This window comes from Ambystoma mexicanum, chromosome 3q, assembly GCF_040938575.1.
Source record: "Ambystoma mexicanum isolate Mex_15411 chromosome 3q, UKY_AmexF1_1, whole genome shotgun sequence".
Classification (NCBI taxonomy): domain Eukaryota; kingdom Metazoa; phylum Chordata; class Amphibia; order Caudata; family Ambystomatidae; genus Ambystoma; species Ambystoma mexicanum.
In genome coordinates, this window is record NC_090926.1 from 359,820,694 (window position 1) to 359,964,872 (window position 144,179).

A 144,179-nucleotide genomic window follows, 5' to 3' on the forward strand; every position below is an offset into this window, starting at 1 on the left:
CAGAGTCTTAGGTAGGGGTGAGAGCAGAGGGTGTGTTAACCAAGGTGTTACGGGGGGATCTCTTCCTTGAAGAGGAGGGTCTTAAACTCCTTCCTGAACTGCAGAAGTGAAGGGGAGAGTCAGATATTGACTGGGATGAGGTTTGAGCGTCCTAGGGCATGGAAAGAGATGGCCTGTCTTCTCTTGCGTTCCTTTATGCTCCAACAGAGTTCAGGTCTGCCCATGTCCTTACTTCTGGCTGATCATAGGCATCAAGAGGTGCTGGGTTTCTCAGTGAGGTAGTTTGTGGACTTCAGGGTGACAGCTATATAGATGATGCAGCAGGATTTGAAGAGGATATTGGTTTGCAACAGGAACCAACGGAATAGGGTGGAGGAGTGGGGGCTATGGGAGAGAGGTATGGGGGATTTCCTGCCATAAAATACAGTAAACAATATGTCAAAAAAACTCCCGCAACAAGATGGGCAGTCTTGTCCAGAAAAATTAAATGTTCAAGTCTATCAGAACCTTGTGTAATGTTAAACTTTGAGTCAAGGGCTAATTGACCCAGAAACTTGACCCAGCCTACAGTAGTTTCAGTATTGCGGGAATTCACATTAATGTCTCCAAGAGTGTGAAGACACTCAGCATCCATCTTGAAAAATCATGTCTCACACACTCGCTCTGTATATGACTATACCACAAATCTGCTGAATCATATTCAACCCCGTCAGGGAGTGCTTGCATCTAGCCATTGCACTTGTGAACTCAAGGCTGGACTATTGCAACAGTCGGCTGGCTGGTACCTCGCAAGTCAATATACACTTGCTGCAGGTCTCACAAAACTGTGCAGTTTGTGCCATCTTTGCCATGTCAAGATGGAATCACGTCTCCAAGGCATGAAGGGAGCTTCACTAGCTTCCCATAGGGCACCCCATTACTCACAAATTTTGACTTTATCCTATAAATGTTGGACTAACATAAGCCCAACATATATCTAAGAGCGGATCCAAGTACATAAACCAGCATCCCAGCTGCATGGTCAGGACAATCAGAAATTGGTCTATCCTAGGTAAAAGCTTGTAATGTTTGGTGGCACAACCTTCGAAGTACAGGCCTCACTCGCTTGCAATGCTCTCCCTAGATCGATTAGATTAGCAGACACAATTGCCATCTTTAAAAAACTGATTAAGTATCACCTTTTTCAATCTTAAATCTAGCTGAATAGCTAACCCATATTCTAGTTCTCTTCCCTGGCTTTGATTTGGATGTGTTTGTATTTTGTTGTGTCCTTCCCGTTTTTTGTGTGCTCTGAGGCCCATGGGCATGTGGTGCTTAATACAAACTGAATAATAATATTAATAATTATGCAAGAATTACTAGACACTTGTGTGGATAGATGTTACGCTCACCTGGTATCCAAAGGGATGCCACCCAGCGGGGTTACTCGCTGGTATACTTTTCAGCTTTGTCCAGATGTTGTCTGCGGGGAAGGTTCTGGCTGAAAATACAGGAGGACTGTGTTCAAGACTGACCGACCGAGGTAAGTATCCTCCCTCCACCCTCGTATGATTTCAGCCCCTCCAGGGCCCTCTCCTCAACTTGTGGTAGAGTTAGGCGTGCTCTCCATCCTGCCGTCTTTGCAGGGGCGTGTTGTCTTTCGTGGGCGTGGGCGGTCCAGTTACTTCACTGATGCTGGCCCGTTTGATATTGTTCAGATAGGTTTTATGGCTGTTCTTTAGTATTGTTGCTATCCTGCATGCCTTTGTTTAAAATGTCTCTTTTTCTCCCTTAGGTATGCAGAGCTTCATCGTGGCAAACTGGCTTGGTTGAGCCCTGCTGGTAAATGATGGAGCATTAAGAACGCTATGATGCGGTAAGTAAGTGCTATGTGCAGCGCTGCGAAGTCTTGCCTTTGCTAACCTGTGTTTTCCTTCCTTGTAGGTCGAGGTGTTCTTCAGCGTGAGTGGAATGTCCGCAGTGGTGCCAGCCGAGAGGCGACCAGCCAGGTAAGCCTTTTGAGCAGTTCGTAATTTGCAAATGTCTCTACTGCTTTCTTTAATGTTGCCTCTATCTTCCTCTTTCAGGGTGTTCTGTCCGGGAGGTGTGCAAATTCGAGGAAGCAGTTCTCAGGAGCTGCGAGTGGCTAAAGTTGAAGACTGCAGGTAAGATGCTGCTGCTAATGATGTTCCTTTTGTCTCCTTGCAGGTTCTGCTTCTTCGAGTATAGGGGGAAATTGCTGGACACAGTGAGCGTCACGTTGCAAGCTGCAAAGTAACGCAAAACGTGTTGTCTTGCTCGGGTGTGGTTTAAAAAGCCCCAACAAAATAATCCAGGTAAAGTAGTCCGTAGGCTACCACACCTAAAACACTAGACCGCATAGCTTGGTTCCTAGGAACCAAGCTATGTGGATGCCTCCATGTTGGCTGACAGTACAATAAAGTAGTTCCCAAGCACATTGTTTTTCATGGTGTATGAGCCTGGCGCCATAGGCGCCAGAACTGGCCCCATAAGGGCTTTTGAAGAGGATGCCAGGCTCTAGAGGCCCGAGTCCTGACTCCACCTGGCCAGTGGGTTTGCCAGAAGGGATTTTGGGTGAGGGTCGTGACAATAGATTTTGCTTAGTGCATCAGTGCATGCAAATCTGATGGACACATAGATAACATCTGGCAACAGGAAAACAAATACTATGACCAGAGTATGATACTAAAATCAGAGTTAGTTCCCATTCATATAAGTATACCGATTGTCCTATCCGTCTGGGGACTGCTTATGGTTTCATGTGTGTGCGCCAGGAGCTCAGTCAAAGCCTACATTTATTGCACCTTAAGAGTAGTTCTGTCATGTTTTCAAAGAGGTACGCCAGATCAAGTCTTCTTTTTAAACTGCTTACTGTCACTAAACAATTAACTTCCCGGAATATGTGATGTCACATTGATGTCACCAATGATGTTATTTGTGATGTCATCGTTGATTTCATGTGTGCTGTCTGTGCAGTGCATGGGATGGGTGCTATTTTTGATTGCAATGTATTTGTTTTTTAGACTTACGGCAACCATAATGTCCCTTTAGCAAACGTGTTTCACTGAACTTCAAAGATTTTTTTATTAGCAATATATATATGAAAAGATCAAGCTGCCCAGCATAGGGCTCAATCTTTGGGTGCCATTGATGCCACTGTGATGCAAATAGAGATTGCATATAAATGAGTGTGTTTCTTTTCTTCCTAACTCTGCTACAATTATCCGCATAAAACGAACTCAGACCCCTCCTCCACCCTCCTTATGTGTGCCCTACTTCAAAACAAACCTTAAATTGTTTTTTTTTTTCAATGAACTTTGTATATGTGTGATACACGAAGATTGGGATTTTGATGGCAAGCATTTCAATTTTCAGGTGGCCTGCTCCCAGAATCGAGACAAGGATTGAGAACTTTGAAAAAATATTGTATATGTTTAGTCCTCCTAGCTGTGCCAGTTTTCACTGTTGACCCAGACCTCTCTTGCATGCTCCTCACATCTTCCCATGACCCAAAATACATTTTAAATTGCTGCTTTATATATGTATTTTAATACATGATTCTTATATCAAGACTAAGTTCTTCAGCACTGACAAGCCATTAAGATTGAAATCCGGCTAGTTAAATCATGAGAAACGCTAGCCCATTCAAAACAAAGGATAATACAAATGCACACCAGCACCACACACGTCTCTCTGGGACACTTAATTTCCACTAGTAGGCAACACATTAAGGATGTTCTCCTTAATCCCAACCCTCCAAAGTACCAAATCCCCCTAAAACCACCCTCACAGACATTGTAAGTGAATTTAGAAATGGATCCCTAGATTATTTTATTATAATAAAACAGATTATCACCTAAATCCACTAAAACCATGTCCCACTTTCCAACCAGCATATCCTGTGACTGCCACATCATAATTAAGCGTTATAGCCCCTGCCTGAGTGCCATAGGGACTCATGGGCCATGAAGACCAGGTTAAAAGTTCAAGCTCAGCAAGGGCATTTTTATTAGTTTTTCAGGCCCATAACTCGCAGAAAAGTTTGAGGTGGCATAAAGCAAGTACAATGTGCCTACAGGATGTAGACACAGGGATTGTAAAAAAGGCAGGCATAGTGAGAGAAGGGAAGGCTAGGGATTGGTAAATCAAGCCAGACCGTGACAGTTTGCGGGGAGGAGGTTCAGAACAAAGGCCCGGCAACATCAGCTAGTTGCGGCCAGCAAAGATTGTGATGGATGGGGGCCGGGCCATGACCTGCATACTTTTGGTGAACTTCCAGAGTTGTTTAATAAGTGGCAATGTGGCATGTGTGACTTGGCTCAAATGGATCATCCTACTTTCACATTTGAGGTGAAAGTTTTTTTTAAAGACTTTTAAACCCACCATAGCTTTGTTGGTGTTATACATATATACACACATAGACACATGCATAGTTGTGCAGGGCACTCATATATACCTTCATACTAAATTCTAGGACAGAATTGGTGCTTTATCCGGATCAAGATTTCTAACACATTTCAACCATCCGGCCATTCACATATGTTCATGCACTGCAAAAACCCATTCAAAAGAAAAAGGGAAAAACTGAAGTGAAATGAGAGATATACATCTAAACTGTATGCAGAATGCTACAGGTGTCTACTGCCATGCGTGTGAGGGTGGGAGTGGAGGCCAGTTAAGGGTAGAGGTCCCTCTCTCCTGTTGATGGTGGAGCACTAAAGGTGTCCAGAAACACAGCCACCATAAAACATGGTGGGAGAGAAAGAGCAAACATAGCGAAGGATGTTTTCTTTAAAAAAATCAATTACGTCCACCTCATAGGGAAGAAGAAATGCTAGTCCACATGGTTGAGAAGGGGAGAGTGGCCTTAGGCTGTCAGTAGAAACGGGGTGAAAGTGATCAGCGGAAAGGGTTAGAAACATATCTACTGACCTATGAGAAGCAGGTGAAAATATGAGATATGTGTTCTTAATAATCAGGCACAGCAAATAGAATCATAATTTAATGGCAATGAAAGACAATTGAGTTTCAGAGAAATAAGGAGATGCCAATATCATCTGGGTTTAGTTTTCAATGTGAGCAGGGCCTCTGAGTTTCATTTAATACCAGTGTTTGCCACAGTCAGTTGGCTTCCTGTCCTTTAGGCAAAATGTTTTTTAATAAAAGCTTAAATCTTTCATCTAGTGTAGAAACAAGGGGCAGTTCTTATCCCCTTTAACCAAATGTACCGGCCACCAGTGGCACCTGGTGATTTCTTTAATTGAAGGGGCATTGAAGGGGTATGGACCTTTGCCACAAGTACACAAGAGCTACCGAGTGTAATGCGGTAGCCAAAATCAATTCAAAGGGAATCAGGGGAGAGAGGGAGAATTCCCCCACGAAAATAGTTTGAATAAAGTGTTCAAATGATGCAGCAGGACACTTTCTGTGAAAAGTTGGGTAGAAATCCAGACAGTTTGCAGTCGGTTTTGTGAAGTAACTCATGAAAAAATCCAATAGATGCAAGTCACCAACAGTGCCAGTAGAAAAACATATTTTACACTAGCTATGCCCATACATTTCAATACTGGCTACACCAATATATGTCAGTTTTCCCACACAACAGGCTCAGGTTTGTTTTGCACATAATGTCAGAAATGATACTATAAGAAAACATGTGCAAGCTGGGTCTGCCAATATATAGTAGTACCCCCTACGTAAGAATATACTCCTGTTGGCATTACATTAAAAAATGGCATGCAACAATAAGAAAACAGGTCCAAAATGTCTCCCGAAAAGACCAGTCTAGACCTATACGAATACTTATTACCTTGTCTTTATCATAGATGCTCAGTAAAACATGTCATGACACAGTAAGACATATCTAGACTGGCTGAACCAAAATGCTCATCTAGCCACGTGATAATACTTATCAAGTTTGCTTTGCCCATAAATGCCATTAAAACATGTCATGTCGCTTTAAGGAAATGTCAACAATGATGATGTGCTTCGTGGGCCCCCACACCTCACATACACAAATAATGACATTAATTCCAATTCCCCCACTAGTCATTCACACATACACCTTGTCTCACAAACACTCACATGAGCACTCAGACTATTCACACTGTATTCTCCACTCGGGTGCTTACCCAGAACATTAACAGACAATCACAATCATAACAATTCACCCACCAGTCGCTCATCTATATAACTTCTCTCACATTCACTCACACTTGCACCGTGAACATTTAGCTACATTCTCCATGCACACATATAAACACATTGAAACCCATTCACCCGTAGGTCACTCACCTATACCCCTTCTCTCACATTAGTGTTGCTTTCTCCACATGAGCACCCACCCAGAACATTGACACACAATCACATTCATAGCCATTCACAACCAGTCACTCACCCATACAACTTCGCTCACAATCACTCACACACACACAGCAGAATATTCACACTGCATGTGCCCAGGTATTCACCCAGAACATTCAAAAGCACACACATAATAACATACATACCCATTCATCCACCAGTCACCCACCCATACACCGTTTTATCACATTCACTCACACTGCATTCTCCACACACACACACCAAGAATAGTCACACATACTGCATTCTCATTCACAAGCTGACATGCACTCGTCCAATCATACAAACATGCAAACCATGTGCAAACATATGCATCTGAAATGCATGTACGCATCATACATATACACATACAAACATTACGCATACACACAAAAAACAAATACTGTATTACTTGTTTCCTGCATTGGGCTCACCTCACTGCTCTGTCTTCAGGACTCTTCTTTCCATCTTCCACGAAGACAGGAATAGGAAGCTCTGGAGTCACAGAGCATGCCACAAAAGCTATGCATGCCAGTCCCCCAACCCCATGCAACGTTATTATGGGTAGTAGTGTGGATGCTGCCTGATACATTTCCGGTGGCACAGGGTTATTCCACCATACATTCTGCTGCCAGTATCTTCATGATTAACGGGGAAAGGAACGCAACTGGACAGCAGGCACTGGGCCATATATGTGAAGACAACTAAAGAAAAACAATTACCAATAATAACATGATGGCACATTATGCCTAAACCAAGCACCTCAGGCGTGTGCCCCACTGCTATCTATTGCTCAAACAATACAGACTAAAATCGAACAATTGTAGAAAAAAAGAAAATGCATATCCTTGAAAACCCATTGCAGCCAATCATGCTATGGCAGGATTTAAAATAACTGCGAATTCCTTCAATGGTGACAGCAGGGAATCTCATTCCATGCTTTACATCGTCCTCTCTGATCTGAGAAAACATGCGTAAAGCCATCCACCCCAGGTATTAAGCTAGCTCGGTGGAGCATGTAGCATTATAAGCCTTTTATTTTAGGCAGCTGCGTGGTCGTTAGTCACGGGTTTACTGAAGTCAATGAAGAACACGATTCGTGTCTTGTAGTCTCCCAGGTGACAGTGTGCAGAACCGAGCCCTTATTTAAAGTACATTACATTACAGGGAGAAAAAGAAAGAAAAAACAGCAGTCTTGGAAAAGGCTTCGGGCTTTCTCCCTCTGAGTGTTTGAAGATGAGGATTCAATGGGCTCTTGTAAGCTCAATAAGTGTTTGTGGAGGAAGTCATAGGGGTTTCTCTGCTCCCCTCCTTCTCGAAGGCTGTCATCCATAGGTTTCGGCGCTGGGGTCATTCTCCTGCTCTGACATGTTTTGTTAGTGGACTCAAGATGCCGCGATGAAACGTGTCTGTCAAGGACAGGAAGCGCCCATCACCACTGAGGTTTATGTTGATTTTGTGCCTGAATATGTTCATGCCCAGTTGAGTCTCATTCACGATGGCCATTAGTTAATCTTCCAGGAAGGAAGGGCTTGGATTAAGCTCGACTTTAAAACCTCCCTTCCCCAATGTGTCCCCTTCGATTCTTCAATGACGTGCTGGGGTTTGATTATGTGGTCTCCTGTGGCTTCATTTAGAAATCCCATTACAAAAATGTCACTTGACTGAAGCACAAGGAGAAGGTACAGCGCCGAAAACTGATGTACAAGGCTCTCCAACGGAACCGGTAGTGTACTGCCAACAATAGCTCAAGCATTCATCACACAGACAACAATGGTGAAACAGAAAAAGTGGCACTACACACAAAACGTACAGCACGGTCAGGAGCAGTGTAGGCCACGCGCACTCAAGAGACAAAGTACAGGCACACTTTGCACATGGTGAATACAGGTACAGGTAGGGGGTCATCCTATAATCGGTGGAGTGCTAAACCAAGGGGTAAAAAGAAGGCGTCATATGTTCACACATCGCATTACTGTTCGGGGCCATTTTCATTTTCGTTGAAGTCAGATGAGGGGCACAAAGCAACAATAATGTTTCCATCGTGCTTTCCTCCTCCATTTTCAAAGCGCACTTCATTTTAAGCCTGCAATTATTTTCAAGCAGTTATAAGACAAATGGACTTCTATGCAATCTTCCTCCATTTCGCACCATAACAAAAGATATGTTCAGAGCATAATGTGCAAGCACCATTTACATTTTCTTTGCAAAATGGAGCATACAACCACAGAAGTAAGGTTATTCTTTCTGATCGTACTCTTCAACTTTACATTCTGCTTTGTGCATTTTTAATATTGTATATAAGGAAACCAAGAGAACGTACATGCTAACATTGGCGATTCCCTGTATGCAATTAAATCAAACCTCAGAGGCAAAGTAGAGCAGCATGCAATCAAAACCAGGAAAAGGGGCAGAGGGGGCAATACTTCTAGGGCAGAATTGTAAAAGAGGTGAATAACAACGTCAGTGGCCTTAGACTGAAGCACTTTGGAGCAGGATTACAAGGGAACAGGCAGAAGTCAGAATGCTGAAATAGCACCCCAGGATACAAGGGCATAGCATAATCTCAAAGGCAACGTATTTAACGGAGGATTCAAGAGTACAGACAAAAACAGAAAGCAGCAGCATTCATATCCAGTGTTGTGAGCGGGATGGCGGTTTCTAGGCAACAGATAATCACAGAGGCCAAGGATTAGCGCAGAGGTAAAGCCAGGAGCTGCTGACGTGCTACTGGATGTGGAGCCGCACAAAAAACATATAAACAGGAGCAAAGTTACAGCTGAGAAAAACACCACATGCAGCTCTAAAGCTCTGACGGCAAGAAGGAAAAATAGACCAGGCACAAAGGCAAGGCTGAAACTGCGACAAGGGAGTCAAAGCAGCTCTGGGTTAGACATTGTAAAACACAGCAGATACAGTTGATGGAATGCTTAGCTGGGGTATTCTTTGGGCAGAAAACATCCTATTACTGACACACACAGGCTGCTGCCAAACAAGGCCAGGGTACTGGGATCCCACGGGAATCTGGAGTTTCCGAATGAGTGGCCAAAGGGGCGAGAGATACATTACCAGAGATCACCGTGAACGTCCATGCCCCACTCCAACAACACAAATACAATCTAGAGGCTGAGTGAAAATTGCTTTATTCTCAAACTCATGCACTGTAGTATGGATATCAGTGAGATTCAGATATCCAGGGCATTTCTGCAATGTCAACAAATGTTCATAATTAGCTAGTAAGACCGACACATGTTCCACAAGACCACTTATTCATAATTTCCAAATTCAACTTATGTGAAGTCCACTTGCGTGGTCGTTAGGTTTTCTAGCAGGTACATTAAAGTATGTCTATTTTGATTACTGAAATAGTAAGTTCTTCAACCCAGTGGTAGAAGCGTACCAAAAAAAGAAGTGGAACAGTGATCCCGGCATTGGACAGAGTAGGCAGGAAGGGAGCAACGTGCAGCAATGTGCAACACATTTTTCAAGTGTTGCAGCAATGCTTATTGACAGCTAATTGAGTTGATGCAGATCTAGTTTTAGCTGTAACTGCTATCGGTTGTTAAAGTGCAGAAGTGTGAAAAAAGTCGTGGAACTGTTAACAGTAAAAAATAAAAGTATTGGAACACTGCTCCCGACCATCCCCGTTCACTTCGACGACTGCTTCCACCTGGATATGGTTGCGACTATGAAATGATCTGAAGGTTCCTAGCATAGATTGGTATCCAGTGTTATTTAAATCAGTTCAGTGATGTGGTCCACTATCTTGCAGATTTATGGCTATGAGACAGGCATGGAAAAATACGAGTTTAATGCCACATTTTAGGAGCTCCCATTCACGATTTCAGTTGTGACATATTGACCTGCAAAATTGAACTAATTGAATTAACATAGGAAACCAGACTAAACTAATAACCTTCAGATTATCTCACATTCTCAACCGTATAGCACAAAACCTTCCTCTGTTATTTCAGCAATTCAAATGGATCTACTTAATTGAACCCACATGATTACCTAGCATCCTTGCAAGTGAAAATCACGCTGGTTGAAATTAGAAATCATTGACTCAAAGGTTTTGATAAAGCAAGTTTTGCAAAACACATGTTAGCCCAATGTCTAATAATGAACATTGGTTGATAAATAAATAGCCAGGATAGCCATAAGTCTCATTTATATCCATATTGCAGCATATGCGATTGGGATTAAAAGATTGTCACTCTATGTATTTGTGATATTTATGAAGCATAGACAGATTGCTTCATCCCCTTTGCCACTGTATGCCTAAAATGAATGTAACGTTTTATTGAGAGGCCACCTTCAACACGGGGAGTTCCTTCCGTCTCCAAGTCAGGTGTCACATAAAAAACTGTTTAGTTGTCAGTTCTTTATTCAGCCCTATTGCCAATTAATTTCATACACCTTGGATTCCTCCCCCTGAAGTGCCAATGAGCCAAGAACCAGGCCGGTGTACAGGAAATATATTTGGATTCATTTGAACAATTGAAAATGGAGATCACACTAAAACGACACACACCACCTTCTTTGTGGCTCACAATTAAACTTCTTGTTACAGAAATAAATAACACAAATGAGTTGGGAAACACACATCACAATACTTTACTTTCTAAAGAGCTCACTTCAAGAAATAATCAACACAAGTCAATGAACAAAATCAATATACATATGCCATCCTGTGCAATTTTGATTTTCTGTTGTGCTTAAAAGGCTAGCAGTTTAGTTTCCAGATTTGAATAAATGCATATGTCAATTATTATTTCACCCCAATGTTGGTTTAAAATAAATAATTTTGCCCTCCATCAGTTCACCAAATATGAAATTTCGGGAAAAGTGAAAAACAGCTAGGAATGCATTCTAGCTTGCCAATACCCCAAGTCACAGGTTGATGAACTTTAGTTCAACAAATCACCTGGATGTATCTTCAAAATGATACGTGAATGAATGCAATATGACTGGTGGTTGCTGAAATAAAGTGATCATTGTCCTTTTAAGCTAGTGGGAAATCTTCATGTTATGCTAATATGAGCTCCCCTGCCACCAGACCATTTGCCATTCCTGTCCAGCATGTGACAAGAGCTTCCTGGATTTTATTTTTATTAGCCTCTTCTTTGTTTGAAGTTAGCAGCCTGTCAGTCGGAACTTCTTGTGAGGCCTCAGCTACACAGTGATCTCCCACTGCAGATATGATATGATATGACATTTATAACGCACCAGTACACAAGTGTTTCTAGGTGCGACAATACAAGGAGGGGAAAAACAAAGGGAGTGACGGGGTGATTATCCTGGGGGCCGGCAAAGCCATCCGCTGATCTCCGGGCTGGGGAGGCCCCAACTCCTCCTGGGTTCCAGAAGGAGTATGACACACGCACACAAGGAGCAAGGCAATGACTGCTGTTTCTTAGAATAACGGCAGGGATACGCTTAGTCCATATGCATCCGGAGAAGCTCTCATTGTTAGTGGGGCTCGCAGGCCCTTTTACAGCAGTATGATGCGCTACTTGCGTCACCTGGAAAAATCATCACAAAACCTATTGCCACTTTGGATTGGTTCCACGAGTGGTAGGGTTAGTATATGTCCCCTATAGGGAGAGATATTAGTGGTGGAGGACAGGTCAGGTGGTATACTTGGGCTGTCCCTAACAGTTGCTACTTTGGAATTGTTACAAGGGGACCCTTGGTGATTGGCTAGGAGTAGTGGTGTCAGTAATAAGCCCCCTGTATTCTGATTGGTTCTCCCATGAGCCCCCAAGCCTGGGACCATCGCTGTTCCCAGCCCGCGGTGTACCTGACATTAGCAACAATGTGCAACTATGTGTTAGTGCGGACAATGGACAGGTCTGCTTATGGGCTGGTGAGCAGGTCTTTCCCATCGCTGTAGGTGTCCATCTTTGCCGCTTTGTTGTTGCAACCTGTGTCCGAGGCGTGGGACCCAGGCGGCTTCTCGTCTCGTAAGCTTGGAATCTTGTCAGTTCGGCTTGGTCATGTGTGGAGAGAACGTAGCTGGAGCAGAATTATGAGCAGTAGATTTTGTATTCTGTCTCTGAGGGCTTGGCACCTGCAGGTGTAACCTTGGCGCTGGGCGCGCAGCGTGCGGGTTGCAACATCGTGGCCTTGGCTGTGGGCTCTCGTTAGGGACTCATTCTGCATGGTCAGCACTTGTATTTTGCTCTGGGAGGGTTTTTCGTTTGCGAGGGGACTCTTGCTTGTGGCCTACTTGGGCCTAGCTCCTGGGTGGGGGTACATGATCCATAGTATGGAGGTCGTGGGGTGACAGAGTGTCACAGGCAGCGTTAGATATACATGGTGGTGTCCTCATAGGGATGAGTGGCGAGAGAAGCGTCAGCAAGCATGTACACAACCTCTTCAGGCGTCTTGCGTTTTTGCTGTGTTGTAGAAGGCCTATGTGAAAAAGAACAAAGATGCATGTCTGTGGGTGTGACAGTCCGCTGCGTCGTAGCACTGAGTATGTTCTTCGTGTGGGTTGGTGTGTGAGTGACCAGTGTGCATGGTGGCACGTGTGTTCTTGTCTGTTGGCTATGTCGTCATGGCATCTCTAACGATGTGAATACTCATGGCTGTTGTTTTAGTCGAGCTGATCCATGTCGCAGACGTTGGTTTGAGCATGGCGTGCTGCTGGGCATAGTCCTCGTATGTGTAGGTTTTTGAACCAGGGTACTTTGTCATCTGGTAAGTAGATGAACTCCCCTTGTGGGGGTGTCTGGGCTGTGATTCCCTAGGCCATCGTCTGGATGAGATTGGGGGGAGGGTGTTATCCCATCCTCCCACTTCAGTCCCCCCTCTGGTTGACTTGTCAACCACAAAATCATCCTTTTTCTTATCTCCTTTTACTCTCCATACTTAAGTTATTCCGGCCAGGTGCCCATAGTGGTTGACATGATCTTCAAATGACCAATACATGTAAACGCAGCCGCCGCCAGGTTTGCAGTATACCCATCTTCCAACATAGCTCCTTGGGTTCCTTGGGTTCTCCACCTTCACAGATGGCATATCTATGTGATTATCAAGTATCTGTTTGTGCAACCTTTCCCTTTCCTGTATGATCATGTCTGTGTGCTTGTCATCATCAGCTGGCAGTAAGGCGTGCATGCCGACCATCTCCATCATTTCGTCCGTTGTACGAGCTCTTCTTCCTTTCCATAATCTCATTCCAATCAATATAGCCACTGCCAATATAATGCATCCTGCTATTAACTTCAGGCCGTCTGATAGCCATGAAGGCATCCATGATCACAGAAAGGAAAACCAGCTGCCGTCTCCTTTTACTCCTTTACTTTCGTCAACCATTTTCGAGTGCATCAGGGCTAGTGGTGACACTGCTTCAGTAAGTGTTCCATTGTCCGCGTCATTAGCGGGTATAATTGTGCAATATGATTGTCCAATTTTCGCACAAACTCCTCCTTCCATTGCCGTGAGGAGGTCCAGCACATATCTATTTTGTAGTACTACCATTCGTACTGCCCTCAGTTCTTCTTTTATTGCATTGAATCCATTGACATTTGAATTAATCGTCATCATTAACTCCCATCGGGTGATTTGGAGCCATTTAGCATTCGCATATGCCTGTAGTCCTGGATGTATTATTGATGAGAAGAACATTGCTGCTCTGCTAAATAGTCCGTGTTCCGGTGGGATGGAAGTGAGAGCTGTTTACGATCTTCCCCACAGGTAGTTTCCCGTCAGAGGTTCTCCTTGTCTTTTCACTCTCGACAAAAATTTAGTGTTGTCGTTCTCGTTACCTTCTTCAAACGACACAGATCTTTTCCTCCTTCCTTCTCCTTCATCCATCTTGGGGAAGTTGGCCAAGTTGACATGTTTCTGAGGCACAACCAGAGATGGTACGTTGACATGCACCATAGTGCATATTCCATTCCATGACGGAGGTAGGCTGTGGTATGCTTTATCGCCGCAGGCCCAATAGTGGTCCATTAGAACTGCAGTCCCGGCACCCCCCTCAGGAATCAGTATTGTTATATTGCAGTTTTTGTTGCTTCCAACATCCACATCGCCGTTGTGTTGATAGCACAGTGTGGGTGCAGTTAGCGGTAGTATAGTTATTGGGTCCTCATCCTTCTCCAGCCATGTCAACAGTGGTACATGTTTTTCCCACATCATCCAACCCTTATTGTTAGTGTCGTTGATTGAGTGCGCATTTTCGTTTGTCACCATATTGCTCCCCACCACTCCATCTGTCCATCTTTCATTAGTCTATATCGTCCCATTTATGACAATTAGTGCTCTTTCCCAACAACCTTGTTCACCTGCAATTTCACCTGCATACCAGTCACACGGCAGGTATTCTAATGTTACTTTCTTTGTTTCTCCTTTATCAGGGCCATCTGTTATTTAGCTAAATCCTTGTGTGTGTAGGCAGTAGCTGTTGTACATCCTAAGCGTTTTTATGAAGTTATTTTCATATGGGTATGAGTCTCTTGTCTTCCATTGTAATGCTACCACTGTCCCTTTGAATCATCCTCCTGTTTGGAACAGGGCTATATATATCAGGCACTCCACTGTCCTTGCTGGTACTTCAGTAGCTACAAACGTCCTTGATGCGCTCATGGCATATGGGATCAACGAGCACACATAGCAGATGTCCTTATTTGTCTGCTTACCAATTTTGGTCATGTGCTGATACCACATATTATTCGAGACGTGTGCTGAATCTGTGAGATATGTGTCAATCCCCTTACTATCTCCATATGTGCTACGTTTAACCCTATTTCCATCACCTCTTGTCTTACTTGTACCACCTGACACCGTACTTGTTGCAGCAGAGGGAGGGGATATGTTAGTTTTGGGTGCAGCCACAATTCGAGAAGTATAGTGGGACTGCCAGACAGAGGCAGCTATTAAACCAGTGATGACCAACACCCCTACCATCTTTATTACAATACCTAATATCACTGGCATTTTGTTCTTACCTTTGCTGCGGTCCTGCAGCTTATTCTTTATGAAGTTAAAGATGCCCGCCTGAACATTCTGAAAACATACGTTAATTTGTTAGTTTTCTTTAATCAGCTCTCCCTATCAGATAGTCATTTAGTGCCCAGGCAAAAAGCTGTTCCCACTCTAATCTCAGTGACCTATCTCTCAGAGCTGGTAAGTGCTCGTGGAGATGTGGGAATGATTGTTCTATGTCCAAAATGAACGTGTTGTAATACGCACGTACCCTTCTCTTTTTTAAATATTTTGGTCTCTTTATATGGTATACAAATTGGTGTGACAGCGCCTCGGGGGTATTGTCATCCGTGGGTAGCATTTACCCCTGGGCAAAACACGACGTTAGTAACTTCACTTCCTTTACAGCACAGTAATATGCGGTACCTGCATGTGCAAGGCAAAAAAGAGAAAGAGAACATGCATGTGTTTACATGTGTGGTGCAGTATTCATTTTTGTTAGACAATGTATTTTATTGGGTAGTGGCAGGGACGGGGCTGGGTGGGGCAGTGGTTTGTTTGCTCTGGGATCTCGTGACCATGGGGTGGGCTATGGGCGATTGTCCAAAGTCTATGGGTGTGTCTGTGGCTGGGCAGGAGTCAGGGGCAGTGTCACAGTTGTCTTTTGTTGTAGTTGCTGCATCTTTTTCTGTTGTTGGTGTTGCTGATGCTGTTGTCATTGCGGTGGCCCTGTCGTCAACGCGAGGGCGGCTATGACCTTTGTAGGGCTTGACTTCGTGCAGGTGATTCCACACCCTCTTGTCAGATAGTTTAATGGCTCTAGGAGCCACCGCTTCCACCAGGTGGGGTCCTGTGAATCGGGGGCTGTTCCGCCTCCATTTGAGGCATCTCCTTCCACGATAGTCCACTGTTTTTGCTGCTCTTTTTCCTTGTTTGTTTCTTCTGGTTGGGTGATCTTCGACCCGCCCAGTGTGAGCTCGAGCTGTTGAGAGATAAAGGTGGCACTAGTAATCAAGGAAGACACATATTCATACATTTCATCACCAAAAACATTTGCAGAACTTTCATAATCAGTCAGGGCCCTTGAGGGTGGAGTTAGTGGAAGATGCATCTGACGTCCAGTCATCACCTCGTCAGGAGTGAGGTGGTGATCCGACCCTGGCCTATTTCTCAGCTCAAACAGGGCCAAGGGGAGGCAGTACAACCAGCTTTTCTTAGTTGTCTGCTGTATTTTGGCAATCTCTTCTTTTAGCAGGCTGTTAAGGCGTTCACAGACACCGTTAGACTGCAGGTGGTATGAGCATGCAAACTTGTGTTTGATGCCGAGCATTGCAGTTATGTGCTCGAACATCTCATTAGCAAAGTGTTGGTCATTGTCCGACCGCAGCACTTCGCAAACTCCCCACTTTGGGAAAACCTCCCTCACTAGGAATTTTGCGGCTCTGAATGCATCCGCATGAGAGCAGGGCCCAGCCTCAATTCACCTTGAAAATGGGCACACCACTACAATCATGTATCTTTGTCCTTGACATACTTTGATCATGTCAACGTAGTAAATGTGCAGGTGTATAAAGGGTCCTTCTGGCCGGGGTATAGTACATTTTATCACTTGCAGCGCGTGACCGGCTGTGAACTGTTGACAAGTTAGGCATCTGCTGATAAAGTTTGCACCATGTGAATTTAGCTCGGGGCAGAACCAGGCCTCCTTTATTCGTGCTGCGATCACTTCCTTTCCTGTGTGCGTGGGGTGGTGTAGTTGCTCCAGAGCTGTTTTCAGTAGGGCCAGGGGCATCACTACCTTCCCTGTATTATTCTGACGCCACAATGCATCTGTGGGTGACATTGTGCATCCTCTTTTTACCCATAGCTCCTTTTCTGCCATAGGTGCTTCTGCCTGTAACTCCATTATCTGTGTGTCAGGGATGTGTGTGTACCCATCCTTCATCAGCATTTGTCTTGCTCCCACCCTCCCCTTATCTTTTCCTTTTCCTGGGGGGGTCCAAACTTCTCCAAAATACACAGCATGCTTGGCATGTGCGTCTGCTGTTTCGTTACCTTTTGAGATAGGGTCATCCCCGTTGGTGTGGGCCTGACACTTTAACAGGGCTATTTCTCTGGGGGTCTCAATTACTTCAATTAGCTCTGCAAGTAGTAAGGCATGTTGTACTGGCGTACCATCTGCTCTTCTGAACCCTCTCCTTTGCCATTATATTAATCCTGAGTGGACTGTTGACGTGACATATGCACTATCGGAATATATTGTTACTCTTTTATCATAGCTCTCTTTTAAGGCCAAATTTAGGGCCACTAGCTCTGCTGCTTGGGCCGAGTAATGTTGTGGTAGTTGAACACACTTTACTGGCACATACATCCAGTCTTCTGTCAACTTAACCACTGCTTCTCCTGTCCTTCTAACACCGTCCCTTTGGTCAATTGTTGATGACCCATCAATGTACATTATTTCTCCCCTGCTAGGGCATTTTCCTCAACTTTTCTTGTGCTGGAGTAAATGTAAATGGCCTGGGTGCAATCATGAGCGTAGTCACCATCTTCAACTACCTCAGCTATAAATCTTGCTGGGTTTACATTGCTGCACCTTACAATTGTTAGCTCTAGTCTTGATAGTAATATATCGTAGCCTGATGCCCTCTGTGTCGGAAATGTTGATTTGGGCTTGTTCAATATTGCAAAAAGGGCGTGTTCCACGAACAGTGTAGTGGGGCATCCCATTGTTATTGATGATGATTTCTCCACCGCAAAAGCTGCAGCTGCGAGGCTCTGTTCGCAAGGGAAGTGACCTAACATTACAGGGTCCAAGTGTCCGCTGTAGAAAGCCACAGGATTGTGTCCCATGCTCGTTTTTTTGTGTCAGCACTGCCTTCATTACTGCTGAGTCACAATGCGAAAAAATGAAAAATTGGTGTTCGTAGTTAGGGGTAGCTAGCACTGGTGCTGTTGAGATGGCGTTTTTTAGTTCATCAAAAGCCTCTTTCATTTCTCTTGTCCATTCCAACTTTGTACCCCCCTTCTGTGCTTCTCTGAGGGCCTCGAGCAGGGGTCCTATGTTTGAACTGTAGTCAAAAACCCATGCCCTGCAGTAGTTGCATGGGCCCAGAAATTGCTGAAGTTCTCTCACTGCCTGTGGTTGCGGTGTGTTGGTTATGGCCTGTGCTCTTTGTGGTGCAATGTTCCTTCCATGCTGAGAGATAAGCTGACCAATGTAGAGCACCTGTTCCTGGCAGTACTGTAACTTTTCCTTGTCCACCTTGTACCCCTTCTCAGCTAACATTGTGAGCATCTTTACTGAGTCCTTTCTATACCTGTCTGTATGATGATGTCATCAACGTATTGCAGCACCGTGCTCTCCATCTCAATGTTTCCCAAATCCATTTGTATCACTCTGTTGAAGATGGATGGTGACTCACAGTAACCTTGGGGCAACCTTGTGTGTTTCCATTTTGTGTTTCTGTATGTGAAGCGTGTCAGGTCCTGTGAGTCAGGGTGCAGAGGTATCGAGACAGATGTGTTTTTGAGGTCAATCACGGTAAACCGTGATGCTTCTGCTGATATTCCACATAGTATGGTGGCTGGGTTGGCTGCTATGGGGTACTCTGCTTCTACAATGTAATTCAAGGGCCTGAGGTCCTGGATGAAACGCCAAGACCCTCCTTTCGCTTTGCACACTGGGTACACAGCAGTGCTGCAGGGTGATTCTGATGGTATCAGTATGCCATTTTTTATCAGAGCTGTTATTGTTTCATATATGCCCTCATCTGCCTCTTTCGATAGTGGGTATTGCTTCACTCTGGGTAACATTGCTCCTTTTTTCAGTATTATTTTCACTCCACCAAAGCTTTTGATGCAGCCAACGTCATATGGACTGGTGGTCCACAGGGATGCTGGTACTGTTGCCATGTCTTCCACATAAAATGGTACTGGTGTAGGGGCAGGTGCCTCTAGTGCCATTGCCATTTTTCGTGCCACTTGCTTGTATCTTACCTTCAGCCAAATGTTAATGCTCATCCCAAACACCATCTCTCCTTCTCCATTATCATCTGAGAAGAGCTCCTCATCAGATACCTGTGTAAGCCTGCACCCCTCTGCCAGTGCTATTACAGCCCTCCAGGCCCTCCCCTCCCTGTCCTGGGCATGTACTGCAATTTAGTCTGCAGTTGCCATAATGCTCTCAATGCTTACTGAAATCATGTTCCCTTCTTTTTCACCTGCTGGTGTTTCAGGTCTGAATACGTAAGCTGCTGGCCTACTCCAAATCTTGCCATCAATTCCAGGGAACCATGCTATTGCCATGTCTGTCCCATATTGGAAGAGGACCCTGTCAATTGGCTCAGCCCGGGCCACTGTTTGGCCGCAGTAAGCCTGCAATATTTGTCGTGCTTTGAGCATGTTGATGCCTGGTGTGGAGCAAATTATGCCCTTCTCCAGGAAGATGGTCATATTCAGTCTGCTCATTATATCCCTTCCAAGTATGTTTACTGGTGACTGCTTCGAGTACAGAAGTGGAAGAGACATGTCGTGATCTCCTATAGATAAGGAGATGTTATCAGTAAAGGGAACCAACCCTCGAGCCCCAGAGAATCCTTGAGTGCACATAGCTTTGCCTGACAATTTAAACTTCCCCTCCCTTATGTAAGACCTAGTGGCCCCGGTGTCAACTAGGAAGGAAACATTTTTGTCACCTATCGCCACCTGTATGCATGGTTCCTCCGCAGTGTAGTGACTGACCGCTTCCTGTGTAAGGGTTGTGACCCAATATTATTACCTTCCCCAGCTGTGTATGCTGTAGTTGTTCATTAATTGTTGATACTGCATTGTCCTGTACTTGTGTGAGCTGTTGTACCGGTTGCACTTGATAGTGTAGTGTTGCTATCGTCTGTTGCTGTTGTGGTGTGTTTGTTTGTACCTGTTGCTGTGGTGGTGTGTTTGTTTGTATCTATTGCTGCGGTGAGGAGTATGTTTGCACTTGTGTCTGTGGTGGTGGTTGTTGTAGTGGCGCTTGTTGTTGTCGTAGGCATTGTTGTATTCCCTGTTGTTGTTGAACCTGTTGTTCTCCAGTATGCCCTTGTTCCACCCAGGCTGGTTGGGTGGGCCTCATCCTGCATGTGCGTGACATGTGTCCTACCATCCCACAGATCCAACATATTGGTGGTTCTCTGGCCTGCCATGGGAAACCCCCCGTGTTGTCTTGGTATCCTTGCTGTCCATTTTGGTAGTAGCCCTGAACCCTCCTTGTTGTTGTGCCTGTTGGCCATAGCCCCTCCCTCTCGTCATACCACCCCTCCCTCTGTAGTTGGTACAGTATCCATTTCGCATTTGCATGTATCCTCCTCCTGTTTATGCCATGTATGGTGGGGGCGGGGGCATCTGCTGTGTTATTACTTATGCAGGCTGTTGTAGTTGTGCTACCTGTTGTTGTGTTGTGTCTTGTGCAACCGTGACCTGTGTGGGGGCGGGTGTTGTTATTAGTGCTCCTTCCATGGCATATTTGGATATCTTCTTTTGTACCAGTTTTGCCTCTTCGGCCTTCCTATCTTCCTCCTTTTGTTTCATCTTTTCCTGCCACAGCCTGCAGTGCTGTACTATAGTCAGTTGTATTTCCAGCCAGGCTTTAACTTCCATACCCACTATTTTCTTCAGCTGCCTTTGTACTTGCTCCGAGAGTCCTTGTATTAATATATGGTAGAAAATTGCTAGTGTTTTATCCCACGGTTCCTGCATTTCCAAGCGCCACTTCTCCTGAATCTCCTGGATGTAATCAACAGGATCCTCATTCTCACGCATCTTGCGTGACGTTATTGCTCCTATGTCTGACGTGTCTGGGTACTGGACCCTTAAAGCCTGCCACAACGCATGTCTGTAATTGGCGCTCCATCATGTGACGTGTCTGTTACTGTGACCCCTGGGAAGCCCGCCCTTTTCCAGATGTCATCTGCAGCATCCCCCAGTATTGATATTAAGAGCCCCTTCACGTCCCCCACCGCTAGTTTTTACCCCGCAGTGTGTTTCTCCAGCTCATATATCCACTTCCCTGCTCCTCCACTTAGTGATGGGAGTCTGCATTTAATATTCTCTTTATCGGCATGCTTCCAGGGGACATATTGTGGTCTGGCCCCTCCCATTTCCAGAAGTGGCATTACATTTTACCTCCTCATTTCCCCCTGTGCCTGTGGGGTTATGTTGGTGTATTCATCCTCCTGCTCTGTGTCAGGTAATTCTTCAATCATATCAATAGTACAGTGGTCTTTTCTTCCATCCCCTTCATCCTTCCATTCTCTCCTTTTACCCTCTTGTCTCACCATGGGCGTGCTTGCCCGTTCTTCCTGCCTGCGTCCTGGGAGGTCTCTAAGCCTGTCGACATATGGGGTGTGTGCAAAGGCGGGTGTCAATGGGCGTGGTGCTAGAGGTCGTGTTGTTAGAGTGCATGGCGTTTGTACCGTGTGTCGATGTTAATAGTTGTGATGCTCTACTTGCTACCTCTTTTACCTTGTCTTCATCTTTCGTATCTTCTTCCCTTCTTTCGCACGACCATGGTGGTTCGTGGTTGGTGCGTGTAATGTACAGTTTCTCTAAACTTCCCCCATTGCCATCTGCCCCATTTTTTCCAAAACATTCTTCCTCCTCGCTGCAAAATCCATCAGGAAGAGATAATCCCCACTCTGTGTGATTTCCACCCACTGTCACCGTCTTTAGATCTATTATTGCTTCCTTTTGCTCTCCTCCTTTAACAGCTGCCCCTTGTGTCGACGTTGCAGCCACCTCCAAATCCTGGCGTGTGTATGTTCTTACGCTGTGCTCCACCCTCCTATCTCCACTCTCCTTATCCTTTTTTCCTATTATTTCACCACCTATTTCCGCTCTTTTCCTTTTTAGTTCTTCCAACGCCTCTGCACTTACCTTCGCTAGTATCCTCTCTTCCTCTTCCTTCCTTTCCCATTTTGCCTGTTCTCTTTTTAATATGCTCTCTATTACTTTACCTTCTTCATATCTCCGGGCACTTTCAGATAGTATTTTTTTTTCCACAGTTCCATTTCCCTTTCTTTCTCTTCCTCCCTCCTTTTCATTTCTCTTTGCTCTGCTCGTGACACCCTCTCTGCTATTGCATTCATCGGCTCTGCTTCCTTCTTCCTTTCTTCCATTTGTTCCTTCATCCTCTCCTGCTCGTCCCTATTCTCCTTTCTCTCCTTCTTTCTTCCTCGTGTTTCTTGCTCGAACTGTCTGATCAGTGCACTTCGTGCATCTCGTAATTCAGCCAACCTGTCCTCCAACATTCCTTACTCTGCCTGTGGCAGTTGACTTTCTCTTGTCTTACTCACCTCTGTCCCTGTCTGTGTGTCACCCATTTCATCCTTTGCCGTCCTCCTCACTACGTCCTATTATTCACCTGTTAATGTCCATCTGAACTTCAGGAGCACCTGTGCTGTTACCCATTCGACCGGTCCTATGGTTGCGATGTGTTCCCCACTTTCTTTCCCCCCTTCGTTCCTGCCTGTGTGGAGTTTAAGTTCATCGTGCTTGTCACCTCCTCCCCCCTCTGGTAGCTCTCTGTAGGGGCATATGGTGGAGGGCTGTATGCGGGTTTGGGGTACCCATCAGCGGCTGTCAGTTGTTGTCTGGCAGCTTCTCTTAATTGCGTTACTGTGTACAACCCCCCTTCTTCCTTCTTCACTACCTTTGCCAGAGGCATATCTTCTGTCCCTTCCTTCTTCACCTTCTCTTCTGATACTGTACCTGATCCTTCTTTCTCCTTCTTCCTCTCTTCTGCGCATAGTGCGTTGCTGCTCCCCGTGCCCATGCCCTCTTCGTTGTCTTTCTCCTCCTTCACTCCCTTCGTTTCTTCGTTCCCTTTCTCCTCTGTTGCCCCTTCCATAGTAAACATTCCCATTGCCCCTGGCCTGGCTCCCTGGAACATCTTCCATAATTTGAACACTTCTATATGGTGAGCTAATTTCTTTCCCTTGTACGTGTTGTGTATATATGTCAATAGCGAGTTTTGGGTGTATGAGTCAAAACTGCCGTTAGGCCTGTTCCTTGTGTCCAGTCGATGCTGTGCTTGATAATGTTCTCCTTGTATGGTGATAGTGACGTACAAATGTGTTGGAGGGTGTAGTTAAAGCGTTTCCCCTCATCCCAGACACCAGCCCGTAATATGTGGCCATGTTACAGTTTTGTTTTCTCAATATCAACCTTCTTTACCTGGCCCCATAAACTGGGGACTTCTGACCATCCTCTGAAAGATAATACAATCGCAAAATATACAGTTCTTTTCCTTTATTGTTTGCCCCCCTTGATGTCACCAATATGGCCCGCTATGGCTGTGGTGCACGAAGCCCCCTGCGGCTGTGTGCCCTGTGTGGCGTGCTTTTACAGCCACCCCACCTTTCCTTCTTCTTCAAACCTCTCCCTCCCCTTTTCCAACCCCCTTGCTGAGCGTGACCGGGTTCTCTGTGCGCGGCCACCTCTCCCCTTTCTGCCCCTCCCTTATCGAGGGTTGCCGGCGTTCTCCGTGCGCGGCCTTTCCCCAATTCCTATCCCCCCGGCCACCCTTTTATCAACACAAGATGGTCGCGGTGTCCTATACAAGCCCTACGGGTGACGTCACCAACTTCTTCAAACTACTACCAGTAAGAGACCTTTTATAAGATGAAAGAGCGCGCAATATGTTTTAACTCTTTTTGTCCATCGTAAACCCCACAGCTGTCCTCTCGCTACAATCGGAGCAAGGAAAACCGGAATAAACTTTTATAATCAGACTGCGCACGCTGCGTCGCCTTGCGTGTAATACGCCACTCACCAGGGGAGCTTAACCAGCCAACTATCTTCCGCACTTGAAAACAAACTAGCTACCTTCTGCGGGGAAACTTCATCTACCTAACGAGCTTCAACACTCAATTAGTAGGGATCCTCATCTACTCATTGATCTAAAACACCAATTCATAGGGAAGCCACACCCCTTCCCTACAGGTGCCTGCGATCTGAACAATTCAGTGCCTTCTAACAACCACATGTGGTGCCTTTCAGCTCCACTCAATTCACTCTGTGACGTGGTAGAAGACGGCCCTCATGCCTGTCCTACCACCACTCACTTGTTTATCGTCACTTATTTATCAGATCTTTTACAACACACTATAAAGACCTCCCGCCACCCTTTTCACAACTCCTCCCCCCTCCCGCACAAAATTACGTTGCTTGTTGGGTGTGTCATACTCACCAAGTTCTCTTGAGGCGGGGCCGCTCAACTGCGTGCACCCCTCCAAAGTGGCTTGCCAACTCCCCTCGTCTGGACCACGTCTGGACACTTGCCAACTGCGGGCGGGATACTTCTCAAGGGGCTCCTGGTCTTCTCGCAGTTCTGCGATGGTCCTGTAGTCCTCAAAAGGGGGCAACGGCAAAGGGGGCCACGCTGCCGGGTCGCCTCATAGCAAGTGGCCTTGGAATAATGCTCTCAGGGAAACAGACCTCAAACAGATCAAAAGCAGTGCCTCCAACTTGTCGGGGTGATTTTCCCGGGGGCCGGCAGAGCCGTCCGCTGACCTCCGGGCTGGGGAGGCCCCAACTCCTCCCGCATCCCAGAAGGAGAATGACACACGCACACAAGGAGCAAGGCAATGACTGCTGTTTATTAGAGTAACAGCAGGGAAACGCTTAGTCCGTATGCATCCGGAGAAGCTCTCATCGTTAGTGGGGCTCGCAGGCCCTTTTTACAGCAGTATGACACGTTACTTGCGTCACCTGGGAAAAATCATCACAAAACCTATTGCCACTTCGGATTGGTTCCCTGAGTGGTAGGGTTAGTATATGTCCCCTATAGGGAGTGAAATTAGTGGTGGAGGACAGGTCAGGTGGTATACTTGGGCTGTCCCTAACAGTTGCTACTTTGGAATTGTTACAAGGGGAACCTTGGTGATTGGCTAGGAGTAGTAGCGTCAGTAATAATCCCCCTGTATTCTGATTGGTTCTCCCGTGAGCCCCAAGCCTGGGACCATCGCTGTCCCCAGCCCGCGGTGTACCTGGCATTAGCAACAATGTGCAACTATGTGTTAGTGCGGACAATGGACAGGTCTGCTTATGGGCTGGTGAGCAGGTCTTTCCCATCGCTGTAGGTGTCCATCTTTGCCGCTTCGTTGTTGCAACCTGTGTCCCAGACGTGGGACCCTGGCGGCTTCTCGTCTCGTAAGCTTGGCATCTTGTCAGTTCGGCTTGGTCAAGTGTGGAGAGACCGTTGCTGGAGAAGAATTATGAGCATTCTATTTTGTATTCTGTCTCTGAGAGCTTGGCACCTGCAGGTGTAAACTTGGCGCTGGGCGAGCAGTGTGCGGGTTGCAACATCGTGGCTTTGCCTGTGGGCTCTCGTTAGGTGCTCGTTCTGCATGGTCAGCACTTGTATTTCGCTCTGGGAGGGTTTTCGTTTGTGAGGCTCCTGTCTGGGGACTCTTGCTTGCAGCCTACTTGGGCCTAGTTCCTGTGTGGCGGTACATAATCCATAGTATGGAGGTTGCGGGGAGTGTCACAGGCAGCGTTAGATATACATGGTGGTGTCCTCATAGGGATGAGTGGCAAGAGAAGCGTCAGCAAGCATGTACACAAGCTCTTCAGGCGTCTTGCGTTTCTGCGGTGCTGTGGAAGGCCTATGTGAAAAATAACAATGATGCATGTTTGTGGGTGTGACAGTCTGCTGCGTCATAGCACTGAGTATGTTCTTCGTGTGGGTTGGTGTATGAGTGACCAGTGTGCATGGTGGCACGTGTGTTCTTGTCTGTTGGCTATGTCGTCATGGCATCTCTAATGATGTAAATACTCATGGCTGTTGTTTTAATCAAGCTGATCCACGTCGCAGGCGTTGGTTTGAGCATGGCGTGCTGGTGGACATAGTCCTCGTATGTGTAGGTTTTTGAACCAGGGTACTTCGTCAACTTGTAAGTAGATGAACTCTTCTCGTGATGGGTGTCTGGGCCGTGATCCCCTAGGCCATGATCTGGATGAGATTGGGGGGAGGGTGTTATCCCATTCTCCCACTTCAGGAGGACAAAACAACGATTTTGCCAGGCCTTGTGTCATTCAGATCACACAAGTGCGGGGAAGAGGGAAGGGAGAAGTGCGGGTAACTCAATAAGTGCAGCCAGCATGTGGCTCATAAGTGCAGAGAGAAGGGACTGTAGGGCTGCAGGTACAGACCATTCAGTGCTGGGGAAGCCCGGAGGCAGTGCAAGGGCAACTGGACAAGCAGGAGTGTGGGCCAGAGTTCAGAGGGTAGCCAGGTGACCGGTCCACAGAGCAGTCAGGGACATTAGCAGGGGAGAGGACGAGAGAAAGCGGAAGCGCAAAGGAAGGTCTTGAGTTGCTTCCAGAACTAGAGGTGGTTCTGCTTTGAGAGAGGCAGGGAGACTGTTCAGAGAGAGGCCCAAGCTGAGGAGAGAGATCTGCCCCCAACTCTCTGCTTGGAAAAGCATCTGACCCTAAAAGAGTTGGAGGTGGATAAGCAGAGAGATCGAGAAGGAAGATGTTTTGGAAGAGAAATTCAGAGGTAGAGCGGTCACAGACCCCAGAAGGACTTGTGGACAATACAAAGGGTCTAGAACTTGACCCTTGCAGCCACAGGGAGCCAGTGAAAAAATGTCAGAGCTGGAGAGGTACGATCCCTGGTCTTGAGGCCAAGGACATGTCTTGCAGTCCTGTTCTGGATAACTTGTAAAGGTCAAAGAGTAGAGTCAGGCAGATTTCGATAGAGGCTGTTGCAATAGTCCAGCCTAGAGAGAACATGAGCTCTGCAGATAGTGAGCTTCTGGGGAAAGTGAGAAAAGGAAGAATACCTCGAGGCAGTGCAGCTGATAGTTTGACTTCTTAGAGATGTCAGAGATGTGAGGAGAGAAGGAGAAGGTGGAGTCGAAGAAGCCACCAAGGTTCTTAGCCTCACAGGAAGGAGCAGGATGAAGGCCCACAGTGGGCGGCCAGAGAGAGAGAGGAAAGGAGGGAGTAGGTGTCCCAATGAGGAGGATCTCAATCTTACTGGCATTAAGGCAGAGATCATTGGTGGCACACCATTCATGAATTGCAGCCAGGCAGTCTGCTATGAGAGAAGGAGCAGAGGTGGGTGAGATGAGAAAGAAGGAGAGTTAGGTGTCATCTGCATAGCACAGAAATTTGGAGCAATGCGGTGGGCAAGAGGTTCCAGGTGGTGGTTGAAAATCCAGAGAGAAACATTAGACCCCTTGGGAACACCAGAAGTTTAGAGAGAGATAGAAGAGATAAGAGACCCCTGTTGGACCTGAGAGAGTTGATCAGTGAGAAAGGAGCTCAACCAGGCTAGGGCCTGATTAGTGATACCGAGGTTGTCACAGAGGCGATTGAGCTGGATGGCATGTTTGACCATGTCAAAAGAAGAGGATAGACCAAGGAGAATGAGGACAGAAAGAAGATTAGGTCAGGATTGGAGAGCAGGTTCTCACAGGTGTTCAAGAGAGCAGTTTCCATGCATCTGGCAGCTCTGAAGCCAGACTAGTGGTCGTGGAGACAACCAACAGATTCAGTGTGCAGATTAAGCAGGGAGATGGCCAGCTTTTCCAGGAGTTTGCCTAGGAAAGGAGTGAAGGAGATAGGGTGATAGTAAGCTGGAGAGTAAGGATCAGCCGAGGGCTTCTTAAGAAGGGGATGCACAAGGGAGTGTTTAAGGGGGTGGGGAAGGTTCCAGTGGCAAAGGAGTGATTGCAGAAATCGGCCAAGGCTGGAGAAAGGGTGTCATGTGGTCCTTGATGGTTCTGGATGAGCATGGGAGAACCTGCTCTGATGAGACTTTCATAGATTAGACTTGTCTAGAAACATTGTCAGGGTTGAACAAGGGAAAGGAGGAGATAGGAGGAGGAGAGGTTGTCACAGATGGGCCAGGAGTGATAGAAGAAGAAGAGGAGGTAGAGGAAGAGAGGGTGGGCAGGATGTCATGGTTTTAGTGGTGAAATGAGAGGCCAATGCCATGCAGAGAGCCTGGGAGGGAACAGGAGAGATAGAGACTGCAGCTTGATTAACCAGCTCCTTGCACATTTTGAAAAAGTATGGCTGAGTCGATAGATACCACATAGACACGGGCTTGGATTGACACTTCTCTCCTGAAGTAAGTTTGGAGGGATGTTTCCCGGGGACGTAGTTACATGATTGGTCCCCCCCCTTGGGCTGGGGGAGTGTATACATACCCTATGATTTATTTGGTACCCTTGAACCTTGGGCTTACATAGGTCACAGGGTCAGAGGGGTCATTGGTCTGATATCCTGCCTGACTACCCTTCGATTGGGCTGTGTTCAAAGGTCTCCTCTGCCTTTCATTCTGCTTGTTGGCAGAAGGAGCATGTTTAGCCCCCCGTCTCAGGATCTAATGGAGGGGGAGTTTATATCTCTTCCGCCTTCGCAGCAGCAGGGGTGTTAGATGGTTTGGGGTTTTGATTTACAAAAATAAATATACATCTGCAATGCTGTGCAATTTCAATTTTTGAGCCGGCTTAAAAGGCTAGCAGTTTGGTTTACAGATTTGTACAAATGTAAATGACAATAATAATTTCAACCCAACTTTTGTTTTCAAATAAACACTGGTTGATTAGTAATTTGTTTTTCAGACTCCTCCCTACTTTGGTCGGTGTTGGAGAAGTCAGACAGAAATTTTGAACAATTTGTGGATTTTGGATTTCAGAACCCCCTCCACTTAAAGACTTTGTTGGGGAAACCAGACAGAAAGATTGGTCTTATTTTTAGGAAGTTTGGATTTCAGAGCCCCCTCAACTAAAGATTCTGTGTTGGGGAAGCTGAATGGAAAGACTAGGATGATTTTTAGGAATTTTGTATTTCAGACACCCCTCCACTTAAAGGCCTGTGTTGGGGAAGCTGAACAGAAAGATTGGGATGATTTTTAGGAATTTTGAATTTCAGACTCCCGTCCACTTAAAAACATGTGTGGGGAAAGGTGGACCAATAGGATTGCCCAATTAAATTATAGGCTATAGTTTTCAGCACACACTAGGAATGAGCTTTGTCAATTTCGAATTTTAACAAAAATCACCCTGTGCTGTTCTGCCAAATGGGTAATGAATTGAATTAATATTTTTAGCTAAATAGGATTAGGATCTGCACAGTATTCCCCCTGCACCCCACCCACTACAAAGGGAAAGGATTTAAGGCAAGCAGATCCCCCGACCTTCTGGTTAAAAATGGCTTAATTATACTTACATTTACAACCTCTGTTTAAAGTTCAGGAAAGCCAGCTAAATTTCAGGACCCTCTTGGAGGACAGGGCAGGGGTCTGGTAACTCCACTCTCAAGGATGTCCGCTATCTCTTCACCATAGGGCTAAGTCAGTTTTAGGCCTCCCAGCAATTGACAGCTTCACCCAGATGCAATTTCAAGCATCTTCTTTGGTGTTCCCTTGCAGCTGACATATGTACATTTTTAGCAGCTCTCCCCTTCTCTCATAGTGCATCCAATTTATATAACAGTGATGACACCATCAGGATTTCAACGTTGACTGATGCCCTGCAAGAATTCTCAGAACCAGGATTGAACAGTTACCCCTCTCTCTAACCCTAAATCCAGCCTCTTTCTAAGGATTGGTTTAAGATTGAAGAGCAGAAATATGGCAACTCCCATCTGAAATTCCCTTTTATTTTCATGTCATATTTTGGCAAAAATCTAATTATGTGGCAAAACGTCCTACTTTACTAGTAACTGCTATTATTCTGCTTCAGCTAATCATGGGGAATTTAAGAAAACTAAAGCTGGGTCCGCAACTTGTTACACGGCTGTGTGGCAATTTTCTGCCATTTCTTCAAAATGCATAATAGTTAGGAAGATGCAATTTACTCTCCAAAAGCATAATTTTACCCTCCATCATTTCACCATCTCTTAAAGTAGGAACATGTTCAAAACAGCCAGGAACACATGCTAGCTTGCCATTACAATTCCCCAAGTCACAGGGGGATGAATTTGATTTCAAGAAAATTGCCTGGAATTTATCTTCAAAATGACACATACATGAATGCAATATGACTTGTGGCTGCTGAAAAAGGGCCTACATTTTGATTGTCCTTTTAAGCAAATGGGAAATCTTCATGTTATGCAAATGTGAGCTCCCCTTCCTCCAGGCCATTTGCCATTCCTGTCATGTGACCGTAGCTTCCTGTACTGTGTTTTTATTAGCCCCTATCTTGTTTGAAGTTAGCAGGTTGCCGGTTGTAAATGTTTATGAGGCCTCAACTACACAGCGATAACCAGTGCAGATAATGAGCTAGGCCGGCCCTGTAATGTCACAAGGCCCTGCTGCCACCTAGCATCCTGTCCTGCAATCTTTAGTGGACCACAATTTGGATCTGAAACACTCCTATTTACTTGTATTTCTTTTTACAGAGTTCAGGTTGCCTTGAATGCAGCTCCTCCCACATGCCAGTCATGCACGGGCTAGGCCCTTGCCATTCACAGAAAGGAGCTCTCAGAGTCAACCGGTTTGGGGACAGTTTGTTTTGAACACCCTTCACAAGCCATACTTTATTGTGGTTGTAAACAGCTGGGGGGTTGTAAAAGCCAGGCTTGCAGTGGGGTATTCTTTTGTGAAGTCTTCACAGCAACAAGCAAAAGAGTCTGTCTCATGCCTAAATTAATTCTTCATGTGACCCATGGAATACAATGGCCTTTTCTTTTCAGTTGCTGGTATGTTGCATGTAAAGCATAACATACATTAAATCTTGTCAACACATACTAAGTATTTTACCTGACATCTTTATATTAGTACGAGAACATTTTTCTCATGTCTTGCTTTCAAACTGCAGACACACAAGTAAATCCATTGGGCCTCATCACAAGGTTGACGCTAAAAATCTGGCCGTACTGGCATGGCGGTAATAACATGTCCGGCTTGGCACCAACCTGCAAATAGCGTTTGATCAAGAGTGCGTGAGTGCGCGCATCCCTGCATGCCGGTAACGGCCGTACCGGCATGCCGGTAATGACCCCCAAATCCCCAGACAGCAGCATCGACCAATACGCACAGAACGGCCCCGCCCTCGGCAACCCCTAAATACCGTTACCGTTATTAACATAGTGCAAATAACGGGTGCGTTAATACCGGACCCGGAAGTAACGTCATCGCGCCGGAACGGGAAATGTCATGGCGGCCATCTTTAAAAACACAATCAATTGCCATCCTCCACCTACAGGACCCTCTACACCCCAACTCCCAGGCCACCATGGACATGTCGAAGACCACCCGGAGAGGCATAGCCCGCCTGCGCAAACCACGTTTTACAGACGATGAGGTGAACATGTTGGCCGACACCCTTGTGGCAAATGCTGAAGTGGTGTTCTGCAATGACCTCAGGTGTCCAGCCCAGCTCAAGAAAAAGGCCATCTGGGAAGAAGTTGCCCAGAAAGTAAGTGCAGTCGGCACCACCGCACACACAGTGCGTGATTGCAAAAAACATTGGGACGACCTCAGGCTGAGAGTCTGGCACATATTGTCGGCTAATCGGAGCCAGGGGCTGGCAACAGGAGGAGGACCACACTCCCCACTGAAATTGGCCAGATGGGAGGAGACCTGCAGCTCCATCATAGACGTGGAGTACATCGAAGGCGTCGGTGAAGCAGAGTTTGGCGTGCCAACATCGGCAGATGAAGGTGAGTGTCCCTACTGAAACAGTAAAAATAATCAAAATCATCCTCCCCCAAATGTGGCTGCTACACCAGCCAACAAATGGGCCATCATGCACACCTACACATATCCATGTACACATTCTGGGTCTACCGCCATCCCATCCCAATGCATGTTGCGGTCATGCACAAATACACACACAACACATTTTATGGGCATGTGCCACCCAGGACGACCCTCCCAAAACACATCAATGTCCAACTGCACCCAACAATGCGTACATGTTGACACAACTACGCTATCAAAATCCACTCTTCAACATTGCATCTACACAGTCCCCTACAATGCCACGAATGCAACTGATCAGATGGCGCCACATGGCCAATGACTAATGCATGCACAATGCAAGCAGAACAATCACTGATGTCCTGCCACTCTCTCTCCCCCACAGGTACGGATGCTGACAGTGACAAAGCGCAAGGGAGTGCATAATGCACAACACCAACCAAAAGGCCTAGGATGCAATGTGATGGCACAGGTCCATCAACCTCAAGTGGACCAAGGATGTGCCAAGCGGGAAGCGGGCCAAGAACCGGTGCAAAAACAGCACCACAGACAAGCACACAGGACAAGCTGACACCTGCACCTGCATCCATGGTCACACCATCCACACTGGCTGAGGACACAGCAGGCATGGAGGAAGGCACACATTCTGCTGCTGCCAGCACAATTAGCGAGATGGCTGCATCGGCAGATCATAGCGTGGATGAGGTAGCTGAGCCGGACAATGAGGGTGATACAGGACTTGTCCACTCAGACACTGTAGTGCACACACCAAGCCCACTGGCGACCCCTCAGGACACACCTCGGCAGGACTCATCTGAACAGGGCAGCCATGGAGAGTGGTCTCCGGCCATGCACAGCCCCATTATACATGATGTGCCACCACATCACCCACCGAACACAACCCACACTTCCATACGGGACCTAGAGGGACGTCTCTCCAGGATGGAAGCCCGGCAGGAGGCCATGCAGGCCTATGTGCACCAGTACCTTGAGGAAGGTGTGACAACATGCCGTATCATCCAGGACAGCACTGTGGCCGTAATCAAGGCCATTAACTCAAGTGCACAGCAAGTGCATGATGGCTTCAATGCCTTGGGTCAGATCCTGACCAGGATTGCTGACAGCATGGCCCAACAGCAAATCCTGCCCCAGGGATCACAACCATCTAGGTCATCCGCATCATCCACGCCAGCGAGTTCGAGGCAGACAAGCCCCGTGCACAGGTTACTGCGGAATTTCCGCCACGCAGAGAACCAACCCCCACCTCCAAAGGGGGCTCAACAGTAGCTGGGCCACCCCGCAGATTCACATTGCCTATTCATCCAGACACATGTCGTGCCATAGTTGACTTTGGGTGTTAGTGGGAGGTGGTGGGGTGGTGGTGGGTGTAGTGTGTAGTTCTGGGGTGTTTGGGGGCTTGAGGTAGGGTGAGGGAGGTGGGGGGTGGATTGTTGAATCATGTTGTACTCATTTCTTCACTAATACACCAGTTGTGTAGCAAACATCAAATGAGTGGACATTGATGATTATGTATATGTCAATTTATTGCCTCATGGTGATTTGTGTACATGTGCCCACACTCCCAGTGCCCACTGTTCACAACCCATGGCACCCACTGCATCAAAATACATCAGAATGATTGGTCTATGACCATTTGAAGCACTGCGCGACCCTCACGTGTTTCGCGTCCTGGCCTATGTCCTACGTCTCCTCCTTCCTCTCCTTCTACGTCACCGGGTGGTGGCAGCTCCACGTCAGGTGGCAGGGGTATGTTCCGCCGAATGCACATGTTATGCAGCATTGCACATGCCGTGATGATCTTGCCCACCTTCTCAGGCCCATATATGAGTGCCCCTCCCGACTTGCTGATGCAGCGGAACCGTGCCTTCAAAAGGCCAAACGTCTGCTCAATGACCATACATGTATGTGTATGTGCACGATTGAAGTCCTACTCGTGCCTGTTCAGCGTGTTCCTGACAGGGGTGAGTACCCACGGCTTCAGGGGGTATCCAGCATCACCTACATTGGAGCAGAAGGAGGTATGTGTGAGGAAGAGACTCAGTTGACAGGTAGGCTCAGCCTGTACATCATTCAGTCTCAAATGCACAATTCCGTCATTTGCAGCCACATCCACATGAATATCAGCCCTGTACAGTGCATGCCAATCCATAGAAAGAGCCTTGTGTGACAAATACGTTCCAGGGTCCTAGTCTATGGAACCACCCGGCCACCAAATGTATGTCTTGGCTGGGTGCATTTTGCATGCATATGTGAGGGCTGTATGTTGGGGTGTGACTTGAGTAACTTCCATTCACCCAATCCATCTGGCCCCATGGCCCAGAGGACATTCCCCTTGCATAAGCATGAACCCCCCCAAACCATCTGACCCCATGGGCCAGAGGACATTCCCCTTGCATATGCATGAACCCCCCCCCCAATTTATCTGACCCCATGGCCCAGAGGACATTCCCCTTGCATATGCATGAACCCCCCCAATCCATCTGACCCCATGGCACCGGGGGCAGACTCACCCAACAGCCAGCCATTTCGTACGATGTCTCCTTCCATGTAGCGGGGATAGTGAGGAGTTCCGCAGCACCATGGCATCATGCGTGGATCCTGGGTATCTGGCACAGCAATGTGTTATGATGTGGCTGGCATCACACACCATTTGTACATTGATTGAATGGTATAGCTTCCGATTGCGATACACCGCCTCCACAGCATGTGGGACTACCAACTCTACATGGGTACAGTCAAGTGCACCAATTACATTGGGCATGCCTGCCAGTACATGGAATGCTATTTTGGTGGCATTTGCCTCCTGTGGTGTCTTGGTAGGGAAATGTGGGCACTTGCATGCTTCAGTAGTGCATCCAGCACTTGGTTTAACACAACAGAGAAGCATGATTGCGACATGCCATGCATTTGGCCCACTGTGTGTTGGTAAGTGCCAGTGGCCAGGAAGTGGAGCACTGATGCCACCTTCAGCAGAGGGGGGTGGCTGTGCGGATGTTGATCTGGCTGACCAAGTCATCCTGTATTAATTGTACTATGTCTGTGATGGTGTCCCTGTCCAGCCGATACAGGGTGTGGATCTTTGCTAGGGTTAAATCAAATGGATTGGCCCTTATACGCTGAATTGATGGCTGTCTGCGGGGAACAACTACCTGCACTGGTGGAATTTGCTGGGCCTGTCTCACTCTCCTTCTCCTCCTGCGTCTCCTTTGTGTTGCCCGTTGTACTGCCTGCTCAAGGAGCAGCAGTGCAGGCATGTCCTCCAGCCCCAGTATGGCAAGTGCAAGTGGTAGCATTTTGGCTTGGAAAGGGGTGTGGTGTGTGGGTGTGCTCCTTTTGTGCTGTCCCTGATTCCATTGCCTCCACCTGTGCTGATTGTGTGCACCTGTGTCTCTTGGTTACACAGCAGTTTGCTGTTTAAGGGTGGTTCACGATGCCGGTATTGCCGGCATCCTGGTGGCCCTTCTTACCGGCTTCTCAATGCCGGTATGTACATGTCCGTGCGACTCGTGGTATTCCCCTTCTTTGCGGGATGGCGGTATTTAGGCCTCCCCATATGCGCGCGTGCACGCATGCCAGTACGGTGGTACACGGCCATAGCGGGTCCTTCCAGATGCCGGTGGCTACGGCACCTAAGATCATGATATGCCGGACCGGTAATGGATGCCGGTATTGCCTTACCAGTACCGCTCTTACCGGAGCGCCAACCTTGTGATGAGGGCCATTGTCTTGTTAGTGTTTGAAAATCCTGCTTTTCATGTGAAAGGGGCCTTTGAATTTCTTCTGCCACTGTGAATTAAAGGCTGTTTTTCCTTTTGTAATGACATATAGGCCCTTTCACATAGCACTTCCTTGTGTTAGTGTGTTGGTTCCTTGGAATAAACCCCACAAGATTTACAAGTTAATTTCATCTGAAGTATGAAGTTCATAAAAGTGCTATCTGGCAAGTTATGCAAAGACTTTAATCTGCCTTTGGGAAGTGAGAAAAATGTTCTGCACCACAGTGGGGGTCAGTAGCTTCACGGGCCTATAAATTCCTGTTCATGTTGGGTAATCTTCATTAATCAAGGTCCTACTTGTCATAGTAACATAACTTTATTGATGCATTGCATGTACTCATTAGAAAAGCATTGTGCCTCAAACAGAAACACATATAAAAGAAACATGCAGTATTTTGTGGCAATCCTGAGTCTTGGTGCCATACATATAAATGCAAACACATTTGATTAAGTAGACTTTGACATGAGGAAGCGATAGGACTTTGACATGAGGGAGCGATAGGACACATGTGGTGGAGTTATAACTAGATCTGCTAGAAGGCATGGCAATTTCTCAATTGAGCCTGCCTTAAAAGTTTACAAAATGAAAGCTTAGAAGATCGATCTTTATGGAGAAGAAGTCTTGGGCTTCACTGGCATAAAACATATGTTGAATATTGAAGATACATTTTTCTAAAAAGCTGCTGGGACTTCCAACACTTGCAACCTTCTTATGCGGTCGATTGTGAATTAGCATGATTTAGTATTGATAAACGTGTAGCCTTGAAGCCACTGTTGTATTGGTCAAAGGTATGCTCAAGCCCTGTTTTGATACATTATCAAGGGGCAAGATATACTTCCACAAAAGGGTGGTGACTCTTTACTCTGGATCATTCACGTAAGAAACACATAGGTGAAGATCAGCTTACAAGAGGTCTGGAGGAACACCACCTCCATTAGCACTGATAGCTTTGAAACGCAGTTTCCTGTATAGGTGCATTATAAATATCCAATAAATAAATAAATACCAATAAAAGATATCTGTGCACTGATCACTGATCAAATCCATTTACCAGAACAGGGCCCTGGAGGTTTGTTTTTCATGTGCCGCAACAAGTGTAACAATGAGAAGTTATTGAAAGATTAAGCTGGACGTTGCCTATGATAGATCTCTAGATGATATTCATTAGTCATTTTCATGAAACCTATTTATAAAATGTTGTCTTGGTATTCTGCCCGTAGAAGGCACTCTTAAAAATGGACTCAGGCCACTTCAGACAAATGCCACAAATGTAAACAAACCATTGACAAAGCACAGCATTTCATGTTCTTATGTCATTGCTTGTAAAGATGTGTGCAAAAGGAATTCAAAGACTTGTTTTATCAATTAGTACCCGGCGAGGGTGCAATCAGAATGAAAGAGCCATTCTGATTGGCCCTCGCTGAGTCATTACCAGGCCGGGAATCCCTCCGTCGGGATTCCACGGCCGTTGTCCCCGGCGGGGGGCGTGGCAGCCCCTCAGCCAATGAGGATGATCAAGGCGGGCCATCCCCAAGGCTGAGAGGCCACATTCACCCACCACGAGGTAAGGCTTTTTTTTCCTTCTCTCCCACCTCCCACCTCCATGCCCTCCCCAATCTACTTACCTTCTATGCCTTGGTCCCCAGCGGGGGACGATGAATGCCTCCAGCCATGTGAAGACTCGGAGCGGGGCCATCCCCGAATGAACCAGAGTAAAGAGTCACCACCCTTTTTTTTTGGGAGCGGACGTGCTGGAAACGCTTCTGTTTCCAGCGCATCCGCCCCCGATGGCCGCCATGGAAAGGGAAAACGGACTCCGTTTTCCCATTCCATGGCGGCCATTTTCTTTGACGTCTTTTTTTTCCCGAAACGGTGCAGCTTTTCGGGAAAAAAATAAAGCTTTTAGTGCCCCGGTCATGAAGTTTTTGCGGGCCGGGGTGCTAATAGCTATATGCCCCTTGCGGCTGGGGCATTACTGAATCTGGTAATGCCCCGGGGCCTTCGTTAAGGCCCTCGCTTCGCTCGGGACCTATAACTATGGGCCCCGGGGCATTACCTGAGTCGGTAATGCCCCCGCCGCTCGGGGCATATTGCTTAAATAAGGTCTTTATTGAGGGGTTAATTGTCATAATGGACATGCATTGTTTTCTCCCATCTTTTTAAATGTAATGTTATAAGGATGGATTATTTTTAAATGATCGCATGTTGATTTAATTTTAGAGCGAAGATGCTGCAGATGAAATTGAGTGTGTATTGTGTATTGTATTGTGGTTTATGCGTTTAGGCCGATATAAACTTGAATCATCACATGAACCAGGGACAGCAATAACAGATGCATAAGGGGGACAAGTACAGGGAGAAAGGACGAATAGTTGTAATAATAATGTCCTCATCCACTAGTGGCACGTAGAAGTTCAACTCATGTAATTAGGGTATTTGTACCAACTGAAAAAAAAGAAACCTCAGATATGAATCTGCCTACTTGTGTAAAATTCAACAATTTACAGAGTTGTACACTGTTGAAAAACCCTAATATGTTGAAGTAAAACAAATAAAAAAAAAAACTCAGATATGAATCTGCCTACTTGTGTAAAATTCAACAATATATAGAGCTGAACACTGCTGAAAAACACACTTTATTCCTGTAGCAAACCAACCACGCAAAAATATTTTTACGGAAGTTCAGATATGAACAGAACCTTAAACTTTATCCTCAGAAATGAGCTGCTGAATGTCTGTCTACACACAATAAAAGTGTGATAGGAAGCCCATGTGGCTGCTTGACACACTTTGTCAAGGAGTCCCCTCCTCGCCTCAGCCCAGAGGGAAGGTACACTTCTCGAAAACCTGCCTTGAATTACGGGAAGAAGAGGAACCTCTGAAAGTGCATGGGCCTCTACGACAGCTGTGCACTGCCACCTATTGGTCATAATAAATCATAACCACCTTCTGACATACATACGATTCAGCAGCTCATACTCCCAGGAGAGAGGCACATTATTAAAAAAGAGTCCTAAGGTAAAAGTATGACGGACGGATCCTAATAGCCAGATTTTCCAGAAAGACTTTGTTTTTCAGAGAAAAGAACGACCCTCCATTCCGCAGTTTTGATAATAACAGACCCATTAAGAAAAGTTAATGTAAAACTGAGAGAATAAAAGCAGGGTTCAATCAAGGGATGATACTTTCCCACCATCAATCCATGTGGAAAAAGATGGTTCTATAAGGTTGGAACAAGACTGAGCAGACACCCCTCAGAAGCCACACACTCCTATTCTAAGGCTGCCTCAGCAGAGCTCAGAAGCCACACACCCCTATTCTAAGGCTGCCTCAGCAGAGCTCAGAAGCCACACACCCCTATTCTAAGGCTCCCTCAGCAGAGCTCAGAAGCCACACACCCCTATTCTAAGGCTGCCTCAGCAGAGCTCAGAAGCCACACACCCCTATTCTAAGGCTGCCTCAGCAGAGCTCAGAAGCCACACACCCCTATTCTAAGGCTGCCTCAGCAGAGCTCAGAAGCCACACACCCCTATTCTAAGACACCCTCAGCAGAGCTCAGAAGCCACACACCCCTATTCTAAGGCTGCCTCAGCAGAGCTCAGAAGCCACACACCCCTATTCTAAGGCTGCCTAAGCAGAGCCCAGAAGCCACACACCCCTATTCTAAGACTCCCTCAGCAGAGCTCAGAAGCCACACACCCCTATTCTAAGGCTGCCTCAGCAGAGCTCAGAAGCCACACACCCCTATTCTAAGGCTGCCTCAGCAGAGCTCAGAAGCCACACACCCCTATTCTAAGGCTCCCTCAGCAGAGCTCCGAAGCCTCACGTTTTTCCACGACCCCAGAAGAGTACCAGAGTAAACAGGTACTGGCCACTGAGGCACAGCAGTACATTTATGTTCCACTACTATGGTGCTTAAAAGGAATCGCATGCTATAGATATTGATTTTAGTATTTGATTCTGTATTGTAATTATAAGAGAAATGATGCCGTGATGAAGGGGAACTCTTAGTCGAAACTAGCGCACATTCAGATTAAGAGACTAACTGTACAACTGAAATAGATTTAGCTAGTACACACCTTGTACTTTACAGAGGCACCCAGCACTTTTAATTAGGATGAATAGACAATACGTCATTTGACGAGCTGCAAGATTAATAGGCAATGGTCTAGTACATTAAATAGGCAGCAATCGTCCACACAACAAACTAGGAGTGTAGTGCACATATAAGCGAGGGGACTAAGTAACAATATACTAGCATAAGTCATTGGCAATAGGGACACTTAAGGGACACTTAGGGACAATAAACATTAGAGAAGTTTCATCTAACCCCATCGCACTTGTGCACTTCTAACTTGCGTATCTATGTTTTGTATTTGTTTTATATACACAGTCTATATTGTGAAATGAGTAAAGTGCAGCATGAATGTTATAGTAACATGTATATATATATATATATATATCTATACACAGTGTTTTAAGGACTTTATCCATGAAATAAAACAAACAATGTACGTATTAAGATTATTGCAGGTTATTGACAGAAAACATGTTTCATAAAGTAGTGGACCAGCCACTAGGATCTCCTAAGTAAGCGCCTATAACCTTTGAAGAGGTATGACGAGCACAGGAATCATTATTCAGGATTGAAATATAAATTACAATCCATACACTTGACTAGTGTGGTTTTTTGTTCATGTGCAAAAAGAGGATTCGGACATAGAACAGGACTGTGGTGCCTATGGCTCCTGGACTGCTGAGGTCATCACCAAATTCCCCATCAAAACTTTACATCAAAACCCTCCTCTTTCAAGAAGCAGAGATGGAACAACATTGGCCCCTGTGTAAGCGCTGGGGCTGGGTGTATCAGGGTGGTTTGCAAGGTGGGTCTGCCTAGGTTCATTCCCCAATAGCGACCTAGACACATACTCGCGTCACTAAAACTTTAAAAGTGGTGACCTGTAAATAGTTACTGGTCACTTTGAGGTTGTTATGAAGGCACTAAGGCAGAGAGAAATACGTGGACGTTGGAATGTGACTGGTGCACAAGTCGATTGCACAATTAGCTTTGGTCATCCTCATCTGTCGCTGTTCTTGCACTGTTTTATGTACCCCGTCCAGAAAAATGAAATATTGTCAATAAACTGGGGCAGTTGCAGGGTTTCAAAATGTAGGAGTCAGCTGTTTAACCACAAGTGGAAATCCTTCTGGATATCTTCCACTGCAAAAGTTGGTTTTTGCTTGCTTTATTTGTGTGGACGTAAACTATTTTCCTAATCGACAAGTATGTGCAGGGCATCCGCACATAGCTGTGATAAAATGGTTGCTTCTAAGATGGCCAACTTCACACCAACGTATTTACTCACATAACTGTGAAACTTCTAAAATGTATAGATCCCTTCGAGATAAGCTGTTTTTATCCTATTTCCCATAGCGTGGCCTGTTTTTAGACTGGATTCCATTAAGCCACAATAGCTGAATGTGACCTGACCTCTGTTCTTGGTTGTTAACATAGAGCAGTGGAGAGGTGGTGGTGATACAGCTTTGATCATGTGAACCTATCAGCAGACCGCCTCAACAACCCAATGTTAATGTCTCTCCAAATGGGGTTGAGCATTCAAGGCATGGAACAAGTTTGGACTGAGGCCTTCTGACTAAAGTCACACGTAGTGCTTTTCCATTCCTCCATTTGCCTCCAAATGTCAGGGGTTAGAAACTTCACTTTCAACCTATTCAAATGATCAGTTCCTGTCCTGACAAAACTACAATCGGGTATCACAGGCCTGCACTATGTTTCATGCGTTTTGCCAATCGGACGAGGCATAACTTCTAAATGGCTCATTCAGAATGTCAGTAACATAGAGGTCATGGTTGAGGGAGGAAAGCAGCATCTCTGGAATGCTTGTTTCTAGACATCTGAGATGTGGCTGGCCTTGAATCAGTGGCTTTTACCACACCAGTTGTGGCGGCACGTCCTCCTCTACACCTGTTTCATGCTTTTGGAACGATTATCTTCTCAAATTTGCTGTTTGAAAAACAATTCGGTGTTTTTGGCTTTTTAATGTGGTCATTGTTTTCGCTTTATGTTGGTCTAGTCAAGACACCCTTCTGGGCATTTACTTTGCTGGTGACAAGTTACCAACAGTAGTGTTTGCGTGCACTCCAAACCTGTGGTAATGTGCTTCCCAGGAGAATGAAGGTGTGAATGGAATGTTAGCGTGGAATGTAGAACGGAGCTTTGAATGAGTGTACTGAGAGTGTCAGTTTGAAGGAGCTGGCTGGTGTGTGTATGGGCCAGTGGTTGTGTGTTAGATCTCATCTTATTAGTGTACTAAGGACTGGAATAAAGACACCTGTATAACTTACCTTGCTATCCAACGTGAAACTTCCTTTGGTGATGAGGTGGTCTTCTGTCCACAGGACTGCACTGGATTAAGGAATCTGTGGTGGGAGGAACAACAACAATCTCACAGCAACTGCCACCCGAGGACCCATTCACACACTCATACGTAAGCAGTGGGCTGCTGGGGGAAGAGGGGCAGATCTGTTGGCCAGTTCAGGGTTTGAGAGCGTTGAGCGGGGCTCAGCATGGATTGCCTTGAAGGATTGGGGAAGCCGTTGTGTGCGGTGACTTTTAGGACATAACAGTATCAATGAGGTGAACGGTGCTAAGGTGGAGGAGTGCATTATTGTATTATGGAGCATGGTGTATCTCTGTGATCATAGAGATAAAAAGTTATCTGTGAACAGAAGAAAAGATGGAAATGAAGCTTCACTGGTTGTTACAGAGGCGTGGGTGAGGTGTGGATATCATTATGTGCTGCAGAGTCGGTGGTGGTCAATGGAGAGGGGCAGTGCTGTTGAATGTCTTGCTCCTTCTGAGAGGCACACAGAAATGGTGACGTCTCAAATGGAGTGATACACGGTGGTATGCAGTATGCGTATGGAGCACGTAGTGGCGTCGGCATCTATTGCCGTGCGATTGATGGCAAAGAGGAGTGGAGAATAACCATGGCAGGTTTCAAGGATCCGTGGCTTGTCATGTGGGAAAGAGGATGATTTTGCTGACAGAGCGGGAAAGCATGGTCTGTGCTTGTGTGACGTAAGGAGGAGACGTGTGAGGGTGAAGTCATGACAAATCTGTGGATGTGTTTCAGAAGATCAGAACCAAATTGAAGGAGTGCAGGTGATTTTGAAGCAGAAAGAAGGATAGATAATAATTAGGATAGTGGCGAGTATTGGTGGTCTTACATAAATGTGATCCACAACTATTGGAGTTACTGCAGGAAGTCAGAGGTCTGTCTGTCCAGGAGGTATAACTTGGTGTCCAGGCACATTCTTTCCGATACCTGTGTTTTTTTAAAACTGCTGTGTGTATATGCAGTGTCCTCAGTGTTTAGGTTTGGTTTGTTCTCTCCCTAGGGGCGGAGGGGAATGATGTTAGGTTGGGAGGCCTGTCTATATTATTGTTTCTGCTTATGTTGTGGCCTCATGTCAGGGTATTACTAGGCAAGGTTTAGGGATCTGGGGCATTTTTGTTATTGTGTTGGCATTACAGATCACAGGGTTTTAAAATGCACTATTGGGCATGAAGGAGCATAGAGGTCTGCTGGCATTACAGATCACAGAGTTCTAACATTTATTTTTGGACACGAGATTGCGGGGAGGTCCGTTGGCATACATTTGGGCCGAGGGTCTGGGGTGGTCCACTGACGTCCAGTATTTACTCGATTTTATTCATTTTAGGAGTTTGGGGGAATTTGGACATGATGGTGCGGGAGGTCTGTTTCATGGATTTACGATGTGCTGTTTGGTGTTTGGTGCATGGTGTGGAATGAGACGGAGAAGGAGAGGATGGGTGGAGGCAGCTGCAATGGAGTCCATGAAGACAGATAAAATCATTGAGAGTTTTAGAGGAGGGTGTTTGACTGAGAGGGTGCACCATGTAGCATAGTAACGAATAACAGAGTGCAGATTGTGTTGCAACAGATGCTAGAGTTTTTGCACACATGTGGCATTAGGAATGAGAGGACAGCTTTATACCATGTTTTGACAAATGGATTGTTGGAATGAATGAACAGGTTTGTAATGGGGCAATACAATTGGCGATTGCTAATGTGTTGCGTTGGCTGAGCGTTTTCTCAGAAGCTTTGAAGGCGTACAGGTGTTGGGGAGAATTCTCAAGAATGTGCTAATTTCCCTTACCTTTTGAGACCCCCAGCAACTCTGCTGGATTTCTAGGATTTTATTTTTCTACCTGGGATGAGTGTGATCCTTTTTCCCACTCTTTCATGTATTTTGATGTGTGTTGTATTGTACTTTTGTGTTCTTTGATTATGGAGTTTTAAAACAACTCCATAGGCATCATCTTTTTCTTTGTGTCACACAGCACCTTCAGTGCAGTGGCACAGGAATGTCTTTCAGACTTCCCAAGGTTTAAATACCTTCTCTGGGACTGACTACTGTCTCCCAGAGCATGCAAAGTTACATTGACTTTACTAGTCTCTTTAAATTTACAGACCCAGCACACACTATCTTTCCATAGGGTGCTGGAGGGGTTGCCTAGCATGCCCTGAGTCAGAACACTCATGTAACAGTCAAATGTTACATTTTCCTACTTGAAATGGCTGGTGGCAGTGGTTTAGATCAACCTACCATGCTTTCCTGACCACGGACAAAGGTAGCTTAAAATCGGGTCAGCCATGTTTTTCAATATGGCGCCCAAGACCTATCTGTAAAAACAGACTCCGGTCAACTTTTTTTGCCGTTTCTTTTTGGAAAGGTCCTTCTTGTGTTTAACTCTGCGTGCCAAACCAGGTTTGTTTGTTGGCCTTTGGTGGGCTTCAGTGCTGAAGCCCTCCTGTGGCGCCTGAATGTCTGGGGTGGACAGGATGTGAGGGAGTTGCCCGAAACTCCCTGTGTTTAGACTGCTAGGAGACCTGAATGCACTCTGGTGTGATTGGCCGGCTGGCTGTCCGGCAAGGACAGCCACCCTGCTGTGTGAGTGACAGCCAGGCTGGAATCAATGGGGGAAACTGTTTAAAAGCAGGTCTCTGGGACTTGGAAAGCAGAGTCAACCACTGGAACGAAAGAACCGAAGACGAGCTGAAGAAAGACGACTGCTGCAACTCCTGGACGACCGATGAAGCCCTGCTGCAGGTCCGAATTGCCTGTAACTCCATCGACAGAGAAGCCCTTCAAGGTTAACTTCTTCCCTTGAGTTTGATGGGAACAACCAACTCGCAAGCTGCCTGGACATCGTCCCCTCCTGGTCGAATTTTCTGCAGAGTTATGTGGAAAACCGGATAGCCAGTGGGAAGGATACCAGTTTGTGGTCTTTAAGGCACTCACACATTAAACCAACGTTTTTACAAGCTTTTGGCCTCTTCCCTGGGCAGTCCAGGAACCTCCCAACGTCCTCCTTCTTGTCCCCACGACTGAAGCTCAGGAACAGCAAGATCTGCTTGAATTGCCAGGAACAACTGCCTCACCTACAGCTCTTCTTCACTTGAAAGGTACTGTGCAAACGCCGTCCGGAAATCTTTTCTGCCACAGTGAAAGTTAGTGAAACTTTTCCAATTTCGAAGGCTTGTCCTTCCCTAAACCAACATCTAACTTTTAGTCTGACCAAATTCTTCTAAGATCCGTGGCAAAGACTTAACTGTTTACTGCCAGAACTGTGCTATCCTATACAAAGACACTGAACCATTGACTTTGGCCCAGGCGTATGAATTGAATTGCTGGTTGTAGTTAACTGAAACCCTTTGCCCTGCCTATGAAAGTATTTGTGCTTCATTTCTTATAACCTTGTCTTTTTACATCTTTTTAAAGTAATTTAAATGCCATTTTGCTCCCACGTCAGGGGAGCTGAACTTGTTCAGTAACTTATTGGTTGTGTATTTGTAGTATATGATATTGAGCTGCTCTTGCTGGTGTAATGTTTTCCAAATGACTGTGTAAATAAATGTATATTGTTTTACCAAGAAACCTTGAGTAAGTGTTTGTTTGAATCACTGTATTTGTTGGTCCTTTGTGTAACTTGTTCTACTGCTCACTTTACTCTTGAGATAAGTCTGGCTGCTCAGCCACTGCTATCACATTACTGTGTAGTACACACTTGTACAAAATGAGAATTGTACTGACACTTGTAGTCTTAATTGCATGTAGTGTTCCCCAAGGGTACTGCATGTGATTCTGCCTAACAACAGATATATGCCATCTACTTTTATGGTGCACTCACCTTTTGAACTCTTGAGGCAGGGTTGAAGTTTAAACTGGTGGCTCTGGGTGGTGGCACAGTCACGAATGTGGACATAAATGAGCTGTTGGAAAGATTTTGGTATCACCAAGAGCAAATGAGGAGCAATTTTGGATTGAAAAGCAGTTCTGCGTTGAAGGTGAGTGATGTGGTGAGGGTAAGGAATCCTAGGTACGTGGCCAAGTGCATGAGCGTGTACACGTCGCTGCACACAGTGGTGAAAGTTGGAACAGGTTATGTAGGTTTTGGACGATGTGTCACTATGGAGTAAAAAAAGATTGTGATTCAGGAAGGTGAGCGGGGCGGGGGCTGTGGAAGTAAAACATGGTGAATTTGTGTGTTTGGCAGGTGGAAGGTTTGCAATTGCAGGTGAGTGGGACGTTTGTGTCAGTAATGTGGAGGGGAGATTTTGTGAAGAACAGAGTGTGTCGCAGGGGTGTGCAGGGCAGGTGAGTGAAGAGGAAGAGATTAGCCGTCAGGAGGTCGGCACATGTGAGGATTCATGACAGAAAGCAAGCACTTGTGTGCGCATCCACATCAAGGGCGCCTCCTGTCAAGTTTAAGGACAATGAAGGGGTGAATTGAATGTTAGTGTGCAATGTTAGACATAGCTTTGAGTGAGTGTTCTGAGAGCAGAGGTGTACTGGGAACCAAAACAGGCCCTGGAAAATAATTTTCACAGTGGCCCCATATTACACATTTACAGCAAGACCAACCCATTTCCATAGTCCAGTCCACCTCAGTGTGAGAGTGTCAGTGGGAAGGGAGTTGGCCGGTGTGTGGATGGACCAGTGGTTGTGCATTACATCTTATCTTATAATTGTACTAAGGAAGTGGAATGAATATACCTTGATAGAGTACCTTGGAATCCAGCGTTGAACCTCTTCACTAGAACCAGTTTACTTTAAAACCCTTAAACGTCAAGGTGTGGATTCGAAGCTGGGTATCTGTGCGCTGGTTATCACTAATATGTTATGGTCAAGAATTAGTTCTAGAGAGGTGCAAGCAGCACTCTTACTCCCGCCAACCAATCCACCCTGGTTGGTAATGAAATAGAATGATTTATTGAAAGATGGGGTGGTCGTGCGCATTACACCATTAAAATAAGGCAGAACAAGAATGTATCGATCTTTAATTAAATCATAAACAGCCGACAAGTGTTTTCACACACAGGTCGTCTTCAATGCGCGCACAAATAGAATTAGAAAAAGACTCCTAATGGAGGGCCGTGAGACTATACAGCTCTGTGGACCAGGAAAGTCAAATAATTGACAAACAAAAGAAATGTCGCTCGTCAAATCGAAGTCCCGGGACTTCCCCGTTACTCTCAGTGCCACTCGATTTGACGAGCGATATATTCACTTCTGCCATCACGGCTTTACATTTCTTTTGTTTGTCAATTATTTGACTTTCCCGGGCCACAGAGCTGTATAGTCTCACGGCCCTCCATTAGGAGTCTGCAGGATTTTTCTAATTCTATTTGTGTGCGCCTTGAAGACGACCTGTGTGTCGAAACACGTGTTGGCTGTTTATGATTCAATTAAAGATCGATACATTCTTGTTCTTCCTTATTGTAATGGTGTAAAGCGCACGCGCACCCCATCTTTCAATAAATCATTACTTTAAAACCCCTATCCACAAACATTCATATATAATATCTCCTTTGCAATGCGGGACAAAGAGAGGTTACTGATGTTTGCAAAATCTGCGGAAGGGAAGTGAAGCCCGTGACTCATCCTGCAGATAGGGACAGCAGGAACAAGTAACATGCCATCTTCCGAGTGCTGGTACATTGCTCACACTCCAGTTGCTCCACCTCAAAAATGCTGCTGGGAAGAGTGGGAGGAAAATGAGCAGCCTGGCTTTGTGGGGACACACTGGCTAGAATGAAAATACTCCGGAGACGACTTGCTGTGTACCACCAATGTTCGACTATTGTGTGGGTAGGGTCCACAGAAACGAAGCTGAGCCACGGATGAGCGAACAGCCGAGTTTATTCGTAGCACTCCACGGCCATCTCCTCCAGCTCTGACATAACGGCCAGCCTTGGAACAGAACCCTGGGGACGCCTCAGAATAAACAACAGTAAGGTAAGCATTGTTCCTCGTGCCTTGGACGACAACCTATAAGACGCCACAGAATATATAACCTACAATGAAGCTCGAACACATTGCTCCCACTAGACTAGCCAGGATTGTGTTGATGAACGATGTACCGTTATGTAATTAACCATGTCGCGTTAGTGCCCACAACGCCCCCGTCCTCTCCTGAGACCAATGATTCTATCACTCATGCCAGGACATCCGCATACCTTTTGTGAAAAGAGAATTACAACTGCCCTTAATGCCAAAGGGCCCTCGCATGTTGTTAAAAGGCACTGACTGAAGAACATATTTTTAAAAATGCAAAGAGTGAACCCAGAGGCTTTACCTAGGCCCCAGGATACCTCCTCCCCTCCCCCCCCACCCGCAGCATCATTGCGGCCTGCGGAAAAGCTGCTAAAGGTACATTGGCCTCTCCTTGTCTGGGCTCCACACGTGTGACAATCCGCAAAGTTCAATGATACTGCAAATGGACTCCGTGACAAAAGATCAGTCCGTTTTTAGATCGTATTCTCTTTAGACGAGATATAATGCTGATTTAACACGTAATGTCATTTGTATGTAGGTCAATGACCATTAAGGCGATCGAGCCTAATGCATTATTTGCTTGGATGATTGTGTCACTGTTAACTATCATTTCCATGGTGTCTTTCTTTGCTCCACTAGAGAGGTCATGATATGCCTTAATGGGTTCTGGTGCTGTGCCCACCGTACTCCATTTTTAACTGGTAACCTTTGATCCCGGATCAATTTTCCTTTGCATTAGGAGTGTGTGTGTGTGCGCGCGCAGGTGTGTGCATCTTCGCGTGAGAGAGACAGAGAGAGAGAGGGATTGATAGAGAAAAAGAGCGTGTGTGTTTGTGTGTGTGTGTGAGAGAGAAAGATAGAAAGAGAAATAGAGCAATTTAGGCTTACTTGAGGTTATTTGCATCAGAATAGCAGTGACCAGGTTCACACACTTCTAATGGCCAAGGTCACTTCCCCTAAATCTTTATACAAGCAAATGTTTTATGCTCCAAACCACTGACGTTAATCCTCTCCTCTGGTGCTATTCCCTGAGCCCACCTGGCAGCCAAAGGTTCCTGGCCTCCTTTTGTGTCAAGGGCAGCCAAATGGAACAATTTGACACTGCATCATTAAACAACTGCCCTAATTGCAGAAATGTGTTAAAGCAATTAGCACACATCAAGGCAAATTGTGGGTTCGCATGCTGCAATTAAGTGTTAAACGTGCTACCCAGTCGTAGGGGAACATGATCTGAATAGAGAAGGACGGGCATGCCAACTGAAAGGTATGAATATCCGCAGGGCCCACGGTAAGACTGGCTTCAGGGCAAGTCGTGTGTGCTTAGCACGGAGAGATGGATCGGGCATGGGAGGCAGCTCACCCAGTAGGGATTAGGCCTGCAGTCCTGCAGGAGGAGGCAATTACATCTCTGGGAAGTTCACCTGTTGGGCTAGTCGTGAATTCGCCTATAAACTGCCATCCTTTAGCATATTAATTATTTCACTAGTCTCGTGTGTAGGAGCACAATTCAGTGTCAAGCAGAATAAGCAATTACTTATTATTATTATTATTATTATTATTATTATTATTATTATTGAGCATGGACCTAGCTTCGAGAAGCAACGCAGCGCTTTACATAGAGAGATTTCAGTGTGCATTGTGCTGCGCTAAGCACCTCTCTGATAGCTAGTTGTTGGGATGCCCTAACAAAGAGACTCTGGATTTGAGAGCACATTTGCCATTTTGCATTGGGGTAGTGATGTAGATGATAGCACTTTGAAACAGTTGTTGCTAATTGTATAAGCGCCTAGCAAATGACCAATACATACATAAATAAATAAATACATAAATAAATAAATAAATAAATAAATAAATAAATAAATACATAAATAAATAAGCAAGCACGTTCCAGAGGACTCGTGCTACTCGAGCCACATGTGCAAAATACCTGAGAGATCCCCTGATTACTGGCCCTTGTGTTCACGCTTCCAGTAGAGAGGAGCACAGGGCAGCTGCGCTGTGCCAGTGCTGCACTAGAGTATGCGCCCCAAATATTCCTCGAGGCCCAGCAAGGATTGTCGTACTGTGGCAGTGTGCTTAGTGCATGCTGTGAGTTACAGCTTCAGAACAATGCTTCATAGAACTTGGGCATTAAATGCCATGCCCCGTACCAGTGCACGTTCTCTGCAGTGCAGTCACATTATAAATGGTACAATAGACGTCTATTCCCAGTTTGCTCTAAGTTACTGATATATTGTTTGTTAGATGCTAAAAATAGGATTTGAAGAGAAACATCTGCTGGTTAGACACAGGCAACTTCAATTATGCACAGAAATGAGGCAAAGGGGCACCGTACAAGCTGACAAACAAGCAATCACAGGGACATGCATGTACATGTGTATGTGTGTAAAGTAATTTCACACAGAGTCACACAGGCAGGCACTTATGAGTAGATACATACAGTAATAGAGTAACACACAGGAACGTGCAAACAGATGCAGTCACGTAAAACTAGACACACATCCATGTTCAATCAGAAACAATGCAAATCAAGCAGTAACACAAACAAATGCACACAGTACCTGTCATCATGACGAGAACATTTTTTCAGGTTTTAGTCAGCAAACTAGTTCCTTGTTGGTGAATAATTTGTGGAGCCATTTTAGTGTCCGAAAATCACCAGTTGTCCGTGTTTGTTACGCTTGTGCTCAATGTTCTGTTATCACCTGACTAGTATGGGTCACATTTAGAGTGCAGCGGTTACACTGCCAGACTCCCAAAAAGCATGCCGTCTGCCATCTGGCAACTGTGTCCACCAGTAAAATGCCTGATCATGAGTGGTGTGTTGCAGCAGCATAAGAGCTGCCTACTACAGACTGGCAGAGGCATGTTCATCAGCGGTCCAGCCACTTAAATCAGCTGTCCACCCACCACCTTCAACTGAAGTGACATGCTCCACCTTCCGGAATCATTGTCACATCATGTGCTGTGTCAGATTCCTAGTCAACTTCCACTTTCATACACCCAAATACACAGGCAAAGGAAGAGGCGGCCAAATGGACAGCAGAGAACACACTGCCAAAACAAGATGTCTGGTGGTAAGCCACTATGTTTCACTGACATATGGGTGAAAAAGGCTTGACTTTGCAGAGGAGCTCAAGCGTGTGCAGTGCTATGTAGGTCTTCTTGGCAATGTGTGTTTTGAGTGAAAGGTTGCAGCCAATAGTAAAGCTGACAGATGCAGCGCTGGGTGAGAGTTGAAGAGTGATTTCATTTAGCTTCATGTTGTTTACCTAATGCAGGCTGCATGTAGAGGTTGAAGACGAACGGATGGAGCCTTGTGGAAATTTGCAGGTTATTGGGCAGTGATGAGATCTGTTTAAGCCCATCTTGATAACATTGTTTGTATCTGTTATAGATGTGTGACGCAAATCACTGCAGGGCTGGTCCATAGAAGCCACTGTGTGTGGTGAGAATATTGAGTAAGATGTCATGGCCTTTGTCTACAATAAATAGAGCATTGTCAATAACTTTGATGTTGAGAGTCTCTGTGTGCCTCATGTTGAGAAACCAGATTGGTAGTCCTCTGGGAGATTGTGCTGAGTGATCCTTTCATACAAGTGGATAGTGAAGGTCTTCATAGTGACGTTGCAGTGGAGGAGTAGATGCGTGATGGGGTGATAGTTGGCCAGGTCATCAGGGCGGAGTGTGGGCTTCTTCAGCAGGGGAGGATCTGTCCCATTTTCAGTGTTTTGTATGAGGGATACATTGATGTGGTTGAGAAGTGGCGTGAGTGCTGCACCTTTGAAAGCCTTCACAATTAATGAGTGGAGAATGGCATATTTGCAGCACGTTGGTTTGAGGGTTCTGAGAGTGTCGGGTAAGTCTATTGCAGTAACTGTCCTTAAATCGACCCTTCATGATATATTGTGGATTGGTATGGGTGGTGCCTGTTGTGTGTTTGGGCTTGTGAATCTGTTGCCTTAACTTGTCTATCTTTTCTGAGCTACGTGAACTTTTTCTCTAAATGTTCCCATTCATTCAATGCCCTTCTTCAAGCAATAGACACTGATGACAGATCCAAGGTTTCAGAGGATGCCTGTAAATGAACTCTTATTTATTTATTTATTTGTATTTATATAGCGTGCAAGCAGCCCAAGGGCATTGAGGCACTGTTACTTGCAAGAACTTAGTTACACAGGAACAGGCATAGTAGCGATCGTTGATACATTATGGATATTACAGAACATAATGCTGTTGTTAAAGACATTGCACTTGGTCATTGTGTTACAGTTTATGCATTGGGTTATGTGGTAAGTATTCATGCTAATGTGCGGGGTCTTATGAGAAGAGGATAGTTTTCATAGCTTTGCGGAAGGTGGTGAGGGAGGCCTCACCTCGGAGTGTAGGAGGTAGGGCTGTGAAGAAGACCGGTAGGGGGTGTCTGTACTTCTGCTCTCTATATGGTAGAAGAGAGGCACAGAAGACCCCAGCCAAGATTCTCTATTACGATAGCAATGGACGAGCAATCAAGGCCTAGCTTCTCAGGAGTTGATGCAGGCTGGTTCTTAAGTACAGTGTAGTCCCCAAGCCCCCACAAAGGAATGTCCACACACTGTATTGGTTAGAACACAGTCTTTATATAATCAATATTCAAGGTTATGTACACTTATCATAATAACTCACTTTGTACTTAGGAAAATCAACAATGGCAAATATATACAATTCTAAAGTGGTACCACCCTTTGTATTATATCTCATTAAAGTGCATCAACAATACTGTAACAATGTCACACAGATCAATAGAGTGAAACCAGCAATAGAGAGAGGAGAGAAAATAAGATGGTTGAGCAATAGGCAGAATACTGGCCCCTACCACTAGACACAGTTCTGTGTGGAGATCCCCCCACCTGGGCAACCTGTAAAATAAAGATATAGCACAAGCCCAGTCCATATATTGTTCTGCAAGTCTTATTCCCTCCTATAATGTTTTTACCCCCCCCAATGTACCTGGTGGAGTCGAGTTCTTCGAAGAGGCGTCGACAGATCCTTCTTGAGCGACCCCCTTTCAAGCGGGAGTCACGGATCGTCGAGAGGCGTCGAGAAGCGTCGAGGAACTCGGTGTTCGGCGACGGGGAATCGACGGCCCTTCTTGAATGCCTTCACTTTGAAGCGGGAGACACGGGGCGTCGAACGTCCTTCGACAAACAGGGTAGAACGGCGTCGATGAGGCGGCAGCTTCGTCCGAGCAGTGCTCGTCGGCGTCGGAGCGTCGGCGTCCTGCAAGGCAGAGGCGTGCGGGGCACCTCGGTGACAATAGTTCTGGACCGCAAAGATTGTGGAGACGGAGGCCCAGCAAGGGCGTCGAGTCGTTCGAGTCTTTGTGGTCTTCGGGTGGCGGGAAACCCACCAGCAGGTTTCTCCTCAGCGCGTTGGTCGTTCTCGACTTTCTCCGGCAGGATAAAGCGGTCGACGGTGCGGACGAGGGAGTCCTTCGATTCGAATGTTCTTAGGCAAAGGAGCGGATGGCTTCGGTCGTCGGCGGCACGGCGTCAAGTGGTTCCCATGGCTGGGCAACACAACTTCGACGGGCCCCCAGCGGTTACACAAACCTGCGAACCCTGGTCGACGGCAATGGACTTCGACGGCGGCGATGTCCGGGTGCTTCACTTCGATCTCCTCGGCGGTCCCGTCTCGGGTCGGCAGTCTTTCGAGGGTCTGTCTTCCAGGGCGCTTCGGCGGCCTTTCGAGGGTCTGTCTTCCAGGGCGCTTCGGCGAAGATGGAGCGGTGCTCGATGGTCCCTCGGAGCACGGGAAGAGGGCGCCTTACCAGGTCCTCTCTCGGGTCAGTCTTCGACGATTTCGGCAGCCTTCGGATCGGTCGAAGCAAATGCAACAGCAAGTCTTTTTCTTCCAGCTGGACGTCGAGGATCAGCAGTTCCAGTTACTCTTAGAGTGGAGACTCAGCTCCAGAACGCTTCTGAACGCTTCTGAACGTTCCCTGAACCAATTACCAGTGGTGAGAGGTCCCCAGATATACTATTCTGTCTCTCATCCACCCTGCTGGCACACACTCAGCAGCCAATCATACAGAAGGGCATTCATGCAGTCAGTCAGCCAATCAGGCACACAGTGCATTCAGGCCACACTCCTCCCTTTCAGACACTCACAACAAGGAATGTGGATTGGGACAAGTACCCAGCCATTCAACACTACACACTGCATTCAGGCCAGTTTCGGGCAGGGCTGTCTCAGTCTTTGTCTCTCATGCCAGAAACCAGACAACCACAACAAGGAGTGTATATTGGTCACACACTCCATTCACCCAGGTCCCACCCACAGGAGGTACCCACAACATACAGTCACTGGGAAGGCTCCAGTCAGTCTAGCTGGGCCTTCACAACAACACCATATATGGAACTTCCACCCAACAGCCAGTCAGGGGGAAGGGACAGAGTCAGGGCTTCCCAGGACTTTGGGAAACAAGGTAACAGGCAATAGAAAGCAAGAGGCCACAGGGGCCATCTTGTTTCCTATCAGGAATCAACTGATCCCAATGGCAGGGCCTGGGTATCCCAAAATGGAGGACACCCAGAGCACCTGTCAAATTCAGCATGGAGCTGCCACCAGCCCATACCCTGCTCTGTGGGCCACCCACAGGTGCCCAAAAACATACACTAGGGGCACAGGGTTGTACCCCTACCCAGGGGTGCCATAAGGGTATCCCATGGGTCTGTCCACCAAACCAAAAGAGAGAGCTGCACTGCCAGGAGTCCCACATGGACTCCTGGGCAGAAAACATGACAGAACACACAATAATAAGCAGTAAAGGACAAGGATTCAGAGGCCCTGTCCCTCTGATGCATTTCCAGCATCACAGTCGCCCCCCCAGACTGAGGTGGAGGGTGTCTAATCTCCCACGGGATAGACACCCTCATCCAGACGGTCAACATACCTTCTGGAAAGGCCATCTGCATTATCGTGACTCTTGCCTGGTCTGTGCTCTATGGTGAAGTCTAGCCCTTGCAGGCTAATGGACCACCTGAGCAATTTCGGATTCTCACCCTTCATTTGCATAAGCCACTTCAGGGGCTTATGATCTGTTTGGACCTTGAAGGTAGACCCCGTAAGGTAGGGCCTAAAACGCCTAAGGCTCCAAACTATGCTAAAACACTCCTTTTCAACAGTAGCCCACCTAAGTTCTCTACCCTTGAGTTGTCTACTGATGAATATGATAGGATGTTCTCTCCCTTTGTCATCTAACTGGGACAAGACAGCTCCAATTCCGGTGTCACAGGCATCCGTCTGGACGATAAAGGGTCGGCTGTAGTCAGGCGCACACAACACAGGTGCCCTACACAGACTTTCTTTCAAGCCATCAAAGGCCCTCTGACAGTCTTCGGTCCAATTAACCTTCCTAGGCTGTTTGGGTGAAGTTAGAGCTGTCAGGGGTGCAGCTATGGTTCCATAGTCTGCCATGAAATTGCGATAGTACCCAGTGAGGCCCAAAAAGGCTCTCACCTGGGTTTGAGTAGTGGGAGTCTCCCAGTTCTGTACATCCTGTACTTTACTGGAGAGAGGTTGGATTTGACCCCCTCCTACCTCATGACCAAGATAGGTAACTTTCCCCTGAGCTATCTGGCACTTGGTGGCCTTGATAGTGAGGTTAGCCCTTTTCAAGGCCTGCAACACCTTATCCAGATGTGTCAAATGCTCTTCCCAGGTGGAACTGTAGACGGCAATGTGGTCTAAGTAAGCCACACAAAAGGCTTCTAGCCCACTGAGCGCATGGTTGACCAATCTCTGGAAGGTGGCAGGGGCATTCTTCAACCCAAAAGGCATGACCCTAAACTGGTAGAGTCCCTCAGGTGTTGAGAAGGCCTTCTTTTCCTTGGCATGGTCCGTCAGAGCTATTTGCCAATAGCCTGAGGTAAGGTCAAAGGTGCTCACAAATTTGTCAGCACCTATGGTGTCCACGAGCTCATCAGCCCTGGGCAATGGGTGTGCGTCAGTTTTGGTGACGGCATTGACTTCTCGGTAGTCCACACAGAACCTCCAATCCTTGGTACCCGCTTGGGAACTTGCCTTGGGGACAAGGACCACTGGACTGGACCAGGGACTGGTTGAGGGTTCAATAACACCCAGATCCAACATCTTGGCGACCTCAGCCTGGATGTGGTTCTTTACGGTATCTGACATACGGTAGCACCTGCTTTTGACATGCACACTGTCACCAGTGTCAATTTAATGGCTACACCACGGTGTAAGGACTGGCGTCAGTGAAAACAGAGAGGCATACTGTTGGAGTAAAGCCCTGCAGGCCCTCTGTTGCTCTGTTGTCAAATCCGGAGAGAGATGTACTCCCTCCACTGAGTCATCCCGAGGGTTGCTATGCAGCAAATCAGGAAGGGGCTCACTCTCATCCTCTTCTTGCCCTGAAGCTAGCAAGAGACATGAGACTTCTGCTCGCCGGTGGAAAGGCTTGAGCCTGTTGACATGGAATATCTGAGGGGCTGCCCCAGAGGCTCCCATGTCAACCAGATAATTGACTTCGCCCATCTTGGAGATGATCCTGAAGGGTCCAGTCCACTTGTCTGCCAGAGCTCTAGGCTTGGTAGGCTCCATCACAAGGATTTCCTGTCCCGGAGTCCAATCCACTTGCAAGGCTTTAAGGTCATGCCAGTACTTATTCAATTCCTGGCTGGCCTTGAGATTTGCTGTTGCCTGACCCATCATCTGTGTCATCCTCTGTCTGAGGCCTAACACATAGTCCCCCACTTGCTTGGCGGGACCTGGAGGGGTGGCTTCCAAGCCTTCTCTGATCAAGGCGAGGGGCCCCCTCACGGGATGTCCAAAGAGTAACTCAAAGTGGCTGAAACCAACACCCTCTTGAGGTACCTCTCTGTAAGCAAACAGCAGGCATGGCAGGAGGAGATCCCATTTCCTCCGTAGGGGTTCTTCCAAAGCCCCTAGCATGCCCTTGAGAGTTTTATTAAATCTCTCAACCAGACCATTGGTCTGGGGGTGGTAAGAGGTGGAGAACTTGTAGGTTACCCCGCACTCTTTCCACATGGTTTTCATGTAACTAGACATGAAGTTGGATCCTCTGTCAGAGACAACCTCTTTGGGGAATCCAACACGGGTGAAAATGCCCAGGAGAGCCCTGGCAACCACCTTGGCAGTAACAGTCCGAAGGGGTATTGCCTCAGGGTACCTGGTGGCATGATCTACCAAGACCAGGATGAACCGATGTCCACCTGAAGTGGGAGGGTCAAGTGGACCGACGATGTCGATGCCCACCCTCTCAAATGGTGTGCCAACCACTGGCAATGGCTGCAGTGGGGCAATGACACTACCTCCAGTCTTGCCAGACAACTGACAAGTTGGGCAGGTCCTGCAGTGGGATTCCACCTCTACTCCCATCCGTGGCCAGTAGAAATGGGCAGAGAGCCTCTGCTTAGTCTTCTTGGTCCCAAGATGACCAGCCAAGGGCACCTCATGCACCAACTGCAGTAGGAAGGGCCTGTAAACCTGGGGTACCACCAACCTCTTGAGGGCACCAGGTTCAGGCTTAGTGGGCTCACTAACAAGGAGCTCACCCTCCCAATAAATCCGGAATGTCCTAGGCACTTCTCCTTGTGCCTGGGACAGGGCCTGTTTCCTCAGTCCCTCGAGAGAGTGGCACTCTCTCTGTCCCTTACAGAAGTCTGCCTGGGAGGGTCCCCCTTCAGCTAATAAGCATTGAAGGTCGGGATGATCCTCCGGGTTGAGAACCTCTCCCACAGGAGAGTCTTCTGTCTCTTCTCCCACAGGAGTTGAGTTTGGGTTTTCCACTGGACCCAGCACGTCCGGAGCATGGATCCCAATGGGTGCTGTCGGAAAAGCAGGAAGAGAAGGGGTTCCCTCCACAGAGGTGGCCTTCTTGGTCTTCCTTCTTCTTGACTTCGGCCTCGCCTTTGGCTCGGGTACCTGACCCACAGCCAGACCCGGTGTCACCTGTGACCTAGTGACTGCAGCAGCAGTCATGGGAAGACCATCCAAGATCAACCCCAACTCTACTAGATCATTTCCTAACAGAATGTTAGCAGGGACATTGTCCTGAACCAGGACAGGAAGCTTTGCTGTCTTGTCTCCAATCATGAGTGTGACTAAGGCTACAGGTGATAATATGGGAGGCCCACCAGCTAACCTGGTGGTTCGCAGAGGAGCACCTACATAGTCCTCTGGCTTGAGCAGGGTCCTGTCCACCACTGTCATGCTTGCCCCAGTTTCTCTCAAACCAGTAGAAGGCTGGCCATTCAAGAGGACACTTCTCAAAAACCTACGGGTGTTCTGTGGGATAGTCGCCAGTACTTCTGCATACTGGTCCCAGGCCCCAAGGGACACTAAGGAAATATCTACCGGAGCACCAAATGTGATCCCGGTAGAGGAGGGGAGGACAGTGGCCTCCACCTCTGACACGGGGTAAGGGTAGGTCAGGCTGACAGCCTGTACTCCAAGTGCCTTACCTTTACACTTGGAGTCACCCCTTTTTTGATACAGAGCCCCACAGTCCCAACAAGTGCCAGGAGTGCGGGGTACGGTACTGGAACCACCGGGAGCCTGCTTTGCAGCAGGTGGACCACTACTCTTATTCCCACCCACAGATGACTTATCCCCACTAGATTTTTGGGTCTTGGGAGAGGAAGGTTTAGGTTTACCCGACTGTGACTGCTTGTGGGACTCCTCAGCTTTCTGAGAGGCCCCCTTTTCTTTGTCCTTGTCCTTCCCACTGGAGTCCTTAGGGGACATCCGGTGGGAGACCCACTTGTCAGCCAACCTAGCCAGCTTAAAGGGGTCCAAAATGTTCTGGTCAGCCACATACTGACGCAGCTCTGGTGAACAGGCTTCAGAAAAATGCTCAAAAAACAAGAGGTGGGACAATTCAACAAAAGTCTTAACCTTGTATCCATTGATTCACCCCATCATGTTCATGTGCGCAGCACTCACCCAGTCAACCCAAGACACATTCTCTCTTTTCTTGAAATCCCTGAACCTTCTAAGGTATTGGGTAGGTGTCTTGCCAAACTTGGCAATCAAAGCAGACTTCATACACTCATACTGACCCCTTTCTTCCACACTCAGCTTCAGAATACAGTCATATCCAGTTTGAGGCACTCTGCTTAACAAACACTTAGCCCAATCTCTTTTATCAACATCATGAATCGCACAAGCCATTTCAAACGCTTCAATCCATTGGAGGATATTTGAACCCTCCACAAATACACCAACCAAATCTTTCATAAACTTGGTGGCTGGGGACCCGACACTCTCACTGGTTTTAACTGAAGTCTCCACTCTAGCTTTCTCTAGCTGGATTCTCTGACATTCAGTGTCCTGGCTCTTGAGTTCAAGGTCCTTATTTCTGAGTTCAAGATCCCTATTCTTGAGCTCCACTTGTTGAGCCAACTCCTCTTTCTTAAGTTCAGCATCTATTTCCAACTTGCGGTATTCAAAGGCCAATTTCATCCTTAATAACTCAAGCTCCAAGGAATTGCTGGGGTTTGGAACAGAGGCAGCAGGAATGGCGGCATTCCCAGAAACAGATTCAGCAGAAACCCCAGGGGAAGAGTCCTCATTGGTTGCACCCCCCCTCATCAAGAGTTTCACCATCAGTCTGGTAGTCCACCAGGGCAGCTATCAGCTCAGCCCTAGACCTATCCACAAAGTCTTACTCCCTGGCTTCACAAGCACTCTGGAGAGCCCCCAAGCTCATCCGAGTCAATTTGCCATTTGCAATAGACTCCATTGTTTGTAATGCAGTTATCTTGTACACAACTAAACCTTAATTTAATGAAGTGCAGATATCTTTTGTAAGTGGCACGGTTATACACTGATTCTTAAAACCATAAGCATCCCACCGCTGCCACCAGTGTGAAGAAGACCGGTAGGGGGTGTCTGTACTTCTGCTCTCTATATGGTAGAAGAGAGGCACAGAAGACCCCAGCCAAGATTCTCTATTACGGTAGCAATGGACGAGCAATCAAGGCCTAGCTTCTCAGGAGGTGATGCAGGCTGGTTCTTAAGTACAGTGTAGTCCCCAAGCCCCCACAAAGGAATGTCCACACACTGTATTGGTTAGAACACAGTCTTTATATAATCAATATTCAAGGTTATGTACACTTATTATAATAACTCACTTTGTACTTAGGAAAATCAACAATGGCAAATATATACAATTCTAAAGTGGTACCACCCTTTGTATTAGATCTCATTAAAGTGCATCAACAATACTGTAACAATGTCACACAGATCAATAGAGTGAAACCAGCAATAGAGAGAGGAGAGAAAATAAGATGGTTGAGCAATAGGCAGAATACTGGCCCCTACCACTAGACACAGTTCTGTGTGGAGATCCCCCCACCTGGGCAACCTGTAAAATAAAGATATAGCACAAGCCCAGTCCATATATTGTTCTGCAAGTCTTATTCCCTCCTATAATGTTTTTACCCCCCCCAATGTACCTGGTGGAGTCGAGTTCTTCGAAGAGGCGTCGACAGATCCTTCTTGAGCGACCCCCATTCAAGCGGGAGTCACGGATCGTCGAGAGGCGTCGAGAAGCGTCGAGGAACTCGGTGTTCGGCGACGGGGAATCGACGGCCCTTCTTGAATTCCTTCCCTTTCAAGCGGGAGACACGGGGCGTCGAACGTCCGTCGACAAACAGGGTAGAACGGCGTCGATGAGGCGGCAGCTTCGTCCGAGCGGTGCTCATCGGCGTCGGAGCGTCGGCGTCCTGCAAGGCAGAGGCGTGCGGGGCACCTCGGTGACAATAGTTCTGGACCGCAAAGATTGTGGAGACGGAGGCCCAGCAAGGGCGTCGAGTCGTTCGAGTCTTTGTGGTCTTCGGGTGGCGGGAAACCCACCGGCAGGTTTCTCCTCAGCGCGTTGGTCGTTCTCGACTTTCTCCGGCAGGATAAAGCGGTCGACGGTGCGGACGAGGGAGTGCTTCGATTCAAATGTTCTTAGGCAAAGGAGCGGACGGCTCCGGTCGTCGGAGGCACGGCGTCAAGTGGTTCCCACGGTTGGGCAACACAACTTCGACGGGCCCCCAGCGGTTACACAAACCTGCGAACCCTGGTCGACGGCAATGGACTTCGACGGCGGCGATGTCCGGGTGCTTCACTTCGATCTCCTCGGCGGTCCCGTCTCGGGTCGGCAGCCTTTCGAGGGTCTGTCTTCCAGGGCGCTTCGGCGAAGATGGAGCGGTGCTCGATGGTCCCTCGGAGCACAGGAAGAGGGCGCCTTACCAGGTCCTCTCTCGGGTCAGTCTTCGACGATTTCGGCAGCCTTCGGATAGGTCGAAGCAAATGCAACAGCAAGTCTTCTTCTTCCAGCTGGACGTCGAGGATCAGCAGTTCCAGTTACTCTTAGAGTGGAGACTCAGCTCCAGAACGCTTCTGAACGCTTCTGAACGTTCCCTGAACCAATTACCAGTGGTGAGAGGTCCCCAGATACACTATTCTGTCTCTCATCCACACTGCTGGCACACACTCAGCAGCCAATCATACAGAAGGGCATTCATGCAGTCAGTCAGCCAATCAGGCACACAGTGCATTCAGGCCACACTCCTCCCTTTCAGACACTCACAACAAGGAATGTGGATTGGGACAAGTACCCAGCCATTCAACACTACACACTGCATTCAGGCCAGTTTCGGGCAGGGCTGTCTCAGTCTTTGTCTCTCATGCCAGAAACCAGACAACCACAACAAGGAGTGTATATTGGTCACACACTCCATTCACCCAGGTCCCACCCACAGGAGGTACCCACAACATACAGTCACTGGGAAGGCTCCAGTCAGTCTAGCTGGGCCTCAACAACAACACCATATATGGAACTTCCACCCAACAGCCAGTCAGGGGGAAGGGACAGAGTCAGGGCTTCCCAGGACTTGGGAAACAAGATAACAGGCAATAGAAAGCAAGAGGCCACAGGGGCCATCTTGTTTCCTATCAGGAATCAACTGATCCCAATGGCAGGGCCTGGGTATCCCAAAATGGAGGACACCCAGAGCACCTGTCAAATTCAGCATGGAGCTGCCACCAGCCCATACCCTGCTCTGTGGGCCACCCACAGGTGCCCAAAAACATACACTAGGGTCACAGGGTTGTACCCCTACCCATGGGTGCCATAAGGGTATCCCATGGGTCTGTTCACCAAACCAAAAGAGAGAGCTGCACTGCCAGGAGTCCCACATGGACTCCTGGGCAGAAAACATGACAGAACACACGATAAAAAGCAGTAAAGGACAAGGATTCAGAGGCCCTGTCCCTCTGATGCATTTCCAGCATCACAAGGGCATTCCACTCTACATGCAGTATCTGTGCAATGGAATGGGTTTCAAGAGAAAATCATGGCCATTGCATCCCACTCTCTCAAAATATTTGAAAATTATTATTCAGTGATAGAGCAAGAGGCAGAATCCTCCATTAGACGGTGCAGTGTCTGTACAACACTTTACACAGTTTCAGAAGGAGCGTAATTTGCAATTGGGATTTATTATAAAACATTGTTTTACATATGTTAAGGCGCTTAAATTAGAGGGAGATATTTCCATGATGAGTGATCTATACAGTCCATCAATTGGTTTTACAGACTATTTCACCCACAATGAACATTGTGCGCTCTTGAATGTTTCTTCAGCAAAAAGACTCATTAGAGAAAACGTTTAGTGGCCTTAACTTGAAAGTGAAGTCAGCCGTTGGGTAGAAGCCCAAAAAGTGTGCTTAGAGCAGGGCAAGACCTGAAGGACATTCAGTCCTCTCATTTAGTCATTCGATTTTCCAAGAGAACCCTGGCTCAAACTTCTGTTAGATATTATGGATCCAATAAATACCGGTGCATGCAGTTGGTGTAGGCCTGACATTGTTTTGATTGATTATTATTTAATATAGCCCAATGCCAGGTTTGTGTGGGGCATTACCACTGAGGAGATTATAAAATACCTCAAAGAAATAGTCAGCAGGAAAGGGGTACCCAAAACCCTTGTTACTGACAATGGTGTCTACCATTCCTTGCACACCATGAAAGCTTTCTTGCAAGAGGGAATGGGAGTTAGTCATTGCACAGTGGACCTACAATAACCACAATACAGTGGATTGGACAGAAAAATCAGTAGGGTTCTTATAGATTGCAAAAATGTACAAGTCAACAATGGTTTGACTCCCATTAAATGCTGCAAGCATATAGGAGCACCCAACATTTAGTCATCGGTTGTATTTCCATTTGAGTTATGTGGTAGGATGTGAGAAATTCCAAACACAATGGTGGCAGCGGAAAGAAAATGTCCAAACGACCAATATTGTCCCTCAGAAATACAAAGAATGACCAACTCATAGGGAAAGAGTAAAGTGTGGTTTAGCATGGTGATGGTAGCTTTGATCTCGAAAGGCAAAGTTGGAGACAGAGTTAAAAGTAAAAAACTAAGTTGCCTTCGGGACACTTCCAAAGGGTTCTCTCGATACAACAAGCTGATTAGTGGTATATGTCTTTATCTGGGCCACTGATGGCACAATGTGGTCGCTTGATATAGTTGCTTTGTATTATGGTGACAGGAGTAAAGCAAACCTAGGGACTGCAGTGGGTCTAATTCTGATGTGTCTCATTTCATCATACACAGCTTTGTAAATGAAATTTGAGATGTCTATCAGGAAAACGTAACTCTCGAAAAGCTTTTTGAGTCCACAACAGAATCCACTATAACTATTGTGGTAGGAGCTAAATTACAAAAAAAAAACCTTTGGATTTCCCTGTAGGCTCCAAAGAGTAAAATTATGTGCACAATGACACATTTGCAACTGGGAAAGACGGATTGACCAATCACAATCTGTCTTTCCCGGGTGCAATTCTATAGTCATCGCCTGCACCAGTGGCATCAAATAGAAAAGAGACTTGGTCCCTTTTCAGATGACGGTGGCCAATTTTTAACATGTTTTAACCTTCTTCTTTTTTTCGTTGGGAGAGGGGCTTGCACACTTCACCATGAGCTCATCTCCTGACGGAGAAAAAAAAAGAAAACCATTTGCATCCCAATTTAAAGGGTACATCTTCCTACTCCTTTGGAAATATATCAATGACCTGTTAAACGATTCAACTAATGGAATGTTTAACGTGATACAGAAATCCTTGTGGGTTGACCACTTTAAAAACAAATGTGCAGTAGCATCAAAAACGGAATTGCAATTTAACTTTATGACTCTACAGATATTGAGCAGCAAATTTACTGTGATATTGAAAGGAAAATAATTACATGCAAAAGTTCTAGATCTATGGACCCACATGGCCTCCCCAATTTAGTCCCAAAGGCAAACACTGGTATGCGGGCTACTATTCTGAGTAGTCTATTTGAAAATATTTGGAGGAATAGCCTCATCCCAAATGCAAGGAGGCATAGCTATGTCATACCAATCTTTAAGAAGGGTGATAGGGGTAATAGGAGTAACCCAGGGAGGTATAGACCTAAAGCTCTACAGGATTCAGTAGCTGAAATCTGTCAGTCCTATTGGACGAATTGAATGTGTGGTCAAAGAAACAAGGGAAACAACAGGTTTTAGATCATCACAGGCACCTCGTGAAATGGGGTTATTGTTAACTTTTAACAGTCAGAGGCGTTATTCAAAAATGATAGACCTCTTTTTAGTGCATGTGCAGATCTGTCTCTTGCATTTGACTTGAGTGACCACCAACCATTTCTGGAAGAGATTGTGGTTGTGGGGGATTGATGAAGGCTGAGTGAAATTAATAATGAACCTCTATCAAGATACTTAAATAAGTATTCGTTTGGATGCAAGTGGAGCACTCAGCAAGTCTATACCAACATATAGATGACTGAGGCAGAGCTGCATATTGGCTTCTGCATTATTTAATTCATATGTGGCTGATGTACTACAGCAAGTTGGACATTTAAATTCCTTTCCCCCAATGTTATGTCATCTGTGTATCCCCATTTTGTTGTTTACAGATGGTATTATTTTATTTGATCAGACTCAAATTACATTACAGAGAGCACTAACATTGCTAGAGATTAGTTCAGCAAAATCAGCAATTTTAATGAGTAAAGTTGGCTGAACATCCAACGAAAGATTTAATGCACAATAGGAGGGAAAACACGTACATGCCAAACACAGCTGATGTATTTGGGATTGTACGTTCAATACAAGCCCAGTAGGAAAAAGACAATACAAAGAATACAATCTAAGTTGCTTTTCTTAATGGCACGGATGCTTACAATTACATAAAAACACTGTGCCTATACATTGATTCCCCTTAAAAGTACTAATTTGGGAAAGTTATATCTACTTTCATTTATGAACTCAAATGATTACCATTACTGAAACCAGCTGTCCTCCATAGCTTGGAGAGATTCTTTTGAACAAAGCTATTGAGATTACCCAAAGCAATTCCTCAAGCTTTAATCTCCAATGAATTGGGATTCAGTCTTGGAGTTCTTTATTAAATAGAAATACTTGAATATTTTCTACAAGATCTCAAATCCAGTCAGAGTTATTATAACGTTTACACAGGAATGCAAGGAAATACTATCTAAATTAGATAGTAGTACTAAAAACTTTGTTGAAAATCTAGATAAGATCATGAAAAAACAGAAAACATATTATTGGTTTCAGCAGTTTCAAATATTGTATGATTATAAATTGTATTCAGAATATGTAAAGTTTTCGAGGCATCCTCATCAATGTCCAAAGTATTTGACTCGATATCCAAACAAATATTACTGTTATATCTTTATGAGGTTCTGGTTTAATTTATTAGGCACCTTAGAGAGATGGAGGGCCCATTAATGGCCTGCAGATCAAACATCAAACCTGTAGGTTAGATAAAAATCATGAATGCAGTGAAACTCTGAAGCATCTTGCTGTACATTGTGAGGCCATACAACCAGATCGAAGAATGTAGTTAGAAAGAATTGGACAAAATCCTAGCATGGTGATTAGTGAAAACCTCTGGTCAAGATTAATGGAGGGTTCTAATACATTATTGATTATTTTTAGATGAAGATTTGCATATCGATTCAATTTGATTAACTTTATTTTGGTCAGAGACCATAAAAATATTATCACAAACAATTCATACTCATAACAATCAATATCATAACACATTAACACACATATACACTCATGAGTTCCATTACATTAAAATCAATCATTGTCCACATAATAAAAGGTCACAAATAAGCAAAAATACAAGAATCAGACATAGAATATACAAATCGACAGAACGTACTAAAAACAGACTAGGAAAGTGCATGGTGCAATTAATAATGATGCGTCCGAATAAAAGATGGCACATCAATACAATGACAGAATCATGGATACTGAGTGTATAGTCAAGTTATTATTCGAGATTACACACAATGCCAGTGCTTTGCTGGCAGTTCTAACAGCTATAAATCTGAATAGTGGCTTCAAGTACTTTTGCCTAATTCCCTGGTCGAGAAGGCAGAATAGCAAAACATGGATTTTATTCTCGATTGATTTGAGTGGAATCATTGCAGTTCAACTTCTATAATGATTCGGAGAGTGGTAGTGTGCCCAAGCGAAGCTTGTAATACAGTGCCCTTGAGAGCTTAAGGGGTACTGCATCCAGGTAATTTTAATAATCAAATGTCTGCTCCCAGGCAAGTATGTACGGTGGGCACAGGTCCATTGAACCCGAGAACGGGTGTGTCATCCGTGACCAATTTGTAATGCTTAAAGAGGGAGATAGAGTGACTGAAGTCTCTGATTCACACAACTCCAAGAGAATAGCCCAGATAGTCAATCTCCCAGCTCAAATGAAATGTAATAAGGCAGAAGACGTGGTTGTGGTACATAGTGATAAAGATACTGGGCCTCATTACAAGCATTCCAGTCCGGTAACAACGGTGCCGGTAAGCCTACTAGCAGCGTTGTTACCGGACTGGCACACACCGAGTCTGCGGGCGGCTGCCATCTCTCCTACCAAGCCTGAGCTGGTGGGCTGGATGGCACCTGCCAGCAGCCTTTCTGGGAAGCACCAGCACCGTTATTAATGGTGCTGGTGCTTCCATTTTCCACATTCCCATTGAGTCCTATGCGAATGGGGATTTACATTTTTTTCGGTGCCTGACTTCCAGGAACACTGGGGTCGTAAACACTGAGTGTTTCCATGGAAACAGGCACCGGAAAAATGCACGAGTGAAGCGACAGCCTGCCACTTTTACCAGCTGTTAGGCAGAAACCAGTGCAGTTCCCTAAGGGAGCACTACACCAGATTAGGACTACAGGTGAGAGCAATATATCCCCTTTGGTATCAGTCTGTACAACAAAGATTTAGTTGGTAGCTGTGCCTGAGCAGTCAGGTTTATCTCAAGAGGGAGATGAGCAGTATTAAGGGTTTACACAATAGGTCTACTGTACCATGGTACAAGGAAACACTGACCAAAACTTGGTATTGAAAAGTAGTTATATATTTATTTTATACATTTCTAATAAAACACATATATCACAGTCATCAAGCAAGTTAAATTAAGTCAAAGGAAAAAAATACACACTCCCAAGTTGAATTGTAGACCAAGTGAACGAGAGTGAAAACTGAGCAAAACGGCACAGTGAAAACTACACACAAGGGATCCTCTAACAATTCCTCACAATCGAGGGAAAACTCAAGTTATCTATAAATTGTTTTTCATACACCCTAGCAACACTTCCCATCAGTTTGTGAACCAGTTCAGCAAGACAGTACATCAGTATAGGCAATACTTAAAATGAAAACTGAGCAAAATGGCATTTCACAATGTTTAAGCATGGGAAGGAAAGTGTAATTAAAAGAAATAGGTGCACCAAAACAGTTCTCAGTGACAATCAATCTAAAGAAAGCAGATATAAAAAATGTGACCAGAGTCAGTAGGCCTGTGCCAGAGTCAGTGGTACAGGGCAAGGGCCCAGGAGCAAAATGTTCTTGTAGCTGCAGTCAAGTCTTTGGTTTACGAATTTGAAAAGTTGGTTGTAGAAGTTGAAAAGACAATGTTAAGAGAGGGGGGCGGCCAACCCAACAGGTAGGTAAAGGATTTAAAACATATTTAGCACTACCGCGAATAAAGGGCGGCCTGGCGGAACAATGTACCTTAAAATGAAGTGGTGGCTCCTGCTGTGGCGGTTGTTCCTGGTAGTTCCTGCAGTTCGGGTGATCCAGCAGAGGAAGAGAGGCTCTCGTCGTGGAGGAAGGTTCGAGTTACTGCTTTGCCCATGGACGAAGCCAGCCGTGGTGCTGCCTGACAAATAAAAGGTATGCTCCTTTAAATTGCGGTCCGGATCGATTGGTGCCTGGCTATCCGGCCTCTGAGTACAGGGTATGGGAGATTCGACCAAGGCAGGTCTGGGAAGGTGATTGGCAAACTGGTTGGCTGGTTGGCCCCACCAGCTCAAGGGAAGAAGGCTCTTGCAGGTGAAGATCTTCTCTCGTCGTGTGGAGAAAAGTGGTGAGACGCTGCAGCAGGGTTTCACCGGTAGTTCAGTTGTTGCAGATGTCTTTGGCTTCTCTCCTCTTCGGCTTCTTAGTTCCAGTGGTGACGTCTTGCTCTTCCAGTCCTCAGGACCCTGCTTTTATGCAAAAAGATCCCCATTCATACAGCCTAGCTGTCACTTACACAGTGGAATGGTCATCTTGGCGGTAGACCCTCCAGCCTATCAGGATAGAGTGCGACATGGGTTGCTGAGGCAACCCTGTCCAGGGGTCCTACTCCCCCTCCCACACATGGACCCATCCCAGACTCAGTGGCGCCGAAAGGAGGGCTTCTCGGTAGAAGCCCACCAAAAGGACGAACAAAGGATCCCCGACCTGGGTTAGGAGTTTAGAGAAAGACACAAGAAAGAAATTATATTAAAGTTCTGGCAAATAAAACCTACCGGAGCAAAGTTAATATTAAAATGCACCGGCAGTATGTTAGAGGCTGTCAGAAAATGTGGTAGCCTCGAACAATGAAAAATACCATAGGGAAATATTTGTGGTTGAATATTTATGGTAGTAACCACTGGCACCAGCCAGAAACTTTTGAGAGAGGGACTATAGGGTAGCCTCTTGTAAATGAACATAGGGGAAAAACTATTAACCCCTTTGAGAACCTCCATAGTAAGATGGGTTGTACTAGTTTAGTTCATAGGATTTGACTAGTAAAGTCAATGGGGACTTTACATGCCCTGGGGGACAGTAGTCAGTCCCAGGGTATGGAGTCTATGTTTGGGGGTCGCTACGACACCCCTGTGTCACTGCACTGAGGGTGCTGTGTAACACATGTGAATAAAGATGTTTCCTAAGGGGTTGAGAAAGATCCCATAGGCATTAAACACAAAAAATAGCCTAGAACACACATAGAACAAATGTCTAAGAGTGGGAAAAAAGAGTCTCACTCTTAGCAGGTAAAAAGAAACAAACCCTTCAAATCCAGCAAAGCTGCTGGGGGACTCTATAAGTAAGGGAAATAAGCCATAAAATGAGAATTCTCCCTAACACCAGCATGGCTACCACCGGACTCGTAATGAGGCCCACTGTCATCAAGAAAAAGACAAAAGGGAAAAAAGATGTTAATGACACACGTCAATATATGTCTTGTTCTAAAGAGGATGGGAAAAGCCTACATCCTACTACCTGCAAGGATTGCGTAAAATAACTGTAACCAGAAAGAAGAAAACTAGGAAGAATAATGGAGTTCAAGATGCAGTCATAGAAGCCTGATAAGGTATCTTCAGAGAGATGCCCGACACTGATAACAACAGTGAGGATACTGCCCCAAATAGTAGAAAGCAGAACGTAGCAAATCAGTCCAACAGAGAGAGCAGACAGGAAGCCATAGAATGCTCAGCCAAGAGGGACAGATATCTAATGCCCAGACCGGTAGACCCCATGTGTGATAGCAGCAAGAAGGAAATAGTAGATAGACTTGCACAGAATAAGGTAAGAGTTATACAATTTCAAGTTGTAGACAGTGCCAATGATAAAGAATTATTATTATTATTATTTTTCCATTTAGTTTATTACAAACTTTTGAAAATGAAACATCATTTTTTACTAACTTGAGTTACTTAAGAGCCACTGAATCAACAAGATTCCCAAATCTAATTTTTTATATATTTTTTGTTTATTTTGATAAAACATTTTTCTGCTATTTCTTATTCAGTCTTTTGTTTTCCAGTGTTGTCCCCTCAGTTTCTTCATCTTCTTTTGTAGCTGCTCGAGAAACAATGTGAGTACCAATGTCCGTGTTTTGAGATTACTACTATGCATTCTCCCCCAACAGTCTCCTGCGCTATAGGTTGTGCCCTTGCTTAGCTCCTGACGTAATTAGTTTGTTCTTAGCGTTCTTTGGTCTGGGCAATAGAGAACAAGATGCTTTAAGGTTTCTTCATAGTCATGACAGAATCAACATTTTAGATCTTCATCTCCTATACATTGTCTTTGTCTTAGGATTTCTTTTGTTTCAAACAAATTCAGTCTGAATTTCAGATAGTTCTTTCTTAGACGTGTGCATGGGAATAATTACATGTATTTTGGTATGCTGTTAAGACTCTTTGCTTCTGAGGGAGAATTCTTCATGCATTTGTGCTTTGCTCTCTTTTCTGATGTTTCAACCAGTCTAATTGGAACAATCTTTTTTTTTTACTGCGTTCAGGTTATTTCTTAAGGTGTTTTCATCGGTATTCAGAGGTTTGAGGGTGTCCTTGCATTTTTGTCTCCAGTTTTGAAGTAACGACTCGTTCTCTTGACTTTTGTGTTCAATCATTACTTCAAATTGCAGTATTCCCTCTTCTTCCATGGTTTTCCTGTATAGTGTCAGCATATTCCATGTTATTCTGGCGTTCAATGTGGCCAAACCTACTTCATAGACTACACAGGCTGTGGGGAATCCTTGGGGGAGCTCTAGTATTCTCTTCCAAAAGGTGCTTTCGCTCCTGGCCCAAATCTGACTCGAACAGCCAAACATGCACTCAGCTCCAAAAACTAAAGATGGAACCACTTTGCTCTTGTAAAAGTTTATGACGGGCTTGAAAGAAAACTTTCCATACATTCTTTGTATGTTGGTACCTTGGGCTATCAGTTATTTGCAATTACTTGCAATTCTTTTTGCCATTGGTTCATCATTTATGCTTGACTTTATCTGGGTTCCTAAATATCAACAGCATGTTACTTGTCTCAGATGTTCCGCACCCAAAGTCCATCTGTGTTTTCTTTTGTGGCTCCGAATCCTTTTTCGATTTTCCAAAACTAATATTTCGGATTTGGCCATATTTATCTCCAAGCCCATGTCCTCGATATAGGTGTTCACCGCATTCAGCTTTCGCTGTAGTCCAATGGGGGTCAAGTCTAAAAGGCCCATGTCGTTGGCATATAAAATCCAACTAATGTGGTTCCTGTTCAGCTTTGGGGGATACAAGTTTACTCCATCCAATGCTATGCCAACCTCCGAGATGTAGAAACTGAAGAGTGTGGCAGCTAATGGACACCCTTGTTTGACTCCCCGGTCTGTCTTTATGGGCTGGTCAAATTGCCATCATTGTCTAGACGGATTTGGACGTAAGTGCCCGAATAAAGTTCTTTTATGGCCTGTATCAGACTGTGGGGACACCCTCTGGTTTTTAGTTTGGACTATAATGTTTCTCGATCAATACCATCGAAAGCATGCGCTAGATGAATAAAAAACAAGGTATACTTTGCGGCCAGATCTAATTGCATTCATTTTAAGAAGATTCAAGATTAGGAGATTCAAACTACACCCTACTTCTTTTACAAAACCCGTCCGTCTTATGTCAAAGACCTTGTTTGTTTTTATCCATTTGGACAATTGTATTAGGTGGAGACTTGCAAAGATTTTACCAACCACGTCTCGGAGGGCTATAGGCCGATAATTAGATGGTTCCATTCGGCAGCCCTTTTTGAAGATCGGTACGATAATTCCTAGTTTCCATGTGGAGGGGATTCTTCCTTACTTTATTATGTTTTGGAAAAGAACATCACAGAAATCCGTCCACTCTTCAGGGTTATTTATTTAGCATTTGGTTGGTTAGCCCACCAGGGCTTACGGCTCTTGAGGAGCTAATTCTTTGGATACATGTCCAAATGTCTTCACGCTCTATAATTATGTCCCATGGTTGGTTTACGAAGATCTGCTGACAATTGTGTCCTTTTGTTTTGCAAACAATCGACTATAGTGCTCCGTCCATTGGCTTTCGTTTACCATATTTGTTAGGGAAGCCTTCTGGGGGGTTTCTAACTCATTTAAAAGAGACCAAAAGCCTCTTGCATTTCTTTGTGTTAAGGCATTCAGTATTGCGTCTGCGTCTCTTTGTTCTAAAATCGGTTTATGAGCTTTTAGTCAGTTTTTTGTATTAGTTCTTTAGATTCTTTTTTTCCTCATTTTGTTTTTAGTTAATAGCAATGTTAATTCTTCTTATTCCTTTTCTCAGTTGTTTTTTTTGTGTGCAACTTGCGGATCAAAATTGTGGTTCCGATAAGTTGGTTTATTAGATTTTGTTGTTTTGATCATTTAAATTTCCATTAATTTTTGATATTATATTGGATCTTTCGTGTGTATTTCACCTTTGGGTCTAATGTGTTCGACCAGGGGTTTGATATCGGGGTTCTTCAAACGCAGACAATTTCGCCCCGGTTCCAGGCATATCTCTTGTTTCCATTGATCATTTATTCTCAGGTTTCTTTCTTTCCATACAATAGTAACTATATTATGATTACTTTGCAGGGTCTTTATTACCTTTAGAGACATGATCTCTTGCGCCATGGTTTCCGATATGAAGAAATAGTCTAGGATTGACTTTTGGTTTCCTCTTTCCCAGGTCTCCACCGGAGGTATATCGCCAGTTATGTTCCCATTCATCATGTACATGTTTCTATTGCTCATTTCTTCTAGCCACATTTTTTTTCATTTTGGTTCTCTATGTTATTTAATCTTGAGTTCTTTATATCTTTGAGTGTTGGTAATTCAATAAATTTCATATTCAGATCCCCGCACACTACTATGTTCAGGTTTGCATTTTCAGCCATTTTACTATCGATGATGTCCAGCAGTTCCTCCTCAAACTTTTGTTGACTACTGCTTGATGATTCCAATAGATATTAATGACATAAACAGTTCTTTTTTCATTGGTCACGCCATCAGTTGACTCGAATCGTGCCTGTTGTATATAAGCTGAGTGATTTTGTGTTGCTTTTATACTGAACCCGCTTTTCCGGTTAACCAGGATGAGTTGTCCTGTTCCAGGTAGCAATCACTATCTGTTTGAGTTGCTTTTGGCATTAACTTTCAGATTTTACATATAGTGACTTTGCTACCCATGCCCAACTCTTCGCTCCTTTATTCGTTTGGTTGGTGTTTGGTGTCCCGCAATTTACAGTCGGCTTCTCTTGTGAGTTCTCAACCGTGATCTTGATTTTTCTTTCTTTTCAGATCATCCTGCCACTCGGCTGCACTAGCCAGTAAGTCGTTTGAGTCCTCTACGGCAAACTGACATGGACTGTTAGATTGATTCCTTGGAAATCGGGTTGGGGTTTAGCGTCTTGTTCCCACTCAGGTCTTATTTGAGGCCTTTCAACTGCTCCAAGGTTTGATAGGGTGTTGTCAACTTCATAGGCTTGAAATCCTGACTCTATCAGCTGTCTCTGACACATCATTATTAGCTGCACCAATTTTATGGTGTCAATGTGTAGTAGCACTCTGTCACGACCGGAATCTTCCAAAATTTCCACACAATTGATTTCAGCACTTTTGGTTGCTCTGAAAGCGGGAATAAAATGGAAGAGTTGTAGAACCAAGTTTCTATTTATTGGCAGGTCTCCCTTTCTTACTTCCAAATGTTCAATCAGTATTCTATAGGTTTTATCTGGACGTAGCAGCTCCTGGTGGCGGGGTGCCGGCTTGCCTTGTTGTGACCGAGTCAGACTCGTCTCGCCACATTCCAATGTATTGGACTGTTTTGCTTGGGCTGGTGTTCGATCTTGTTTAGCACCATCATACTTGTTTACCCTAAGGCTTGAATTTATTATCTGATTTGCCATGTTCTTATCCTCAATTTGTGCCAAGTAGTGGTTATAAATGCTGCACTTTTGCTTCTCTTCGATTGCTGAAATATTTTTTTTTTGCCATTCAACCTTTTGTCACTGGTTTTAGTTTCACTGAGCTTTTTTTCAGGTGAAGACATCATTATTATCACCCGTTTTTGGCCTGGCATTTCTTGGTCTGTTTTGCTCGGGTACTCAGTCTGGGGATTTTTGCTCTCTTCGGATGTGTCACCAACCAGGCCTGTTTGTGTCTTTTTGACCTGCGGCTCATCCTCGCTGTCGTCCTCTGGAATGCTGTAAGTAGACATGTTCATCAATTCCTCATTGCAGCTCTCATCTTCACTAACCTCTATGGTGCCTTTTTTTGCATCTTCTTTTTCTGCTATTGTGTTCTAAATATTCGGTCTTTTATTAGTTTTACTTTCCGCTCCCTTCTTTCCTGTTGAGTCATTGTTTGTTTCTGCATTTTTAATCGTGACGTTCAGTGCTTTAATGGTTCTGAAAACGTTTGATGCATTTCTTGCATTTCAATTCTTTTGAGCTGGCATGTTTTTTTTTTTTTTTCTCAGAATTCCCATATTTCATCTCAGCTTCTTTCTCTTTGGTATTCTTGTTATTACATTTTTTTGACGTCTGAGGGTTTTCAAATATATCAAACCAATCAGCTTCTTTTTGATGAGGTGGGGAAGGAGGGATCTTGCCATTCATTGCTTCTGGTTTTTGTCCCACCACCACCGCTGAGGTTCATGGTTTTGGAACTGGGATTTGTGTCGGGAGGTCTTCATTCTCCTTAGGGGGGCTCATCTGTATTTCGGCATCTGCAGGGGTTATTGCCAATTCTATTGTTGATGTTGCCTCATCCCTTGAGTTCATTCGTCTTTCCCGCCGGACTCTGCCACATTACATTTTGATGCCGGACATGTATCGCGGGTCAGATCTGTGTCCTTTTTTTCCTGTGGCTTCTCCTGATCAGGTCCAAGCTCTCCGATAGGCCGACTCGGGGATCCCTTTTGTCTTTGACTGTTGGACTCCTGATGTTCCTGTTGGTGCAATTGTTGACCTTTCACTCTGGCTGCCATTGTTCTTATGGACAGATTTCTTCCTTCGTGTCCCCTTTGCAAAATTGTGAGGGCCTGTCTAGTTACTTCAGCCAGTAGTCTTTTGTCCTCAGAGTTGTTTTTCAGCGATTCTTTCAGCACCGTCAGCGAAATGTCATTCCCTCTCTGCTTCACTGTAATTTGCGCCATCATGTCTAACAAATCCGATTCTAGTTTTACTATTTTGATATTCAGTAGTGCTGTCAGGTCCCTGTAGGTCTCATTAAGTTGTTCAAACAGCTTGCTTAGAGGCGCAACTGCAATTGAGGTGGCTGACATCAAAATTGGGCGCAGTCCAATAATTACTTTTTCGGTTATCGCTGTAATTGGCAGTAATCCATTCTGTTCTTTCCTTGGTGGAGCTTTTTGAGGATAAGAGATCCGTTCCGATGAAGAGGGTGACCCTTCGACTGGCCGCTGATGCGGTCGCATTATAGGAGCGTCCCTTCTCTCTCCCGGGCCATTGGGATCAGGTCTTTCGTGCCAGCTAGTGCCTTTGAATCGCTTCTGAGAGTAGCAAAACTCACTCTCTGAGCTTTTTCGTTTCTGGCCCTTTTTTGTGTTTGCCTTCTGCCACCCTCCACTGGTCTTCTCAACTGCACGTTCTTGGCTAGATTCTCTAAGCTCTCCGTGTCGATGGATTCAGTTGGAGTATTTTTACTCAGTACCTTTATGATGTCCTTTGATGGTGCCTTTTGTGACTTGGTTGCCCAAGCCATCTTTGCATTTAGAGCTGCCAGGTCTTTGATGACTTGGTCCGCAATTGCGATTGAGTTACGCCTAATTGTCTTCGGGCTGTGGGAAGTGTTGTCAGCTTGAAAGCTTTGATTTCCTGGGGGCTCCGACATCTCTTCCAGCATCGCTTCATCTTGTGATATATAAATGGTATTTGCTGTTGTCACGACTAGCTCTGCTAGATCCCGGCAGTAGCTGGATTCCACCTCCCACCGTTCTGGTGTTTTGCTGTGTGCCTCTCGTAGATTGAATTTGTTGGACACATTAAGTGGACCAGGGGCCCCGACATTTGTACAAGGTGTAATTCTTTGCGGGGCTGCTCTCTCGCTGAGATCATCACAGTCATAGCAGGGGCTAGAGCTACTCCTTCTTATGTTCCCATCAATCTGTTGGTGGGAGTTATTCTGTCTTAATTCTTTGCACTCTGAGGGTCTGCGGACTAATTCATTGATGTTATTTCCAGGATTCTAGATTTTGGACCTCTGTGAGCTTTTTTTAGTTCGGCAGCGGTTTTACCTGTTTTTTCAACAGTCTTCCATGCCAATATCTTCAGGGGTGGGGTATTCACTTTGCTCTTTCTTAGCAGGATTAGTGCCTCGATAAATTGCACTTCTTTTGCCGAACTCGGCAATGTGTTTTCTGCAACCTCCATGAGCGCTGTGTTGATCACATTTTCATTTAGAACAGTGATCTCCTCCTCCTGGTCCGGACTGAGGGCATTGGAATTGTGCTCTCTCTGTTCCAATGGGTTGCACTCTAGAGGGTAATCACTGTCGACACCGTAAGGAGGGGGCACTCAGGGAGGCACTCTGGACTGTTAGTCTGACCATGAGTTGGTACGGGGAGACCACTAAAATCTTTCCGCGCGTGAGGAGCGGGGCCTGCAACTTTCAACTCGCCCGCTACATACCCCTCCCACTTTTCCCCACAGTCCCCTGCCTCACTTACTTCCACTTCCACTCTCCGCCGGTCGTTGTCCTCGCTTGCAGCTGTGGTTATCAGCTTCTTACCCGCAGCTTTTTCTCTGCTTGCTGATGCTGGCTGGGCAACATTCATGATTATGCTTGTAGTGCATTTCACCTGGGCACGGGTGTATGGTAATCCTATTCGCGAATTCATATGGATATTCCACGTCCTCCCTGGCTCCCAGGGAACACAGGCAACACACTCCTGCCACACTCTGTGATGCTCCGTGTCGTGCAGGGTATTTTGAAGGGGAAGCTCCTCCCTTAGCCACAGAGATAGAAAAAACACTGGAAAAGCAAACAATTACTGGAGCTCCACACAGGCAACACACTCCTGCCACACTCCGCGATGTTCAATATCGAGCAGGGTATTTTGAAGGGAAAGCTCCACCCTTAGCCACAGAGATAGAACAAACACTGTAAACACTGGTAACAGCCAAAAATTACTGGAGCTTCACACAGGCAACACACTCCTGCCACACTCCTGCCAAGAATTATTGAATAGGGATCGCATCATACAACTACTACACACAATGGTACCGTTACGTACAATCACTTCTGATGACATTAGGGTTGTTGACCAACTAGTGGGTACCAAGATAGTAACAACCAATGTCTGGTGTACCACAATATCTACACTGGAGTCTATAATGCAATATCAAAGTGAGTTGCACAAATTAGGCTAATATTGTAAAGAAACTTTAATTAATGATGTTAAACATGCTCTAAGTAGTCATTGTGCTATTAAACCTATTATGAGTGGTCCTATCTGGGGAGGGACACCAAGAGAGTGAAGACAAGATAAAAGTGATGAGCACAAAAAGACTCACAGGATGGCATGAATGAACACAATAAAACCGAGGTCCCAGAGGGGTACTGGCAATGGTGCTGATGGCTTTCAAATCCCAGTTCATCGAACACTATCAATATCGATGACAGTGACATAATTATGTCATGGAACACAAGGGGTAACTCTCACTATTCAGTAGAGATGTGCCTCTTGGCCAACATGCATTTGTTTTCTGTGATGGCTATTCAAGAGACTTGGTTGTGGGAGCAGTGCGAAATTGGAGAGGTTAAGCAACATTCAAAGTGTTGAGATGAAGGGTCTTATTGGACGACCCAGGGGTGGCCTCTTGGTGCCTGTGAGACACTCCCAGGTTGCCCATGATTCAAAGTGGTCTACTGCCATCTGTTGCGATCACCCCCAGACCACCACCATGCTAGTGCTGAATTTATATAATCCTCCAAATGAAGTACAGAACAAAGTAAACATTGCTGCAGTCTTCTGCATCCTAGAGGAATGTCAAAGTGAGATCCCTATCATCATGCTTGGTGACTTCAATGCCCAATATGATCTAAGTACTTCATGGCAAAACAATAAGAATACATTCCTACGACTACATTCGTACGATTCAGACCTCGTCACCCTTAAACGCAAGTGCAGGCTGGCTGAGAGGAAATGGCGTGCTTTGGGTAAATCCTCTGTCAAACTGGCCTGCTGCCTGCTCCAAAGGCAATACCAGCTCTCTGACCGCACCAAGAAGAGAGCCCACATCCAAGCCCACATCTCCGCGGCATCGAACAATTCAGCCAAACTCTTTAAAATCTGCAAAGAGCTGGCCAATCCTGCTTCAGGCTCTACTTCTCCTGTCCCCTCCCAGGCCCTCTGCATTGTCCTGGCTTCCCATTATATCTCTAAAACTCAGGACATCCTGTCTTCTCTCTCTTCCTCTCCCTCTCCTCCCTCTACTCCCTGCTCTTCCTCTGGCACATCTTCGGACACCTCTCCTCCCTCCTTCTCTGCCTTTCACCTGTTCTCCCCAGATGAGGTTTCTAGACAAGTCTGATCTATGAAAGTCTTGTCAAAACAGGTTCTCCCCTGTTCCTCCAATACCATTAAAGACCACATTGACACCCTGGCTCCTGCTGTGGCTGATTTCTGCAACCACTCCTTTGCCACTGGAGTCTTCCCCTGTCCCCTGAAGCACTCGCTTGTGCACCCTCTTCTTAAGAAACCCTCTGCCGACCCTTCCTGCCCAGCTAACTATTGTCCAATCTCCATCATTCCTTTTCTGGGCAAACTCCTGGAAAAGCTGTCCATCTTCCAGCTGAATCTTCAGCTGAATCTGTTGGTTGTCTCCATGACCAACAGTCTGGCTTCAGAGCTGCCAGAAGCACGGAAACTTCTCTCCTGAACATCCGTGAAGACCTGCTCTCCAACCTTGATTCCAACATCCCCTGTGTCCTCATCTTACTTGATCTCTCTTCTGCCTTTGACACGGTCAACCATGCTATCCTGCTCAACCGTCTCTGTGATAACCTGGGTATCACCGTTCAGGCCCTGGCTTGGCTGACCTCCTTCCTAACTGATTGCCCCTCCCAGGTCCAACTGGGGTCCTTCCTCTCCTCTATCTCTATCTCTACATGTGGTGTTCCCCAGGGGCCTAGCCTCTCTCCCTGGCTGTTCAGCCAATACCTGGCTCTTCGTGCCCACTGCATTGCCGCTCTCTGCCCCAACCTTATGTGCTATGTGGATGGCCCACAACTCATTGTCAGGCTCCCTTCCACCAGCTCTTCTCCTTCTCTCATCGCTGACTGTCTGTCGGCCATCCAGGAGTAGTGTGCCACCAATGCTCTCTGCCTTAATGCCATTAACACTGAGATTCTTCTCATCGGCACATCTGCTCCCTTATTTCCTGTCACTCTCTGGCCCGCCTCTCTTGGCCCTCTTCCTGCTAAAAACTTCGGGGTCATCCTCAACTCCACACTTTCCTTCTCTCCTCACATCTCTGACGTCTCTAAGAAATCACACTACCAGCTGCACCTCCTCATAGGTATTCTTCCTTTTCTCTCCTTCCCCCAGAATTTCACTGTCTCCAGAGCTCTCGTTCTCTCTGGGCTGAAATACTGTAACAGCCTCTTTCTAAATCTGCTTGCCTCTACCCTCCGCCCTCTGCAACTCATCCAAAACAGGACTGCAAGACTTGTATTTGGACTCAAGCCCACAGATCGTACCTCTCCAGGACTGAAATCTCTGCACTGGCTCCCAGTGGCGGTGAGGATTATTTTAAAAATCCTCTGCATTGTGCACAATGCCTTCTGGGGCCTGGGACCCCAATACCTTCAACTCTCTCTTCCTAAATATCTTCCCTCTCGAGCTCTTTGCTCATCTGCCTCCAATTCCCTCAGGGTCAGGCGATTTTCCAAGCAGTGATCTCTTTCTTCTGCTGGGCCCTCCCTCTGGAACTGCCTCTCTGAAACTTGAGGAGAACCATCTCCAGTTCCGGAAGCACCTCAAGACCTTCCTCTTTGCTTCTGCTTTCTCTCCTCCTCTCCCCTGCTAATCTCCTGACTGAATCTAAAACTTCAACTGCACTTGTTACCTGGTTACCCTCTGTTCTCTGGCCCAACCCCCCCGCCCCTGCCACTTGCACACCTGCACTGCCCCCTGGCAACCCTTGCACTTGGGGACTGTTCTGTATCCCTACAGCCCCTAGTAGCACTTGACCCCTGATTTCTGCTCTTAGCCTTGCACTTGCCACCAGCTGGCCACACTTTCATTTATTGTCTTTATTTATTTTACTGTTATCCTATGTACTGCTACACTGCCCCCTCCTCTTCCCCTTTTCCCTTCCCCCCACCCCTGCACTTGCGCGACCTCAATGTCACCTGGCCTAGTAGGATTGCTGTCTGTTTTCCTCTGTTTCCCCTCCCTTGCCTCGTCGCGCCTTGAAACACTTGTGTATAGGCGCGTTTTAAATGCCACATCATATCATATCGGGCAGTCTGATAATACAACATCCAACAGGCAGGGCCAAATTGTTTCAGGCACATAACATGAGCATGCTGAATGGCAACTGCAAAAGTGAAGCAAATAAAGGCGCCACTCGAATATATAGTAACTATATAGTAGTCAATGAAAGAGCTTGCGAACATTTGGTGGACCCGATGGTTGGTATACGTTTGGAGAGTGACCATTTCCCCCTCTAGCTGTTGCTCTCGAAGAAGGAAAACAAAATTGACTATGAATTCAATGGTAATATCTTTGAAAGAAATGGAAAAAATAGGATTAAATGGCATCCAAATAAACTGGAAAAATGTAAAGGGATAGCGGAGAAGTTGTTACCGCCATTCATAACGAAAATGAGTGAACTGAAAGGTACAGTCGAGCCCATAGCTTTAAACGATTTTGAACTTGTCCTTACAGATAATTGGCTGCTACCAGTAACAAAAGAGCATGCACGAATGTGAGCAAAAGGTGGAATAAAGCCCATAATAATGTTCCGCAGTATGATAGAGCAATTCACAAAGCTAAATAAAAACAAAGTATTAAAATTGGATTGATAAGAAATAGTGAATGGGCAGACGCACTCTCTAAAATCCAGACACAAAAAGTGACTATCGAAAGTGGCTATATCAACATAGAACCAACACCTCTAACAATGTGTGGCACTTGCAAGCAAGATATGCTAGAGATAATAATAACATAAAAGTTGGGCAGTAGTAAACGGCACCAAAAAACAAAATCTACCAATCAACAGTGTAGGTGAACATGAGTGGATATCCCATGTGCAAATTACGCTTGGGGCCCAGGATATGATTGATGAAGAGTACATCACAATAGAGGAAGAATGGCTTGACCAACACTCCGTTGTTGAACTCGTCTATATGATCAAAGCACTTCTTGCCTCCCTCCCGGATGGAACCTGCAATGCACTGCTTATGTTGTCCACAATCCTCTGGGCACAGGCATTGTATTTACTTTTTCAATGGATTGGTAAACACGGCTGTGTCCCCAACTCTTGGAGGGAAAGTTTGATTCTGCCCATATATAAAAAAGGGTGTTGGAAAGATCCGACCAAATACCGCATGCTAGCCATTCTAGACATCCCAGCAAATGTTTTTCCAAGGTTCTATTAAAGGAGCTTAATCAGTGGATTGCTGAAAAACACATTCTTCCTCCGAACCAATCGGGCTTCCAAACTAAGCCTTCCACACTACACAGCCTTGCCACCCTTGTCTCAATTATTGAGTATGCGTGGGATAGGCGCCAGCTCCACGTTATGGAGCCTTTATAGATTTCAGTGCTACCTTTCACACGATCCTTAGGAACAAGCTGTGGAATAAACTCATTCTATGGGGCATTTCACCAGGCCTGCTGTCCATGATTAGGCTTCTATATTTCAGCACATTGGTTAGAGTAAGACTCGACGGGGACGGCAAAGTCACCAAATTGATACCAACATGTTATGGCGTGAAATAAGGATGCATTCTGCCATCCACCCTTTTTAACATGTACTTAGCAGAGCTGGCAGTGGCATTAAATGCCAAACAAACATATGATGTAAAAATGGGACCCCTGAAAAAGGGGTGGCTGGGTTATGCAGATGATATGTTGCTACTATACTATACTGCCAAGGGATTACAGATTAAATTAGAAATCTTGGAGAAGTTTGCAAATGAGAATGGTCTAAAAATAAATTTTGCAAAGACAAAAATAATAGCCTTTATTAGAAAAACAAAAAACTACCATCTGAATAATACGAGATGGAGTTCAATGGGCAGATAATCAACAGGTGGCATGTTACAAATACTTGGGTGTGTTGGCTGACTAGAAATTGGGCCTCATCACGACTTGGGCGGTAACGGTAACGCTATTAGCGCGAGCGGTATTAGCCCTACCGCCGAACTCCCCGGCGCTAATAGCGCCGGATCACAAGTTTGGCGGTAATGTAAGTCCCCATTCCCCACTGAGCCCATTCGGGAATGCCCCATTCCCCATTGGGCTCAATGGGGAATCTTTGCGCTAATACCGCCGGCGGATTTCCCGCCGGCGGTAATAGCGCGAATTTTCTGCGGATTTCCCCCAGCTCAAAGCTGGGGCGAAATCCGCCGAAGCCCTGATTTGGCGGACCCTTAAATCCGGCTGTAATAGCGCTACCGCCAGATTTAAGGGTTACTGCGAAGTCGTGATGAGGCATTGAGTTGGAATACACAATGTGTAGAAAAAAAAGCTAAATGTATGAAAATCACCATGGCTCTGAGACAATTTATTGGTAAACAAGGTGGGTACTCGCTAAGTCCTATCCTACTGCTATACTTTACAGGGCTGAAGTATGGGAGAACAAATAAAAGAACACATTTAAAAAAAATGCATTTTTTAAGGGAATTTTCTAAAAATAAATGTAGGTGGCGATATCATGGGATAGAAACTGCTGTGCTCTATGCAAATATATGTAAATTAGACAATGAAACTACAATTGTTGAACTTCTTAAAGCTTTCAGAGATATTGACAATAGTGAAAATTTTGGAGTGCTGAGACAGCCTAGGCCCACCTATACCAAATGGACACATGAAAAAGATAACGAGTTAATAAGCTTTACACATGTAGACTTTAGGGCTATTTCAAATATGTAATACATAGCGCCAGGACAGAAAGAAACATGGCCACCAATTCTAACAGCGGCATGTTGATCCAGCAGTGCCTAGAGTGTATGGAAGTTTCCACATACCTGACAGCTTTCCCTAATAGCAAAACGGTTAGGAATGACCTACTGTTCAAGTTCAATGTGTTGGACACGTTTGAAATTGTGGGTGCAAAAATTGGGATTGAAAGAAATTGTTGGTAGTGCAGACTGTGTGGCAATCTGACGATTGAAACAGCTGAACATATTATATGCCACTGTGAGAGTCTCATTATGCTACGAATGAAATATGTGAAGGCCTATAACAATTCCATTGACATTGAATATTTCAATGTGAAATCACTGTTGGAAGGCAATGAAGTAAACCTTATGTACCACATGATGACATGTTATTATTTATGCCTGAATGTACTTAGTCAATTGTCTAATGGCCTATTTTAGTGTTAGTCCTGTGTTTCTTTTTTTTTTTATATACTTGTAGATTTTAAGCAGGACTCTTATTACTTTCTTTTAACTGGTGTCTTCATAAGGTCTGTTCTCGCTGTATATATGTAAAGCCGTTGTTGATTGTATGGATATTATTAAATAAATAAATAACTAAATACATACATTTCTGCTTCAGCTTCCAATATGTCCTTCCACTCTCACTGCTTGCAATATCGGAAAAAAGAGCACATGCTATATTATACACGAGTTATATTATTAATTAGTTGTTTTGAACTCCTGTTAATAAGCTGTGGTTCTAACCAGCACCCACTCTGTCCTAGGGAAGACAAAGGCCTCCTTTAGATACTTCATCCGGGCAAGGACTGACCACCCTCCTGAGATCAAATGTCTTCCAGGGACAATCTATACTAAGTCAATCCAGGAGCCGACCGAACTCTAAGCCTGTAAAATAGAGTTTTGGACTTACAAATCGGCCCAGTCCTCTGAAAGTCAACCTATAGGAATACAGGAATAATAGGTGAATTCTTGGGCAGCCCCAATAAATGCTCCACAAATGTATTGTCACTAATAGTTAGTTGGTCACAGTTAGCTCCTGCCCATTGCTCTTCCCCATAGAGCGCAACTTATCTATCCTGGGCAGAATAGGCCTCCAGTGTTACTCTCACTGCCCCATTGCCATAGTCTAGAGCAAACTTTGCAATGGCACCAGTCTAATAGATGAGGGTAATATCAGCCTTTGAGACCTAAGTGGTCCATTTATATTTTTCAATAAATCGGATGCACAAGTAATCATACTCCTTGACTTGCTCAACTTTTTCTCCATTGAGTATTAACTGTAATTTATTATTCCCTTTCATTCCCCCATTCCTAGGGCCCACAGTTTTTTCTCTCTCCATTTATAGACAACTCATTAGCATCACAGTAGTCTTCAAATGCAAGTGTTTATTTTTTTCAATCCCCATGGGGTTAAAGATAAAAGTATGGCATCTTCTGGAAACATTCAAATTGGGCACTTTTCCATGCCCAAAACTGGTGCATCACAAGACAAGTTCATTAATTTAGAGTTAATACTATTAAAAACAAGACAAACATGTTTTGGCACTAGAGCACAATCTTGGCGCACTCCCATTTGAATGGGGACATTCTTGGTGACCCTGCCATCTGCACTCCATCTTATGACAGCTTTGTTCCCAGTATATAAACTTTGTATAGCCCTGAGAACGGCGGTAGGAATGCTCATATGGTCTTCCACAACCCCAACCTGGGGACTGTGATGAAGGCTGTTTTTAAATTGACATATGTGTCATATAGTCTCATTTTTCTTAAAGTAACATATTTGTTACACTACATGCCCAGTCTTAAACATTGGTCGATGGTTCCAACGTAGCCCGAAAACCAGGCTGTAGGTGGTAAATGATATTAATATCATTGATGCAAGATTCCAAGTGCAGCAAAAATGTCTTAGCAGACATCTTCCCACATCGTCCGACAAAGAAATTGACTGGTAGTTCCCTGGATCCTGTCTGCTATCCTTTTCATACAACGGAACAATCTCAGCCTGAGTCCAAGACTGGGGACGGAATTTGCTAACAAGGCAGCATTGAAACATTTAGTAAGGTAGGAAACCTAGAACGAGGACTCACATTTAGAAGAATCTGCCAGCACCGTATCTGGATTGGGTGCTTTATCAGATTTTTGACTCTTGAGAGCAATACTGACTTCACTCAAGGTACAACTGAGAGGATCAGATTGCTCCTTGCTACTAACCATCGTGGGAGAGCTTACATCTGTAGCAGTTCTGGAATCCATGTCCAACACTGACAAGTGCGAGTGCCACACTGGCTCAGGAATGTTACATTGAATCTGCTTCTGAGCATCAATGTTTCCCATTCCTTTGAGACTCCAGAATTTCTTTGATATCTTCTCCAGGATGGCTTTTGAAAGGGAATCCCATATGCCTCCATTATGCTCCTCCTTTTTTTTCTTTTTAGCAAATTCTCATAGTGGGAGTGAGCTGCTTGTACAACCTTCCTCCCACCGTGAGCTAACTCTTCAACACGCTTGATCAAATTCCGTTTTACCCTTCTACATTCTTGGTCAAACGAAGGGCTGATTGAAAGCTAAGAGAGGCCCTGGAATACATATGCACAATACCTGGCTGATTGATGGTGTGTGGTTAGATGCCTTCTTGTTATGGTTTGGTGTGTTATTTCCATCTCCTCTGCTTCGGCCAATGTCATTCAAAGCACTCACTTCAGTGACGTGCCTGTTTCTAACTGAAAATACAAATTTCCAACAATGGAGGCACTAGCAATTGAGACGCTAGCAATCTCTCCTCCATGGCCAGCAATCCTTCCACCAAATATGTGTCGCAACAATCTAACTGGTTGTAGTCTTTGTTCGGTCTCGCAGGGCAATGGTGGTGACAGCACCTAATTATATCACGTTTTACGATGGATCAAGAGACTCTTGTATATCAAAGCCAACGTATGGCTTTAATCAGCAGAGAATCTACCTACTATGAGTTTTGGGACATTAACCAAATAGATGCTATTTGAAGGTTTAGCATCTGATGTGGTAATCTTAACCAGGGGTTCCCTGCACGGAGGCGTTGGGACATTATCTGTCTTAGAGGGGGATTCCTTCTGACAAAATCATTAATGACGCTCTGGAAGTTACTTGAGGCTTCATCATCAATCATAGGTACTGTACTCTTGGCAGCAGTTGGTATTCTACGTTGGCCGCCAGCGTGGTTAATTATGACATTGCTCCTTGGGACATTCAAGGCCATATCTAATTTAGCTTTGACTTCCTTTAGTTCTTTATGCAGTGTCATAAAGTCTGCAGTGAGACAATGCACAACCTTTCTCAAATCTAAGCAGTTGCAGTCACCCTCACAGTTACCAGTATCTTTAAGGAAGTTTGACAAAAGGGGCGTGCTCCTATTGTACCGATTCCAAATGGCTAACTCTGCAGGATAAATTAATACATGATCAGTGCTGTCCGTAACTTCATTTACCTGGACTTCCTCCGTGTTGGAGCCCTCCATCCTACCACCAACTAATACTACTGGCACAGTGTGACATTTGCTCTCTATTTGCACTGCTGGATGTCTTGTCTCATAATTATCAAGCACACTCCCAACATTAACTAAAGTTAACTAACTGCACTTGCGCAGTCTGAATGTCACAAGGCCTAGTAGAACCGTTTTTTGCTTTTTGTTTTTCTTCTAACCCACCCTCCTCCCCTTTTGTCTTGTTGCACCTTGAAACACCTTGTGTATAGGCATAAATGAATTAAAATAAAGTAAGTAGGGATGGAACATAAGAACTCAAGCCTGCTCTACTAAAGGTAGTTCTCAGTATCGCTACTCGCTCTCTGACATCCTTTGATTTACAGTTCTCCTTAGTAACACTGCTGCTAGTTTGGCTCACAGCAGGGCCTATCCGCATCTGCTCATCTGATGGTTTTATACTTAGGGATAATCTTACTCTTTCTTAGTTTGTGGGGGACTACTTTTCCAGGCTGAGGCTCTTCGATAACTTGTAAGAGATTTGCAGTTTCCTAAATCGTTATGTTCACGTCACCCATTCTTTTTTGTAAATTGTCATGCCCTTTTAGGATTAGGGGGCTATCGCATAACTTCCCTTTTGGGCATTATTGCCCAACAATTCGAGTAATATCTGTAGATAATATCCATCGATGGTGGGTAACTAGATTCTGCAACAATGGCAATTAGAGGTAAATTTAAAATAACATAACACTAAAATGAACTTTATGCTAATAAAACATATACAAAATAAAAAAAATGTACCCACATTAGAACTCTGTAGAAATATGATTTTATATAAATATTGATAGGTTTCCCCACCTTATCACCCCATGTAGCCTAAGCCTGGTTGATCTGACTAAGGTAATTCTAAGAGGTGAACAAGATCAAAACAATAACACTATCAACTTCAAGTATGGAAATCACTTCTATGGTAAATGCTTAATGGATCAACATATCAGGACCGGGCACTCTGCGACAGCCAGCAAGGCACCCACAGTCCGATGCCCCGGTGCAGTCATCTGGTGATGCCTCGGGTCCTGGCATTTGAATATTACTAACTTTAAGTCCAGGAGCCCACTTGGAACCCACAGGTTACCAGCTCTCTCCAGGTCACCATGCTGCCAGAATAAACAATAGTCGACCCAAAGACAGCCCCAAAGAATAAAAGCAAAAATGCCTAATCCCAAAGGACATATTAATCCTGCGCAATTGGCACAGCTTTCCTTGCTCACGAGTTGGGCACCTGTGATGTATTAACTGCAGTCTGGCTGAAAAAGTCAAGCGTGACACAAGTGTAATTGAATTATACTACGGCAGCCACAGGGTGGAAGTGAAGGTTAAAGTTAAAATATCACACGCTGCATTCGATTTTCAAAGGTTCCATTTAGCAGATTCTCTATGCAGGAAGGGCACTCACCGATCACTATCCTCTTATCGGTGCTATTGGTGCAATTTCAGGCGCATAAGCGCCTTAGGGACCAGTCCATCCAGTACCCATGCCACGTCACAGCACAGCAGCAGGAAAACACCGTGGTGTCCTTTACTGCAGCAGTCCTGGAACTCGGTAGTTATACCCCCTGATTCCATGGATGTCAAACATACCGGAATTAAACAATGATCACACCACACCGGGGATCAACGCCGTAGAGAATCTAACAGCCAGTGGCTCTAAAAAGTCAGTGGCTTTCAAAAGCCAAGACCCTTGCTGCCAAGTGCTTTGCCGGCAAGGGCTGCAAGTCCGCTATTTGTGGTGGGTTGAATTCCCTCAGTGCAGCACACCTGCTTTCCTTAATTGCTCGGCCAGGATGTGAGCGCAGCCAGTGGCTTTTAACAGCCAAGTCCTTGGCTGGCACGGGCTTCGCTGGCAAGGGCTGGAAGTCCGCTATTTGCACAAGGCTGGATTCCCTCAGCGCAGCACATCTGATTTCCTTAATGGCTTGGCTGGGATGTGAGTGAAGCCAGTGGCTTTCAACAGCCAAGCCCTTTGCTAGCATTTATCAAATTGTAATGACTTTTTATGGGGTTTTTAATAATAATAGGAACCTTAAGTGAATGTCATAATTTATTGACACGGATGAATGATTTGTAAATAGTTTAATGGGTTGATTTTGTGATAAGATATTCGATTTTTGTGAAACGTTTCTTGGTAGAATATAACACAATACAAAATAAAAAGTCAAAAATAAGTATTCTACAATAGGTGTCTTGATACAGGTGAGGGAAGAGAGCAGTCTGTTTGTCTCTCTGTCAATAAATATTTTCCAATGCCATCTGTGAGTTGCATCTTTAACCTAACACATGCCAATCAGATTGTCAAAACTACTCAAAGTGGACCTGCTGCTCCATTCTGAAACTGGTAAGCTTAGCACCGATGCAATGTCGCTCTACCTTGATGCATGCTGTATGCATAAGCCTATATTGAACAGTTTACAAAGGTAAACTATTTAACCATAGAACATAAGTGAATTTTACTATTGGGTTTGAAACATTTTAGCAAACACACAGGTCACATGAGACCATTTAAATGCATTACTATTCAGTTCGTCACACATTAGTTGCAACACATAGGAACACACGCGAATATGTGAATTGAGTTCTATTGGGGTTGACACATATGTTAGTTGCAACACATAACACACACAAATGTGAAACTTTTTCTAGTACATATAATGTTGAAATTACAAATCAGCAACAACAACTGCAAAGAAAGCATTGTTATAACAGAAGAAGAAAAACGATTTTATTTGGCTTGCACCATTAAAAAATGTAAAACCATACTATAATTAACACAGCCCACAGCATTAAAATACCGGAGAAGGGAACCTTACAATTTACAAACAGTAGAACAAGTTATAAACCTACACATTTCCATGTACAATTAAAGAGGCCTAACTAGTTTCAAAAACACTGTTTAACACATCTGCACATATTCATTAATACATAATATCATTAGTGCGTAAAAGAAACAGCATTGCCTCAGTTGTAAGTCAAGTCTGACCCTTAAGCCACAGTCTATGAATATCAAGCAATTGCTTGCCAATAAACGTACAATGTAACAAGCTTTGAGTATCCCCAGATCCACATACACAGAGCCTAGTTTTTGCCAGACAACCCATATTCTCCCTTAAAGGTAAGAAGTTCAGTCTCATCTTTATGGTAATCTTCTACGTTCCAGGGACCGCAGTTGTATAATCACATTACCAGTCTAGGGCACATATCGGGCAGCCACCAGGTACTTAAGTGAATTTAAGTTCATACTATGGCTTATCATTCTTTCATAATTGAGATAACTCTTTTTTTTAAAATAGAACATATGTATTTCCCCATTAAACAACTTCATAAAATCTAGGCCCCAGCAGTTATACAGATATCCAGGGATATTTCACGTGAGGAAAAGGGGGCCACATTTCCTCTAAACATTTCAATGTTTGGGTTTTCAAAGCAAATGTTACTTTTTGTTAATGCATATTGCATATTGCAAAAATGTGTGCTGAGCTAAAATACTAATAGTGGAAATGCTCAATTCCAAACGCAGAGCTTCCCCCAGCATGCTGGCCTGAAGCTCGAGTAGTATTCATTTAAAATATCATTTAATTCAAGCTTTGTCAAGTACGTGCAAAAACGTACTCAGTCTTCATTTATAATTTTTTTTACCCTTTCACACCATAATGTGAAATCACTGTTCCGTGTTTTATGCTGATATAAAATGCACTCCATGATGTGCATGCTGAACAAATATTAGACCGCAGGACATCAAACTAGAAGCAAGGTTTTCACTTAAATCTATTTTGATTGACATACCTTGCAACAATGGTGGTTAGATGAACTGCCAAAATTGACAGTTAGCAGATATGATCAGATATTTGATCAGTACACATGTCCTACCTGTCATGAGTTGATACCTTTGGCAAACCATTTTATGATCATTACTAAACTTTGGGTGTATGTTTTTCCATACATTGTGAAACCTCAAAATAGGATGGGCAGAGAACAACCTCTTTTGCCTCTTGTTAGCAGCCTGGGATGAGTAGCCGATGGACACAGTGTAGTTGATAGTCACAATTATTTTTTCTCCTCTCCATGGTATGAAAACTTTAGAAAGAAGTGGTTGTGCCCTCTGTTGACATTTTCTTTCTTTTACCATTAAGGGTACAGAGATGCAGGGAATTCTTCAGAAACTGGCAATGCACACCTTATTGGCATTGACAACTAGAACTGGGGTATTTCAACTTCAATGATGTCCTCACTGTGTTGATTTTCACAAGGCATATTCTCTTAGTTGGAAGGTTTGAGTGCATCGTGCATGGCGTGGCCTGGCTAAATCCAGACTACTTCCAGGCAAGAGCAGCAAGTGGGCAGGCAGTAGCTTTAAAACGAGAGGACCTGAGGTTTTTAGCTAGAATTAACTTGATAACCATTATCTGGTATACAAATGCATGATTACAACTGTAAACATTGTTTTAAAATGTGTCAGTGATAATAATGTATAATGGTTAAAATGTGGTTTAATAAATGTTCATGGTATTGAGTATAACTAGTTGTTTATAACTGTGCAATTAATGATGGTTTTATATTTTTGTATTTGTAGTTAGTTATATGAAAGGTTGTTATGCAACCAAATTGCATTATCAAAAAAAAAAATAAGAATAATACTGAGTTGTTTGTGGTACACGTTTTTGCATACTACATTAAGATTTGGGCCGGCGCTCACATTTCTCTGGCCAGAATTAGTGAATCTGCTGTACCTGTATTTTTAATCCATGGCTTTAGATTGTTTTAGGTCATTTTTACGTAATGCCTTTAGAATTCCTGGACACTTGACCATGTACTATTTTAACCTGTTTCATTTAGTTGGTTTAAGGTAGTTGGCATAATCTCACCTGTCCCCTAGTTTGCCAATCTTGACAGCACACATGTGAGTATAATTTTGAATTTTACTGTGCCATAATTATCAAGGGCTACAGACATTGCTGATTTATTGTAGGTAGCTTTAATATTCTAGCAGTGAATCGGTGAAGATTGGGATGCAACGGATATTTTCACTTACATTGGGAACTGCCCATTGGTTGACTGTACCTTTTAAATGCTCGCATATTATCTCTACAAGAGAATAAATATACATAAATGCTGAAAAAAATAGTGAGAAGCATTATGGAATAAATGACCACTGACTCTTCCACTGGATTGCTGACTGATGTATTAGTAAAAAAACAAACAACAGGACAAAATGTAAGAACAGCCCTTCCTCCATGCACAATTCTCATATACCCAAAGGAATACATGTATTTCAATGGAAGGGGAGGGCCAGACATGGCAAGGAGTCATATTGAAACAATGTTACAAGCAGGGAACAATGCCCCACTATACAGGTCTTTGATACCAGCTGTGTTCTCATATATAAGACAGTGTTATCAGGTAGGACAGAATAAAGTGATACATTTAATGGAGTTCAGTATACTCCTCAAAGGTTCACACATGGTCTGAGACAGGCAAGCATGCTTACAGTAGAATGACCTCTGCCGGCTAAACCTGCTTTTCCCAAGAAAGCAGGAGCCTAAAACACGCTTACTTATGCCTTCAGGGAAACATGTCATAAGCGAGAGATGTGAAGGTGAGCATAGCTACACACTAGGCGAAGAGACTTCATCACAAAAGACATGTGCAGTAAAGTCTAAAGCCTCACCTCACATCACGCAAGCAAGAAACACATGTTTAAATATGGCAGTTTACAGTACCTACTCAATATTATGATGCAGCAGTGTGCTAGGGGAGTACATACAATATTAAATTACAGACTTTCCCTCACAATCTTCACCTATGAGACCTTCCCTCCAGTAACATTACATACATCTTTTGAGGAACAAATATTACATCCAGGCATATCATAACATGACATATTATTTCTTCTGTAGCATGACAGTAAATCAGTTGGGCAGTCTGAGAGGCTTCAGAGCAGGTGGTGCATGCTTGATAATAGAGACACATCATCAAACAGGACAAACCTAGAATGATGACTTGTGCTATGAGTAAGATCTCACCAATAGAAACACCCAGATTTCCCAATAGATCCTCAACCCAAGACCCATATGTCCAGCAATGCTCCAGACTGTTGTTAAGGAGGCTTTTAGTGTGGTGAATGTGGGTGACGATGTCAGTAATACTTGAGTAACTGGCTATGAAAGTGCAGCACTCACTCTTCGTGATTGTGTCGATGCCTCATCATGTGGCTAGGATGATGTCTAAAACCAAATGGTTCGGAAGTACCATGTCTTGGATGACTACTTGTTCTCAGGATGATAGTCAAGTAGGATGCTGTAGCATTTGCAATATCATCTACTAACCATGACAATTGGGTCAAATGGTCGCTGTTTATCCTAATCCAGAGTGTGTGTATGAGATATCCAATCCCAGCTTCACAGTTTTCCCAGGCAGTGCATCTCCTGGGGCGATGCTGAGCTTGAACGGTGGGAGTATGACACTCTGCGGACAGGACATTCCCCATCTAACAAACCCCTCTCCAATTAATGGGTAGCCATAGATAACCCTTGTTCCCACAACTGAAATAAGTTCCGGTATATGTAGCATACCGAGATTGTGAAAATGAAAATTTGGGGTTGAAGGAAAGTGTGACATTATTCATCACTACACTGGAATTGGTGGATAAGTAATAATTACATTTTCTAGTTCCCATCAACAGAGGACCAGGATTGGTGTAGCATACAAGACTAGTTGCTGGGGAGGAAAGGTGGAGTGCTGCTGGCATGGTGCATACCTGGTCTGGGGTGAGGAAATTCAGAGCACTGGTAAAATCCAATTGTGAATAAGCATCCCTACAGAGTCCTGTGCCTTGGGACCGACTTGAGATCCAAACAAACATCCCCCCACTGGAAGGGGATGTTTGCAATAGGGAACTTGGAGGATATATCGTGAGGCAGATGGGCACAGACCCAGCAGTCTGTAAGATTGAATATACATAAGAGAAAAATTGGGCGGAACCCTCTTTTTTGTGAAGGGGGCCTGACTCCTGAGGGTGGGTATACTAGAAAAAGAGGAAATGGAGTCAAAAGGCTACCCTGACCCAAGACGGGAAAGGAGGTCACAACATTTGCAGCGAAGCTAGGTAATGGCTAGCTTATTAAGACAAACACCATTAAAGACGGCGAGAGTATCAAGAAAAAACAAGTTTATTTAACACTAACACGATAAACATATTTTCAGAAAACGAGACATATTTTCAAAAAGGGTGCTACTGCATTCAGGATGTGCAACCGTGAGCACATAAATATCTGCTATTTCGTGGGTTAGTAGGCAGAGTGAAAACTTAGTACATGTATTGCTTGGAATCACAATACGATCGTTTTGTCTGGATGTACCGAACGGTCTTCAGGATTTATACGTTGTGGTTGGAGTCATGATGGTGAAGTGTGTCCATCTAAATATTGTGAGAGAGGACTGGGTTAGTCTGGGGGCGGTGTTGTCAAAGATTTGTATGATTTTCAAGAAAAAGAATGCTGCAAATAAAAGGACCTACCGTGGTCGGATAATTATACGTCTGGGTTGAGGTCCAAATTAATTGGCAGGCATCTGCGGTAACGTCAGATGTCAGGAGCTGTAAGTGAACAATTAAATGAAAAAAAGGGTGATTACCCTATTGGGCAACAAATGTTTTCAAATGCCTATAAAGTGATTCAGTGCCGTAGAGAGAACAGCCTGTGTTGAGTACAAGTGGTCGTGCACAGTTTTAGTATAAAGGATTGGCGGTGCTTCCAGTGCTGGTTGGGTTGAAATACCTCACTGCTGATGTGGGGAGCCTAGTAACGGCGTGTGGAACATGGATGCAGGTCAAGTTGGTTTAGCGTACGTCTGAAAACTAGGGCTTAGAACCTAGGGGGTTGAGTTCCGGAGGGCATGGCGGAATGAACATGCGTGGCTGAAGAGGTGACTCGAAAGTGGCGCGCACAGGTACCTGGTGATAGTCGACTGTGGAGCTGTGTTGCCTCCTGCGCTCGGTCCAGTTGTTCTGTGGGTAATGAGCTGTGCTCCTCCGGAAAACGATAGTGCGCCTGCGCAATGGTGAGTCGTGTTTTAAAGGCTGCAATGCCGACACTTTCAAACCAGAGAAACCAAGATTCGCATTCAAACGAAGCAGCAATCTCAAAGATCACCTGGTTCACACGTATTCGGAAGTTGAGACCCCAAGAAACCAACAAACCACTCTCTGGCACCTTCCGCCAGCAAAAGGACACTTCAAATGTGGAAATTGTTCGGTATGTTCCCTGACAGACAACCTCAAAACAATTGACCTGAAGGGCCAACAATGGACCCTAAATTCTTTCTCGAATTGTAAAACCAAATGGTCTGTTTACATAATCAAATGCCCCTGCAACCTCATCTATGTTGGCAAATCGAAAAGAGAGATTAGACAACGCATATGCGAACATCGTTCTTGTGTGCGCAACCAAGTAGACGACAAACCCCTAGTGGCACATTTCAAAGCCAAAAATCACACCCATAATGACATCTTCTGGACAGTTTGGCAAACAGTGGGGAACCCCTTTCGCGGAGGTGACAGGGACCTGGCCTTGCGCAAACTAGAACAGAAATGGATTTACCGTCTAGACTCTGTAAAACAGGGTTTAAACATTTCAATAGAATGGAATCTCTTTTTCAACAAATAAAAGCGATCCTTACCACCAAAAATCAGCCACGAAGCTTCTTTGGGTTTTTTAGCCGTCCACCAAAGTGTACTTGGTAACAAAATGCTCATGTCTGTATGAATATGTCCATTCTATTGTTCAGTTCGAAAATATGCCACAATTGATGTTATTCTCACAATTGTCAATTTTGTTCATTTTTGAAAACTATATGTATAAATAGTCAAATTGCACGAAATGTACCGGTGTGCCATCCATACTGCAAGCCGATATCCTTTGCAAAATAACCTTCTGCCAATCCTGTCACATCTTTTGACATCTATACAAAATGCCATAATCGATGGTTTTCCTACAATTGTTAAATTTGTTCATTTTGAAAACCATATGTATAAACAGTCAAATTGCACTATATGTACTGGTGTGCTATCCAAACTGCTAGCCGTAATCTTTTGCGAAACTTTCTGCCAATCCTTTGACATCCAAATGTTTCCTTCACGACAATAGCAAATGTTTTACTTGTCGGATGCTAACCAGCGCAGTATCTTTATAAAGCATTAAATTGTAATCCACATGCTCATTTCAGTGCCTGGACAACCCTCGTACAATACCCACCCTGGACTGACGTCCACACCGACTCATGCGCCTGTACACTAATCACCGACTCATGCGCCTGTACACCCAACACCCCGGCGACATGTGCATTGCAGCCTTTAAAACACGACTCGCCATCGCGCAGGCGCACTATCATTTTCCGGAGGAGCACAGCTCATTACCCACAGAACAACTGGACCGAGCGCAGGAGGCAACACAGCTCCACAGTCGACTATCACCAGGTACCTGTGCGCGCCACTTTCCAGTCACCTCTTCAGCCACGCATGTTCATTCCGCCATGCCCTCCGAAACTCAACCCCCTAGGTTCTAAGCCCAGGTTTTCAGACGTACGCTAAACCAACTTGACCTGCATCCATGTTCCACACGCCGTTACTAGGCTCCCCACATCAGCAGTGAGGTATTTCAACCCAACCAGCACTGGAAGCACCGCCAATCCTTTATACTAAAACAGTGCACGACCAATTGTACTCAACACAGGCGGTTCTCTCTACGACACCGAATCACTTTATAGGCATTTGCAAACATTCGTTGCCCAATAGGGTAATCACCCTTTTTTTCATTTAATTGTTCACTTACAGCTCCTGACATCTGACGTTACCGCAGATGCCTGCCAATTAATTTGGACATCAACCCAGACGTATAATTATCTGACCACGGTAGGTCCTTTTATTTGCAGCATTCTTTTTCTTGAAAATCATACAAATCTTTGACAACACCGCCCCCAGACTAACCCAGTCCTCTCTCACAATATTTAGATGGACACACTTCACCATCATGACTCCAACCACAACGTATAAGTCCTGAAGACCGTTCGGTACATCCAGACAAAACGATCGTATTGTGATTCCAAGCAATACATGTACTAAGTTTTCACTCTGCCTACTAACCCACGAAATAGCAGATATTTATGTTCTCACGGTTGCACATCCTGAATGCAATAGCACCCTTTTTGAAAATATGTCTCGTTTTCTGAAAATATGTTTATCGTGTTAGTGTTAAATAAACTTGTTTTTTCTTGATACTCTCGCCGTCTTTAATGGTGTTTGTCTTAATAAGCTAGCCATTACCTAGCTTCGCTGCAAATGTTGTGACCTCCTTTCCCGTCTTGGGTCAGGGTAGCCTTTTGACTCCATTTCCTCTTTTTCTAGTATACCCACCCTCAGGAGTCAGGCCCCCTTCACAAAAAAGAGGGTTCCGCCCAATTTTTCTCTCATCCCTTAGGACAACCCCCTGGTTGTTGGGCATCATTAATTTGATTAACACTAAATGGAGAACGTAAATATAGTAAGTTTCTCCGATGATTTGTACAAAAAACTTTTAGACACCCCGTCGTTACTAGGGGTTAAAAATACCCCAGACACACCAGCCAAAGATCCGGTACTCGATGACTTAGACATCCTATTCCAAAAAAAGAAGAAACTTATCCGTACAGAATCGCACGGCCAACTGATGCTAGAACATCTCAAAGCTGGCATTATACCAGAAGGTTTACAAGTAAAAAATATACCCCGTGTCCTCTTAGACAACCCGAGATTCATGACCAAATTCAGTGGCGTTGGTAACAAATGTTCACGAGATTGGGTCATTTTAGTAATAGAGACTGCGGAAGAAGAGACCAAGACGCAACAACTGGAATTAAAAACCCTTGAGGACCAAATAAAAAAGGACTCTATAATACCAGACATAAAAAGCCATCTGGAAAAGATCGAAGAAGAAATTAAGAAATTTCAAAAATTCACAATTGACAAAAAGCTGTGGAAACTGCAAAACGACATCAAAAACTATAAAGAAGAGAAGACATATCCTTATTTGGTCCTCGGCTTCTACAACCAGCTTAACTCAAACGCATCAAGACAAAACCCACGGAGACAACAAAAGAAAAAATTTGTAACCTTTTCTACCAGTTCTAACAGCAGTGACTCAGATTCTAGTACCAGCGGATCGACAAATCCACAACAGGCCTCAAGTTTTCAAGGGAGGGGACAACGCGGCAGGTCACGACACCAAGGCCAGCACCCCATGAGAACACGACAGTGGATCCCACGACCTCAGCAAACATGGTGATCCCTATCTTTAACCTTAGTGAACACATTCTATCTTCAAGCGAGATAGATGTACTAAGCAAAGGTCTCAGTTTCATCCCAAGTACCACTGCCAACATCTTCAACACGGAAGTCGAACTACGAAAATTCTTTCGCACCATCCGGTTGCGGTATTTCTTCAGGGACAGCCCGGAAAAAGAAAGTCGCGGAACGACAGGACTAAGACCCACATCGACCTTTACCCCTTCATCATCAATGATATGTCCTGAAATACTATCTTTTGAGAATCGCATTCTCTCTGAAGTACAAAAAAATTTCCATCAGAAAACTTTTTTCAAAAATAATCTTTCATCTCCTGAAAGATTAGCACTCAAGGCTTTAGAAAATAACAAGACCTTTGTAATCAAACCAGCCGACAAAGGCGGAGGTATAGTACTGTGGAGCAACACCCTATACGATACAGAAGTCACCAGACAACTTTCAAACACATCGTTCTACAAACAGCTTACCATCAATCCAACGTCCAGGATATTGTCAGAAATAACAAGTCTCATGAACCATGCACATGATGAAGGCTGGATAGATGACGACGAGAAACTATTCTTAGTCAACCAACACCCGGTCATCCCAGCTATATACTTGCTTCCGAAAATCCACAAAAACCAACAAACACCTTCTGGCAGACCCATCGTAGCCGGTATAGGCTCAGTGCTAGAATCTCTGTCCATCTACATCGACTACTTCCTAAGACCATTTATCTGCAAGATGCCCTCCTACATCCAGGACACCACGGCGATGATTAGAAAGTTGGACACCATACGAGTAGAACCTGAAGACCTATTAGTTACTCTAGACGTGGAATCATTGTACACAAGCATCCCACAAATGGAGTGTTTGCAAGTCCTCAAGACATACCTAGATAAAAGACCAAAAGTAGAACCACCCACAGCATTTCTTCTTGAAGTTACAAGAATAGCCCTTATGGAGAATTACTTCGTCTACAAACAGACTTTTTATCAACAATGCCATGGAACCAGTATGGGGGCCACCTTTGCCCCCGATGTAGCCAATTTCTTTATGGACGCTTTTGAGAAGGACTCCATCTACAACGAACAGAACATTTTCAAACAGTCGATCAAATGTTGGCTACGATACATAGACGATGTATTTATGATATGGCAAGGAACGGAAGACGACCTCCTCCTTTTCCTACAATGGCTTAACTCATGCAACCACTGTATAAAATTCACCATGGACCACGACAAGAACAAAATACCATTTCTGGATCTAGAAATTTACAAAAACCCAGACAAGACTTTAAGCACAACTTTGTACCGAAAACCCACATCAAAGAACACACTTTTGGACTACTCCAGTTTCCACCCCTCAGGCCTCAAGATCAATCTTCCATATGGCCAATTCCTGCGCATAAGAAGAAATTGCTCCACAATGAGCGAGTACATATCAAAGAGTAAAGAACTAGCTACCCGATTACAAGAAAGAGGCTATCCAAAACATATCGTCAGACAAGCCCGTAAGCGTGTAAAAAACACAAACCGAGAATCATGTCTTACACCAACCAAAAGAGACCAACTGGCGACCAAGATGACTTGCGTAACCACCTTTACGGCACTAAGCAACACCATCAGAAAGGTGATCCTTAAACATTGGGATATACTCCAAACCGACACTTTCAAACCAGAGAAACCAAGATTCGCATTCAAACGAAGCAGCAATCTCAAAGATCCCCTGGTTCACACGTATTCGGAAGTTGAGACCCCAAGAAACCAACAAACCACTCTCTGGCACCTTCCGCCAGCAAAAGGACACTTCAAATGTGGAAATTGTTCGGTATGTTCCCTGACAGACAACCTCAAAACAATTGACCTGAAGGGCCAACAATGGACCCTAAATTCTTTCTCGAATTGTAAAACCAAATGGTGTGTTTACATAATCAAATGCCCCTGCAACCTCATCTACGTTGGCAAATCGAAAAGAGAGATTAGACAACGCATATGCGAACATCGTTCTTGTGTGCGCAACCAAGTAGACGACAAACCCCTAGTGGCACATTTCAAAGCCAAAAATCACACCCATAATGACATCTTCTGGACAGTTTTGCAAACAGTGGGGAACCCCTTTCGCGGAGGTGACAGGGACCTGGCCTTGCGCAAACTAGAACAGAAATGGATTTACCGTCTAGACTCTGTAAAACAGGGTTTAAACATTTCAATAGAATGGAATCTCTTTTTCAACAAATAAAAGCGATCCTTACCACCAAAAATCAGCCACGAAGCTTCTTTGGGTTTTTTAGCCGTCCACCAAAGTGTACTTGGTAACAAAATGCTCATGTCTGTATGAATATGTCCATTCTATTGTTCAGTTCGAAAATATGCCACAATTGATGTTATTCTCACAATTGTCAATTTTGTTCATTTTTGAAAACTATATGTATAAATAGTCAAATTGCACGAAATGTACCGGTGTGCCATCCATACTGCAAGCCGATATCCTTTGCAAAATAACCTTCTGCCAATCCTGTCACATCTTTTGACATCTATACAAAATGCCATAATCGATGGTTTTCCTACAATTGTTAAATTTGTTCATTTTGAAAACCATATGCATAAACAGTCAAATTGCACTATATGTACTGGTGTGCTATCCAAACTGCTAGCCGTAATCTTTTGCGAAACTTTCTGCCAATCCTTTGACATCCAAATGTTTCCTTCACGACAATAGCAAATGTTTTACTTGTCGGATGCTAACCAGCGCAGTATCTTTATAAAGCATTAAATTGTAATCCACATGCTCATTTCAGTGCCTGGACAACCCTCATACAATACCCACCCTGGAATGACGTCCACACCGACTCATGCGCCTGTACACTAATCACCGACTCATGCGCCTGTACACCCAACACCCCGGCGACATGTGCATTGCAGCCTTTAAAACACGACTCGCCATCGCGCAGGCGCACTATCGTTTTCCGGAGGAGCACAGCTCATTACCCACAGAACAACTGGACCGAGCGCAGGAGGCAACACAGCTCCACAGTCGACTATCACCAGATACCTGTGCGCGCCACTTTCGAGTCACCTCTTCAGCCACGCATGTTCATTCCGCCATGCCCTCCGAAACTCAACCCCCTAGGTTCTAAGCCCAGGTTTTCAGACGTACGCTAAACCAACTTGACCTGCATCCATGTTCCACACGCCGTTACTAGGCTCCCCACATCAGCAGTGAGGTATTTCAACCCAACCAGCACTGGAAGCACCGCCAATCGTTTATACTAAAACTGTGCACAACCACTTGTACTCAACACAGGCGGTTCTCTCTACGGCACCGAATCACTTTATAGGCATTTGCAAACATTCGTTGCCCAATAGGGTAATCACCCTTTTTTTCATTTAATTGTTCACTTACAGCTCCTGACATCTGACGTTACCGCAGATGCCTGCCAATTAATTTGGACCTCAACCCAGACGTATAATTATCCGACCACGGTAGGTCCTTTTATTTGCAGCATTCTTTTTCTTGAAAATCATACAAATCTTTGACAACACCGCCCCCAGACTAACCCAGTCCTCTCTCACAATATTTAGATGGACACACTTCACCATCATGACTCCAACCACAACGTATAAGTCCTGAAGACCGTTCGGTACATCCAGACAAAACGATCGTATTGTGATTCCAAGCAATACATGTACTAAGTTTTCACTCTGCCTACTAACCCACGAAATAGCAGATATTTATGTGCTCACGGTTGCACATCCTGAATGCAATAGCACCCTTTTTGAAAATATGTCTCGTTTTCTGAAAATATGTTTATCGTGTTAGTGTTAAATAAACTTGTTTTTTCTTGATACTCTCGCCGTCTTTAATGGTGTTTGTCTTAATAAGCTAGCCATTACCTAGCTTCGCTGCAAATGTTGTGACCTCCTTTCCCGTCTTGGGTCAGGGTAGCCTTTTGACTCCATTTCCTCTTTTTCTAGATTGAATATACAGGCACAATGCTAGGAGGGGAGCAGGTAAAGGATTTCACTGTGAATCAAGAGATGTGCGGAGGGACCATCATTTTCATGACAGTTTGTGCAAAAAGCGACAGTCACTGTGAAATGATAATATAGCAGTATTCTTACAGTAATGATGATAACAGAAATAAAGTCATATATAATGTTCACTAGGACCATTCCTCAAGTGTCCAGGTTCAAGGTTCAGGTCAGGGAACCACGCAAAAGTTTGTGACTAGAAGACAAAGTTCTATTCATTTCGTCAGGGCCAGTGATGTGCCGATCACAAGTGATATAAGCTATCCACGCCAGAGCTTTCAGTTCAAAGCTTTAAAATAATGATGAGCAGGCAATAAACCAAGGACCATAACAGGAAGGTATTGGTGAATGAACAGAGGTGGCTTTTATTTTTTGTCAGTGCACTGCCACCAGAAGGGGACTCATTGCAATTGAGGGGACCAATCCAGGGCGAGTGGCCTGGCCAGTTGCCTTTTTTTTCAAAGTTATTGGTTCTCGTGAGATCTTCCACAGATGCAAAGCGCACCTGTTTGGGTCTGCATTGTGAGATCTAGGGGTGTCAGACATTGAAGGTGATATGCCAGAAGTGCGGTCTGAATTTGGGTAATTTTCTGCAAGGCTTCGACTGACTGATGAAGGAGCCTAAGCAATAGCTCCCACAGGGAAACCGTTGAGCTATTCCAATAGCATTTCACACTTCTTTAATATCTTAACCAGTAAAATGGGCACCTTGCTATCCAAACTGGGGTATGATCTCGACCAACACGTTTTTACCCACTGTAAGAGCGTCTTCCTTTCTACATGGGTATTCTTCTACCACCTAGAGAATACGTCTACTATCACTAAACAATAAGTAGAGTTCATACAAATGGGGAGATGCATGAAGTCTGTCTGCATGTGCAGGAAGGCATCCTCCGATACTTGATGTGCAGACAGCCTCATGCGTACAGCTCTCCTAACATTGTTTGTCAAATACGTAACCCAGTTCTCATAATAACCTTGAGCCACAGAGGCTAAGCCAGGGACCATCCCTGAATGGGCTATGCTGTGAGCTTCACAGACCAGGTAGGGTAGGAGTACCTTGTGTGCAGCCAGCGGCTATCTGGGGAGCACCACAGGAAATCTACTCCATACTTACAATAATGTCAGTTCCAGTTCACCTTTTCAGCTTCAAGGGCTTGTTCTTGGACGATTGCCAGACTGGAAATGTAGACGATCAGTGACCGCAGGACTGCAACACAAAAAGGAATATCATTAGAAGCCAGGGGCCTGTTTAAGGTCGCTGATCAAGCTGCACTATCTGCTTGTGTATTTCCTTGGTATGGGAATGACAGAGAGGAATCAAGTCCTTTAAATTTAACAATAGCTACAGTTGTGGGAAATAACAATGCAGTCAATAAGGCGTACACATATTTTGCATTCAATATTGGGGTGTCCATGGATTTTAATTACCCATGCTGGTAACAGAGGACTCTGAAGTCATGCACTACCCGGTGAGCATACATGGAATTGGTATAGATCAAGATGATCTATCGCAGTCCAAGGTACAAGCACAGATGAGAGCTACGAGATCACCAACCTGTTATTATTTTGCCATGGGTAATAGATATGCTTCTAGGACAGCATGGGGGTACATACAGAATAACCAGAGATCAATTCCCTAGTTTTTGAACATGGGTGCATGAGCCATCCATGAAAACTATCAGGTCGGAGTTAAACAGCGACTCATCTGGCAAATCAGCAGAAGGGACATAAGCATCTCCATAACAACGTGACAATCATGCAGTACCCCATCCTGCAGGGTTGGCTGCAAAGAAGCAGGATTCATTACTGAACATCAACTCAGGGTTGCATAAGCGGCAGAAATTACCAACTTCTCATATTAGGTAAGATGGGAGTAGACACATGCTGTGGCTTCCCTTTAACCAGTAATGCAAATAGAGCATGATTATCTGCAATCATAACAGGGTTTGCACTAGTGAGTCAGTCTTTTCTATCAACAGAGCAATAGCTATGATGGCTCACAGAGAACCTAGGAGTCCCGCGGCTATTGAATCTAAAACTACGCTGTGATAGGATGCAGGCTGTTGCTTTTTACAGTGGAAATGAGTCAAAACTCCTTAAGCAAAACTGTTACGTTAATCACAGTACAGCACAAAGGGCTTACTATAATCTAGCAAATCTAAAGTAGGAGCTGTTGTGAATGCTTTCTTAAGGGTGAGAAAGGCAACTTCTGCTTCTGGAGACCATGGCAGAGGTTTGGGGGTCGAATCATGCATGAGGTTTTGAAGGGACTTCACTGTGATTCCGTATCCCAGGACCTAATGTCTTCAGTAACTGACCATCCCGATGAACCCTCTCATCTGATTTCTAGTCTGGAGCTTGGGGACTTTCTGAATCACTGTAATCCAATCTTAAGATAAATGTCATTCCCCGGCTGAAATATCATGGCACAGGTATCACACACTGGGCAGGCACAACAGTAACTTGTCTTAAGATGGCTTGTGACACTTTTCAGCAAGTGCTGTCAATATAATGGGCGAACGCTGCAGCACCTACCTTAAGCAGCATTTATTTCAGGAAAACAAACGCTTCTGAGCCGTGAAGGGGCTCTTTCTGGTCCTCTGTCCCGTGCCTGCTTCCTGGAGGAGGCGTGGCTTGAGTGACACACGTGAGGCATCACGTGACCCCCAGCTGCCTCAAAACACGGAGACACTCGCCCGAGGGGCGTTAAGCCCGAGGGAGTAAAGCACATCGGCTGTTGTGCGGCTGTTTGGCGCTGGCGCGCACCACCTCAACTTGGGGAGACTGCAGAGAAATCCCCTTTTTGAACGTAAATCCATGTCATTACAGTTATAAACACCAGCAGGAAAGGAAACGTATCCACAGAATCCCGTATTGTTCTACCTCTCGCATTTCTATACTCTGTAAATCTTGCAGCACAAGGGCTGTCCTCGAAAACAATAAGACAACCATAAAGAGAGGCGAAGAACGATGGCCTCGACTACAATAGCAACAGAAGACAGCAGAAACATCTCTATAGGAGGGGCTACAGCCCGCCCACTTACAAGAGCAACTTCAAGACTTCCACTGCAACAACGAGAGAGACTGGGGAATATCCACGACATACACAAAGAAAGAGGTAAGATCTCTGCCTTTCCCAGATTATCGAACATTGACTTGCTAAACAATTCAGAAAACACAGAGATGGGAGGGAGGGAACTGAGGAGGGAAGCAATCAAAGGAGATACGAACATCAACCAATTTAAATTGACAACACCAGCAATTGCACACATAAATACAATCACAAAAGTTCATGATGAAGAAAACGTTTTTTGTGAGAAAGCCTCTAGGGAAAGTCCGACAACAGAGAGGGCAGGCAAAGTCCAGATCTTACCCATAGGCGAAAACGTAATAGTACAGCAGTGCATAAATGAAAAGGAAATAAACTGTGAAGAATCAGATCCAACAACACCATCGCTAGCTGAACACCTAAACGTGACAGACGCCGAACTAACAGATCTCGGGCTGTTGATGGAAGCTCAACAAAATAGAACTGAATTAAGAACTGAAGGGGATGAAATAAGAGAAAGTTTGCCCGTGGAAGAAAGGAACGAGGTTTGTCTAACAACGATAAACAGAGAACATGACGGAGAATATCCACCAGATTCTCTGTTAGAGCTAAATCAAAAAACCAAAGTACTAACGACAATTGAAGATGAAGATATTAACAGCGTAAACAACACTGAAAAAGTCATACAACTAATTAACAAAGAATTGGACGAATCAGTATACTCAGATGCTTCCGAAATACTATCAATAAGTGATAAAGGAGAGAACCACAAGACAGATAACAGCAGAATACCACACGATGACTTGAATGTCTCCAAAGAACAAATAAATAACATAAAGGCACAAATGGAAGCAGGACCAAACGAGAATGACTACAAAAAATTGGAATCATTAATCAAGCAAAGATCGCAGAAAAGAGGACTTAGTCAGAAAGAGGGAACTGACCCACATAGACAGATAAACCAGCTTCTTCAATTAGCAAAGAAAAAACTGCATTCCCCCTTAATCGGGAAAATACCTGCTGCCAAAAATGGTGGTCAGGAAACCTCAATAGCCGAAGAGATTGGTGAACATGAATGGAGAGAGCATTTTATTAAAACAATGGAAGGAAACACAATGAAGAGAATAACAACAGGTAACAGATTAAAACCCAGCCAAGAAAGTAGTCCCTCTCCAGGGAGAGGTGAACTTAAAGACCTGGGAGCAAGAACAAAAACAACGACCAGCGCTTATGGACATCGAACTGAGAAGACCCCGTGTAGGGCACTAAGAACCCAGCAGTTTCTTAATTTTGAAGATGCTGATACATCGACATACTCGCCAACTGACAAAAGATGCTTGCATTCAACATTCGAAAAGAGGCGCCGGTTCCTTAACGTTCAAATGCAACAAGGGGAAAAGTCTTGCGAAAACGCCACGACGACATCCACCGCAACACAAACAGATGAATGCTCACCACAAAGAAAGGCTCAACACACCATTCACTCGCAAAGTATTAAAAAAACCCAACAGGAAACTCTAAAGAGAGCATAAACATCAACGAAGAAGTAGTTGTAGGTCCAACTTCATTCCCAGAACTGGGAACACAATTGCAGAATAATGTAATGGCCGCCTTAACAATCTCACTAGCCCCATACATGAAATTGTATGAATCCATCAGTGAAAATGTAAAGGACAATAACGCTCTCGTAGCATTAATGCTCACCAAGCTAACTGCCCATGAAATAACAGCTTTAAAACTGGAAGCGAGGTTAAATCAAGAAGCAGAAACCTCAGCAGCATGGCAAAGGAGACTGTTTGACCTTGCAAGTGGAGATAGACAAGAAAAAGACATCCGGCAAACGCCTTGCTAGACTCATTAAAATGGATGCAGAAATCCATTGAGTCTGCAGAAAGGAACCAAAAACTCCAGAGCTTAGATTCAACTACTAAACAAACGGTCATGAGGGAAAATAGACCTGATACAAGCAGCTTCGAGGGCTATAACAAAGAAAACCAAGAATACTGCCCAGTATCAACACATAGTGAAAAATCGAATAAAGTCATGCTATCATAAATTAGAGCGCAAGACTCAGACGATTCAAGAAATCGACCAAGTAGCATTAGCGAAAACACGACTCGTAAGGAAAAAATCTCTGAAGGTCCGGTTGAAGATCCGAGGAAGAACAATAAGATTAAGCAAGCCGACGATCTCTTAGCCGAAACAAGAGAAAACGAGTACATAAAGAAAAACTTGAACAAAGACGAGCACTATCCTGTGTTCGGTCCTAAACAAGGGCAGGAGACCCAAAAAAATGCGGCCGAAGCTACAAAAACATAAAAAAAAACACTCAAAAAAACTAAAACAGTAGAGGCTAAAGAAAAGAGAATTCCGAATACCTCAAAAAAAGGAGAGGGATCCATAAAAGGCATACGATCAATATTTAGGAATGTTAAACAAACAAGAGAAAACGAAGACGTGACCTTAAGTAAAGAAATAAAACGAACAACTCGACCTCTTCCCAAACAAAGTGAAAGGCATGTAGTGCTGATCACCGAGGACGAAGATAGCGTCCTAGAGTCGCATGATGATTCAAGAGATCTGATTGAGGACGCCTCTTTCTACATTGAAGAGGTGGAAGTAAACAACAGGCAATATCCAATGGAAGTGGCTGAGTTTTCATGTCAAGAGCAAAATGAAGTAAGGCCACTACAAAGGGAAAAAAAAAAAAACGATGATGAAAGCTCGTACTTAGACTCGGATGAAGACGACTACCATGAACGTCCAGGGTTCCTAACATTAGATGAAAAAAGAAATAGAACTAACAGGGAAAAGCTTCCGACTGAAAAAGCAAAGACCAAGAGCGACCTTCCTAGAGAAACGCATAACCCATGGAACCCAAAGCACCCGAGGAAAAAACAGTCCAATGATCAGGATCGCAATCACATGAAAAAACAACAAAACGAAAGAGTCCTGTCTCCTAAAAAGGTGCTGGTTGAAAACCTGCTTGAAGAAAACGAAGGAAAAAACCTAAACCGGAAAAACGTGATAGCCCTGCTTCACTGTGTGGATAAATTGAGAAAGCTAAGAAACAAAGATATAGCGGTGGTTGAATACGTTGACGAAGAACGCGTGGACAAAGTGGTTTTACATCTGAAATCAAGAACACACAAAGAATTAATTTTAAAAGATGGAAAAGAGTTGTTGAAACGAGGCTACGAGATTCGAGAAGTTTTAAATAATCCAAAAATAGACGACAACAAGAAAAAAGAGCAAACACTTCGAGAACAGAAAAGGGCATCAAAAACTTCTTTACCGCAAAAGGGAGCGGTCAGAATGCAAAAAGAAAACTTCAAAATAACAGTGGCAAACATGAAGGGTGAACTTGTTGAAATGGTGAAAGATGACTCAAGAAAAACAGAAAAAACAAACAGGGACAGAAAAGACAGTCTGAAAAGGAATGTAGCGCTTCAAGAAGACTGGCTATGGTTAGCAAATACCCTATCCTCAGATGGAAACGACCGATAGCAAAAAAAGTCGGAAGCAAGAAATGAGGAATCACTGTTCTCTTGGAACACGAGGGGATTTAAGCACTTGATGACTAAGGAGAACCCACAAATGAACAACGCTACAATAATATGTTTACAGGAGACCTGGATACGTGACATGCCTGTATGCAGAAATTTCGAGATCGCCATGAACCCCGCAAAAAAAGAACGAGATGGGAGACCCTATGCCGGCCTAATCACATTAATAAGAAAGGGAAGTGGCTGGCGGATCATGGAGAAAGGTAATGCAACCCACCTCATACAATGGACTCTGTTAGAAACCAACAGCGACTCTAAAAATGTGGGAATGTCTTCCCTATTAGTGATAAACGTCTACTGGAACCCAGCAGGAACAACAACCACCCAGTTCCTACAAGCAATAACAGACATAATAGTCAAAAGAAGGGAACAGAATTCAAATTGTCAAATAATTTTATGTGGTGACCTAAACATAAAATGCCTGACAAAAAATGGGCTCCCGCGGTTAGAAGAACTACAGATGGGGAACTCAAATGCGGCCAGATGGGCACAGATGACAAAAGGTTTTAACCTGCACATGTTAAACGGTCAAACACGTGGCGATATTCCAGGTAAACAAACGTGGTCGAATGGCCAAGCATCGACAACAATAGATTACATATGGGTCTCTTTACCCATGATGTTGGAAATAGAAAACTTTGAAATATTATTTCAAAATGACAGTGATCATAACATCCTTAAAACATCATGGAGGAGAGAGAAAAATCTAAAATCTTACGGGAACAGTACTAACCTAGCCTTAAATCCGTCCGCAAATCGAATAAGGCTGACAAAGAAAAACATTCTATCGTTGAAAGAGGTCTTCGTCGAACCAGAAAAAAAAATTTGACGGGGCACCTCAATTATGAAACATTATTAGAAGCCTACAAAATAACGAGCTCAGGACTTAAAATTGACGCAATAACATACAAGCACAAATACAGCAGAGAACTAGTAGAAAGGAGGAAACAACTAAGAAAGGAAATAAGAGTTTGTAAAAAAAGAAAAAAAGACTCAAATGTAGATAAACAAAGGAACAACAAAGTATGCCGAAATCAATATAAAAACTGGCTCACAGATTTCAAAACAAGACGACTTCAAGAGCAAGGGGAACTAAAGACCCTACAAAAGTCCAATACCAGAGAAACATGGGACCTAATAAACAATTGTACCCTGAACCATCAAAGTAGACTAACATGTGGAGTATCTGAGAATGATTGGATAAAACATTACACAGAAGTCTTCTCTGCTAGAGCTGACGATGTGGACTTACCTGAAGAGATAACAACACATGCTTGGATGAAAATGATGGACGAGGTGGAAATTGAAACCGCAATTCGGAAATTAAAAAACTCCTCCACTGCAGGGCCTGATGGGTTAACGAATATCCACCTGAAGAAAGATCCAAAATCATGGGCAGTGATAATAAACATCTTATTCACGAGAATTGTATTGCAAAGAAAGATCCCAGAAACATGAACAAAAAGCATAACAGTGCCAATATATAAAAAGGGTCAACGAGATCTGCCTACAAATTATCGACCTATCTCGTTACTAGCAACAACAGGAAAGCTTTTTGCAGCAGATTTACAGAAAAACCTGACAAAATGGGCAGAGATGAATAACATCATCGACCCGCGCCAAACAGGGTTCACAAAGCGAACAGGAAATGATCTAAACCTATTTATCATATCAATGCTAAAAACCAACGCAATAGAGTTCAAAAAAGAACTGCATTTGGCTTTCATTGATCTAAGCCAAGCATTTGATACCGTAAACAGAAGAAAGCTATGGGAAAAGTTAAAATCCTGGTCGTGTCCAGCGGAATTACTGAACCCAATAAGGGCGTTACATCAAAATACGACAACCCAAATCAGAGTGAACGACCGAGGGGATTTGACGGCCAACATCAGAATCAACAAGGGTGTGAAGCAAGGATGTCTGCTTGCAGCAACATTGTTCAAACTGTTTATAGCCGACATTCCAGAAATAACATCATGTACAAGACATTTCAGTCCAAAAATAAACAACCAGGAAGTGGCGATAATATGCTATGCAGACGACATAGTAATATTAGATGAAACCAGAATCGGGCTGCAACGACTCATAAATAACCTACAAACCTACATGCAAAAAAATGACCTGACGATCAACGTGGGAAAATCAAAGATTCTGACTATAAACGGCAAGAACAACGCCATAATGAAAAAATGTAACTGGCATATAGCAGGAGAACCTCTTGAACGAATACAGACGATAAAATACTTAGGTGTCGGACTCAACGCCTCTACAGTGGAAAAGAGCTGGGAAGAAACTCTGCTTGTAAAAGTCAGAAATCTAAGCGCACAAGGAAGGGTCCTAGATGGTAAATATGGAAAATTTTCATTGGCACTGGTAAAAATGTTCTATGTTCAAAAAGTCCTGCCCTCCTTAGCATATGGGAGTGAAGCTGGTTTGAATCTATCATATAAAATATGGTCGAAACTGGAAAGTGGATTTTGGAAACCAGTATTGAAGCTTCCAAGGTGCACTCCGATAGTGGCAATAAGAGCGGAACTGGGGCTCGAGTCACTTGAAGCCATAATGAAATGGAAATCATTATGCCTGTTGAGAAAAATCTGTGAAACCAGTCCGGCTGAGAGCTATAAACTACTGGCAACCAAAGGATTAGATAAAAGTTCAACTTACCTCAACCATTGGAAAAGAGAATGGTCGCAGGCTCTAACAAAAATGGACTCATCTAAAGAAGAACTGGTCTCAAACCCCAACAAAGTAAAAGAAAAGCTCATGAGACAGGACTGGATTGCAACAAGAGAGGCTAAAATGAAGCTAACGAACATAAAAAACATGGCAGTCGAACATAGAAAAAGAAACGTGCTTCCAGAGTATCTAGTAAAATTTCCATCATACACACATAGAGCAACACTACTAAAAATCCGTTTGGGAGTTTACCCAACTAACGAATATAAAAACAGAACTGGAGGAAGAGGCATTAATGAAGGGCGCTGCAGATTCTGTCAAAACGAACGGCAACTAGAGACACCGATACATCTCATGATGAACTGCACTGCCGTTTCAAAGGACAGAAAGCGATTGCTATCAAGGTATATGTCAAAAATAACCCAATGCAACGACGAGGAACGATGGGACTACTTTATTCAAGGACACAATCCCAGATTCTCATGTGCGGGTGTAACCTTTTTGGATAAAATCCTCAAAGAAAAAGACGACGAACTAGCCGAGGAAAACACGCAAACATCTGGACACATCAAGTGAATAAACAAACACATACCTTAGGAGGCGATGGACTTAAAGATAGTCACGACGAAATGAAAGGAAAAGAAATGAATCGAAATGAAACGGAAAGTGTGATAAAAGTTTAAATGTAAACTAAAAAAATACACTTTAAAAATAAAAAAAAATAAAAAATAAAAATAATGATATAATCTTCCTCACACACTTCCAGGGAGGGGTAGGCAAAGAGCAGATAATCTCCTGCTGCATCAGAATCAACGCTCCTAGGAGTCGCACTGAGTGAAGATCTCACTTTAATATTTGGGAGAACAGTGTCGGGCTTTCTACATATTCCATTGGAAAATAGGTGAACATATAGAGCATGGATTTATGGGTCAGTGGAAATAGATTCTGACTTTCAGGATGTATAGGTAGAAATGAAAATGCTGAACACAGATCTACAAGAGTGAAGTACTTGACTGGTCCTGAATTAAATGATAAACCTCTTTACATGGCTTCTTTGTGGGCACAATTGGAGTATTGCAGGGACTACAAGTTGGTACAATAATATCTTGTTGGAGAAGGGATTCTATTACAGGGCAAATTCCTTCTTCAGCCTGCCAGGAAATAGCATATAGAGGTACACATGGCAGGTATTCAGAGTAATTTTTACTGGCTCGGCGTTGGCCGTGTAACCAGCATCATTCCCATGGGTTGAACATAACAGTGTCTGTCTCGAGCACAGAGTTTCGGCACGTTTTCCTAGGGGTCAAATGGGTAATTTCATGTAATGCTGCCAGCAGCCTCTGCCCTCTGTGAGTGGGGATGTCAAGGTATACACCATCAGAGGAACAATAATTAGAGCAACTAAGTTTACACTATAAATCCAATCCAAAGAAATTCATGGGAGAACAGTGACCCAGCAAGAATTCAAGCTAGTCAGAAATTGGACCCATCGTGACCATAATCTGAGTAGACACAGGATGGCGGATTAGCATACCCCCTATACCTACAGCATTTGCAATTTCATCAAAATGCATCATTCATGGAATTTAAAGGATTTTAGTGTGGATTGTGATGCTCCTGTGTTATTCAAACATGAACACGTTTGACCAGTAATAACACAATCACCATACGGGACTGTAGAATCAATCAGTTTGAGTGTTGCAACAAGTTTGTAGACCCCTTGGCAATACACACCATTGTTGTGAGTGGTGTTGTTGGAGGCTGGGATCTAGTCACTCTGGTTGGTGTGGTTGGCTGTCTGCCCTAGCCATCATACTGAGGCATATGTGGACAAACTCATTGCAGTAATTACACTGATCACTGTATGTGTTTGTGTAAAACTTCTTAGCAGTTTGCCCAGGTTTATACAATTGGGTTGCTCCTCTCCCTCTTCCCCATCCTTGCCCTCACCCTCCTGGAATAGGGCAGAACCCTCCCCTTCCATTGGAAGGTTGTAAATTCTGTACCTGCAATGTCATAAGTTTGGCTTTATCACTTTCTTTCTTTCAAGCTTTTGATGGAAGTGCTGTGTAGCTAATACAACCTCTACCAAACCTTTTCCTCCCATCTCCCCCCTATTAGGAATGTCTTTATTGCCTCTGATACCTTAGGTTGTAAGCCGATAACAAACTGTGCCACCAGAGTTTGACGCAAAATAATTGCGGTGTCAACGATTCCATAGTATTGTTCAAAACATGTTTCAGATGCTTGAGATATTCTGCAGGATTTCGACCGTTGGCTTGCTTGCACACATTCATTTTAGACCAAGCAGTCTTTTGAGGACACATTTCAGTGATAGTTTGTATCAGCCTTTCAGTAAAGGTTTTGAGGTCCCTGGTAGTGGCAGGTTATTTAGCTGACCAGTTGGTGTACTTTTTCAGCAGGATCAATGTATCTGTGGGCAGCACTGCTCACAACAATTGATTCAAATCAACACACATGGGGTGATAGTAATCTATTAGAACTTCAAGCGATTCTTGGAACTTATCGGGATCTTCTCATGTCTTTGGGAATCTCTTAACTACACTGCACAATTCAGTTGTGCTCCAGGTGGCATGTAAAGTAACTACAGTGTCGCCACCTCCAGGTATTCTCTGTCAAATTCGGGAACCCTTCAAACGTGGCGGAGGAAGGCAAAACATTGTTGGAGATCTGAGCTTGTATTTCAGGAGTGAACAGGTTGATCATAGGGTTTATTGGCGTGGACTGGAGATAGGTTGGCGATTGGAGAGAGTCTTAGCTGGCCGGTTGACAGTCGGGTGCAACATTTAAAATGGCAGGGTTGTAAGTGTCCAGAATATCCCAGGACTTTCCTTTGGCTGGGGCTCCCCTTGGATTAAGGGATATATATGGGCAAGTACCGGTGGGTTCAAGTACTCCGTTTTCTGGGGATTGATTTGCTCCTGGAACTTTTCTTGGGTGTCTTTCAGTGCCTGGGTCTTGGACTCAGTATGTCTCTTACTAGCTTTGATATATCAATCTAGATAGCTGTCTCATTTCCGTTGTTATAAACATGCACCTTTCTTTTCTAACATCTTACGTACGTTCACTATTTTATCTTATCTTATCTATGTCAAATGTGCCTTCCTGGAGGAAGTGTTTAGGTGACTCTGTGTATATTTGTGCCATTTATCTGGGTAATTACATGCTTTAGGCAGGTTGCAAGGAAACATGAAGTGTGCTGGACTTTCTTCATGAGGAAGGAGCACTTGTCTAGACTGACCTGAACCCATTGTCACAGGGGCAAGACAAGGTATGACTTATTACAGATCCAGGTCTGTTGCTAACTCTGTCTGTATCTGTACGCTATTGTGTCCTGTGTGGTACGGCTCATAACTGTGCGCTCTGTCGTGTCTATTCAGAGGCTCAGGCATCACCACCTGATATTTGTTCCTCCCCCTACAGGCATTTCAGTAACACTCACAGGTGTTAGTCAGATTCATTTGAATGATGATTCACATCATATATCCCCCGGTGCTCCACCCACAATGCAGAACAGTAGCTTGTTTCAGAGACTTGGGTAGGTGAAAGTCAAAGACAAGAAATATAATCAGTAGAAACAAAGCATGTGTCAGCTCCAGCACTAGGATAGAAGAGAGTGTTAAATATAAAGCAGGGTCGCAACTGATATGCACATTTAGGGTTTCAAGTGTCAAAGTAAAGGTTTAGAGAGGACAATTATAGGACTTCATCCATAATATTTTCTTCACACTTACACAGAACACATCCATCCTAGTCTCTCATGTTCTCTTAACTCAGTAGGGAGCATGATCATTTTATTCTCAGATGAGGCGGCCCACCGCTTTAACTTTTTCTTATTCGGATAAACAGTTCTGTAGGCAAATACCTTCCCTCCTGTATCCTTGGATTATCACAACCATTTTCAGATTTCAGATTTCAGAATTCTTTAAGCAGAGACACACATTTACCCCAACCCATTTCAAGCAATACTATAACATACATGAGAATACATTGATGCAATTACCTGTTTTCACAAGGCCACGATGTTCAGTCGACTGTTCTTCTGCATCTACTTTGTCCATTTTCCCTGAGTCTCCGGACACTCCACCGGCTCTCCCATCCAACAAAATTGCCTTTCCTGGACCCACAGGGAAAACTGCTAGGTGCTGACCCTTGAACTTGGCCACAGGGCAGCATTATTAATGTTTTTGTGTTTATGAATATGAAACACTATATAGTGAAAGTGACATTTTGTTTGTGATAACACAATAGGGAAGGTATAAATAACATATAATGTTAATCATGCACTCAAGGGCAATAATAATCGCTTCCTAAACTCTCTAGAGGTAGAGCCATGATAATATTATGCTTGTCAGGTGATTAGGGGTAATGGTTTCTCTTGTACAAAACATACAGATCGAATTCTGTACAGATCCTTGCCTCGTGTACAGAACCATTCTCTACCAAGAAATCTGCTATAGGTCCAGGTGTGAATTTAGACTGCTTTGGGGTGGATATTAGGTTCTGGCATGCAGGGTAAGATGCAAATCGTGACAATCGGGCATAGGCAGATCCAGATTTTAACTGTCAGAAATATTATTAAGAATAGGACTGGTTCTGGTAGGCATTTTTCAGATATCCCTGGGCATGGTTTCCACCCATGCCAGAACCGTAAAAGTAACCCAACATCTAATGTGCTTTAAGCATCTTCCCTGAATTTAGCTCGAAGTTGGTATGTGCCTTTCCTGCTTATACACTTAGATCTTCTGTGATACCCTGGTCATCTGATGTAGCATACTTACAAAATGTCCAGTCGAAAAAGGGAGTGAGATTGTTGTGTGAAACTAGAACAAGACTTGCCCAGTTATCTCCCCTCCGTATTTTCGGAGCCCTTCTAGCCTCTAGATCAGGCTCCACACGTTCCAAGCTATCAGCAGCTATATAACCTGGGACAGGCTTTCGGCATAACTGGACTCATTGCCTTTTTTAGCAGAAGTTTGACACCTAGATTTAGATCACCGTGCAGGATTTATTTAATCGATTTTATCCACTTTTTAAATATGAAATCACCCTGTGTATCCATCCGTGCATATTACAATGTACTGCGAAGAACAAAATAGATGCATTTTTTATGTTTAAATCCGGCTGGTTAGCTGCATTGCCTTTAAATAATGTGCTTTCTCAGGTGTGCACATTTCTCCTTTCAAAGAGAATCATAATTGGTTTGCCTAACATGTTGAAATGAAAATGTCTTATATTTTGTCAGGTTCATTTATCATGTTATTTGGAGCATTGTAAGCCACCTTGCTGGCACACATTGCTAGTTAACGTCTTCAAACGCTACAATTCAGATGGCATTGTACCGTGCTGTACATTTTAAACGTAGGGCATGAGAAGATATATTCTACTCCCAAATTTAAAACTGTGAGCTTGGGAAACCGGGGATCAAATTTCTGATTCCTCACTTGAACAAATGATGTGATTCTGGGGAAATCATTTTTTTTTCACTCTGCCTTATTGTCGTTAACTGCTAAAAGAGGAAACATCTTGGCCACTGGGAGCACAGACACATAGACATGCACACAATGGCATAGATGAGAGACACATAAATCGTCAAAGGGAGACAAGGGAAAAAAGTGACTGTGGTGTGAGGACCAGAAAAGTGAAAAAAAAGTAAGGTGGAGCTAAAGAGAGCAGGGACCCAAGACTGGCATTGTGTGAATGTACACCAGAGTGTAGGAATTACAGAAAACTAACAGCAATTAGTGGTTGCATTCCTTGAAGCGTATTGGTCGAGAGGCCTTCAAAATATGCATGTAGATGTAAATGTAGAATTAGTGGACATTTGTAAGTGTAGCATGGGGTTAAATTGCCTACAGCTTTCAGAATTAGAGGGGGAAGCAACAGGGTTTATCCCAAAGAGAAGAAGGAAGACATTGGAGAGTTTGGGATGTGTGCAAGCTGAAGCACCATCAGCTTAATAGGGAGTGTATTAAGTATAACACCAATGAAAAAAGTCCCAAAGTGAGGACAAGTATAAACGAAATAGTAGAAATACGATGAGCACTTCAGGGTTACATCTCAGAACAAGGGAGTGATAGTTGCTTGACAGCATCTTCTGGTGGATTTGAAGAGAGGGTCCCAAGAATGCCCCTCCTCACCCCCAAATACATGACAGGATGAAGAGCCAGAAATACCCGCAGCCACCCATCTTCTTTCGGATGAATCCTGAGTGCACCAATGATAGACAAGTACACAGAAAGGTATCCCCTCAGCCAACCCTACAGACTGAATCCAGTACATGTCTCCACAGGTAAAGGAGAAGAAACAGAGATCATGGACTGAAACTTGATGGACAGTCTGGATTAAGCACCAAGAAGAAACAATTCTGACATCACTAGTGACACCATGACATAGCAGCGTTAGTCGCGAAGCACACTCAGAGTCCTGCAATGCATTACACAGACACACACTCGTATACATGAAGAACATTCTTATACAGTTCTACAGCTAGAGGACAGATACATATACATTCTGTCAATGAGTTTCATATTTTTTCATTCGTCAAATGAAGTAACGCAGAACCATACGGCACAAGAGATCCTGAGCAAGCACGCAGAAGCTTATGCAAAATAATCCTATGGAACTACAGGAATATAAATGGAACCTGATAGGACCATGTGTGACTAACTTATAGGTTACTTAGTATAACAAGGCCACGTAGAAATCATATTATGGAGTCTATGGAAAATTACAGAAGGCCTCAAATTCACAGAGCCTGAGATGAGAGAGCTGTCTCGGGCTGCACAGAGCACGGAGCAGGCTCACAGCCAAGGTCAGAGATACGCAGACACATTCCAATCTCCAGACAGCAAGGGGACCAGCTGCAGGGACACTGAATAAATCCTCATTAACGCAAGCTGAAGAGCTCCATTTTGTGGTCCCTAAGCACGTGGCACAAGCAGACCAGACAATGGACATTCACCCGCGGTCGGAAAGCAGAGCCAATCCCAACAAGTCAGACGCAGATGGCAACAAGTGTTGCAGCATAAGGAGTGCATTCTCATTGGCAAAGGTGGTACATACAAGTTACAATACAGACCCATAATCGTTCAGATCACCTTGAAGAGGTGCACAGTGAGCTGAGAACTCGATAGAGTGCAATGCCTGGGGTGATCAGCTCTAACCAATCACATTTTAGGAAGTCAGGGGTGGATGGAAAGGGGCATGAACCAATGGTAAGTCCACGACTCTGTGACAATGTAATAGATAGTTTCTTGGGGATTGGACAGGCCAGCCAGCTGATATGCAAGGACCAGTAGAATGACCTCTATAGTGGTCCTCCATAGGTGATAGTACTCTCGATACCCAATCCTCAGTGATGATAGGTTTTTCAGGGAAGGGCCCAGGCGATGTCGCCACACATGTATAAATCTGAACAGGACACTACAAATCTGGAAAAGACACCATGGAGAGCCAAGATGTACTGGAGGATTCTCATTGTCTTGCATAGATCCCTGTTGGTTTTATTTGCAATAAACTGCAGTTCTAACTTGCTGTTGGGTGAGTCCTCTGTTTATTCTGGGGAGGGTGTTTGGCCCTCGAAGTCAGGCAGAACCCCAGCCACCTGGTATACCTGGGAGTCCTACCCAACAAGTTGTTAGCAGAGTTGATGGTTGGCTGCACCAGCCCGGCACAAAGCTGACTCCTCTGCTGCAGAACCTGAGAGGCTGCAGGACCCGTCGCGTGTTTCAAGAAGACGGGGAATGTGTGCCCTCTGGAAAGGCCTTCAGGAGCCAGCCTGGGAAATATCCTGCCTGAAGGTTGGTGAGGCGTCCAGAAGACCAGGAAAGGGAAGTGGCAGCCGAGCAGCATCACCAAACCACAGAGTATAGGTTTTACCCAACCACATGACAACTGGGGTTGTGAGGGGGGTATTGAGTATTGTGGAGTATTGTAAATTATTGTTTATTATCATAGAGTATTGTAAAGTACTGTATTGTAGTGTCAAGTATTGTAGGGACAGGAACAGAGGTAGGTGTCATTTTTTGTGGTATGGGAAAATTGGGGTTTGAGGTAAAAGGTTCTAGTGAATAACCTAGACTATTGTCTAGAGGGCACAGATGACAGAATTTATTTAAATAGTGGACTTCCTGAGGGTTAGGAGTTTTATCTCAGGTCATAGATAATGGTATCCCTGTAAGGTTTAGCAAGGGAGCTGACCTAGGTTGCAGAAGGTGATTTGACTGGTTAAGTCTCGAGGAGGCGTATTATTTTCTAGGCAATGCAACAGGTACAGATCTAACAAAAGAGGTTCCATGTGTTAATATCCTCGCAAAAATATAGCAATACAAAAATATTGCCATATTTCTGCAGCGATATTAAGCCATGGACCCTGCGGGGGACACCCCTGCAGCCCCTGCATTATTTTTAAATGTGCGGGGGACACCCTTGCAACCTCCGCTCCTACAAATTATACCCCCAAAAATATTGCCTATGGCCAGACAAACAACAATATGTACGGCGATATTTTTGGTGGGGATAATATGTAGGAATACCACACAAGAAAATATTGCTAACTGCTAGGAGGCAGGAATACAGCTCTGGCGTTTGTGTTGGAATGATGTGTATTTTTGGGCAACTGGGTTTTAGCATTGTGTGCGCTCAAATTTCTTTCTTAGAACTAACTTGTTTAGTAAATTGGTGATAGCCAGAGAGTCCCATAGTGAATTAAAAGCATTGTGATTATACTATGTTTTTTCCTTTAACAGCGGACTATCAAAACCCTTGATTTGAGGTCAGGTAAAGGCAAGAACAATGTTAATATATGAAGGGAAGTGCGAGGGTGACATGCCCCTACAGCACCTGTGTAAAACCCCCCACCTTATAAAAACAAGATTTGCAAATACATCATCGAATGGATTAAAAGCACAGAGGGAAAGTTATCTAAATCATGGCCACCATGGGGAAGTTTCTCGAAAGATGTACAGCAATTACTATTGACACACATAGAGGGTACCTACAAGGTGAAGAAGCTAGCAAGCCACATGGTGATATTCAAATTGTGGAGAATGTTTCAGGGGGGGAAGGGGATGCAGCGAGGCCTCAGTGGATGCAGAGCCAGCAGGAGCTACAGGGGCCCGCTTCCCTGCCCTCACTCCCCCACACATCCCGCCAAGAGAAATCTTCAATGACACAGATGACGAACAGGGGATATTAGGAGGACTAAGAGCAGCAGACGGGTCTTCAAACCCATCATATAAACTGCCATCATGTACTAGGGAAGAGGGACTGAAAGGCAAAGGGCAGATGACCACTAAGAGAGGAGCAAGCAGCAAGGCGCAGAAGGGCATGAAAGTGAGGCTAGAGGGCATAGCAACAAAGGAGGAGGTAGGGGGACAGATCTTGATGAAATTAGAGGGAAAGCCATATGGAGAGACAGAGAGAGAAACAAAAGCAATAGAAGGCCTTGAGGAGAGTAGTGAAGCACGTGAATGGGCAGAGATAATGGAGGAGACGGACAGAAAAGAGAGGGAAAGAGAAGAGAGACTAGAGAGGGCGCTCAGAGAGAGGAAGATGGAGCAGGAGCAGGAGAAGGAGCAGGAACAACGGGAAAGGAGGAGAAGGGAGCAGGAAGAGAATAAGAGATGGTGGGAAGCAGAGGAGAAGGAAAAAATGTATGTTAGAGGACAAGGAACGGAGAAGTCGCAGGTAGAGAGAATAGCAAGAGAACACGCACATAAGACAGAGGAGGAGGAGCGTGCAATAAGGGACATAACAACACAATAGACACTGAACACAGGACATGACAAAGTAGGCAGGGGCAGACCAGCAGAGCCAGACAGCATGACCACACAGGGTAGGAGTACCACTGCACAGGACCCAACACGCCTAGGGTCCTATGGGCGAGGGAGCCGACACGACTTTCGGGACATTGACCAAAGCATGAAGCCTAATGTAGACACCACTACTAGGAGACTGAGCTTCACTGAAACCTTTGCAGCAATATGGCCTCTGGTTAAGACAACAAAGGAATAGTGGGGATGGGGGACGTGAGCGATTCAAGCCTCAGTCCACAGGGAAAGGGGCGGACAAATGTGTGTCATGGGAAAGGGGGACTAGTATAGAGGGAGCTAAGGGTGACAGGGATAGTAGAACATCACAGTCAGTGGATGAGTTGTGTAATATCGATGACCTAGTGCCATACATTGAGAGACTGAGAGATCTCCCAGGACGAAGGAAGGTGGAGACAGCTATCAGATGTTCAAGGGAGAGGATCCTGCAGGGATCCAACAACTGCATTTGTGTACCCATAACAGAACCAAAAGACATGTACATTGACATTAGAAATGATGACAGGCAGATGAGAATGACGAGAGGAGGGAACAGGGAGGTAGGATTCACACAAATGCCCCTACTGAAGAAGGGAGGGGGCGACCTCAGTACATTCCATGGAAGAACATTGACAGGGAGAATGTCAGTTGCAGGTTACCTTCATTAACTGCGGTTGCAGGGAAATGGATATATGAAATGGAAGGGATGACAGTGGGATAGAGACAAGCAATAGGCTACGTGAAGGGGATACTAGTGGCAATCCTCAGAGAAGCTGCTGATGATGGATGGAAAAGGGCAGATTTCAGTGGGGTGACCATCAATGACACAGCACATGATGGTTCGCCATTTGCAAATTGCAAAGCAGCTGACACAATAACCCGACAAGTCAGACATTGTTGCAATTATGTCCTACAAGATAGGGCCAGACGAAGAGCCTTTACACTATATTCAGGTAATCCAGGAGCTTTGGCTCCTTGAAACGCGAGAGCGGTAGGACAAAACTGTAGCAGTTTTTTACCACATATTATGTCAGGGATTACCACGACCAATTCAAAAGAAGCTCAAGAAATTAGTGGGCATGGAGGCAAAACCTTGGCTAGAAATACAGCTTACGTTAGTACACCGCTGTTGGCTATTGCAGGTAAACATTCAAAAGAAGGCTGAGAAAAGTAAGCTAGAGGAAGCAAAATTAGTGCAGGAGAAGCTATCGAAGTATGCCTTGGAGGAGGTGGTATTGACAAGCGTGAGCGCACAGGGGACACAACAACAGCAATACAGAACGCTGCCCATGGGGGGATGATTCATGGGATGGGGGAACATGCAGCATGGGTTTTGAGGAAGAGGGGGTCCACCCAGCGGATGCGAGTATGGGCCACAGATTCATCACAATCAAGTGGATGTCTTAGGCGAAGCAGGGCCCAGGGGACTATGGAGGGTGTTTTCAAGGGCAAGGGAGGGAGCCACCACAGTGCTGGATATGTGGACAAATAGGGGACATTTCAAGAGTGTTCAAAAGCAGGGGGGTGTAGCAGAATTGGGGAGTGCAGCACCAGCAAGCATATCAGGAAAAGGAAGATGACTATTACACACAGGACCAACCATAGCTGCAGCAGGGACAGGCCCTGAGTGCACACACACAAGCACTCCACCCCAATACACAGATACCACAGATGCAAGCACCCATAACACAGTATTTGATCATCCTAGACTGGAGGCAACACACAACATGTGCCACAGATACTGAACAGCATGCAGCCAAATGATGGGACAGTGTCACACATGGATTCCATGGCAACAGCCCTGTTAGAAAACTAAGAGGGGTCACCGTGGTGGTTAACAACCCATTTTCAGGGAATGAGATGTCCTTATAGCCTCAATAGCACAACCCACAGACGGACTTGATGCGTTCCATCCTTTGCATCGAACCCAACCCTGTGGAGGAACCTCGCAGAGGAGTGGCGATAGGTGACAAAACATTTTCCTTTCTTGTAGACACGGGTGATTAGGTCCTGCATTCGAGAGAGAACATTTAGGTTGTCAGGCAATGCCATGAATGCTCAAGGATTCTCTGGGGCTAAAGAAGTGTTTCCTTTCACAGACAATGGGCCTCATTACGAGTCTGGCGGTAGCCGTGCCGGAAAACCTCGCAGGCTGCTGCCGGACCCGACATACCATTCCACCTCCGTGATTGCTGGAATCACTGGGGCATTACAACCCCAGTGACCCAGTATTTCTGGAGGCAAAATTCAATAAATTCCCATTCCCATGGAGTCCCATAGGACTCCATGGGGATGGGGACAATGGAAACACTGGTTCTGTCTATGACGGAGCCAGTGTTTCCATTTGCGCCTGCAGGCAGGTGGCGTTACTCCCGCCAGGTCAGACCTGGTGGGAGTGACACCTCCCGCCAGCAGGACTCGTAATCAGCCGATCCGGAAACAACGGTGGTGGTAGATTTACCGCCACCATTGTTTCCGGACTGGCAGGGTCATAATGAGGCCCAATATCTCCCTTTCTATAGGGGAACATGATTTATCTCTGCCTTTGCATTACCCTCGACAGACACCTGTACATATCCTGGGGCGAGACATTATGAGCAGACTGAACATGACAATTTCATTAACAGACAAGGGTCTAGTGTGCTCCACACCACGTATACACTTCCTCAATGTAAAAGAGATCATTCACACCTATTTTGCATGGAAGGTGCAGAAGGGGGTGCCAGAAGACGAGGAGATGTTCCTACATGGGACTGAAATTGCATTTGCATGACTTGCATATTCATCGTAGCAGAAAGAAACAGGTTGACCACAGTGACAGACAAAGACCTAGTCAAAGACAAAAGGTCAGAACACCAGATGGTGTTCGAGATGAGTGTGACATATTGGGTGAAGGTAAATTACAGAGAGGTACTGCAGAGGATAGCAATGGTGCATGAAGCACCACCTTCTTTCTGCTCAGAGGATTTGGCCAAGGTACCCAGCATCCTATGGACCACAAGTCCCTATGATTTGGGGCTTCTGAAAGGAATAAGGGGAGTGAAGATAAAGCTGAAACCAGGAGCAATTTTACACAGTGTCAAACAGTACCCACCCTCAAAAGAGGCAGATGAGGGCATCTTTGATATGATATCATATGATATGATATGGCGTTTATAACACACCTACACACAAGTGTTTCAAGGTGCGACAAGGCAAAGGAGGGGGAAAAGAGGGAAGACAGAGACAACTTCAAACTAGACCAGGTGACAAGTGCAGGTAAAGGAGGAAGGGAAATGTGCAGGGGGGAATGGGAGGCAGTGCAGTACACAGGACAACAGTACAATAAATAAAGCCAATAATAAAATAAAGCCAATATATAAAGGTGCAGCCAACAAGTGGCAAGTGCAAGGGTAAGTGCAGACATCAGATTTTAAGTGCTGGTAGGGAGCTGTAGGGCTACAGAAACAGTCCCTGAGTGCAGGATTGCCAGGGGGCAGAACAGGTGTGCATCTGGTGGGAGGGGCTCTGGTCCTGAGATCAGAGGGTAGCCAGGTAACCCGTACTGTGACAGTTTCAGCCAGGTGATCAGCAGGGGAGAGGAGAGAAATAAGAAGCAAAGAGTATGGTCTTGAGGTGCTTCCGGGAACTGGAGATGGTTCTCCTCGAGATTCAGAGAGGCAGGGAGGCTGTTCCAGAGGGAGGCCCCTACAGAAGAAAGAGATCTACCACCAACTCGTTGCTTGGAGAAGCGACTGACCCTGAGGGAGGTGGAGGTGGAGGAGTGAAGAGCTTGAGTAGGAAGGTATTTCCCCAGAAGGCCTTGTGGACAATTCAGAGGGTTTTGAACTTAATCCTCACCACCATGGGGAGCCAGGGCAGAGATTATAGCCCTGGAGAGGTACGATCCCTGGGCTTTAGGCCAAGGACAGGTTTTGCAGTCCTGTTTTGGATGGGTTGCAGAGGGCAGAGAGTAGAGGCAGGCAGATTTAGGAAGAGGCTCTTGCAATAGTCCAGCCTAGAGAGAACCAGAGCCCTGAAGACAGTGAGCTTCTGGGGGAAGGAGAGGAAAGGAAGAATACCTCTGAGGAGGTGTGGCTGGTAGTGTGACTTGTTATAGACGTCAGAGATGTGTGGAGTCAAAGGTGACCCAGAGATTTTTAGCCTCACAGGTGGGAGCAGGAAGAGTGCCAAGAGTAGCCAGCCAGAGAGTGACAGGAAAGGAGGGAGCAGGTGTGTCGATGAGGACAATCTCAGTCTTACTGCCATTAGGGCAGAGATCATTGGCAGCACACCACTCCTGGATAGCAGGAAGAGAGTCAGAGGTGAGAGAAGGAGAAGAGGTCACAGAAGGGAGCCTGAAAATAGTTGAGCGTCATCCGCATAGCACTGAAAGTTGGGACAGAGAGTGGCAATGTGGTGGGCAAGAAGTACCGGGTGTTGGTTGAACATCCAGGGAGAGAGGTTAGCCCCCTGGGGAACACCACAGGTCGAGATAGAGATAGACGAGAGGAAGGACCCAAGTTGGACCTTGGAGGGTCGGTCAGAGAGGCAAGAAGTCAGACAAGCCAGGGCCTGATCAGTGATACCCAGGTTATCACAGTGACGGTTGAGCAGGATGGCATGGTTGACCGTGTCAAAGGCAGAAGAGAGATCAAGTACGATGAGGACACAGGGGGTGTTGTAATCAAGGTTGGGGAGCAGGTCTTCAAGGATGTTCAGAAGAGCAGTTTATGTGCTCTGAAGCCATACTGATGGTCTTGGAGACAAAACAACAGATTCAGTGTGAAGATTACGCTGGCAGATGGCCAGCTTTTCCAGGTGTTTGTCCAGCAAAGGAGTGATGGAGATTGTGAGATGGTTAGCTGGGCAGGAAGGCTTGTCACAGGGTTTCTTAAGAAGAGGGTGCACATGGGACTGCTTCAGGGGGAATGGAAGACTCCAGTGGCGAAGGAGAGTTTGCAAAAGTCAGCCAGAGCAGGAGCCAGGGTGTCAATGTGGTCCTTGATGGATTTGGAAGGACAGGGGTGAACCTGTTTTGATGACTTTCATAGATTGGACGTGTCTAGAAACCTCATCAGGGGAGAACAGACAAAAGGCAGAGAAAGAGGGAGGAGAGGTGGCCGAAGAAGGGCCATGGAAAGAACAGGCAGTAGAGGGATGAGGGGGAGAATAGAAAGAGGACAGGATGTCCTGAGTTTTAGAGATGAAATGAGATGCCAGTGCCGTGCCGAGGCACTGGCAGGGGGCAGGGGATGTCGAAACAGCAGCAAGATTGGCCAGTTCCTAGCAGATTTTAAACAGTTTGGCCGAGCTGTTAGATGCCGCAGAGACACAAGCTTTGATGTGGGCTCTCTTCTTGGTGTTACGCTCACCTGACTCCCACGGAGGCGCTGGCCAGGATCGTGCTGCTGTGACCTCTTCTAAGGTGTTGCGCGGGGCTCAGAAGATGGACTGGACCGGACTCCCAACTCCTGCTTGTCCGGCTTGCAAAAGTATCCTTCTGTAGGCGAGAATAAGGGATTAACTGTCTGTGGGGAATGCTACCAGCCTCCCCCTTTCCCCTCTCACCCTCCTCGAAACCCTTCTGTGCTTCCCGTGGCGTCTCACCTTAGGGTCTTGAAGGGCGAGCTCTCCTTCCTGCTTCTGATGCAGGGGCGCGTTGGTATCCAGTTACTTCACTGGATTCTTGGTTTTATGAGAACCAAACTTGCTTGGCTTCCAGGTAAGTTCCTTGAAAGGTTCCCCTTTTGTCCTTGCATCAATATGCTAATGTCAATGTCTTTTTCCCCATAGGGGCCGGGGTACGGAATGCCGGGGAAAAGGCACCGACCCGAGATGCGAGGTGCAATCCCTGTAGAAATCAGGTAAGTCTTGATGAGCGTTTTTGGGTAATGTCTTTTCATTCACTCATTGACGCTAATGTCTTTTTCCCCATAGGGGCCGGGGTCCGGAAACGCCTGGATGCGGCGCGGACCCGAAATGAAAAGGGAATGACCCAACAGGTAAGTCTTAACATGGAGGTTTAGGTTTCCTCATTCCCTTCTCTCTCTCACCTTTGCTCTTGTCTTTTTCTCCCTAGGCGTGGAAGCGTGGCTGCGAATCCGGGTGATCGCTGCTGAACATGGAGGTGCCCTGTGAAGGTGAGTGGAATGCGGCGCTGCGGCGAACGATGCGATGTGCTTTTAAATTAAGTGTCTTCCTTTGCAGGATCGTCGGCGAGCTGACTCCGGAATGCGGATCTTGCAGGTAAAGTCTTTTCCTTCTCCTATTCTCTCTTTCTCTTCCTTTGTAGGTGATCAGGGTGCTGGCAGGCGTGGCAGAAGTCCGAATGCAGGAGCAAACACGGTGAGCTTCCAGCTGCTAGATGCAGAACAACGCGAAGCATGTGCTGCTCTTCGGGTGTGGTTTAAATAGCCTGTAAAGTAGTTCCAGGTATGTATCCTTCCACTCAGATATGTATTCTTCTTCAGACCACACCCGAGTGATAAAGTAGTCCAAAAGATAAAGTAGTCCCATTCAGTCCTCAAGAGGGCCTGGATGTAGCAGCACGGTCTGCTTCAGGTAAGTGCACATTAAAACACTTACACACATGTCTTGCTTTATGAGCCTGGCGCCTAAGGCGCCAGAACTGGGGTCCAGAATGAGCCTGGCACCAAAGGCGCCAGGACTGCGTCCAAAAGGCCCCAACTTGGGCCTGCTGAGACGTCCTTTGGGAAAATGATGTCTGCCTCTGGGGTTGCTGGGCTGGGCCTGGCTCCTTGGAGGTAGGCATCATGACACTTGGTTAAGACAGAGAGCCAGTATTGCCTTTGGAGCAGGCGGCAGGCCACTTTGTCAGAGGATGTACCTGAAGCACGCCATTTCCTCTCAGATACCCTGCATTTGCGTTGTGGGTGACGAGGTCTGAGTTGTACCAAGAGTTGCACTTGTCTTTGGGTTTCAACGGATCCACATGACAGGGGCAAGAACATTGATAGTTTTAGGTATAGAGAGTGGAGCATAGAAAGGGCTGTGTCAGGGTGTGAGTCAGCGATGAGGGGGGGCTTAGAAAGTGGCTGCAAAAGCTTCAACTGACACATGCTTCATGGATCGGATAACCGAGAAGGTAGGTGGCAGTGCTGGAGTTGGCTTGGCCTAAGTGGTAGAGAGGGTGAGCTGGAAGGAAAGGAAAAAGTATCGGTCCACAAGAGAGGGGTCGTGAGAGGGATGGAAAGGGGAAGGTCTGAAGAGATCGGAACATCCAGAGTGTGCACTGCAGACTTAGTCGTGCCAGAGGGTAGAATAGAGAGTGAGAGAGAGTCGCAGAGGTTTCAACAGAGTCCAGATGAAGGACAGGATGCATCCTGGTGGATGTTGAAGTCTCCAAGAAGGAGGAGTTGAGTGGTCGAGGCTAGGAGAGAAGAGGAGAGGTCCACCCGCTCAGAAGGAGATCTGACCAGGTGGCTGATACATGGTAGCCACAGTAAGGGAATGGCCATGAGAGAGAGAGAGCCTGCAGACGAGGCATTCGAAAGATGAGTAGGCCTGCGTAGGAATGACAGAGGCAAGAATCCACTCTGGGAAGATAAGAGCTACACCCCTCGTTGAACCTGGGCACAGACAGGATCTTGTAGCCATCAGGGAGGAGACTGACAAAGCTCGTGACAGAGCTGGCCGTGAACCATGTCACAGTGAGACCGAAGACATCGAGGTCAAGATCCTCCAGGAGGCAGCAGATGTCAGAGGAGTGTTTGACAGCTGAGCGAGAGTTGAGAGTGGCAATATGGAGAAGGTTGCTGTCCTTGAAACACTTCTGGGAGGGGTACAAATCAGAGGTATGCCCTGCAGAGGTGTAGAAGAAGCCCGAGAGGGGCAGATGAGGAAGGAGGAGAGGGCAAGGTAGCCAAGGAGGGAGATAGCAGTGGGAGGTGAGGAAGCCATGGGGGGGAGAGAGGGGACAGCAGGAGAGGAAAGGAAATTGAAGACGCGCGGGAAGCATCTATCAAAGAGGAGAAGATTGACTTGAGGGCCTTGGACCAAGACGGTACCATTCAAGTAAACATTAATGATGACCTTAGAGGAGTGGAAGGAGTCCAGGGGGCCTCCCACAGAGTGCCACCATTAATGGGAGAAAAAGAAAAAGTAGAGAGTACAAAGACCCTATGTAGAGTCCATATGTCTGGCGAGGGAACCACAAAGAGGATGGCGGTGAGGGTTTGCCTGGAGGAGGCAATGGTATAGGTGTTAGCGATAGGGAGGCCTGGGTTGGAGACTAGGATGTCCTTTTTAAACATTTTTCTACCTTATTTAGTGAGGAGAGCAGGATAATCGATAGAGAAGCAGTTAGAAAAGATAGGAGAGACAGAGAGCACCATGGAGTAGGTAGGGAGAGGAGGGAAGAGGAAGGGAGTGGGAAGGGGTGGGGGCACTGAGAGCACTAGGGAAGGACACAGGAAGGAACGCAGGCAGATGAGACAGAGAGAGACGAGACAAGTAGACAATTGGACAACACGATAGGAGCTAAGATAATGGTAGAAAGTTTGTTAGATGAATGTCTTACTATGAGGCAAAAACCACAGGATGGTACTACTTTCACAATGCAATGTAAATACCAGAGAGAACACACCTAAGTCTGAGAGTCCAGTATAGTGGGGAAAAAGACCTAGGTTTCACAATGCAATTTTAAATACTTTAACAGTGCAATATTAAATCCCAGAGAAAAACACACCTAGGTCTGAGAGTCCTGTGTAGTGGAGAAAAAGGTTTAGTTTTCGCCATGCACTTTTTTAAAATACTATCACAGTGTAATTTTAAATACCTGAGAAAAAATATACAACACCCACACATAAAAACACACATAGGTCTGAGAGTCCTGTGTTGTGGGGAAAAAGGCCTTGGTTGCACAATGCAATTTTTTTAAAATACTTTTGCAGTGACATTTTAAATACCTGAGAAAAACACACCTAAGTCAGAAAGTCTGCTATTTGGCCTGGTTATTAGGGTAGACTGAAGGCACTATTCTTCACATAGTACTGCAATCTATGGGACAATTGCAGCACTAGTGGAGACAGGCAAGCAAATTCCATCAGAATCACCATGTAACACCGCTGTGTACCCAGTTAAGAAAGAAAAAGGGAGGTCATGGCATTTTATCCAGTTCCTTATCCCCCTTACTCACATTATAGAAGCAGAATATCCTCTGGTCCAGTTCCACCAACAATGTTGGGCAGTATTCTGGCAGAAGCTTCCTGTTTCACGGTCATAGATTTGAAGAACGCCTTATTCTCTGTACCACTACACCCAGGCTCACACAATTTGACTTCCTTTGTGTGTATCAACCAGAAGTGGAAACATACAAGACTTCCTCAAGGGTACTGTGAATCATCTTCCATATTCAATAGGGTCCTCCAGATGGACCTAGCCAATATACTGATGGAGAGCATAGTCATATAGTATGTAGTCAACATTTTCATGTGTAGCACAACAGAAGACCAGTGTAGAAAGGACTCACTTCATATGCTGACAGTGCTAGCTGACCAAGGATACAAGGTGGACAAAGCCAAACTACAGTACTGTCAGAAAGAAGTGCTAAACATTGGACAGATGATCTCACAAAATGGTCGACAGGTGATGTCAGAAAGAGTGGCGACAATACGCAAAACCCATGACAGTGAGAGAGATGCAGCAATTTATGGGGTTGTGTAATTGGCTGCAGAGCATGGGTTTTTGATTATAGCACTTACACCAGGCCTTTATTGAGTGCCTTGAAGGAAGCACAAAAGGGACACAAACAATAAAATGGACAACAGAGATGACTGAGGCATTTGATGAGCTGATGGAACCACTATGCACTGCTCCAGTGTTAGGGATCCCAGACTACAAAAAGGAATTGTCTTGTTCTCACACACAGATGGGGTGGTGATGAAAGCCGTACTGACACAGAAGACAAGTTTAGGGCACAAGCCAATACTGTACTACATAGGAAACTCAACCCAGTGTTGAAAGGACACTATCCTTGGAACAAGCTTTGGCTACGGCTGCCTTTGCGGTGGAAATATCAGCAGGGACTACGACAGGGTGCAGTTGCACTCTCTACATGGAGCATGAACTTTTTGCGATACTTGTGAAACCAAAGAGCACACTGACAACACAGAGAACATCAGGGTACGAGGTGCTACAATCAAACCCATCACTCAATGTGGTGAGGTGCAGACTTGTTAACCCAGCAATGTTTCTAGCAGATATTTTACAGGAAGGTGACTACGCACATGACTGCACCGAAAACATAAAGGAATTCAGTGACACCCACAAAGTACATGAGGACGCACTTGAGGGGGAGACGTGCTTTACATTGATGATTCTTCGACAACTGATCAGACAAATGGGGTCAGGCACACAGGAACTGCAGTGGTGAGGTTGAAAGAGGATGGAACAAGTGAGGTAGTGGTCAGTGCACGATTGCCATCACATTACTCAGCAAAGGCAGCAGAACCAGTGGGCTTAATATTAGCATTGGAGCACAGCAGAGGGAAGGAGGTGACAGTATATTCTTTTTCCGTGTGCATTTTATTTCTTTTTTATTTGTATTTGTAGGGCGCACTACAGCTCAGAGGCATCGAGGTGCTTTTACAGGAAATTGTACGTAAGCTTGATTCAAGGGTTACATTGGAACAAAGTAAGGTTTCTTGGTTACAGATACAGTGGTCATCAACAAAGGTGGTTACAGCAAAGAAAAGACAAAACAGTAAGAACATAAGTTTCATTATTAGCATATAATACATTATTTTGATAGTTTCATCCTAAATGGTGCTAACATCCAGCCACAATATGGCAAGATGTGAGAGTGGGAGCAGGTACAGGGTCATACAATCAGACAAATAACCTTGTTTTAATAGCTTTGCGGAAGGCTAAATGAGAGTCAATTATCCTAAGGTGCGTCGGAAGAGCGTTCCAATGTGAAGTGGCCATAGTGGGGAAGCTGGTGCAACCTGCACGCACTCTCCGCGTCTTGTGAGTGGGGATCATGTCAGTGTAGTCCTTTCTCATAGGCCTGGAGGAAGTTGGCTTAGCTATTCTTTGCACCAGGTAAGGGGTGCCAAATCATGGAGGCATGTGTGCGTGAGGTAGAGGGTTTAAAGGCAATTCTCTATTTAATGGAAAGCCAATTAACCTGCCTTCTCACCTCAGAGATGTGGCCCTTCTTATAAATCACTGTGGCAGCCCTGAGGGCATTGTTTTGGACTAGTTGGAGTTTGGCAAGGTTTTTACCGGAGGTCCCTCCAAGGAGGGTATTGCAGTAATCCAGTCTTGATCTGAATATTGCCCTAGCAATGGTGAGGCAGTTCTGTCGAGATACGAAGGATCCTGCTGTATTAAGTAATTTGCAATAGTATGCTGAGGAGGAGGCAATGGCATTAACCTGTCTATTCATAGTCAGATTGAAGTCCACGTAGCTGCCCAGGGTCTTGCCTGTTTGGGACACTGTGATAGGAATATTTTCAATGGTGAAAGAGCTGTATTGTTTGTCCAAATTACCCAGATTGGTAGGTGATCCAATTAACAGAGGTTTGGTTTCCTTGCTGTTAATGCATAGCCAGTTATCTGCCATCCAGGATTGGATCATGGATTAGATGGAGTTGAGGGTGTTCATGTCAGCCTCGTAGTCGCACGGGAGGGGGATAAGCACCTGTGTGTCATCAGCATAGTTAGTGTATGAGATGCACAGGGCATCCATAATGTTGAACATGGGCCTGGTGAACAGGTTAAAAAAGGGTGGTCACAATGCATAAGCCCTGAGGGACTCTGCATTTGATGTGACTGAGTCAGAGAAGACTTTCATGGCCCTTTCCTGTTGAAATGAGGTGATCCAAGCACATGTCTTCCAGGTGAAATTAACCGCAATGGGAGATGGTGGCAGAGTGTGTTGTGATCAACCAAGTCAAATTCAGCCGATAAATCAAGGAGCAGAAGGAGCGCTGGTTTGCCTGCATCTCTAAGGTCATCCATTTGATTTTCCAGGTCTAGGAGAACCGTCTCGGTGCCGTGTCGTGGACCGAAGCCAGACTGCCGAAGGCCCAGAAGACAGTTGTCTTCAAGGAATTTTTGGACTTGCAGGTAATCTGCTTTGTCCCGAATTTTTAGTAAAAAAGGGACAGTGGTAATGTGCCCATAATTCCCTGGGACCGGTGAGTTAAGGGAAGGTTTCTTAAGGAGCTGGTGTACCCAAGCCTCCTTAAGTCCAGTTGGGACATCACCAGACTTGAAGGATGCATTATCTAATGTTGTTAGAAAGGGGGCAAGGGTAGGGGCACAGTCTTTAATAAGCTAAGTAGGACAAACATCTCCTTTGCAATTGGACGGTTTAATGAATTTGAGTAGGGCAATGACTTCTGGTTCACTCATATCCTTAAAGTAGAAAGGCGTGGAAAGATTAGTTTTAGAAGCCGTGGGCGGGTTGCTCTGCAGTTTAGCTATTAATTGACCCTGAGTTACCTGGGGGCAACCCGACGTGGACTCCCTGCGCTCAGAGAGGCACAGCTTCACCTTACTGATGAGGCCCAACAAGGCTGAAACACATGTATGGTGTTGCTGTTGGTACTCTTGTTCAGAGAGGAATTTCCATAGCATTTCGGTGCTGGACTGCCCATGTGGGTGGGACAAAGACTGATATGCAAATGGGTATTTCCCATCTGTGAAAAGTACAGTGAGCAAAAAGCGTGTGCTGCAAACTCTCATCTCAGAATAGGTTATCATGCCATGTTCTTTCTGGAGAGGAGCACCTGCTACCTTTTTTGAAATAGCTATTAATTGAGTCAGCGCCTTTTGATGGGCTAAGATTTTAGTTTGCAGGGTATTCAATTGATCGAGCATGGCGGATTGAATGTTGTTACACCACTTTTCGTCCTTCAAGAGAGTAGGAGGTGGAGTGGACGGATTTTCCAACTCTCTAAAAATTGTGAACATTTCATTTGGCCCTGATTTTGCATTAGCTATCCTTGGATTAAATGTCACAGCTTTAGCCTTGATTATGCTTGATTTGTAGACTTTGGAAATAGCCTTAAAGGCCCACCTAGCGGCGTCATTAAGGTTTGTTTTCCAGGCTCAGAGCGCAAGCCTCTTCTTGGAACGTAGTTCCAGCAGCTCCTGCGAGAACCAGGCATTGGAATGCTTAGCTTTCTTGGCTTTCCTTAGGGTGAGAGGAGCAATGGCATCAACAGCTTGGGTGATGGCAAGTTTAAATGCACTAGCAAGGGTGTCATCATGACATCAACAGTACATTCAGGGCTGTCACGATCAATGAGGAGGGGCTTAAGGAGATGTCCCCGGTACATCATGCACTTTTATTGGGCAGATTAATTGAAGTTATACAGTATCTCAAGCAGGATGCCACAGGGAAGTGCCAAGCACACACCCGAGAGGAAGACCCTATTTCAAGGGGAAATAAAGCAGCAAACTCAGAGGCAAAGTGTGCCACATATGTTGGAGGGCTCCTAGAAATGGAGGTGTGGTCACATGCCCATGACTATGCGAGGACAATGGTACAATGTATTACCGGAAACACAGATAATGGAGTTTCAGGGAGCTGCACCCAGGGTTGAAAAGTACTTTTGGACTAGAAGGGGATGTATAGTTACTACCATAGACACCCTATGGCAGCAGAACAATACAGGAAATGTGATGATGCCATAAGCATTATTGAACACTGCACTGACACAGTTACATTATCCAACACACAGGGAAGGAGGTCATTGCTGCCCATATTGGAGAAACATGGTTCTGTCCGAACTTGGTGGAACAGTTGGCTGAAGTTTCTCAACAGATACGACACCAGGGAGGGGCAGAAAACAGAGGAGAAAGCAACATTGACAACAAACCAACAGATTCAGTGCCAGCAAGACGTTGGTGACACTGTGCATCTGAGGAATTTTATCAGGAGGTGGGATGCACCTAGATTTACTGGACCATATACTGTCGAAGCAGTGGCCTACAAGGCTGTGAGGTTAGAAGGGACGTCAAGCCATACAAAGCGGAGGTTTCACCTGGCAACGAGATTGACAGGGTCAACGATCAGCAGCACGAGGAGCAAAACGACAATTCTGAACTTCTACTGCCAAGACGAGGGCACCCAATGGTCAAAGGCTGAAGGGCAGAAGAGCTAGGGAACAAGCTGCCTACACATCTAGAATGAGGATACACTGTCTGTTTGTTATTTGATTCTCTACATACATTACTCGAGAAAGCCGACTGTTCACATATAGTATATTATGTTGCTTGTACACCTTATTTGGCCAAAGTATACCCACAACTTGGACAGGGAAACCCTTCTGTTCTCTCCATACTAAGGGACCCTGGAATTTGATACCTTTGGGAGCAGTTATTTATCTTCGACATTAATAACTACATGGTTTAAGGGGCTTAAAAATGAATCTGAGACTAATACAATAACGCTCATCTTTGCGCATTTTAGGCGGGCAACTGATGTCTTCAGGCTGCACAAGGATCCAACAGACCAGGTAAAGATGAGCGAAATAATAAAGAATGTGCTTATTTTTGTCATGTCCTTAATTTCCAAGGGAGTATTTGTATTAATATTTTGGAGAATCTCACTTGTTGCTAGAGATACAGCTGTATCCTCTACTAACATTATCCCACCCTTAGCAGGTGGAACAACCATGCCAGGTGGACAGGAGAGCACTACACACATGGTACAGAGAGTTAAGAGCAATGTTAACACAGACATGAGGGTGTGGATCTCCATCTCTCTGACACTGCTCGAGCGTCTAATAACATGTGGTTCAAGCACATGACCAAAGCAGGTAAAGAAACCATCAGAGAGAAATTTTATGTGTGCTCCTTAATCCTCTACACCATGAGTGCCTCCAGAACATTTATAGCAAATGAAATACCAGCATCAATAGCCCAATACCTGATGTACCCATTATGATGCTGGAAATGGATTGGAGGGTTAGGGCCTCCCTGTCCTTGTCCTGTAGTCCTTTTTCATTATGTTCTATGTTGTTTTCTGCCCAAGAGTCCATGTGGGACTCCTGGCAGTGCAGGTATTCCTATTTCTGATTTGGTGTACTTATGGAACCCATGGGTAGGGGTACAACCCTGTGCCCCTAATGTTGTTGGGCACCTATGTGTGGCCCAGAGCACAGGGTATGGGCTGGTGGCATCTCCATGCTGAATTTGACAGGTGCTCTGAGTATCCTCCTTTTTGGGGATACCCAGGCCCTTCCATTGGAATCATTTGATTCCTGATAGGAAACAAGATGGCCCCTGTGGCCTCTTGCTTTCTATTGCCTGTTACCTAGTTTTCTCAAAGACCTGGGAATCCCTGACTCTGTCCCTTCTGCCTGACTGGCTGTTGGGTGGAGGTTCCCTATATGGTATTGTAGTGATCCAGGCCAGACTGGCTGGAGCCTTTCTAGTGACTGCATGTTGTAGGTGCACCCTGTGGGTGGGACCTGGGTGAATTGTTGTGGATGTCTGGTTTCTGGTATGAAACACAATGACTGGGGCAGCCCTGTCCGAAACTGGTATGAATGCAGTGTGTAGTGTTGAATGGCTGGGTATGTGTCCCAATACACATTCCTTGTTGTGAGTGCCTGAGAGGGAGGAGAATGGCCTAAATGCGCTGTATGCCTGATTGGCTGACTGACTGCTGAATACCCTTCTGAGTGATTGGTTGCCTGAGGGTGACCCAGCAGAATGAATGGGAGATCAACAGTATATCGGGGGGCCTCTCACTGCTAGAAGTCGTTCAGAAGCTGAAGTTGAAACTGGAATTGTAACCAACGCATTCAGAAGCTGGAGTTGAAACTGACATTGAAACTGAAGCTTAATCTTGAAGCCCTGCTTGAAGAGAAGAATTGCTGCTGCTCTACTTCACCAATCTGAAAGCTGGTGTGCCTCAAAGCACTGATCCAAGAGAGACGACCTGGTAAGGAGACTTCTTCCCGAGCTACGAGAGACCATTGTGTACCAGCTGATTTTTGCCAAAGCTCCCTGGTAGACAGGCCTATGAAAGGCTGCCGACCAGAGATGGAGACTGCCGCGGAATCACAAAGAAACACACCGTACAGCCCTCCACCGCCGACGAACACTGTCGCCAACCAGAGCCGATGTGCTCCCCTTGCCTAAGAACATTTTAATCCAGGGACTTCCTTGTTCATCATCGTCGACAGCTTTCGTCCTGTCGGAGAAAGTTCAGACCATCGACGACCGAGGAGAATCCTCTGGTGGGTTTCCCGCCACCCAAAGACCACAGAGACGCTGACAAAGCTACTAAAAGCCAGCGTGGTCATGTCCTGCTCGTTGACGCCAGACGCCAATGACGCAATGCCCTTGCTGGGCCAAATTTCTTCATAGACACTTTTCGGTCCCAAACCATTGTCACTGAGGTGCCCTCATCCTCGCAGGACATCCACGACCGACTGTCGACGAGCACCGCCAAGATCAAAGCTGCTACCTCACTGCCATTGTTCACCCTTTTCTTTGTAGGATCTCAACGAATTGTGGCTCCTGCCTTGAAGGGAGCCGCTCAAGAAGAATCCGTTGATGACTCGTCATCAAACTCTGCTATTCCAGGTACATTGGGGTGGTAGAAACATTTTAAAAGGAAATAAGGCTTACCAAACAATACATGGACTGGGCTTGTAGTATATCTTTTATTACAGATTGCCCAGGTGGGGGGACATCCACACAGAAGTGTGTCTATTGGTAGGGGCCAGCATTCTGCCAATTGTTCTAACCAACTGCTGTCCTCATACACCTATTGCTGGTTACCTGTATTAATTGATTTGTGTTACATTTGACCAGAGTACAGTTGATGCACTTTAATGAAATCTGATAATAATTATGGTACCGCCTCGAATTGTATATACTTGCCATTGTAGATTAACTGAGCACAAAGTGAGTTATTGTGATTGTGTATATAACCTTGAACCTTAATTATATAAAGACTGTGTTTTCACTAATACAGTGTGTGGACATTCCTTTGTGGGTGCACCTCCTGAGAAGCTAGGCCTTGATTGCTCGACCATAGCTACCGAATAGAGAATCTTGGCTGGGGTCCTCTGGGCCTCTCATCTACCATATAGAGAGCAGGAGTACAGACACCCACTCCGGTCTTTACACTGGTGGCAGCGGTGGGATGTTTATGGTTTTAAGAATCGGTGAATAACCTTGCCACTTACAAAATATCTACTCTTTGTTAAATTGAATTTTAGTTGTGTACAAGATAACTACATTTCAAGCAATGGAGTCTATTGCAATTGGTAAATTTACTAGGATGAGCTTAGAGGCTCTCCAGAGTGCTTGTGAAGCCAGGGAGTTGGGCTTTGAGGATAAGTCTAGGGCCAAGCTGATATCCGCCCTTGTGGACTACCAGACTGATTGTGAAGCTCTTGAAGGGGGAATGCAACCAATGAGGACTCCACCCCTGGGGTTGTTACTGAATCTGATTCTGGGAATGCAGCCATTTCTGCTGCCTCTGTTCCGAACCCCAACACTGCTCTTCAGGGGGGATGCCCTGAAGATTGAACTTTTAAAATTGGAGCTAAAACGGGAACAGTTAGCCTTTCAATACAAAAAGTTAGAAACAGACACTGAGTTAAAGAGAGAGGAGTTGGCACAGCAAGTGATACTCAAGGATAGGGACACTGAGCTCCTGAAAACTCAGCTGGAGAGGGCTAGAGTGGAGACTTCAGCGAAACCAGTTGCGAGTGTCAGGTACCCAGCCACCAAGTTTATGAAAGACTTGGTTGGTGTGTATGTGGAGGTTTCTGATATCCTCCAATGGATTGAAGCATTTGAAATGGCTTGTGCAATTCATGATGTTGATATAAGAGTTTTGGCTAAGTGTTTATTAAGCAGAGTGCCTCAGACTGGGTATGACTGTATTCTGAAATTGAGTGTGAAAGAATGGGACCAGTATGAGTGCATGAAGTCTGCTTTCATTGCCATGTTTGGATAGACACCTATGTGAAGGAAGACCTAGGCAAACTTGCCTGCAGTGTGGGCCGCACACCCTTAGATCCCAATTGGATTTCCAAAAAAGTTTAATATTGTGTTGGTTCACATTAACGACTCATTAATTCTTTGAACTTGGAGGTTTATTTAAAGTAATTGTAAGCAATCGCTTTTCTGATGGGCAGCATAACCCAAAATGGCCAATGCATTTCGGACTCAACAGTCCTTCATCGGGGCCTATCTAATCAAACAAATTGTGGCCAAACATTAGATATCGGTAACAGTTAAACCAGTTATGTAAAGGACAGCATAATCAAAAGCAAAAAACAAAAAACAAAAAAGCATACCATATTACATCACATAAAATGGAAAATCAACAGGGTCCCACATACACAGAGACATAAACACGACAAAAAATAATAAAAGAAAAAGAGTCAACAAGTTAATAGATAACAATTTTACAATTTAACATCACATTTTTCAGCCTCTTATTAATATACTTTATCTGTGCCCAGCTTCCCGTTCTGTTGTTAATGTTTTACTGCACCTTATGTGTAAACGGTTATACTGGCCAGTGATATCATTGCTGTGGTGCCTGATGTTAATAGTATTCCAATTGAGCGTGTAGGGTGTGAGTTTACAAATAAATTGCTAATAACTCGCTCAAACCCCATGCTTTATCCCATGGTGACCACGTTAAACATGCATGCAGAATGCTATTGTGTCAATGTCAAAAAATGGCTGACCTTAGCCAGTAAATCGCTGGCGTGTTCAAACTTAAAATTTTGTCTTTCAATGTGCGGCTCCACCGCTTTGCATTAAATTCACAAGTTGACCTGTGTTGAAAAATAGCATTCATTAAAGCGTGCTGCTAGCCCGCTTTACCGTCGTACACTTAACATATATGAGACCGTCTGCACGATAATCTGTCATCAAACCCCTACCTTTTGTGGAATGTTTCAGCACAGGATACGTGTCTCGCTGAGTCAAGATTCTGTGTCAGACGGCTTTGTTAAGTAAACGATCGGTTCTGTTCAGAGTGATGCTGCGGTTACCACGGCAATGCCTCCTATAAGATGGTGGCTTGTCCATGTGTATGCCGCCATCTTGCTTGGGGCTGATTTGAAATGTGAACATATATATCGATGCTGATTGCTCGCAAACTCATGTAGCTTTCTATGACATAACATAGACTAAATGAAAGGCAAACATGCATTATGCATACTCTAATAATACCCTATCTTGCCTTGTATGGTTCAAGTGACGGCCTTACCCAAAAATGTAACCACAAATAAAATAAAATAAAATAATAAAATAAAAAGGGATATCACCATGACAATAAACAATTAAAAATTAAGAATAGAAAACATCTAAAGTAAAGAAAAATGCTTTACAACAATAACTTGGTCGTGTAAACACTTAACAAAATATATCCTATGGATGGAATTCCATTTTTGATTGCTATAACCAACATTATTCTTATTCCAACCTCACATTGTTTATGCATGTTTAGCAACATAGCATAGCATTGTTAAATGTTTACACGACCAGGTTATTGTTGTAAAGCATTTTTCTTTACTTTAGATGTTTTCTATTCTTAATTTTTAATTGTATATTGTCACGGTGATATCCCTTTTTATTTTATTTTTTGATTTTATTTTATTTGTGGTTACATTTTCGGGTAATGCCGTCACTTGAACCATACAAGGCAAGATAAGGGTATTATTAGAGTATGCATAATGCATGTTTGCCTTTCATTAAGTCTATGTTATGTCATACAAAGCTACATGAGTTTGCGAGCAATCAGCATCGATATATATGTTCACATTTCAAATCAGCCCCAAGCAAGATGGCGGCATACACATGGACAAGCCACCATCTTATAGGAGGCATTGCCGTGGTAACCGCAGCCTCACTCTGAACAGAACCAATCGTTTACTTAACAAAGCGGTCTGACACAGAATTGTGACTCAGCGAGACACGTATCATGTGCTGAAACATTCCACAGAAGGTAGGGGTTTGATGACAGATTATCGTGTAGACGGTCTCATAGATGTTAAGTGTACGGCGGTAAAGCGGTCTAGCAGCACGCTTTAATGAATGCTATTTTTCAACACAGGTGAACTTGTGAATTTAATGCAAAGCGGTGGAGCCGCACATTGAAAGACAAACTTTTAAGTTTGAACACGCCAGCGATTTACTGGCTAAGGTCAGCCATTTTTTGACATTGACACAATAGCATTCTGCATGCATGTTTAACGTGGTCACCATGGGATAAAGCACGGTGTTTGAGCGAGTTATTAGCAATTTATTTGTAAACTCACACCCTACCCGCTCAATTGGAATACTATTAACATCAGGCACCACAGCAATGATATCACTGGCCAGTATAACCGTTTACACATAAGGTGCAGTAAAACATTAACAACAGAACAGGAAGCTGGGCACAGATAAAGTATATTAATAAGAGGCTGAAAAATGTGATGTTAAATTGTAAAATTGTTATCTATTAACTTGTTGACTCTTTTTCTTTTATTATTTTTTGTCGTGTTTATGTCTCTGTGTATGTGGGACCCTGTTGATTTTCCATTTTATGTGATATAATATGGTATGCTTTTTTGTTTTTTGTTTTTTGCTTTTGATTATGCTGTCCTTTACATAACTGGTTTAACTGTTACCAATATCTAATGTTTGGCCACAATTTGTTTGATTAGATAGGCCCTGATGAAGGACTGTTGAGTCCGAAATGCATTGGCCATTTTGGGTTATGTTGCCCATCAGAAAAGCGATTGCTTACAATTACTTTAAATAAACCACCAAGTTCAAAGAATTAATGAGTCGTTAATGTGAACCAACAAAATATTAAACTTTTTTGGAAATCCAATTGGGATCTAAAGGTTGTGCGGCCCACACAGCAGTCAAGTTTGCCTAGGTCTTCCTTCACATAGTTCACTCGTATCGTGCTGACGCATGGTAGCATGATTTAGTGGGCTGCACCCCAAAATACAGTAGTATTCACATACCTGTGCTTAAAACAAGCAGAAACAAAGCAGTGCCCGCTCCAGTTCCTTGTGTCTCTCTTCTTGGATAGACACCCACCCAATACCTTAGAAGGTTCAGGGAATTCAAGAAAAGAGAGAATGTGTCTTGGGTTGACTGGGTGAATGCTGCACATATGAACATGATGGGATGGATTGATGGATACAAGGTGAAAACCTTTGCTGACTTGTCCAACCTTTTTTGTTTTTTTGAGCATTTTTCTGAAGCCTGTTCACCAGAGCTGCGTCAGTATGTGGCTGACCAGAACATTTTGGACCCCTTTAAGCTGGCTAGGTTGGCTGACAAGTGTGTCTCCCACCGGGTGTCCCCTAAGGACTCCAGTGGGAAGGACAAGGACAAAGAAAAGGGGACCTCTCAGAAAGCTGAGGAGTCCCACAAGCAATCACAGTCGGGTAAACCAAAACCTTCCTCTCCTAAGACCCAAAGATCTAGTGGTGATAAGTCCTATGTGGGTGGGAATAAGAGTAGTGGCCCACCTGCTGGAAAGCAGGCTCCCAGTGGTTCCATTACCGTACCCCACATTTCTGGCACTTGTTGGGACTGTGGGGCTCTGGATCACAAGAAGGGTGACCCCAAGTGTAAAGGTAAAGCACTTGGAGTCCAGGCTGTCAGTCTGACCTATACTTACCCCCTGTATGAGGTGGAGGCCACTATCCTACCCTCCTCTACAGGAATTACATTTGGTGCTCTGGTAGAGATTTCCCTAGTGTCCCTTGGGGGATGGGCCCAGTATGCAGAAGTACTGGCGACAATCCCAAAGAACACCTGTACGTTTTTGAGAAGTGTCCTCTTTAATGGCCAGCCTTATACTGGTTTGAGAGACACTGGGGCAAGCATGACAGTGGTGGACAGGACCCTACTCAAGCAAGAGGACTTTGTAGGTGCTCCTCTGAGAACCACCAGGTTAGCTGGTGGGCCTCCCAGATTATCGCCTGTAGCATTAGTCAAACTCATGATTGGAGACAAGACGGCAAAGCTTCCTGTCCTGGTTCAGGACAATGTCCCTGCTAATATTATGTTAGGAAATTATCTAGTAGAGTTGGGGTTGATCTCTGATGGTCTCCCCATGACTGCTGCTGCAGTCACTAGGTCACAGGTGACATAGGGTCTGGCTGTGAGTCAGATACTCGAGCCAAAGGTGAGGCCTAAGGAGAGAAGACAGAAAAACAAGAAGGTCACGTCTTTGAGGGGGGCCCTTCTCTTCCTGCTGTTCCTACACCACCCATTGGGATCCATGCTCCGGACGGGCTGGGTCCAGTGAAAAACTCAAACTCAACTCCTGAGGGAGAAGAGGCAGAAGACCCTCCTGCGGGAGAGGTGTAAAACCCAGAGGACCACCCCGACCTTCAATGCATGCTGGCTGAAGGGGGACCCTCCCTGGTGGACTTCTGTAAGGGATAGAGAGAGTGCCACTCTCTTGAGGGTCTGAGGAAGCAGGCACAAGGAGAAGTGCCTAGGACATTTCAGATCAATTCGGAGTGTGAGCTCCTTGTTAGTGAGCCCGCTAAGCCTGAACCTGGTGCCCTCAAGAGGTTATTTGTACCCCAGGTTTACAGGCCCTTTGTGCTGCAGTTGGCACATGAGGTGCCCTTAGCTGGTCATCTTGGTACCAAGAAGACTAAGCAGAGGCTCTCTGCCCATTTCTACGGGCCCCAGATGGGAGTAGAAGTGGAGTCCCACTGCAGGTCGTACCTAACTTGTCAGTTGTCTGGCAAGACTGGAGGCAGTGTCATTGCCCC